We start from the raw sequence: 144179 nt of genomic DNA on the forward strand, positions 1-144179 counted from the left end.
TGTGACACAGACCGTCATCACTCACATAGCTCTCCACACTCTGCAGGGGTGCATGCTTCTGCCTGTTCTCACACTGCCTCTGAATGACGGAACAGAGCTGTTCAGTGGTCATTTTTCCTATCTTTATCATACTGATTTGCAACTTACTTTGCTACTCCTGAAAATATCCTAAAATATACTTATTTCTTGTTGCTCTGTGACATAATCAGGAAATTATGAAATATGTAATGGCACGATCCAGAGAAATGGCTGTTCCAATAAATCCAGTGATGCAGATAAACACTGAACATTTCTGCTTTCTAGCCTGCCCCTGTGCTGCCAAATGAAAGCTCACAGGAGTTGCAATACTCTTTGGAATTAAAAAGTCTGAAAGAGTGGTACACTGAAATGTGGTGACTATGCTCTTTGCACACCTCAGGTGCTTTAGTAAATTTCCATACTCAGGCTTAGTGAGTTTTCTCATTTGCTTCACGCACTCTCAGTACACAGAAGATTATTGCCGACAATTTATGATTTACAGCTCCAGATTATGCTATGATCCTAAAACATAGGTCTACGCTGAGATTTGGTTTATTCTGTTTTGTTCAGTTTTTTTTTCCTCTCTCCTTTTGTTTCACTTACCTGTGTTACCTGTCTCTTCACAAACAGACAAACATACCTCCAGATTAAGTTCTCAAAAGTAGATTTTACATTAGAAACCAATATAAAAAATTTCTTTGTAAATGTTTTCTTAAAATTACAAGCACATAATTACTCCAGCAAAATGCTTGCAACACAAATAATACAAAAAAGTCAAATGTAACCTCTCCCAAATGTAATGGAATGGAAACTGCCTTTTGAAAATGTCATATTAATAATATTAATAATATGTAGGATGTTAAAGTAGTATTACTAATATACATAAGGAAATACATTTTTAAAAAAAGATGTGGCCTGATATTGAGTGCAGATCTCTATTTCTCCTTTGAAATTCTTCTTATGTTTGAAGTTGTATAGAGAAGGCAATCCAATGTATTGGGAGCCACCACTCTTGAAACACTCACGTAAGCAGCTTTATGCAGGGACATTTGCTCTCCAGCAACACATGTTGCTACATTTCAATTTGACTATGCCTGCATTATTGATCTGAAGGAAAATGCACAACTTGAGAAAATAGAAGCTGCATATCATTTATTTCTTTTGGCTCTATGTTTACTTGAGGATTGGAACTGTAGAATAATTCCATCCTTTTCTTAGTGGTCTTTTTCCTTTAATTCTTTGGGCAACATTTGAACATTAAACCTTCCCTCAGTTAAGAAAAAGACCTGACTAAACTGATTTTGGTGACAGTCATACTCTACAGGTCAAAACAACTTTTAATATTCTGTCAACTCAAGATTCAGGAGTAATTTTCTGCTTTAGATCAGAAAGACTTCTGATGTTTGTAATACCGACAGCCCTTTTATCATCTGTTCTGAGCACAGCATTTGGGAGGGCACTGTGTGATATGAATTAAGCTGGAATTATAGTGCATGCATGTTTTGACATGACTGGGACATCAGGGTCAAATACATCAACACAGTGCCCTTTATTGCTCTGTTAGTCTGGAATGACCAATTTAAGATAATTGGATCTAATTTCCAAACAAATTATTCAGCATAAATTCAGTTTGACTTTATGTCAAAAAGACTGATGTTTAACCTAGTGTCTTCCAATCCAAGCTAGTTCATTTTGTCAGCTCACAAAAGAGGAAAATCCCTTTTTCACTGTGCATAAATTATGCTTGTAAACTTTGTTTTAAGCAGAAAAAGTAAAAAGGCAATTCCTCATCCACAGGAACTATGGGCCTGGTTTGTTTTCTAATTTAGTAGCAAAACCAAGTTAAGCAATAGCAAGTTAACATTGTTGCTTAACAGAAAAATACAAATGTGTTTATATGTTAAAACCACAATCAGCTATTTAGGGTAAGAACTAGAACAATATCTTCAGAAAGCATTTAATTTTTATTAAAAATAAACAGTGATGAAGCATGCATCAAATAATTTGTAAATTGTTCTCATTCAAATTTGACTTATTTGTGGTACTAACTTCGTAGCTTCAGTTTTCCATCCATTGAACCCTCTTATATCATTGACTGATAAATTGAAAATCCCTTTGTTAGAAGATTTCTGGTCTGGTGTAGGTATTAATACATCATGATCAAGACTGCTCTTATATTCATCTTCAAGCCTGAACTTTATAAACTGTTACTTTTCCAGTCCATTCATCCTCCTCCATCATTCTGATGATTTCTAGTTTTTCTGTAACTCTTCTGCATTGCTAAACCAAAATGACATGTAGTATTCCAGTGTCTACACCAGTGCTAAATGCAAAGGTAAAATAATTGCTACACTGCAGAGAGATAGAGCTATTTGTTTCCTTTAACATAAGCATGCTGCCACAGTTTTGAAGCAACAGTACTCTCCAGCTCTCTCTGGAATCTTTCTGTCACTGCAGCATGTTCCAGCCACCCATTCAGTGGCCCATAGCCTCTCTAACAGACAAGCTCTCCGTGAAATTTGAGTTCAGCAGGAAGCAAGAAACCCTGTGAAGAGAAGAAATCAGATTTTACATCCTGAGTTTCCAGGGCCTACTGTATCAGCCTTTCCTATGAACACCTTAAAAAATCTTGCTTCCCTGCACTGAAGGTGATGTTGGACCATTGAGCATCTGAGCCTTCCTACTACAGTAGAGCTAGATCTTCACTCCTGCCTCAGGCACAGATCTATCATCTCTTCAATCATATACCCATCAGCCACTTTGCTCCTATAGCCACAGTGTTGTAACTGGAAGCTCATATTGAACCAATTTTCTACCCCGTCTTCAAGGTGGTTTTTTTGTCATTACTACCAACAGTCCAGTTCCCATCCCTTAACTGTGGCCCAGCTCTCATTCTGTGTACTACAAGCTTGGAAATGTTTGCGTTGAAAACTTGGTAAGCATTCCGTATTGCTCTGAGTCAACAGGTATTCTTCATTATCTGTCGCTATCCTAGTCTTACAGATGAAACTAGGAGGAATATTGTAAGACCTCAGTGCAAGAATCCACTGTTATAAAAATACAGGACAGAACTGTATTCAGTTCAGATACAAGCAGCTGTTCACTCGGAGAACTCTTCTGTGCAGGCACATTTCATGCTATCAAGCAAGTTTCTTCTTGGACTTTATTGCCTCACTTTATCATAACTCCACAGTGTGGCATCTGGCTGTATTGTGGCATTGCGTGTGGAAGTCTAGTTTAAGAAAATAGCACAGGGAGTCTAATGAGCTTTTATCCCCCGATGTCTGTGCTCTCAGCTGAACCCTTATAAAAATCCTTCCCAGACATCAACCACAGGACATTTAGGGCTTATTTAGCCAAACACATCCATCTCCTACCTAAGGTACAAGGACAGGAAATGCCTCATTGACACTCCAGACATACCCAAGAATTGGGCATTTTCACCTTCATCCTGTAATTAAAGCAGAATGATTAAACTCTGGTCACTCATTTCAGAACAGGAAGTGGAAGAAGAACCACCCACAGATTCGAGATTGATAGGGCACAGAGAGACTGTTTGCATCAGAACTGTACTTAACCATGCTGTTTTGATAAACTTAAGCAGTGCTTTTCCCTCTGCCCTGTTTAGCAATACTCATTTTCTGTGCTCCCTCTTCTTCTGACCTTGTTATTTTGTATTGGGAGCTATAATCACAACCGAGAATTACACAGAAAATATGAACTGATTATTTCTTGTCGAAAAACAAAACTAACAAACCTTGTTCAGATAGACATACACTGCCTTTGCAGCCCTTTCAGGCTCTATGTCACCCTCTTTCTTCTGGATGCTCTGCCCCCTTTCCGTGCCAGCTCAGCATTTCTTTTGTTATTAAATGGAGGTCAGAGGTCAGGGATTGATGTTAACCTGGAGAGGGGGCAGGGAGGCAATCAGCACACCTTACTGTGATTTCAGCACGGAAGGCTTTTTCTTCATTTGCCCTCAACCTGGAAAGGTTCAGTCAATCTTAAACTAATAAGAATTTGTTAAACTGATAATAGGATAACCAGAACCCAGTCCAAATATAAGCCATTTATTCTTCCTTTATCTATTAAATATCTCACTTTTTACAGTGCGACAGCTTCTGCCAAACCCTAATCACTCACTTGCTTGATTGCTACCTCTTTCTGCTCTTCAGCCCCTCTGATATCTGCCAGCTATCACTGCCAGCTATCATATTTCCACAAAATGCAAGCAAAGAAATCACCTCCTTCATCAGCCTAACTTTATGCAACTGAACCACCATCCTGGTTCTCCTTTTCTAATCACATCAAGATTAATATCTTTTTTTCCTACAAGACCTCGAGTCCCTCCACACAGACCCACATTTCTTACCCATGTTTGTTTAGCACTCCATGTCAGCTATTTTGGCAGTAATGTCAGCCTGTTTATTTTTTCATAATAGTTTCCTAGTCCTTTCCCATTATATCTCTCCTGCACACGGTCCTTAGACAACTCATGTTCAGGCTACCCATATTACATCAAACCAGTAATTTTGTTTCAGTCATTTCAATCAATATTCTCTTAGTTGACAAATCCTGTTACCTGTCAAATTTTATCTTGCCTTACTATCTGTTTATTAATGCTATCAGAAGGCTTTGGTCGTTAAAAAAAAAAAAAGAAGGATGTATGTGATAAGAGCTGGTAGTTCCAGGTAGGGGAACAAGCATGATCACCACCAAGGACTGATGAATGCAGGAGGCATGGTTTCATAAGCTCTTTGTCCTTCCATTTGAGCACAGATAACTGCAAGGAGACTCTACCAGGTTTATGTGTGTATTTGTGCCAGACTGGCTTTTTACATTTGTGCAGTGTATTTAAATAAGAACTACACTTCAGAGACTTGTTTCCCATATTTTATATATACTGCAATAATAATAATAAACAGGCAATAGATAGATATATTGTATCTTCTTCAAAAGCAGCCCTATTCCAGTTGGAAATCAGTCAAGAAATTCTCTGATGGTGAAAGGAGTGAAATAATTTTGAAATCCGTGGAGCTGAAAAATTTACAGCAGCAGAGAACACAATCACTAATTTCAGTTTTGATAATATTGAGAAAAAGGCATTTCAAAAACACACGTAAAGTCCAGCTTCTGTTTAAACCATTGCCAATTTTGTTCTAATAGTAAAAGTCTTTTGCTTTCCATTAAGCAGCACAGGGAAATGACAAAGGGTCAAAGTCATAAGTTACAGCAAGGAAAATTCAATTTGAATATTGGGGGGGGGAGAAATCACAATGAGAGTGGTACAACATTGGGGCCCAGGTTATCCATAGAAGCTTCAGCTCTACTATGATCCATCTGGATTGCTGTTTGCTCCATCTAGTTCACAGCTCTAGTTGTGTAAGAAATGTAGTCTTGTTTATCAGAGTGTATCATGGTCACTGTCCTGTGCATATCTGTCTGGACAATATAGCCTAGTGTCATCCATCTCTGCAGATACAATTGCTACAGTTTATTTTTTTTTACATGGGGCTCTGGAAGGTGGCACAGACCTATAGAGTTAGGAGGGAAAATAAGTCTGTGAAAGGACCTGACCTCCCAGTCCAGTATATATATGGCAGAATATATATATATGTATATATATATATATATATATACACTCTTTAATGTAAGAAAATCCAGCATAAAGACATCTTTCAGCTTAGAGGCTCACAGGTTGCTCAGACAGATGCAGTGTGGCAACATAGGGCATAACTCTCTCCAGTGGGTGAGGAAGGAAGAACAAAGACCTGACAGGTGTAATGCTGAAAAGTTACTCTGACACTTTGTCACAAAAGACATCCACAATTCAGCTACTGTTCCTCATTGGCATCACTGGAGTCACCTCCCTTTCCTTTTCTATAAGGGAGAGTTTTTAGGCTGACAGCTTCACTGTACACGTGGATACACTATTTGTATACAGCTGCTAGGTGAATTTCTCCTCTGGATTAAGCAGTCTCATCTGCCAAGTTTCGTTCCTGGCCACATTTTTCTGCCTTCTGCATTATGGAAGCACACAATGTGTTTCTCCACATTGAGAAACTGCCCCAGGGTAGTGACCAACAGGGTCAGTTCACCAGTCTGGTTCACTGCATGAAAGCCCACCTGGTAGCAGGGAGGTGAAGTAGGAGTGGCAGCAACTTTTCTATCAGCAGTGTGCACTTAATACACTTCAAAAACTACCCCATAATTTTTCTTTTCCATGCTATTGACTTCTACAGCCCTACAAAACAGTCCTAGAGAATTCTTCCAGCAAAAGAAAATTAGAATGTCATCACACAAATTTACTGACTTCCCACTTCAAATATGCCAAAAATATGAAATATATCTGCTTCTTAGTTATGCAGGTCAACTGACTGTATATTTATACTTCCCCTTAGCACACACCAACTACACAGATTACTGATCAAGTCATGAAGTAAGCACACAAACATGTAAATAAAAAGATTACAAAAACCAAGAAGCTACTGCAACAACCCACCCTGCTCCCCCACAACTACTACAATAGCAGGCTATAGCCACCACAGCCTTAGAGCAAGACAAATTGCTGGGAAGCAGAATCAGTTAAAATAAACTAGCAGTGAGAGCAGGGAGAGAAAAGCTTTATGAGATCCAGCAGTATATAAGGAATTGTGGGCCCTTAAATTACACAACAAAGGGGCTGCTCTGGTTTGATGAAAGGTTTTGAACGTGTATGTATCAGGCTTGGGTCCTGTAGAGCATATTCAATTTCTGTAGTTGCTGCAGGGTACGTAATGCTCAGCTGTAGCCAACATCTGCCCAACAGCACAATCATAGAGAAGCCACAAATGAATTTCAAATTTAAATAAACATTGGCAGTAAATGCCACAGAACAACAGAGAGTTTGAAGTCAGATGACACATCTGAACTTTTGGGTTGGTCCAATAGTTGAGTTCAATAAAAACTGTGGACAGCAGTCCAAGGCTAGTACAAATACAGTGCAGATATATTACAAAATTTGCCTTCCTCCTCTTGGTTCCTCCCTCCACTCCTGATTTTTATTTCTCTGATCTCTACTCAGGACAGAACTTTGTTTTTCTGAGTGTAGGTGGAGTCAAATGACTTTTGAGGAGAGGAGGAGGGGATTTGTATAAAATCTGATGGCTTACACATCCTGAATGAGACAGATCGGTTTATTCAGATAGCCCGATGGTCGTTCAGATGAGAAAGATGAACTGGTGGTTTGCAGTACAACTCAAGAACTTACATACAACTGGAAGGTGAAGGAAGGTGAAAGAAGAGCTTCATAGACCCTACAAGCCTTGGTTGCCTGAATAAGGTAATTTCTTGATACCATATTTGATTTTTGTTACTTCAAACTGATTGCTCAGAGCATTCAGCCCCTCTTTTCCCCTCAATATGCTCTGTCAATAAACTGTGTTATAGATCATATTCATTAGATTGATTCCTTCTAAAATGATGTTACAAAGTTAGAAAGGAGAATTTAATTAAGAGTTCCTCCTGAATTTGTATCTCAAGAGCAGTAACTAGCACAGCTCTATTGTATTTCAAGCTGTAGTGGCCAGTGAGCATCAGCAGAGCCAGTCTGAGTGTTATGAAGACCATAAGGTATCTGAGTGACAAACACAATAAGTACCTGTTCCTTGCTAGTGTACAAAGGCACATATGTGGAGGAAGTTTCAGCATAATTTACAATTGACTTCCTTATTTCTTTCTTCAAATACAACAATTTATATGAGATTATATTTGTTAATCTGCTGACAATTTATTAAAGATCTACTTTGTATTTAGTTTTATGTAATTCCTGTTTCAAGGTATCAGCTTTTGGTAAAAAGCTCTGTACCTCTGTGTACATCAAGTATGTTTTTCTTCCTTTTCTCTTTTTTTTGCTAAGTCTGAATCAAAGGTAAAGTACGATACTTGTACTGGAAACTCAATCAAACCTCCACTTACAAATCACATTTCTTTATCTAAGTGTGGAAAAACTTAATACTTCCTTTTTTTGTCTTCCTGGGGAACCTGTTTCTGTAAAGTATCACCAGCTCACAAGGAGTCCACTCAGCCTCTAAGAGAGAATGAATACAGTTATCTGGGGAGTTTTATATATGAGTTGCATGAAAACAAGAAGATTAGGATTCATACCAACAACAGTCTTTTCTTGATTCCACCACTCAGTTGTTCTACAATGTGCAGCAAATGTATTCAACTCATTTGCTCTTTTGTAAAAAGTGAATTAGAACATGGAACAAGATAACCAGGTAAAACAAGTATCAGTTTTCACAAGTTTATATGGCACCCTCAAACGTAAGCAGTCAGATAAGCGTTTTATAATTTATTTTTATTATTGTGTGATAAGCCTTTTGAGTCAATGACATGAATAAAAGCAGAAACAGCTTGGAGAACTTGTAGAGCATGAATAGAGGAACACCTGCAGTTTCTCAGAAAGTGCCTCTCTAGCTATCCAGCTGCAAAGATAAAGGTTGCACTCCTGCCTGTGTGTTCTTGCTGGCAAATTTTGCTGTGAGGATAATGATACTACTAGCAGAGCTGTCTGCTCCTGCTGATGAACACACCAAGCACAGATGACAGCATTGTGGCTTTCCTGATTGAAGCCCCTGTCTCACAGGGCATCCACTCCAGCTGCCATGAGAAATCTTGGAGGTAGGAGTCAGTGGGATGCCAGACAGAGTGATGATTCTTCCAGACATGGCTTTACATTCTTTGAGGAATCTTGTATGCCAGGCACAACAGAAAGAGGACTTTCCCTTCAGGTTTTTTCTCCTTCCTTTTAAAAGACTGGTTTCAGGGAGAAGATGAGAAACTGAAGATACTAAAACCTTACTGTTTACCATTACTCAATACCTAAGAGCAAAATGAAATCCTGTGTGGGTTTTTTCAGCTTACGTTTTTTGGAACTACATCATCTTGTAATAAACTTTCTCTTGCAAGTGAAGGAGGAAGAAAGCAAAGCATGGTGTCAGAAGCATGTTCACCCATTGCAACACCTATACTTTCTTCTACCCTGTTCAGGCATTCCAACCCTTCCCAACAATATGTAGCTGCACTGCTTTCAAATCCATAGGGCTGTTGGAGATAACTACATTAATCATGCAACTGAAACAGGAATTTCATTTGGAGTTACATGTACCACCGTGATCATTAGAAGGGACTCTGAGGGCTGAATTCTGAGTTGTGACATAAAAGATATATTTGTTGTAAGGAAAAATGCTGTTCATTTAAGTTTTGTGAGCAGTAGGCCTGATTTATATTCCTCCTGGAGCAGAGTTTGCCTAATGAAGGTGAAGGGTGCTGGGTGGTGTCAGGGAGTAGTAGATTTTATCATGCCTGTTTTAGCCTGGGTGCTGCCTAGTAAGTAGCAGGATTTCTCCTATCTGTCTTGTGGCACAAATTATAATCCCTTGCCCAGGCATGCCCATGCAGAATGCAGAAATATCAGTATCACTCTGCCTAGGCAGGCTCATTTAGCTTAAGTCTTGCATCTTTTTTATGTTCTTCAGGGCCTCAAACAAAATCATGACCATGGTACTTGAACCCAGCAATATCAGAAAACATGGCTACAGCTTGATCTAGATTCTGTATTTCCTCATAGTATCTGAGTACTAGTATGAGTATTAACAGTTTTAACCTTACAAAATTTATGACCTTTGGAAGTATTAGCTGCATTTGCCAACTGAGAAAACAGGCACAGCAAGATCAAACAACTTGCTTAAGGTCACCCAGAAACTGTGGGAATGAAAACCAGTTTCCTTCATATAGACCTCAACCACAAGGCAGTCCTCCCTGTCTTGTGGCTGTTCTAAGATTTTTCAGGATGTTGTCTGAGTTGTTGTGCAACTGATTAATCTGTCTGGCTAACTATGTCCAGTGCCACATGTTAGTCCAGACCCGTCAGCCGAATGATTTTGCTTCTGACACCTACAAGGTTCTGATGGCTTCTTTCCCCCACCCTGCTGAAGTGATTTAGGTTCTCCTGAGATCATATACCTCAGTGAAGCAAGTCACAGGACTAGTGACTGCTGCTTTGTACTGAATAATTTCTACTGGTATGGATTTCCCTAACACTCACTTTTCCCAGCTGCACACAGGGAAGATAATTTTAAGGATAGTACATCCAGCTATCTCAAGCTCCCATTCTCCCTCCAAGACAGGAGTGTCATGTCTTCTTTGGTCTTCTGCATTTTGTACAATATGCCTGCTCAGAATTTAGTGTCCATGAAGAAACCAGAAAAATGTTTGAATGTTTCCCTCCCTCAGACAGTTCCTGTGTCCACCATGCACTGTATGATTACTCCAAGTTTGTCACAAAATTTCTAAGGGGAAATACGCTTCTTTAATGATGAGTTTAATAGGATGTTGTTGCCTATTAAGATGCCTTCGAAAGGAATCATGCGCCCCATTTTGGCAAAAATGCTTGGCAGTGCAGGAGCCAATAATGTTTATAAATGCTAAAATGTTGAGGACCCTAAAATTCTTATGGAGCGTTCCTTGCAAGTCAGTAACAGCTATATTGGTTCAGGCCAAAATCTTTAAGATTAAGAATAGACTAAGCATAAAGGGATACTTCCCAAATTTGGACTAGCTGCAGCTTGGACACCTTCTGAGTCAGGGGCCATTTAAAAACATTTGTTAATCCTCAATAGTTTTGTACAGCAGAGATTTATCTAATATTTCTATGTGAAGTTCAAGTATCCTCAGTCTTATGTGGCAGGAAGCTCCAAAGTTTCGCAGTGTACAGGTAGTCCTCAGATGTCCAGTACCATACCTCATACGGGTTCCCTGATTTACTCCTCAGAGACCAGAGTAACACCAAGTTTCATGCTGAATACCATTTCTGAGATTACACACATCTTTTTACACAGGGAGAAGACCAGTTGCCACTGGAATTACTGAGATAATATTGTAATGGTTCTGAATTAGAGATTTGCTTACAACAGCAAGAATTTTTAAGTTTATACATTCCTGCTCTTTAGTCGAAGTTGCAAATTCACATGGGATTTTTAGTGACAAAGCACAAACAATAAAAAACAGGTTTGCAGTATTCCTGGAACTTATGCAATAATTAAAAAATGGAAAGTGTCAAGATTGATAGAATCCCATAGTGAATACCTTCAATTGGAATTCTTTTGGTTTTAAATGTCATTTTCGTATTTGCCAAATGGGAGGTGAAGTATTTCTCTGAGAGGCTGCCATTTCAGGAATGGAAAGTCCACTAAGTTCAGACTTCCAGATAAGTGAAGTAGCTTCCATTTATTTCCATTTATGTGGATACCCAGAATATTGAAACAGACTGATTTCCTGTCCTTTTAAGGTTGGGAATATTTTCTTTTTTCTATATCATCTTCTGTCACACTAGTAATACCACTCATAGAAGCAACTTAGCAAATATAATAGTGATTTATCTATACACACAAAATTATGACAAGAGGCTGATGGGCACAAACAATTGCCTTGACAGCTTTACAATTCATTAAATTGATTGCTATGCCCAGAGAATATTAGGAAGTATGGTAACCTATGAGGCATTTTATTTGCTGTTTACTATAATATATTGGTTTGAAAAATGGTGGGATAGGGTTCTTGAAGTTACTAGAAAGGGTAGGATCCTCAGCCTGTATTTGAAAATTTGCATATCTGCATCTTTTCTCATAGTCTTCTCTCTTATATTCACATATGCATGCTTCTTTTTCTTTTTCCTGCACTCCATACCTGAATATTTTTCCTTTTTGTTTTGTTTTGTTTTACTTTCTTCACTCAGTCTTCTGTCTCCTGGGGCATAAGTTCCTCAGGTATTATTTTCAGTCAAACTGCTGTAATGCATATTGTATTTTAATTTGGTAATTAATCTGTGTAAGCCATTCCTAGAATACTTTAATTCATTTCTTTAACAATGGGCCTTCTACCAATTTGCAGATCTGTTAAAAATCCTCATCACCATCACCACTGCAGGAAAAAAAAATCAAAAGCCAACCCAAAGCCCAGAGAAGATCTGAGAATTAAAAAAGATGCAGGCTGAAGACAGCAATCCACCAGATGGTGGCTATGGATGGGTTGTGGTAGTGTCAGCCTTCATGGTGATGGGCCTCACTGTTGCTGTTCTCAAGACTTTTGGTCTGTTCTTTGTTGAAATCCAGCAGCACTTTGATGGACTTGCAAGCACCACTTCCTGGATCACATCAGTAACTATTGCCATCTTTCATTTAGGAGGTAGGTAGAAGTGCTCCTCTAGCATTTCATTTTAATGTATTAACTACCAAAGCAAGTTTGAAAAGCTTCCTTAAAAAAAACCCAAACCAAAAATATGTAAGGACAAGACTTTCTTCTTCTGTCTCTACGGAAAATACAGAAAATTTTCTTACAGAAAATTAGCATTTGCTGCCTCAGATATGGAATTGGTTAATAATGACACTCTAGATACACAGGAATCTGATTGCCATAAAGAACTTCATGTTCCTGAACTCATGATTCAATTTTGCTACAGGCTTTGAGTTAAACTCATTGGAAATAATTCTAATAACCACTGAGCTTGTTGAATCAAGCTCTTAAACCAATTTGTGAAAGTTCACTGATCTCAGAGTGACTGTCACTTTTTCAAAGTACTTTTAAACTTCAGGACTGTAACCCTGTCTATCAGATAAACCATCTGCTACAAAAACCATGATTTTCAGTCCTGCCTTCTCACACTTCTCCTTTCTGTCTTTGCCAAGATCCCCCTTCTTTGCATGTATTGCCAGTTCTGGCTCTCCTTTAACCCCTTTAGAATGATTGCAAGTCATTTATCTAACAGAAAACTCACAGAGTTAAAAAGAAAAAAAAAATCAGTTCACTCAGAGCACAAGAAAGACAAGATCACGCAAGCAGAACATAGGGGAAGAGAGAGTGAACTATCCCAGTCAAAGGCAATGAGCTATGGGAGCAGGCCAAATACCATATCTCACCAAATGGAGGAGGAAAATAGAAAACATACTGCATTTGACTCAGCTTGGTTGTTTAGAGAGTCCTTTGCGCCCTTGTAAACTGCATGATCCTTCACATGATGATGATGATTCTAAACATGTGCAGGCTTGAAATGTACAGAATTTGTGAAGTCTGCTCTACATGTTCTTATATAGATATATGGTTGTAATAGGTAAATATCCCTACGTAATAAATGCTATCATAATTTTGTTTGTGAAGACACTTCATTTCATAGACACTATATAATTATATGCATCCTACTCAGTCCACACCTATCAGTATTACTGCTTGGAATTGCAGTACTTCCAAACATCATGAGCAACTGATCTTTCTTTAAAAAATGTATTCAGAAAAATCAAAGAATAATCCAAAGTCAAAGGATAAAGCAAGTCATGGGTTGAAAAAATTTTATCAGTTCCATAAACTGCTATCCTTGATGCCTGTTTTGCAGTGACAGAAATAATTAATTGAAAGAAAAAATTGAAAAAAAAATTGAAAAACTTGCTTCATAGACCACAGCCATGAATAAATCTATCAATCTGGTTTACAAATTAGACTTATCGCTGACCTACTGTGATACTATTTTGTCATTCAGGCATACAAACTTAATGAGAAAAAAAATAACATAAGAGGATAAAAGAACTCAAAGTCCTGTTTTAGTTAGGTTTTGTTTTGGTTTTAACACATATTTACATTATATAGGAATGTATCAAGGAATAGAGCATATTAAAAATGTCAAATATAAACCAGCAAAATTGTATTTTCCTAGCCAGGTGTGAGGCCAGCCTAGTTCCAAGAAGGCAGCTATAATTTTCAGAAATTGTTTTTGATCCTTTGAGATCATATGAAAACAACCCTCCTTCAGTGAATACAGCTTGATGGCCAAATGTTCCAAAACCCCTCTGTATAGCAGTTTGTAATGTCTCAGGTCAGTATATAATTGTCCTCATCTTCTCCTGCCTTTGCTTCATTTACAGGGATCAGAAGACTTTCTGCTTAAGATCATCTGAACCTCCAGTTCTTTGAGCATCTTTCCAGGCCTGGCTTAGTCTTTCTTATCGTGTTCTTCTGGGAAACCTTCAGTGTCATTTGGTTCAGTATGAAGGATGATCACTGAATTATTATTTTGTCGTGTCTGGATCCTTCCAACATCAGCTCTGTTCTTGTATGGAAGGAGAGCATGTGCTTCTACTCCCAGGGTTTGCACTAGCAACAGGCTATTCAGTTTACCAGAGCAAGGGTTCTCCCCGTCACATTCATAGGCTTTCTCTTGGTACTGACGTACATGTCCCCTCACCTTTCTCTTTGCACTGTGATTATAATCCCTTTTCATTGCTTGTAAGTTTTCTCTGTGTTACTCTTTATCCTTTCAGACTGTGGAATCTAGCTATTTTTCCCATTTCCAGTTCTGTGGTTAGCTTCTTTTTTTCTCCTTCTACCCCATGTTCAATTTCTGCCTATCTATTCTCCTTTTTCATTATTTAAAATTTGGGGTTTGATAGTATTTCTGCTCCAACTGCAGATTTCTCTCTTCTCTTTAAGCACTTTCATGGAAGTTATCCTGAGTCTACTTTTCTCTTTTTTTTTTTTCTCTCATCATAACGTATGATTCTCCAACTGTATATGCTTTATCATGTCTCATCCACTACATCTTAGAGACCATGACTGAATTTTGGCATAATTTTTACATGTTTATAAAATCATCATATTTTTGCTGTAAATGCTGATGAGACATCTGGGGTTTGTATAACTTCTGCCAGGTCTGTCTGCTATCAGACAATGTACATCCTGCACATTTTGCAGCCGTTATTACTCTACCAGATTTATTTCACTCACCCTAGCCACCAAATTCTCTTAATTCTGATCCTAATACAGGTGAACCTACAACAACCTGCCCCTACAAACTACTATGAAACCTTCCTTGCTGACTGCTCTCTCTTCATTATCTTCCTATGTATTTCAATTTACAAGCATGGTCCTCGTTAACTGAATTCCAGTCCCCAGATCATTAATGTATCGAAAGGAGCCGACTGATGCCAGGTGGTACTTGGGAGTCCCCTAGTGGCCAAGGCTATTTAAAGAAATCTTACGGCCTTGACCTCATCTCTGTGATGCAGGTGGAAAAACAGCGAGGCAATATAACTGATCCTTAATTAAGCAAAAATATCACTGACATTTCAGGTGCTTCCAGATAGTGACTAGAGATAAAGCAGTTGCTGCCCTCTCTGATCTGTACCTACTACATTTTTGCCCTCGTGCTGAACAGTCCCTGCACTCTGCTGAGAGAAACTGTACCACTAAAATAAAGATTTAAGAAATGAACTGCAAATTTCCTGTAAAAAGCATTACCACGAAATAAACACTGATTTTTTGTTCTTTATAAACTTTTGTAATTCCATAAAGATATGATTTTGCAAAACTCTAGAAGACAAAGTTTATTTTCCTCTAGAAAGTTTCCATGCCAGCCATATCAATAATACAGTCTCAATAATAAAATTGAGGTTTCACTTTCTGCTAAAATTCTACACTAGTTTCTGTCACGTTGCTAGTTGTATCCTTACATGAAATTCAGTAGAACTGTCCTGCAAGGAAGGCACTGAAGGGCTCTTTCCGTTTAAAAACTATTACATATTTTGAATATATTTAAAAATCTGAGCACCAGGGAGAGTCATTTCCCTGTCAGTAAGGATCCAATTTTGAAATTTCAATTGATGTCCTGCTCCATCCAGAAGAATTAAGTCTGCTTGAGACAAGAGTTATAAGGGTACTTTATTTGATTTATTTGATTATTTGGTCATGTCAATCAGCTTAATGTTCCTAATGTATTTTTCTTTCTCCAATTTTGCTGCTGATCCAGCCCCTGTTGCCAGTTCATTATGTGTACGATACACCCATCGGGCAGTTGTGATCACTGGAGGACTCCTGGCTTTTTCAGGAATGGCACTGGGATTTTTTGGATTCAACATGGTCTGGATGTATGTAACGACTGGCTTCCTACAGGGTATGACTTTATGGCTTTATGGCTTTCTTCCAGCAGCAACTCAGAACCCTTATCTGCTAGTGGTAGGAGTTTTGAAATTTGATGTATATTTTGATTTCATGAGCAGCTAGAACCAACAATGCTCTTAAAAGGTGTCTTCCCTCCTTTCCCACTCTGGAAATAAGAATTTGTGAGGGAAACCTCCAATGACAGAGAAGGTGAATAATTAGATGCTAGTAATGTGTTTTATTTTTCACTTGGAGACAAGAGCCTTGTGAAGGTTTAAAGAACCTTCATAAAGAGTACAAGGACACAGAGATCCCAAATTTTGTTCTTTCTATAACATTATCTTATGTTTTGAACAGAGGCCCAGACTGTCACTTGATTTCAATCCTTTCCTTTACTCCAGGTGAAAACAGGCCAGAAAGTTGCTTCCAACAATTAGCAGATTTTCCTGGAACAGGAATCAAAGCTGGCAGGGAATAAAATAAACCATTTCAAATTCCATGCCGGATGCCTGGGAAAATGTCTGGAATTTGAGCCCTTTGGCAGTCCTGGGCTGCCAAATAATCTAGGGAGCCATTAAAATCACTCTAAGCTAGAGCAGGTTTGAAGTCTGCTCAAAGAAGTCAGGCAAGAAAATGAAGAGCAGATAGAGGTAATACACCAACTTTCTTCATGTCCTGCCTCACTTGCTACCCTGAGCACAGCTCAGCACAGCTCAGCTTAACTCATCTAGTACCAGCCTTAATTCAGACAGCATAGACACTCAGATCTGTCTAGCTTCAACCACATGACCATGGCATTTCTCACACAGTGCCAAAGCTGTCAAACCAACTTCTTTTATTTATTTATTTATTTTAAGTGAGAATGTAATAAGTGAGAACTTCATGATCCTACTTGTCTGCTTGAATATATAGGACTTACTCTTACAGAATATGTGACAAATTTACTCCTACAGGTAGTACAGCTAAGCTCATGCTGCTGCTAGGAACAAAAATGTTTTCCTTCTACACTTTTTAACTTTGCAAATATAGGAGCACTGACTGCTTTAATTTCCTTCACAAAATACTCAATAGTGTCTAACTCATGCTATTTCTATTGTTTTTCAGGTCTCGGGATTTCCTTTTCATGGACACCAGCCATTAGCATTGTTAGCCATTATTTCTCCAAGAAAAGGGCTTTGGCCAATGCTATAGCCAGCGCTGGAGAATGTGCCTTTGCATTCACATTTGGGCCATTTTTCCAGTGGTTGATTAGTCAGTATGGATGGAAAGGTGCCCTCTTGATCATAGGTGGCATCCAACTCAATATTTGTATCGGTGGAGCACTGATGCGACCCCTGACAAGCAGCTGTCTCCTTGAGGCTCACCATTCCCAAACTCAAACACCACCTGGCAAGAGTGCATCCAGGACAGACAAAGAAGATAAGTCTCCTATCACACACAAAGCCTTAAACTGGATGCTTCTGAAGCGACCAGAGTTTGTACTTTATGCCATTTTTGGCATATTAGCTGCTATGAGTTTTTTTGTTCCTCCGTTATTTTTAGTTCCATTTAGCTACAGCTTGGGAATAGATGAATCACGGACTGCATCACTCCTATCCATTTTGGCTATGGTGGACTTTGCAGGCAGACTGCTGTGTGGCTGGTATGCCAATCTCCACGTTACCAAAACCATTCATTTGCTGGTGATGACGATTACACTGATCAGTACTTCCCTGATGCTGTTGCCACTGGCTAACAACTATGTTTCCTTGGCAATATTCACTGGCTTCTATGGATTCTTCTTTGGTACGACAGTCGCCATTCACATTACAGTGCTGGCAGATGTTGTAGGCATGCCAGAATTTGACAGTGCTTTAGGGCTCTTCATGCTCATTCGAAGCTCTGGAGGTTTTGTGGGGCCCCCTCTTGCAGGTAAGTTAAGATGATACTCTGCCAAACACAGTTTACAAAGTTTACAAGAAGAAAGGGGAATGGTAACCCAAACTGAAAAGATCTGGATCTGCACCCAAATTTCCCCCTTTCTTAGCTCAGGCGTATGTAAGCCAAGAAGTATATAAAAAACACATGGTTGGTTTAAATCCTCTCAAAAATACACTGTTCTCTCTCTTTTCCGTGATTTTAGAGATACCTGTTCAACATGAAAGCAGGGATGAATGGCAGGGTTCACATGGTGGTGTTCCTGCTTCCCACATAATGCCACTTGATGGCCTCCCACTCTCTTGCTGTGAAAGTGTGCCATTAGGACAAGCAGCAGACCCGTACTTTCAGAGAAGAAACTGAAATTTGAGACTAGCGATGTTGCACAAATGCTGGTATTGTTGGAAGGGTTTCTACAGAAGTTCAAATTGAACATTAGGCTATGCAAACCTCAAGGAAATATTCACAGAGATGCCTGCTGTTTTTAGACAGCATTTGAGACAACCAACATAATAAATGGGTGAGGCAGCACATAAGTACAGTGGGAAGAGAGAGCAGACAATGAGACAGCACATGGATTTATGGACTGGCAACAAAGCATAGTCATCTTGGAAAAATGCACAACAAATGAACTGCAAGCTGTAGGGACTTTACAAAGTGATATGGCAGAAAAATTACCAATGTGACTAGTAAATGCACACTGAGACCTCGTTCAAAGACCACTGCTCATGCATGACAGTGATTTCTGTGGTAATGGCATCACTAATTGATTGCAAATGGGTCAGACTGAATACTGGAACATTTTAATTCACTTTTGAAAATATAGGAACCAGGAAGATCTATAGAGAGTTTGAGACAGAATAGTATCAAAAGTGTGTTGGAAAGATCTGAAAATAATACAAAGTAGCAAGACATTTATATAGTGGCTGGTCAGTAGCACTGATTATCTGGGGATCGGTTTGTGCACATATAGTAATCTACAATTACTACATATAGTAATCTACAATATAGTAATCTACAATTACTATATGTAGTAATACCATTTGTGTACATACAGTAATCTACAAAGAAAGTACGGAAGAGCAGGGAACACTAAGTGCCTCTCAAGCTCTCCTCTCCCACTCTGAGAGTAAAATCTAAAAGATTTAAATTCAGAGTTCCTTTGACTATGTAGGGCTGATGTCAGGTTAGAGGGTGGACTAGAGACTACGCTAAACATGAACAAGCTTTCCACAAGCAAGCAGTTTTCATCAGCCCACAAAGGAATATGCCTTCACATCCACAGAGCAGGTGATATAGTGCTGCAGTACTACTACTACTACTATACTAGTGATTTCTCAGTACAGAACAAAATGGCATTATGTATTTTGGTTGATTTAAAGCTCTTTGAAAACCAAGGTCTTTTTGTTAACATCTGTGGCTCCTTGTAAAACGATGAAATGGAAACCCATTATACATCAGACAAATTCAGCCAACTATGTCTCCTGCAGATGAATCTCCTTTCTTTCTTTAAACTCTCTTGTGCTGTACTGTTATGGTCCAAATTACAGCAACTGATGACAGCTACACCACAGAACATGGGGCTACTCAGATACATAGCTGCATTGTCTGGGTTTTTTTTCTGCCAGTACCTTCACTGTCTGCCACACTTTAGGTTGGAAAGTGCTTCAAACATATTGTTTCAGTAGCAACATACAGAGCAATGGGATGTGAATTGTGTTTCAAATTTTAAAATGCTATAATGGAGTGATGTTACATGTGCTCATGATGTAGAGAGCTGCAAGACAGATACGTAAGCAGCACACTGACTTTGTGAGAGGATATGTTCACTCACACTGTTGAGCTAATTCACATTAGCCTGTTTTCCATCAATCACATTTCTGTCACTTGTTTCTCTCTAGGTCTGATTGTGGACATGGCTGGAGACTACAGAGCAGGCTTTTACATGGCAGGAGCCACTCTCATCCTATCAGCTGGATTTTTAGTTATTTTAGATCAACTCCAACAGAGAAAAGAAAGAGGAAGCCAGACTAGTACTAAACCAGAAAAGGCAACATTATCCTACCCTTCCCTCCATCTCCTGAAACACAAACACAGAAGCTATTGACAACACAGTGTAGTGGTGTGACTACACTGGACCTCAGACAGCATTTCAGGACACATGGAAGTGTTTCATTTTAGCCAAATTCCCTATTAGTAGGATTTACAAAACAACAGAAGTTTTGGGTAGGAATGTTTGAGACTAAGGAAGAAAGTAATTAGTTTACAAGCAAACTAAAGCAGTAACCATTATCACATTATTTTGATGTTGAAGTTGCATTTTGACTATACAAGTCTTCAGTACAGTCCCACAGGGCCATGCTAAGTGAATTAGGGAAACTATGGTCTAAATTAAATTGCCATGAAGTGTGTACGCAGCAGATAGAAACCCTACCCCCAAATGCAGACTGCAGCTGTCGCTATCAAATAGGAAGAGGCATCACCTCACAGATGTTTAGCTTGGGGAAGTAGTGTTCAGTATTTTCAGTAAACAAGTTGGATGTGAAAGCATGAGTACCTGAACAGAGTTTCGAGCTAAAGATTTGCAGGTACTCTACAGAGCAGGGCTGGAATCAGACAAATAAATAAACCTGATAAATGGGAAAAGTTACATGAGTGACAGAAAACACTATCACTATCTCACTGTAGAGAGAAATAAGGTATTAAATATCAGAAGTAAAAAGCAAAATACATCCACATAAAATGAAGATGGATTGATGAACAGTAGAAGAAGACCTATGGCTACAGTGGCCTTCAAAATGAGTAAGAATCCCAAATGCAACCTTACATTAAAAGTACTAAATGTTCTGTGTTATTGGTAAGATAGAAGAGATAATGATGTTTGCAAGGCTTTAACTGGAAGAAATATGTAAGTTGCAAAGAATTAAGTGGAAAAAATTGAGAAAATTAAGAAAACACAACCTAAGGAAAAAGTGTAAGAAATAAAGTTTTACTGGTTTAGAAGACAAAAGGTTTTACAGGGCACAAGAACAGCCTTCAAATCCGTAATAGGCTGACATAAAAAAACATTGTAGCCTGTCAAGCATGGAAGAGACTACAGGGAGAATATGAAAACACAGAGATATCAGAGAATAAGTAAGATATGACTGAGAATCTAAACATATTCAATTGCACTTCAAAGTAGTATGATGGACTAGTTGACTTCCTGAGGTCCCCTTTAGTCCCACATTCCAACTATCCTGAGGCAAATACTTTGAGTAAATACTCTTTGAGAATGAAAGAGAGTCTGTATCCAAATACCTTTTATTTTATCAGTGGGAAGAGAGTACTTAAAATAAGGGAGGAAGGATCACATTTAGAAAAAATATTAAAAGGAAAAAACCAGCACTTTAAAGTTCCCAAATTATCATGAATATCATAGCTGCCCTACTTATGAACTTTTAATGAAATTTTTACCATGGCTTCCTCTGTGAAGTTTAACATAAATCACTCATCTAAAATAATTACTTCTTGTCTCATAAGAATAATCAGTATTTCAAAAACTTAATTTAACTTACAGGAAATCAGCTGAGCCACTAATAAATCAACTACCTGTGAGGGCTTGGTTGCAGAACGTACACTGGAAGGAACACAACTGGATGTGTTGTAGCAAAGTCCTGATAAACTACTTTTCAAACTTGTCAATGGAAAAACTTGGATTTTTCTAGAAGTATTAGTCTTCAGTCTTCTGCAGGGTTCCAATATTTAAAATAACTCTTCATTTTATAAAGTGAAAGGAAGGGTTATTGGAGGCAGGACAAATGGGGATATGTTTAATAGACATAGTTTCTACCTCTGCCTTTCTGTTAAAATTCTGTATTTACAAGTCCTGTCACTGATTTATTTTGACGTGCCCTGACATCAGATATGGAAAATAAAGAAGACACTTAGTGGCATGCTGTGCTCTGCTCCACAGTTGTGCATGTATTTTAGAATACAGTAAAGGAGTTGACAAACACAACTGAGTTCAGCAGAGGATCATTGAGAGGCTGTGCAACCGGGGCTGGTTCAGCCAGGGGGGAGTGGTGGCTCTGGAGGCACCAAACAGCAATCAGGCACCAACAGGAGAGACAGAGGAGATGCAGGTGGGCCGTTCACAGTGGTGCTTGGTGTGAGGGCGAGGCAGCAGCATAAGTGCAAACACGAGGAGCTCAGGCTGGAGCTGTGAGGGCAGCCCAATGGTGGAGACGTGGTCCAGGGCGGTTGGGTTGATGCCATCCTTGGGGGTTTTATGGCCTGACTGGGTGAAGTCCTGAGTATCTTGGTCTGTGTCCAGAACTGGCTCTGTCAGGGCTGGGGCTGGAGATTTCCCTACTTCCCACCAGCCTGAACAAGATCTTGTGAGAAATGAAAAGTCATACTCTTATTTTCTTCGCTAAAGGCACAGTATAGAATTAGTCACCTGGACACTCTGTCATTTGATGGCTATGTATGTGTTTAATGGCACAGAAGAAGTAGAATTATAGAATCACAGAAAATGCTGAGTCGAAAGCGACCCATCAGGATCATTGAGTCCAACTCCTGGCCCTGCATAGGACACCCCAAGAGTCATACCATGTGCCTGAGACCATTGTCAAAATGTTTCTTGAACTCTGCCAGGCTTGGTACTGTGACCACTTTCTTGGGAAGCCTGTTCCAGTGCCCAACTACCCTCTGGGTGACGAATCTTTTTCTTGATATAAAACTAAACCTGCCCTGATGCAACTTCAGGCCAATCCCTCAGGTCCTGTCACTGGTCACGAGAGTGAAGAGATCGGTACTTGCCCCTTCACCTCCTCTTGTGAGGATCTTGAAGACTGAGGTCTCCCCTCAGTCTCCTCTTCTCCAGGCTGAACACACCAAGTGACCTCAGCCACTCCTCATACAGCTTCCCTTCAAGGCCCTTCACCATCTTCCTTGTCCTCTTTGGATGCTCTCTAAGAGCTCAATATCTTATATTGCAGTGCCCCAAACTGCACACAATATTCAAGGTGAGGCTGCCCCAGTGCAGAGCAGAGCGGGACAATCCCCTCCCTCAACTGGCTGGCGATGCTTTGCCTGATGCCCCCCAGGACACGATTGGCCCTCCTGGCTGCCAGGGCACTGCTGACTCATATTCAATTTGCCATTGACCAGGACCCCCAGGTCCCTTTCTGCAGAGCTGCTCTCCAGCCTCTCATTCCCCAGTCTATACACACATCCAGGGTTGCCCCATCCCAGGTGCAGAATCCAGCACTTCCCCTTGTTAAACTTCATATAGTTCATGATTGCCCAGTCCTCTAATTTGTCAAGGTCTCTCTGCAGGGCAGGGAATTGACAGCTCCTCCCAGTTCAGTGTCATTGGCAAACTTACTTATTATTCAAGTCCTGTGTCCAGATCATTAATGAAGATGTCGAACAGCACAGGACCTAAGATGGAGCTCTGTGGAACCCCACTAATGACTGAATGCTGGTCTGATGTTGTTACTCCATTCACTATAACTCTCTGTGCCCTACCTGTGAGCCAGTTGCTCACCCATCACGTAACACAGTTACCCAGCTGTGTGCTAGACATTTTGTCCAGAAGGGTACTGCGAGAGTAGTATCCTACTACTCTCCAGTAGCGAGAGTTTTGTTACTGAAAAGCATCAAAAGCTTTGCTGAAGTCTGAAAATATTATATCTAATGGATTTCCTAAATCAAGGAGGTTACCTTGTCATAGAAGGAAATCAGGTTTGACAAGCAGGACTTTCCCCTCATGAAGCTGTGCTGGCTGTGACCAATGACTGCGTTGTCCTCCAGGTGTTTTTCAATACTGCCCAGAATAATCTCCCTACTGAAGTGAGACTGACAAGCCTGTAGTTCCACGGTCCTCCTTCTTGCCATTCTTGAAAATTGGGACCAGTCAGCTGGGACCTCTCCAGATTCCCAAGACCACCTGAAAATCACTGAGGTTTTGCAGTGACATCAGTTAGCTCCTCAAGGATTCTTGGACGAATCCCATCAGGCCTCGTAGATTTACAGTGATCCAGCTCATGCATCGGATCCCACACAAGTCCAGGGTCAACTCGCAGTCATGGTCTTGAAGCTCAGGGCACTGAGATCCCCTTGGTCTGTCATCCATGTTGAAGACAGAGGCAAAGAAAGCATTAAACATCTCTGCCTTGTCTCTGTCTCTGTTTGTGAGGTGACCATCCTCACCCTGTAATGGGCTGATGTAATTCCTACACTGTCTTTTGCTGTTAATATATTTGAAAAAAAAACTCTTTTCCTATCCTCTACATTTTTGACAGTTTCAACTCCAATTGAGCTTTGGCTGCAAAAATTTTCTCCCTACTGTGGCAAGCTGCATCTCTGTATTCTTCTCATGTCACTTGACCTTGCTTCCACTGAGCATACACCTTCCTTTTTCTCCTTATTTCCAGAAGCAGATCCCTGCTCAGCCAAGCTAGCCTTTTGCCTCATCTGCATCTGCTTGACTTGCAACACTTTGGAATTGCCTGCTCCTGTGCCCTCAGGAGGTGATCTTTAAAGTGTGACCAGCACTGATGGACCCCAGAACACATAAAAACATTTTCCATGGGCACTTTACTTACTAGCTTCCTGAGCAGCCCGAAGTCTACTCTCCTCATGCCCAGAGTTGAAGTATTGAGTGTTTGTATTCATTTTAGGACTGCTTTTACTTCAGCTGTAGTGGCAATATTCCAAGTTAAGTTTCACTGGACTATTACTGCAGGGATAACTCAGAATCACAGAATCATCAAGGTTGGAAGAGACTCAGAATCACAGAATCACAGAATCATCAAGGTTGGAAGAGACCTTTAAGATCATCCAATCCAACCATCCACCCAGCAGTAACATTGAATCCCCTGAACCACTAAACCATCACCCAGTGCCAGATGTCTTTGAAACACCTTCAGGGATGGTGACTTCACCACCTCCCTGGGCAATGTGCTGCAAAGCACTGTTTTGATCTAAGTCCTAAGGATACAGTCCTTGTTGACTATATTAATTTTCTTCAAACAAAATGTTTCAGAGATGGCCCCAGAGGCCTAAATCAGCAGCTCATCTGCAAGGAGTTTCTCACCCCAAACCAGTTATCAATCTACTGGTGGGAACAGGACTGTGAGGCTTTAGAAAGCACTGCCATTCTCTTAAATCCAGGGATGGCATCCTGAAATTACAGGAAAGAGAAGTCATAACTCAATCTCACCTTGATAGTGCCCAACAGCATCCAAAAGTTTTTCACCCACAGTTTTTCACTCACAGTTGGTCACCCTGCATCTCACACAGTTGGTCACCCTGCATCTCACAAAGTCCCACAAATCCGAACAATCCCCTGGGCTCAGAACCTGCAGTCAACCACAAAGTAGGAGCAAAGAAAAACACTGCCAGAAAGCTATCCACTTTTTTCTTTGGAAAAACACAGTGCAGCCACACAGGCACCACTGCAATCATGCCATCCTCTTGGCATAGCCACTACAGGATCAAGACTACAATTCCTTCTTTACTGTAAGTTTCAGAGATAGAGCAGAGGGAGATGGGCCTGACAGCAGGGACCAGAGCTTCACTTGCAAATTACTTGAAGAAGAACTTTCTGTCGTGAACTGGGCCTTCAGGATGAACATACTAATGGTGTTTGTGCAAGGCAGTCTACAGGACAACATGTTGCTTCCTGGAGGTGCCTGCAGTCAAGGTAGCAGCTGTTTGAGGAATAGCTTCTTTTCAAAAAGCTCCAAATCATAGAATCATAAAATCATAGAATCATAGAATCAGCTGGGCTGGAAAGGACCTCTGAGATCATCAAGTCCAACCCTCGATCCAACACCACCGTGGTTACTAGACCATGGCACTAAGTGCCACATCCAGTCTCAGGCCTATAGTGGAACTGTTCAGCCTTGAAGCCAGATAATACATACTTCCAAGTAAATCCCCAAACCATGGAGAGATGAGGATTCTGAGGACAAAGTGAAAGGAGTATAATGCCCTTATTTTTGCTTACTGTACTGTGTTACTGTTAATGTAGACTTAGCAGTGAAATACCTGCGAGTTTCCACTGAAATTCCCATAAAACTCAAAACTAAAGCCTTTACTAAATCAAGTGTCAAGGTACTTACATTTCTCTGCTTTGTCTGCTGTAGGAAGCCTCAAATGCCAGAGGGAAAAAAATATCAATTAAGGGAAATAAATTAATAAAAATCCCAAGATCTTCTCCTAGAAAGATGGAATCACAATGTCAACAGCATAAAACCAACAGCTATTCTTTTTCAAAGGTCAAGCCTGTTATTTTCAGTTACACTAGAAGCATTCATTTCATTCCTATGATCAAGATTCATCAGTGTCCTAGGTTTGCCACAAGTTCTGGCTATCACAAAAAACCCAAAATAACTTGGGTTACTTGGGGGTTTCTCCCAAGTAATTCTTCTCTTCCATTCTCTTCTCCTGAAATGTTATCTTTGAAAAGATTAACACCTGTGAAATCCATTTGCCAATTCCAGTGACTTTGCTGTGATGGATTTAGCAAAGAATACTTCAGAGAACTAAGATTTTGTAAAAAAACTGAGATCAGAACCAGGATGTGGTGTTTCACCTTCTCATCCATCCAATTCCTCAATAGCAGCATTCTACATTTATATTCCAGATGGTGCCACAAATCATGACAAAGTCGTTATTTTTTTCCCTTTTTTGTTATACTATTAACAAGAGATTCATTCAGAACACAAAATATTCAAGCAGTTGACATTTTGCCCTACACATTGCTTGAGGCAAGTATGGTGCAGAGACTAGGATTGGTAATCACATGCATTTACTCTATGTCTTGATTCTCACAAGACCAAACAATGCCCTTCAGTTATCATCCTCTCCCAGTAATGAAGCTTTTCTTCAGGAAAACACATGATTTGATAAGGAGCTCTATGACATTTTCAGAGAGCACAAGGGCTGATATGTTGCTTGGGAACTTGATAGACTGTGATAGCATCCACTTACAGTTTTATACACATGGGTATCTATAGAAACTTCCCTGCATCTCTTCTCCCTTTGAAACTCCTGTTGAGTTCATCTGGTCTAATATAAAGCATTGAATGATTTGTACAAATTAGAGAGTTTATGTTCCTCATTTTTCATTCTTCTTGTTCCCTTCATTTTCCCCTCCACAAAAACCATGTTGTTTAATGGGTCCAGCAAAACCAGCTAGATCTTTCTGGTGTTAATCACAGCATGGTTGAGGTTGGAAGGCACCTTTGGAGTTCGTGTGGTCTAACCCTCTGCTCCAGCAGGGCCACCTAGAGCTGGTTGGTCATGACTGTGTCTAGACAGCTTTTGCGTATCGCCAGTGTGGGAGACCCAACAAGCTCTCCAGGCAATCTGTGCCAGTGCTCAGTCACTCCTACAGAAAAAAAAGTTTCCTGATGTTCAGAGCAGCTCCTGTGTTTCAGTCTGTGCTCATTGCCTCTGGTCCTGTCACTGAGCACCACCATGGAAAAATATCTAAAGACAGATCACATTTTTACCATGATTAAGCAAAACACATATGCAGAAAAATGGTCTGACCTCCCAGACCTGCACTAGCTAAGAATATCAATGTTAAACTTTTCATCTGATTTCCTAATGAAATGGATGTTGGTTTCTCACACTGTCTGTTCTCTCCCATTTGCTTTTCAGTCTGTCAGCTGTTTTCACTACATTTAGAGCCAAGTGTACAGCTTCAAAGACAAGTGAAAACTTATTAAAAGTTTTCAGTCCTTCAAACTTAAAAAATCTGTGGAAGGAGAGAGAGGCTCAGATTAATGAGTCATTAAGATGAATGACAAGCAGAACATGGTTCTTGTATCTTCTCTCTCTTTCGACAACATTTAAAACTGCTTGTCCATCACAGTACCCAGACCTCTGAATTAATCACAGACTGCCATTTCTTGCCTGGTCTTGTAAATGGAATTACCACAGTGTTAGCACAGGCAATTCATACAAGTCCATAACAAAGGACTTGTATGGACTTGTATGAATTGCCTCTGCTAACACACAAAGGGGACTTGTGTGTGGACTTGTATGAATTACAAGTCCTAACCCAGGCTTTGTTAGTTCTGCTGTACATGGGACAGACTCTCTTTTTGTTGCAGTTATTTGCTGATTACTACAAAATTAAACTGTATTTGCCCAAATGTAAGACATTTCTGTCACAGTATAACATCATCCACCTATAAGTTTTTGTCCAAATATACTAGTTTGCACAGTGTTAAACTGATGCAAAAAGAGTGCATACATAAAGCTATAGTAAAGACATGCAAAAATACCAGTCCTCTGTCACAGAATAATCTGCCCTAAATCAAAACACATTTAAATTTAGAAACAGTCTGCCCACTCTAGGAGCTTGTAAAAAGGGCAGGTAAAAAGGTGCTGACCCATCTCTCAGATGGTATGTAATAAATCAAGAAATAACAGATTCTACTGTTGCTTATTAAGAGAGAAGGACATAGAAGAAAATGAGAAGTTGTATCCTTGCCCCTTTCATGCTAATTAACGCATTCAGAAGCTGTACCGAAAGGAATTTAAACTCGTGATAGTCATAAGAAAACAGATCAAAGGAGGAAAACCCAGACCAAGTCAAGGAAAAGAAAGCTGCATATGCCTTTCAGTTAACAGAATACAGGTCTGAAGGAGGTAAGATGTATGCTTTTTTATTCTACACAAAGATTTGTATATTTTTATTCTACACAAAATTTTCTGCTTTGCTTCAAAATTATGCTCTGGAAGAGGCTTGACTGTCTCTAAGTGAACTTGTAGATATTTTCCTTCCCTGGCTAGAATTGTCTTCAGTAAAGTCATCGTGTTTTATACTTTACCTGTGTAAGGTAGGTAGATTGGCTGGATACTATCAAGTAGGATCTATTGTTGTGTGCTTTAAATGACAGAAACATGATTACTTGTGGATTTCTTCTTCACTGTATTTGATCAATTAGATTTTTAACTGTTCAGACAGCCTGAAGCTTGATGATTATCACATAAAAACTGGGAGTTAAGATTATAACATAAATTCCCTGCGCATCTGAGTTTAGATTGTGGCAGACATAAATTACTATTCCCATCTGAAAATCAACAGATCTCTGAGACTTTACAGTGATTGAAAACCTGTCCCCTGACTGTTTACAGGGAATAACAGAAATAAACAGCTACTTGTAAGGACAATATTAGTTTTTCCTCTCAATAGTTTTACTTGCCCAGGTAAATTGCCTTTCTTTCTGTATTCAACATTGTACTTCAGAATTCTGCTATCACTTTGTACGTAAAAAGATGACATAAAATTCTTCTCTGTTGCAGTCAGGTGCAAATACCTTTATGTCACTGGAGATACTAAAATGCAGACTATAGTCTATAGTTGAGTTTTGTCTTAAATTGGGACAGCTGCATATGGGTGTGGATCTACTTGATTCTGAAGATACTAGATTATCCTACCTCCCTAAAATGCTCGCATTAAAACACAGAAGTTGATAATATTACACCTTAAAGATTACAAATTATTTATCACGCTGAGGCACTGTGTTTCTACCCTGTAGGTCTGAGCAGGACCAAGCTCACAAAATGGGCAGAAGAAATGACCACCCATATGGCAACTATTTCAGAGGGAGAGGACACACCTATTTTGCAGCAGAAGAGTAAGCATAAATCAAAACCTACCTTAGCCTGTAAGCTGGTGAAAAAATTGCATTGAAAGAAAACCAGGAAATAGTATCAAAAAAACCTCACCATTGTATATAGATGGAGCACATTTTAACTATCGTGTAGTTGTCTCTAATGTTTGTCACTGCACAATCATTAAGAGCCCTCAATGATTAAGAAAAATCAGAATTGCAGAATTAAAGAATCTAGAGTTCAATCATATGATCACAAGTTATTGGTCTTTATAATAAAATTACCAGGTTTATTGAGGCTTATTTAGAATTTTCTTTTGAGGCTATTGCAAGATGATCTGTACACTCAATTTATCTCTAGATCCACAAACCTCTCTTAGAAACCTGAAAGGGACATTGTGTCACCCTAAAGAACATAGCAAACCCCCAGAGAAATGGTTAAAAAAAAAGGCAGATGAAGACATCAATGCCATACGAATGTGACTCTCAGTAAACTGTTTCTGGGTAAGAGTCCACTTCAGCAGAACTAAGTCAAGCTAATACTGTTAGCTTCAGACTATAATAACATATTTTGGTCTTGGATTATTAGAAATACCATCCAACTGGTGATGTTTTAATACCTTAGACAAATATCTCCAGTGTGCTCGGGATATCTGTAAGCAGAATGTGCTTCTGGTACTGGTTTATAGGCCCCTGAACTTAGTGACTTGTTCCACACACACATACTGCAAGATTTTTGTTCCTCCATGCCCTGGCAGAGAGAATAAACCAAGGGGAAGGCTCTCTCATTGTCCATCCAAAGCAGCTTAGTTCTTCAAAAAAAAAAAAAAGCTCGTTAGTCATGTCTCGGCACTTGAAACTAAGCACGCTCACCTCTAACTGCTGTGAATTCCAGTGTCTGCAATTGTAAGCAGTTTTTCTAGATATGTGAGGCAAAAGCGACTCTCTCCTTTTGGTACCAGAAGTAGTATTCTAGATATAAGCCCAGATTCCTAAAAGCACAGCTGGAATTGTAAGAAATTGCACACACACTTTCCATACTAGCCTCTGAGTAGGCAGGGAAGGAGTTTGATGGCAAACATGTAGTCAAAAGCACCAGCTCCAGAAATTACATACATTCTGGGGGCATACAGGCTAATGGACAGCTAAAACTACGTAACATGTAAAAAAGCAGAAAGCAGTCTCAAAATGTAGAGAGAGCAGCAGCTGCTTGGAGGGTTTCTCCAAGTTTTAATTGTGCTGGGACAGTAACAAAACCAGTGGAGCCATCTCATAACTTTGCAGATCAGCTGCAACACGGCTGCACCAGAAAGCAAGTGAATGCTGTTAGCTGTGTTCTTGGGTTTAACGGGTCTCCAGTCCACACAAAGTCTTCAAGGGGCAGGAGCAACTTGCAAGATCCAGGTACTTGTGAAAAAGAAAATGCCTTTGTCTCCAAAGGGCTCACGTTTCAGACAGCACACAGGCAATTCAGACAAAAAAGCAGCCTGTTCCGTCACACAAATCTGTTTGCCTCTTCTTCCAGGCTTCTTGGGTCGCAAGGAAACACTCCTTTATCAGACTTGGAGTCAGCGAAAATGATAGCAAGTAGATATAAAAAGTCTCTGGTAAATCACATACCCCACTACTAAATCCCTATTCATGCAAAAGCATGGTGGTAATTACTGCAGGGCAACTGGATAGTAGATATATAGAAGTATATTAGAATGGGTTTATCCTGATTCACACAGTAATATTTTTCCCCACGCTTTTTTCCCTTTAACCCTGTTCTGTTCCTGAACAGGGAAAGAAAAAAAAAAAAGGGGAATGAATTCCATATGTCTTAGCAGGGAGATTATTAACACAGAAGGAAGGGGGTTTGTGACTAGGAAACTGGCAATTACTTTGTCAGCTTGCTTTCTGACAGACAGCGGAATCATGCTGCTTCTCCAAAGTCCCCAGTGAGCAGTAGGAAGGATGTCACAGCACAGTTTTCTAAGTGTATTTTCCTTAAAATGACCCAGTCACACCAATACTGCCTAGCATGTCACGAAACAAGAACTAAATCCTTGCAGAGCTCTTAATGAATAATTCAAAGTTTCTTAGTCGTATTTAAGGTTTTATAGTGTTTTATGTATCCAAAAAACCCTTCTGTCACCAACAGTTGTTGCAATATGATGCAAGAAGGATATATTTCCCAATACTAGCTGTCTAGAGAAATTTAGCAAATAAACATGACCTGCATCTCTGCAGGTGTGGCATTTATTTCACATTCTCTTCCAATATCGCAATGCTGTTTGCTGGATTTACAGATTTTCAGAATCAGCAGTAGAGTATTATCTTCAAAGAAATGTATTTCTTATTTTTAAAATGATTAAGAACTTGGCAGAGAATGCAGCTAACTGCTAAATCTACAGAGACTTGCTGAAGTTACTGATACTTTGTCCATTTTCTGAGGTAAATTCTACGCCATGCCTTCCTCTGATGAAAGGGCACTGACACAAACTTGTGCTCTAATCTTTCGTGCTCCCAGGAGAATACATCTAGTTGTGGTGTTATTTTTTTGTTTTGCTCTCCCAACAGAGCTCTGGGCATTGGACTTTTCATTTTGCTGCTGGCAACTTTACTTGCTTTTGGCTGCTGGTATTACAAAAGACGTAGTGGCTATAAAAGTCTGCGGGTAAGCATGGCAGCTCACTTTCTCGCATGCTGTTATTTTGACATGTATTACCTTTATTTGCATGACATTAATGCAGAGAACATTGAATCTGTAACAGGACATCATCATCTCAGGTAATATACACACACTGACATATGTCACAGGCAAACCCACACAATATGAAACACAACTTGCCCTCAAGAACTTGCAAGTCAGACAAAGGGATAAGAGGAAGCAGAAGCAAAGGGACATGAAGCCAGCTGCCCAGCTTTACACAACACATCAGGGGAAAAGATTATCTGTAGGAAGCATTATATTTAATATTTACACAAAACCAAGGCATGTTCAGTGTCCTTTCATTTAAATAAAAGTAACATATTCACTACTCATAAGATTTACCCCTAAATAACGACAGATGCGCTTACAGTAAATCTAGGAAGTAGAGAATAACTGTTACAAGTAATTTAAGTAAATATGTTCACATAAAGATGATGCATGATTCATGTCTATAAAACTTGACTTGCAGTTTTAAGATTTACAAAAAAGAGCAGGGCAGATTTGAGGTTTGTTTTCTAAACATCACTTTTAAAATATTTTACTTCATGTCTTCTAAGAAAATATAAAAAAAAAGGTACAATCCTTCTCATAACAACTGTTGTTAGAAGTCTGAAAGCTTTATTTTTGAAGTTCTGCTCTCTCTCCTGTGGAAGGGAGGTCTTTTTTAATCCTTTAAAGTGAAAACTTGTTGTGACTTAACTCTAGCCAGCAGCTAAGCTCCACGCTTACTTACTTCCCCTTGCCACCCTGGTGAGGAGAATTGGAAAGAAAAGGTAAACGTGGGTTAAGAAGGAACAGTTCAATAATTGAAACAAAATATAATCGTCATCTACTAATCTACTACTGCTACTAATCATAATAATGAAAGAGAGAGAGAGAGCAATAAAACCCAAGAGGAACAAGTGTTGCACAACACAGCTTCTCACCACTCCCTGACTGATGCCCATCCCGTTCCTTGGCAGCACTCAGCCCCTTCCAGTCAACTCCCTCATTTATATCCTGGGTATGGTGTTCTGTGGTGTGGAACATCCCTTTGGCCAGTACAGCTCAGGTGTCCCAGCCATGCTCTCTCCCAGTTTCTCATGTACCTAATGTGCACCCGATGTCAGTGCATGAGACAATGAAAAGTCCTCGATTTAGAGTAAGAGCTACTGAGCAACAACCAAATCATCATTGTGTTATCAGCATTATTCTCATAATGAATCCAAAACACAATACTGTATCAGCTGTTAAGAAGAAAATGAACTCTACCCCAACTGGTACCCGCACCAGGCTTTATCCAGATCTTTGTTTTAGTATCTTTTTAGTATCTTTTAGTTATCCTAATATTTTGAAAAAAATATTACTATTTGGGAGTTAAAAAACCCAGCATACCTCTCATTTAAGTCAGCAAATCCATTTCCTTCCTGTTTTCCATAACTCTGTTCCATTCCCTTTCCAGTTATCTATCCAATACATTTATCAATGGGTAAAATACATAAAACCTGGAGTTTCATAGTGAGATGTTGCAAAAATGAAGGTAATACTAAAAAAACCCCTTCAAAAATCAAACCAAATGCCTGTTTTGTACATCATGGCAAAAACCACAATTTCTTTTTTAATTCCTTCTCATTGCTGACTGCTACTTTCTGGTTTTGAAAATTACATCTTTCTTAAGATTTTTTTGGCTAGGGGAGAACTAGTACAGAATGTGTACAAAAGAAATGTTGGGAAAACAGAAAAGAAAAAGTTTGGAGATTAAAGAAAGAAATGGGTAGGATAAAAATGAGGAGGCATTCAGATACATAGAAAGATGTCAGTTCCTGCAGTAGTCCTGGACCTAAAAAATGTGATGTTCATTTTTCTGGCAATGTAATTGGATAACAGAGGAGAAAGACTATGTCTCAGCAGAGACAGCTAAAAGTGATAGGTAAATTGTCTGTCTTGCTTACTTGCATTGTGTCTGGTCCTAATTCCAGATTCTAATACATACTGTAAATGTGCTATCAAATATTAATTGACACATAATTTGCCCCAACTTCACAGTCTCTTCTTCCTTTCATCTTCCCCATGTTTCTTTATGATCACAGAGCAAAAGCTCTAGTGTGAGCACAGCACGAAACGTGGTAGGTGAGGGAGCAATACTGGACTGCAAAATGGCTCTGCAGGAGTACAGAAACTTTAATTCTGTGGTAAGTTGTAATTCAAGGTCTCATTTACTTAAACATAGTAAGATATGGTGAGACAATATTGGTAAACGGGCAATTAATGATTTCTTCCTTGGGGTGTGCTCTCTAGATAGTCTTCAACACCTCTACATCAACTTAGAAAGTACTATTTTGAACAAGTTTTACCGTGAAAAGCGTTTTTTAAATGTACTATTTAGAATTCTTCGTCTAAAATTTCATTTCTTTTCCTTACATTTATTCTAAAGTTGTATGGTCATTATGCAATCTATTAGAATGATCTAACACTCAAATGCTGAAATATAAGGAAAAAACCCCAAATACTTTCCAGTAGGTGTTTCTGCCATTCTGAAAAACAGCAAATGGACTGTGTCTAGTATTACTATACTCTGACAACCATTGTCAGGGAATGTTACAAAAATTCAAGGTTTTAGCTCATCTAATCATTATGGAGAGATGAACATTCAAACTTATAACTGTCAAAATTAAACTGAGTGATAAGTATATGTTAAGTAACGGGTGTGTTTAAATGGCTTTAGAATAGGGAAAAGTCTAATTTATAATCAGTTTTAAAAAAGCTGCTCAAATTTTTAACACTAGAAATAAGACAACATGCCTGCATTAAGACTCTTACAGAAAAGCTTCAATATTTATCCGAGTAACCAATTAAAAACACCCCATCTTAAAAAAAAAAAGAAATCCTGCCTTTACAACACTGAAAAATCTTTCTTTGGATGAACAGTTCCAACAAAATGAATCTGACGCAAAACCAGAAAACATACTAGCAAAAAAATAGACATAATGAATGAGCTTAGCTATTTTAAGTCACTGAACCGTATCTAATACAGTGGTAAATAGCTTGCTGCATGTTTAATGTCATATTCTTGTACCTCAACTGGTTTTTTCAATCTCTCACACCCATTTTCCTTACCATAGGTACCTGATGCTCCACCAGCTTATGACAAAATTGCTGCAGATCAGTCACCACCACCTTATTCACCATGATAACATGAAATTTTAAACTCTTCATGCTCCCTCTTAATTTCCTGTACATGCTTAACTTTCTTACAGCTAAAATCATAGAAAAAAAGAAATCACATGCTTTCATTAGCAGTTGCTGAAACCGCTTAGTTACAGACCTGGTTTTTGAAATGCCTCAATAAATCTGAATGTGCTTTTGGTTTAAGCTTTTACTTTCTTGTGATCAGATTAATACACCATGCTCTGGGCATCTTGAATCCTTCATAGATCTACCAAGTGTAAGTACATATTATTAAGTATCAATCAAGAGTAAAAAGTGCTGGCACCTTTATTTTCATCTTTCTCATTTAGTCTCCCTTCCTTTAAAAAAATATATAAATAAACTATTCCTTAGAATGTGATGTACAAGAATCTGTCACAAAATGAACAAACCCATTTGACTACATATCCTGTTACAGACTGTTTTCCTTACCCACAGTTTTAAAATTAATTTCCAAAAAGCAACTTTGTTTTACAATATGCTTTTACCCCACTTCACCTGTTTATGTACCTGAAATATATTAATTCCTTATAAAACACAATCCACGCAACCAAGAAAATACTGCTTAGAGACCATATTATTTCATACCGGTCAATGGGTATAACAACATCACCTCTAGTTTTCTTCTGGCAGTCTTGTGAGAGAGCAAGAGAACTTGTAGATATAGAGCTTTACATATCATCTGTTTCTAATATGATGGAACAATATGAGAAAATGCATGAAAACCATGTTACCTGAAGAATACAGAAGACAACAGACTTCAAGATGTTAATTTTTCCACCTTGTCAGAACACGAGCAGTAATAAAAACCAAAGAACTGTGATGCGAATCAATTAGCTATACAGATTTGATAATTATTTTTTACTTAGCCTTTTGTTATTGCTTATTATTGATTATTACTTAAGATGATATGCAGATCAACAAATTTTTACACAAGGCCTGATATCTCACAGCAGGAGGCAGCTAAAACTGTACAACATTTGTTAAACTGAAAAGTAGTAACAAAAGAAAACTAATTTCATAAAGCAATTATTAACTGCTATTAGTAAAGAATCTGGCTCTTTGTCACCAAATATGCAAATACAAACACCTTAAAACAAAAAAAAGTTATAAACACAAGGCAGATTTACTTGCCTAACATAAACTCCATAGATGGTGATAAGTAATAAGACACAGCTTTTTTGAAATGTTTCTTTTGTAATAGAAGTGTTTATTTAGATTTGATGTTTCTATAGATTGTTTATAAATGTTATATTAGATAAATGTTTTTATTATATCTAATATCTATATAGTATCTAATATATGGAGTTTATGTTAGGCAAGTAAATCTGCCTTGTGTTTAAAGCTTTTTTTTTATTTTAAGGTGCATATATAAGACATATATATATAAAAAAATTTATTTAATATATGTTTATATAGATTATATAAAATTGTTGGAAGGTAATAAATATCAGTAATTCTAGTAAAAGGTTATATACATGGTTTTATACATTAAGTTGATATATTTATTTAGAAACTTAGAGAGGTACTTTAACCCAAAGAGCTGTCTTACCTGTGTCATTTCTAATATATACCTTAAGGAAAAAAATTGTGGACTTGTTTAGTGACAGAAAGAAGAATACACAGGAAAATATACAGAATTCCAGCTTATAGCTACTAAGCACTAGATGTAGAACACAATGGCTAACCAATTTTTTTGCAGAACTGGTAAGCTAAAGCTTGAGGCTAATATCTTTAGCAACTCTGTGCTATGCATCTCTTTACCCTAAGGCAGCATCCTTTCAAAAGACTGTGTGGTGCTACAGTGGAATAGAACTGACATACACATTCATGGCTGAGAAAAAAGTTAATTTCCATAGAGATTATATAATATAGAGAAGTAAAGTGCTTAGAGTTCAAAAAGCTTTACTTGATCCCACACATTTTTAGTAGTGTCAGTATTAAATGTGTTACCAGCTGTTGCAAAAGCTCACAAGGAAGTTAACACTGACAAAGTAGAAATACTAATTTATTTCCAGAACTACATAAGGTCAAATTGTTAAAACTGCTCAGCAGCCAGAGCTAGAACTATTACACTTTGACATGAATTTATAGATACTTAAAAGATATATAAGCCCTATTCTGGTTTTCAGAAAAGTTCTCCCCTTTTTAATCCCTGTGACAGCGGTATTCTTTCTTAATAGACACAGTTAGACAGTGATCTCAGATTTTAATTAGTGCATTAAAATAAGAGCATGAAATAGAGGTTCACAGAGCACTATATTATATAGGTGGAAACTTCATCACTGAACACCACCGCAAATTTCATTTTTTAAATCTGGCTCTATACCCAATGATGGTACACTGCAGTGTCTGGCTGCTGATCCATTAACTAAACACCAATACAAGACAGGTCAGAATGTGAAAGCAAGAGACCTGCAGTTGCCAAAGCTCCATGTTGCAAGAACTGGCTATTTTACATATTTTCTGTATTACACTCAATTAACACTGCACTTTACCAAACACAAGTTAAAATCTTCTAGGAAGCCTGTTCCCTTAAAGAGAAATGCATAGAATTGTCTCAACAACGACACATGGAAAATGTGGCATAGAGTTTTCAAATTTCAAGAGAAGTTTTTCACATTACATAGTTATATGACCCCAGAATAACAACTACTTACCAAAATTTAGACTTATAATTTATCTGGTATGGTTGTTATGTAACAGGGAAGGTGTAAAAGTCAAATACCTTCTGCTCCTCTTTTTTTTACCCTCTTTGCAATCAGGTTGAAATCAGATGCCTTGTATTACAACTATAAGCCAAAATAACTATCAACTCTAAGATAATATTTGTGCTTTATTTTCTCCCATCAAAAAAAGCTAATGAAAAAATTCATGGGCATTTTGAGTTTTCCCCCAGGATGGTGATGAAGACAGGTGGAGAATGAAGCTCTGCTTGCTACTGGTCTGCATTAAAGTGCTTCCATCAGATGTACTGTTACGAAAGCTTTTCTGTACATGATGATGTTAGCAACTTCACAGCTATGCATGCAACCCTTATAAAGATGCAATGAACACTTTCAAAATGAGGCCTCTCATTAACATAGTGTGTTTTGATCAGATTGCTGTATTATAGTGGTACTAGCAGTTGTATTGTCTTATGTTTGGATTCCTGGTACGGTCTTATTTTCTAATGCAGTTACAAGCCCCAGTGTAGCCTTCAAAGATTCCAGAATATTGGTCAGCCATCCCAGACATTGCACAAAGGTAAAATGCAGCAGGTCCTGATGAATCCTCCTGGCATCCCGAACCATATAGCAAACACTGAGTCATGAGCCAGAAGGGTATAATTCACATATGTCAGAGAGCTATGAAAAAAGAACGTACCAAGAACTTTCCACAGGAAGCACTTATTTTACTTTAGAGTCTCACCAGTCAAGTGTAACAGGAATGGCATTTGCAGCTGGTTAGTAGATAGTCCAGTGACACTCACCTCAGCAATCTCCTTCAGCCTAACTCCTGCTGCAGCTGGGGATGTATGTATATTATCTTGGCTCAAGCACTGTATTAGTATTAGCCATATTGCTTGTCATTTTTCAGTAAAATATAACATTGCCAGAGTATTTTGATTCATGTTTATGTCTAACATTGGTAAAATATCCATTACTTTGTTGGTGTACATCTATGTATTCATGTGACATAAGAGTACACTTTCTTGCCTTTAAAATCAAACACGAGTTGAGTTCAAATCAGTATAAGACATAGAGTGATGGCCTAATATAAATACTATGGTCTTTCAATACTAATTCTGTAAGGTCTTTCCAACTCGCTAACTTCCATTTCTGGATGTGAGAAACAGACGGCTCTGCTGCACGTTTGCTATGTTCTCTGCTTACACAGCAGCCTTCCTTCCTCCTGGTTCTTTTTTTAATTTACATTACCATCCACTGCATTCTTGTAGCTATTAGGGAAAAGATTGGACTCATTTTTGTTGAAAAGCATCTTCTAATAAAAAGGTCTAATCTTCCAAGTTCTATCAATTTGTCCTTTCCCACTTACCTTGGCAGAAGTAATTGATTTTTATTTCTGCACACCATCATATACACCCCAACCATCTCATTGCTCCTGACACTCTGGAGCAAAACAGCTGCCCTTTTTAGATACCGTTTAGCGCTGGATTTGCTTGTGCAGTTGTTTTCAGGAGGAATTTTAGGATTGTCATCTGGTAAACATATTCAGAAAAAACTTGGAACTGCTTCAGGATTTGCAGAAAAACAACAAAATTGTATGGTAAATTATATAATAATATAATATCCCCTAACCATTAATCTTTTGCAGAAGAATCCTTGCAAAGATTAGAAGGTATTAGATGTCTGCCTATTACTCCTATTTCTATATCTCCAGAAAAATCTTCCTGAACATTTTTGGTATTGACCCAGATTTAATAAGCCTATCTTTCTTACATTTTTAAGCCTCGGAATATGCAGCCCACATAATGTACACTTCTTGAATTTTGGTCTCACCAACAGGAAGGACAACAATGATATTTCAGTCAACTTTTCATTCAAAACTTCTGCTGTTTAGCTTCTCCCACAACCTCTTAAACCGGAGAAGCAATTTTATGCTTTTATGTAATTTTTTCTTCTGCTCTGCTTCTCTGAATTACTGCTCACCTTTCTCCAGTACCTGATTCTTTGGCTGCAAAATCTGCTCTTTCATGTCACAGACAAGCTCAGGCTGAGTTCAAAAAATTCTCCTGTAATTACTTTTGGATGATGTGTGTACATACTGGGGAAAATGAACTCATATTTGATTAGTTCTTCTTCTTTCCAATAAGCATTCTCTGCTGGCCACTACAGTGAGACAAATGCGCAGTTTAAGGTGCAACTCATACAATGACCGGACTGCTGTAGTGAAATGCATCACTGGCATTTCATGTGCCAAAGAAGCTCACTTTCAAATATGGGCTGGTTTTTAACAGAAGATTATGCTTTTGCATCAATTTCTTAGGCCATGGAAGGAGGAAAATACTTCCAGACAGGCCTCTCCCACTTTTTGTTCTTCTGAGATCACTGTGCAGAAAAGCACTCTAGAGGGAAGAACAATATTTTGAAGGCATAGCATGTAGATGAACTATAGAATACTGGCCAGACAAGCCTCAAACTACTGTAATTTTAGTATTTGTGTTTTGCTGACATGAATTGACAAGGGTTTTTATAAACAGATGTAAGCAATTCCTTCTTCTCAGTAATTAATTATAATAGTAAAAATACCTGCTTTTTATACTGTGTAAATTGAATCCATCATAATTCCACTCTTTCTTTATTACAAGGAAGACGCCCTGCGGCTACATAGTAATACCCTGTCACTAATCCCTCTTTAATGTTTTATTTCACTGCTGCATGTGACTAAAAAAAAGGAGTGAGGAATGATTCTACAAATAACAGCACATTATCTGGACGGATCTCAACATATATGCTGGTACCAGGTGCTGATGACCTATTGACAGCCAAAGTACTCTGATCTTATACTTGTGTATTTACTAGACAGAATCAATATGAATAATTAAAGAAGTGTATTGTCTTCTTTTTATACATCGATATTGACAAGCAAAGTTCTAAAGACTGAAGACAATCACAAAAATCACAGTTGTTTCTTTACTATCTTGCTTTCCCATGCTATTTAATTTCTATAAATGCTATCTATCAATGCCCCTCACATTCTTGAAAACAATTTAATTTTCTAAATAATTTTTTTCTTCTTTGTAAAAAGCAAAAATAGGGGAAATTAAAGCAGTAATCTAGTTGTCTAACCTTTAGTAATGGATGGGATGCTGGAAGGAGTTCAGGGGACCAAGGATTCTATTCCCAGTTCCTCCATGTTGCTATGACAACTCAGTACTTCATTGCCTTCATCTGCAAAAGGTGGAAAATCATATTTATGCATATTTTAATAGACCTTTTGTGTAACAAACATAATTTCAAGAAATACTATAAGTAATTAATTACATTTCCTTTACACTGCTTTTACATACCATTTTCATTTAACATGTTTAGTTCAGCTGAGATTGTAGTAAAAGATGTTGTAAGAACACCAACTTTCTGAAGAACTTCTGGAACAATCACATATGCAACAACGAAGTGTCCTGGTTACCAAGTTTACGCCAGACATCCAGGTCTATTGACCAGACAATTCCACATTTTGAGAAATGAAGAAAATACATGTCTATCAAGATCTTAAAGTTTGTTTTTATGCCACTGTGGTTTCAAGGAAAATATATTAAAATAACAATGTTCTGTATCACATTTATAAAGTGGTCTCTTCTCTTCAACAACTAAAAAATCTTTATCAGGATGTCAATGTATATAAAATGACCATGCACCTAATATACAGACCTATCCTTGCATTCTATGCATAAAAATAATGACAATTAAAAAATCATCATCAAAATAATTTTGCTTGTCCTTTTACATTTTCAAGAGAACTAAACCAAGCAAAAACAGGAACTTGGAGAGTGTCAGACTTGCACTGGTTTCAACAGCCTGGTTTAAAGACCATATCTTTACAGCCACGATATTCTGCAAGTGGTATAGTTTTATAGGATGAAATAAATTTGATACTGATGTGTATTTGGTTTAAAATTAATATTTCTATGAAAAAGTTAGTACAAGGCTAAATAATAGTCAGAAACCAACTCACAAACATTGAAATAATTATGAGACACATAAACACACTGCTGAATAGATTCAGTGCTTTTAGAACATACACTCTTCTGATCCCACAAGGACACAGTAAAACTGAAAAAGGCACACACAATGACAGCAACTAATTACTTCCATATAGGAAATAACTGAATTCACTATTTCTCTTTATTCTAGAGAAGAGACAACCAACATGGCAAAGGTCTACATAGGCCACATGGAAAAATGACTAAACAGCAAAGGCTTATTGCATCTTACAATATAAATATTATTTGCATCAAATGAAACTAGCAGGTGCCAGGTTCCGAAACCAAAAAGGAAATTTATTTACAAATTCTTTACCACTGGATTCTGTGGATGGTAACAGTTTGTTTGCATGCTTTCAAAAATTCTAGAAAGGATTGGTCCATTTCATCAAGAGAAATACATTGAAAGCTATTAAATTGAAGAAAAACACAGCTGCATGAGGAAGACTGGCTCACAGATGAGTGGATACTAGAAGATTATTCAGGCCTGTTATTGTGCTCTTTTGGAATGCTACTATTGACTGCCTCAAGAGACATGATGGACCTAAAGTCTGATGCAGCATTATTAATCTTGCTTTGAGTCAGTTAACTCTCTTCAGGTGCAGCTTACAGACAACAGGCTACATGAGTTTGAGTCCTTTTGAGCACCTCTGGCTGTTCTTTTTAAAGGAAAGAGTTTCATCATAACAAACATTTGTGCTTTAATAAAAATGATTAATTAATTTAAAACCATTTTGGGCAATTAAAATTCTGCACTACCACAAAATAGAAGGAAAACCAACCATGAAACTAACTCTGTGGCAAGGCTATGGATGCCCTTCAAATGCTAGCTTTTAGTAATTTTCTGACCTACTCCCATGAGACAAATTATTTTCTCTTCACTTATCAGGAGAATTTTTGCTTTCCTTTTCACATTGTACCCTTTGCTATGTCACACAGTGAATCAGCACGGGTTTGAATGACTTGACAGTAACACACTTGGTTTGAACAGATACTTTTGTAACAACTAATACACGCGAAATTTAACTGTTCCTAGTGTGGTAGGGGCAGAATCCCTAGGAGAAAATGGCAGCTCACAGGTGCGGGTTTGAACAGTGAAGCAAAATAAGTGTAATTTTCCACTCAGAGCAAACCAAAATTATTGTACAGAACATGTTAATTCAGGCAAATATAAAGGATATAACTCAAAATATTAAAAGTAATTTATAAATCCAAAGTTTTGTATATAATATAGTGTATGAATAGCTGTATATAATATCAAAAGGGATCTAAAAGTAAGGCATTTTACAAGCACTGAAAAGTTGAACACCTTTTGTTAAAAGGCTGATTTATATATCTGTTTTTATGTGTAACTATCTTTTTCACTTCAAGTAAAGATGCAGGTAGTTCTGCTTTTTCATTGTGTCTGTGAATATAATCCACTTGTTTATACAAGTGCTGTAAGTAGCACTTGTTTGTGCTGTAAGTAGCACTATACATTTGGTAGAGAGTAAAAGGTACATAGCAAAGTGTCAATGGTTATTTACCTGCATTTGAAAGAAAACCTTATCTCTGACTGACATTTATATTATTGGAGAACAGTGTTGGGAATAGGAATTTTATTCGCAAAAATTACTAAAATTTGGTTTTACATAATGAATGATGCAAGCCTATTACATAGCAGTCTCAAGTCCTCCTCCAATAGGACTTGGAATCTGAACACATGTCTAGTAGAGAATAAAAGTCCATGAAAACTCCAATTAAACTGACTCGAACTTTTCATGTTGTACAGTACATGTCTTCCAAATTATACAATATTTATAAAAATCATAGAATATTATCATATTAATTCAGAAAATTTCTTGGAAATTATTCAGGCAAGTTACTTGAGTCCTGAGTTTTTCAGTTCAGCTTTTCTAACTTCTCTCTTTATTAGAATCAATTATAGCATAAATCTTTCTACTACATCAGCACGCAGAAAAATGTCATGCAATATTTTTTTTCTCTCATCAAGATTATCTGCAACAGCAGAACCTAGTCTTGAGCTTTTCAAATGGTGTAGACATTCACTCTACAACAAACCTAAATAAACAAAACAAAAAAAAAAAAAAAAGAAAAAACAGTCATTGCAAGAAAAGAGGAAAAATACAAGAAAGTGAGTCCCATGGTTCCATTAGTGAAATGGAAATAGAATGAGCTTCTGGTATATATGGTTTTAGAGTATGTAAAATGTCCATGAAGAAACTGCCACTCTCTGCCATCTTCCTCTGTTGGAAAAGTGACTGCAGCATTCAACTGTAATATGCAGTCAGATTTAAAAATTCTTAATACTGTGAACTCTGATGGACAGACATACTTACTGCTAGGTGTTTTCAAAATCCATTACAAAATACCTTTAATGAGAAGTAGCAAAGATGTAGCAGGTAGCTTTTCCTAAAATTTAAACAAACCTTCTCTAATCCCAAAACTGACAGCCTCCTTCTTTCCCAGCCCCGAGATAAGATGGAAAGATGCAATTTCCCAATGCAATTTTTTAAGTTAGTGCAAAAGGAAAGGTCCCTATGGAAGGCACAAGCCTTTCTTCCTCCCACTTTCCCAGAACTCTAGCAAACTAGCTACCAGGTTACTTTGCAGAACAATACAAAGGGCAGCCGACACAGAGCGAGTAAGCTGTGGTCCTATTCTTCAACTCAACATCCAAACTGCCAAACTAGTATAGCAAAAGGGGAAGGGAAGTAGAAAATTCAAAAGGATGAAGAGCAAAGGCCAAAGCTTCATCTTGTTGAAACTCAGTCTATACAGTCTATACAGATATGTAAGCTTTTATCCCCTTTGAAGTCATAGCTATTAAAAAGGCAATTATCATTTTTAAGTTCTTCTGAAATCTTCCCTTCTAGTTTCTAAAAAATACCAAACAAACTCTACAAAAAATCAACACATACAAAGATAGCAATTCTAAAATCATCATCTTCCATAAAATAAGACGGGCATCCTTTCTTTATATGCAAAATCTGAAAAGATACCTAAAACCTTATCTCCACGAGCACTGCAGCAAGCAGCTGTGAACTCAGCAGATCTGCAGAAAATAACCCAAAGGTTTTATCAGACCAAAAGCTGAAACTAAGTCAACAAATACTGAATACACTGCATAAAAAAGGAAGGTTTCTGTAACATATTATTATCCCCAAAGCACTAATAAAGCTTCCTTTAATATTATGTGATGCTTTAGTGCTATCCTTCAAGATAGACCAATTATAAGCTAAAGAAAAATATACAGACCTAGAAAGTATGACTGGTGAAAAAAAATGGGTTGTTTGTTATGGCTAGATAGAAGACTAACGAGTGACCTTGTTACAGTCATCAGACATATGGAAATGCATACAAGGTTGTAAAAAAAGAATAATGAACTGTTCAACAGATCTATGAGCTTTAAGACAAAACATGTTAGTCTTTAACAGCAACCAGTGTGACTTAGACTGGTGTCTGAAAAGCCACTTGTAGCCTTACCACATCACTGGAGTTATTTAGACAATATAACCAAACATTTATTAAGAACAGATGAAGTATGGGTTATCCCGCCCTGTGTCACGAGGATCAACAAGAAGGCCTTCCTTCCAACTCCTGCTAAATCATGTGACATGTAAAAGTAGAGAAAAGCAGAAGAGGTTAAATAATTTCATTCTATCACACACCAAAAGAAAGATGTGTGTATACACACATACATACATATATATACACACATATATATACATATATATATACACGTATGTATGTATGTATGTATGTATGTATGTATGTATTCTGCCACGGTGTAACAGATACACATATTTTTAACTATTGCCAACACAAAGCAGTAAAGCAACTTGATTTATTATATGCAGATTCTTCTGCAGTTGCTAAACAGTACACTGGTCAAAAGTTACTAAAATACTTAAAAAACTATACACTATGTAAACCAAACATAAATAAGACAGCATAGTTCTTTGTACATATTGTTTAGTATGGACTGTTAGGAATTCAGGAATATGTACAATTCTACACTATAGATTGCATTTTTACAATGCATAAGTATTTTCCTTAAAGAAACAGATCAAAAATAAATTTGACAAATAAAAGAAGACATATACTGTCAAAAACACACTGGCAAACAGTCCATAATGTAAGATGGAACATGTGCAAAAGGTGAGATTTCTCCAAACTGTTTAATGAACTCATTGGTCATTTCTGACCTTTTTACTAAAGAACTCTCTGAAAACTTCTAAGAAACTAAAATTTTTCTTCCTCTTAATCCCCACAGGTGAACAGGAAAGAACTACAACCTTAAGTAATGTTGAGTAAATCAACTGGTTCATACATTGTAAGAAATTATCCAATAGTTACAACTTCCAAAGTCTCAGGAATGCCCCAAAATTTCAAAGTGGCTCACTTGCAGTAAATTCAGGATGCAGCTTTGTCAGGTTTATCAAGGCAAGATGACTGAGATGCAGGGAAGACAGTGGTAGGATTTCTGCTTGTGGACACAACAACAGGAGGCAGCAATGAAGACAGAGAAGAAACTTTTGGTGCTGGAGCATTTAGAGCATTCAAAATGGCTCCCTCTGGACTGACCAACAGTTTTTTGATAGAAGTGTCTAAGTGAAACACTGAAGTGTTGCTTGGCAAATGAGAATTCGGAGGATGAACGGTAGAAACAACAGAAGATGTAGCTACAACATTAATAGGAGATTTTGTCACTGAAGACACAGACAGTGTTACCCCAGACAGTGGACTACATGAGCTAGCTGGAGTACTAAATATCTGGGGTGTTACATTTACAATGGGTAAAGCATCTGCAGCACCAAAAGAATTCATAATTTTCGTGGAGCTTTTCAAAGGATGTTTTGATATTTGACAACTTAATGAATTACTTGGTGCTAAGATGATTTTTGAGGTTATTGGATTAACAATTGGTACACCTTGAGCCTCTTGACTATGGTTAACAGTTAAAGGAGTCTGTTTCGTATTACGGGAGAGAAGAAAAACGTGGCTGCCAGCTCCAAGGCCTTGCAGTGGAACAACAAAACGAGTACCATTAATCATTATCTGAGTTCCAGGTGCCAAAGGCATACAGGTGTTAATGACTATTTTCTGTTGAATGCAAGATTCATTCAACTGACCTCCTCCGGTTTTGCTTGTTACAGCTGGTGAAGCTGCAGACATCTGAGCAGTAGAAGCACAAGTGTAATCATGACTTTGTTTCTCTGTACTGAGAGGCATCTGCTGGCATTGTAGGGCAGAGGAACTGGGAAAGCTAATGACTTTACCTGTATTTGGTGACAGAGAGGGCAACACACTCTGAGGTTTGTGAATACCTGTGTGACTTGACATACCAGCTGAAGTTCCTGATGACTGAAACTGAAGCAGTGTGGGCAACTGGCTTTTCGATACTGGAAGAGGAGCTGGAACTGTTGCTAACTGAGGAACTGTATGTAACACCTTTTTGGGGGCGGCTGCAGATCCAGGCAAGCTAATGAATGGAAATTGCAAAGCAGATGGTAAGTTTTGAGGAGATACTGTTGGTTGTGTGGTTGAAATCAGCACAGATGAAGCAAGATGCCCTGTTTTCACAGTCGATATACCCATATTTCCAATATTTGATGCACAAAGTCGATTACCCAGAACTGGCCTTATTCTTGAGGGATCACTGCTGCCAGTCAAGACAGTGGGCCGTGTCCCAGAAGAAGTCCCACTTGATGCTACTGAAACAGATTCTACACATGCATTTGCTGTTGTTACTGTAAAGGCATTTTCAGCTTTTGTTGCAACACATACAGATTCATTAGATGACACAGCAAAAGCTGGAGCAGGAACCACAGTACTGCTACTTGTCAAAGACAGCGCCAAGCCAATGCTCTTTTTGTCTTCTCCTTTAGAAATGGTAGAGTGCAACATATTAACTGGTGGGGCCTCCTGTGCATTGCCTTTAGTATTTACAATGGTCTGACCTATATTTAGTCCAATTTTTACATCTTTTACTTGAGCAATAGTTGGTGATGAATTTATTCTTATTGGTGCTCCTATTGTAGATGGGATCAAAACCAAATGTGGTTGCTCTGTGGAATTAACAAAGGTTTTGGTTAGGGAAGAAGGAAGGTTCTGTCTCAATGACTCTGCAACTAGATTGGTGGTTGATGGGCCACTGGCAATTTGTGGGTTAACAAAAACCAGCTTCTGAGCATTAACAGCAGTGGATGCTGGAGAGGGTATAATACTGACTCCTGATGCTCCAGAGGGAGATAAAATTGGTGAATTTGTAACTAATGTAAATTTCTGGACTGGAGTACCACTGACTAAATCTCCACTTGTTGCTGAATTAGACTCAGACTGTATAACAGAATTTGTTTTGGTTTTAGTATCCCCTTGATGCTGTACAGAAGAGTTTGGAGTTACGACAGCATTATTTTGTCCAGTGCTAGTCACACTAACAGGACTGTTTGGAGTTGTGGACATCACATTGCTAGCTAATGAAATGGAAGATAAAGGAGAGGACACATAGCAGGAGTTCTCTATTACTTGACCTAAAGTGTCCCCAACAGGAGGCTGCTGTAGTGTGAATTTGATATTTTTCTCCATTGCCTGGTTAAAATCAGCGGGGAAAGCTGGAATGTTAACAGAAGAAGCTGTTGAGGGGGCAAATCCAGAAAGAGATGATTGTCCAATATGTGGGAAACCAGACGTAGCTGTTGCTAGAGATGGAAGAGTAGAGCATGTTAATGCTGTGGTTTTTGGCACAAGAAAGGCCTGAAGTTGAGAAGTGTAAGTGAAAACTGAACTAGAAGATAAACTACTAGGTGAAATCTGGTCTGGGTTTGTTTGCACTTTAACAATGCCTGTGTTTCCGCCTCGTGTTGTGACCAGAATAGATTGTGATTCTCTTACACATACAGTCTTCAACTCTTGCCTAGTTTCACAGGAGTCAGTTGGCTGCTGCGATGCAAGACTATGACAGGCAGAATCAGTGTTCGCAGACCCACTTAAAGCTGTTGCTGGTATCAAGGACTGGCTAGCTGTGGAAAGAGTAGATGAAGTCAAAGACACAGGGAATGTAGCAGTCAAAACTGTAGTCTTGATTTTGTCAGTTTCAGTTTGGTTCACCTTAATTTTTGATGATAGTAAGTTACCTGCTGAAGTTACATCAGGCAATGATAGTGTAGTGTTCATGGGACTAGACACTTGTGACGAGTGGGTAATATTCTTGCTAAAAATCGTAGTAGGTGACTGAGTGGTAGTATTTGCAGAGCCTGTCACCAGAACAGATGTTAAAGAAACACTGATATTTGACACTTTTGGTAAAGATGTACAGTGCAGCTCAGACGATTTTTGTTGTAGTGGCTGAACGTCCTTGGACACAATTTTTCCTTCCTGCTGCTGAAGAAGAAAATTCTTAGGTAAAATAAGAACTTGTTGCATGACTTTTTCTCCAGTTTTAGGGTCAGTCACAGTTTGCATTTGAATTTTCACTGAGTTGTTATGAAGGTCTATTGGTACACAATGACCATTTGGCATTTTGTATACCATTTGTAAGGGAGTCTTTGAACTGGCCTGGCAGGGCAATGCTGGTTTGATCACTGATGATTCCAAAGGTGGTAAAACTGACTTTTCAGAAGTTGATACATTTATGCCTGGGGGAGGCGATGGTTGATTTGTTAAGGTCACTTTGTTCCCAGTATTCTTGGCAAGCAAGGCCTGGATGGGTTTGGTCCCTTTCAGAAAGTTTGATACTGATGTTGTAGGATCTGTCAAGGAAAACAACTCTAAACTTGACCCTTCAAATTGTTTTAGCTCAGTTAAACAACTATCCGGCTGCAGGCTACTTTCTGAACTCTGGACCACAGCCTCAACAGTGCTCAGCTTAGCTTTCTTCCTTGGTGAGAGCTCATTAGTGCTTTGATCCAGACAACTATTTTGCTTGAACTGTCGTTTAATGCATTTGGGCAGTGTCTTCTGGATTTCTTTAGAAGCTGATTCTTTTTTCAGAATTCTGTTTTTTCCTGCAGGTAAATTCATCTCTAATAGTTTCATTTCATCTGCAAGGATATTAAAACAGAAACTGCATTTTACATGTTTGAAACCGAAACAATTTCATAGTGTCTAGCTAAAGGCAATATTTGCAAGAGTACATGGAGGAAATGTCTGCTTCTTTAAGGGCATCTGGTCAAGGATCTTTTTCAATGAAAAAAGTGGGTAATGAGGAAAGGAGGAAGTAATAAACAAAAACAGCAGTGGGAGACAGTGAGGAAAACCAAACCTGGTAATTCTCATTAATTGTTAATGGCATGTGAGAATGTGAGAATGTAAGAATGTTTATTCCAGCAAGGTTACTTTGAGGGGAAAAGGGGAGAAGCCAGGAAAAAAAGATATATAGAGACACAGATCTAACAAAATAAAAATGGAGACAATGACAAGAAACAGCCTCACCAATCACACTGATTGATGAGCTATAAAGAAACTGCATACACCCCTTGCAGGAAGATCAACCTGGACTTTGCACCTGATATGATTATAAACCAGGGGAGATCTTGGAGACTGGGCTGGGAGGGGTGAGGAAATTGGTAGAGCTATACAAATCCATGAAGGGATGTGCAGAGGAAGGGGGAGCTGCAAGGATGGCTGCAAGAGATCACAGCCTGTCTGCCTGGTGCAATCTGCTGCAGGGCGAATGTCTGTATCCTCCCCAAATCCAGTATGTGTGGGGGCAGTGTGTGTGTATTCACTGCTAAACTTCAAGCCAGACTAGCAGGTGAGCAGGAAGGTCTGAGGTCTGGGCTGGCAGAACAGGTGGACTTGTGAGGGTGGGGTGCCTGTGGGACAAAGATGTGAATGTCCAGTTTCATACTGAGCATCAAGCTAGACCGGACCGTGAGTAGGGGATGCATGAAGTGGATAAGAGGGCTGAGGATGCAGGCAGGGGTGCCAGGCGGACAGAGGGGCCATGCATTGAGGTTTTGGCAGTGTGGGGCAGCAGGGAGGCCTCTATGAGGACAGAGGCCAGGAGTTGCCCTGTGCCAGACATAGCTGGCTCCAAAACAGATCCACTGCAGGACGTGGTCAAGCCTGTCTGCCAAGCTGGTGATGTCCCATGGAAAATTCTTCGCAGAAGGGTGTGACAGAGCACAGTGAGGACAAAATGTAGGAAAAACAACCCTGTAGACACCAAGGTCAGTGAAGGAGGGGAAAGAAGTGCTTCAGGAATGGATTCCCCTGCAACCCATGATCAAGCAGGTTGACCGGCTCCCATGAAGGACCATGCTGGAACAGGTATGCACACTGCAGGCTGTGGAGGATGCCATTCTACAGCAGGTGAATATGACTTGAAAGAAGCTGCAGCCCATGAAGAGCCCACACTGGAGTAGGCTCCTGACAGGAACTGTGGCTTATGGGGGACCTACACAGGTACAGTCTTATCCTGAAAGACTCTAGTCTGTGTAGAGGACCCACATTGGAGCAGTTTGTGAAGGACTGTATCCCATAGGAGGGACTCCACACTGGAGCAGAGGGGAGGAAGGAACAGCAGAGACTAACTCTTATGAACTGACCACAATCCCCAGCCCTGATCCCTCCTCTACCACTTGACAGGGAAGGAGCTGAAAGAATTGGGAATGAAGATGAGTCTGGGAAGAAGGTGGAAATGGGAAAGGGGGGGTAGGTTTAGCTTTTGTATTTGGTTTTCACCATCCTACTCTATTTTTAATTGGCAATAAATGAAATTAATTCTCCCCAAGTGAGTCTGTTTTGCCTGTGACAGTAACTGGTGAGTTGTCTGTATCTTGACCCTTGAGCGTTTCTACATTGTTTTCTCTCCCTGTCCCATTAAGGAAGAGGGGTGACAGAGGGGCTGGGTGGGCATATGGCAGCCAGCCAAGGTCAACCCACCATAAAAGTAAATATCACACAAGTCTACCATGTTATCACAGAAATAGTTAAGCACAAAAAGAAATGGCAAACACTTGAATAAAGCAGAATTTTAATCTTGGTCATGTCTGCCCTCTTCAAGTCTACATATGACAGACGCACACCACAAGCTCTTTTGGTATTATCACAGTAGTAGTTAAGGTAAAAAGCAGGACACAAGCTCACATGGAAAAATTAAGTTCCCAAATCACCTTGATTCAGCTCCTGAATCAAGTTCAAGCTCCTGAATTCCAGTAAATGCTTACCATTGCTTGAGTGATCTTTTTTGGGAACTTCTGTATGTTCTGGAGACTCTGATGATTTACCGCATACTACTGCAAAAGATTCTTTGCCAGAATCAACTTCACTTTCATCATTACTCCACAATTCTCTGGTAAATTTATCATGGTCTGGATGTCTTTTAAAGTCATCATAGTCCTTCTTCAATCTAGACCTTAAAAATAACAAAACTAACTTTACTAAAAAACCAAACGGTTTTAAACATTATTTTTATTTCTATTTGCTGCCATACAAAAAGTTGGTATAGATTTAATTGCCTGTGCCCCTCAAAAAATTTCAGTGTAGCTCTGTCTGCAAGTCTCTGAAACCCGGAAAATCTGAAGTGACAGTAAGGTCCTTTCCTTTACCAAAACTGAATTCTATGTCATTAAGTTCTCTAACAATAAGCAAAAACACTGAGTCAAATATGATCATCACTATTTTATTGCATCCATCTTCTGTTTCTTCCTTGGCCTTGCATTTTGACCAAAATACCTATATGGACTTGAGTATTAACTGTAACAAGCCTACTCCTTCCTCTGACAGCAACCTCAGCTAGAGAAGTAAGTAAATCTTGTTTTTCTTAAATGCTTCATGCTGTTGGCCCAGCTATGGGACTGTAATGTAACTTTCTCTTTAGAGAACATTTTCTTATCTCTGTGCCATTAGAACAGCTGTTTCTACCACTTCCATAGGTTCACACTCCACTAAAGAATAGGTACATGACAGAAATACATAGCTACTTTACTCATTTGAACACCATTCAGAAACATATCCACTTACCTTGATAGTGCTAAACTGTTACGTTTCCACTGTCCCTTCTTCTAAACCATTGTTTAGATATGATCTAGTGGCTATTTTAGTGTACAAATACAATGAGCTTCAGGATTCAGCTGGTGATTACCAACACAATACCCAGGAGGATTATTTAGCAAATGAATAAATAAATTATAGCAATTAGCACCTTGTGTGGAATAGAAGCTAGGCTCTATTCTGGACCTAACCCTTATGACAGTATGAATAAGATCTTAAATTTACCCATTCTTTTGCATTAAAATAACAGTTGCTTACACTGAGTGCAGCAATGGCCAGCAGCTCTCTAAGAGGTGGAGAGGGATGAGCCAAGTATGATGTCACAGCTCACAGGGCACGAGCATCACCAGCCAGCATACCTGCCCCTGAATGAGGAAGCAGGGCAGGCCTAGGGGTAATTGAGTTCAACCAAGAGCCCAGACCAACAGCAAGTTCCTGGTGCTGAGGCAGGTCTGAGGTCAGGCCGGGTAATCAATTCAAAGATTCAGATTAGGACCAGGTCCAGTGACAGTTGAATGATTTCTGGGCAGTTCTACAGTGATGATGCAAGTAGGTCAGTCTGAGAGTCAGTCCAGATCAGCAAAACCCATGGCCAGGCACAGTAACTGACGTAGTTGAGCTGGAAACTGGCACAGAAACTGGCAGAGATTGAAGGTTGCAGAATGACCTGAAATGGGGATCCTGGGACCATGGACAGGTGGTGTGGATGAAGGGCCACGTGGGGCTGCTAAGGGCCAGTGGGACCTAACTGTTTACTCATAGCTTTGGCACTCTCACTAAGAAAAGACAACATTGAAGCCTGTATGAAGACGCAGTGTGGACAATACTTCAACTCTGTCATTAGGGTTTTGAGCTTGGAGTCTAGGTGTGGAAGAACTATAGAAGGATACCAGGGAACCACTACTGCATTAAAGCTTCTGGATGGAATTCCCTTTTTTTTTTTGAGGAACTTCTGCTATGGGGTCAGTGAACCACTGTAATCAGTGGGCACAAGTAACTTTTAGTTTTAAACCTTGCTGCTATTCAAATACCATTCAACATTATTCTCTGTCATAATTTTGAAAAGACCAGAGGATCTTTCAGAAGGGAAAGAAAACAATTTTGATCATAAGTGTGCTCCTACTAGTTAAAGACAATAAAAAAGGAAGGAAGGAAAACTCCAGACCCTTATTCCATAGTGTGGTATAAGAAGGAAGGAGCTCTGCCCAGCCCTCCACAACTCAGAAGTTCAGAACTGTTGTTCAGTTAGTAGACGTTAGTAGCTCACTGAGATACCCTATAGACACAGCAACGACAGTGAGACTTGTGGTACTGATGTTTACACCACCATAAGCAAATTTTACTCAATTGCTTTTTCCCTTTGACATGATACCTTTCTTCATCACTGTCACTGGTGCTATAGAGCTCCCTAGAAGCTGCATGATGAACCAGATCAAGACACTGACCTAGAATCCTCCACCCATCTTTCTTTCCTCCACATGATTTAGAAACATTGTTTTTCAGATGGAGCTGTTCCCTGGTATACTGTGTGTATGTCCAAACAGTTATGTCATGGAAATACTCAGCATCGTAGAATAAACTAGGGTTACAACCTAAAATATAAATACTAAGAAATATGAATTAATTAATCCCAGAAGTTATCTTGCACTCTAAGTGCATGCTTCTCTAGCTATCAGCACATATACTTGTAAGGTCTCAACCATCCAGTTCCAGACTAAAATTTACTCCTATCAGTCACAGTTCATATATAGCACTGGAACACACTTTAAATGACAGTTCTGTATTCTATAGCCACATCAACAAAGCATGGGCAACAAACAGGAGGAGATGGAAGCCACTGTGCTGCTGGAAAGCTATGGTCTTGTTGCCTTACTGAAACTTGGGACATGACTGGAGTGAGACTATCAATGGCTATAGGCTGTTCAGAAGAGACAGGGGAGGAAGGAGAGGCAGAGGGGCTGCTCTCTACATCAAGAGGTGGTTTGAGTGTGAAGAGCTGTCTCTGAAAAACAGCCACCAGCAGGTTGAAAGCCTGTGGGTAAGAATCAGAGATCAAGGCAACAAAGGGAACCTTGTGGCTGTTTTTTATTACAGGTCCCTGATCAAGGGGAGCCTATTAACAAAGCTTTCCTGCTCCAGCTACAGGAGGCATCGTGCCCGCAGGCTCTTGTGACAGCAGCCCTACCAGAGAGGATGTGATACTGGACATGATGGGCACCAAATAAATGAGCTAATCTGTGACATCAAGACCTGGGCTGTAGAGATCATGCATCAGTGGAATTTGCAGTCCTGAGGGATATGGGTCAGGTAAAGTTAGGCCCCGAACTTATGGAAAGCAAAGTTCCAGCTCTTCAAGGAGATAGTCAACAGGATCACTTAGGAAACTGTCCTTGCCCTCAGGGACAAGGGAGCAGATCAGAGGTGGTAGATCTTTAAGGAAGTCTTTCATAGAGCACAAGAGCAGGCAAGGAAGGCAAGAGACCAGCATGGGTGAGTTGGGAACTGGTGGTCAGACTGAAAGGCAAGAAGGAAATGCACAGGTAGTGGAAACAGGAACAGGTACTCTGGGAAGAGAATAGAGATGAAGCTTGGTTCTTTAGGAATGGGTGAGGAAGGCCAAGACAAATCTGGAACTGAATGTGGCAAGGGACATAAAGAATAACGGGAAGGGCTTCTACAGATATGTTAACCGGAAAAGGAAGGTCAAAGGAGGTGTACCCCCTCCGATAAACAAGGCTGAAAAACTGCAGAATTGAGAAGGCTGAGGTATTCAACAACTTTTTGCCTCAGCCTTCAATGGCTGACTCTCTTCCCCCACCTCCTGAGTGGATGGACAGCAGGAAGGGGACTGAGGGAGCAAAGTCCCTTCCACTGTAAGCAAAGATCAGATTCATGACCACCTGAAGAATCTGAATGTACAGAAGTCTGTGGGACCCAAGGAGATGCACCTCAGAGTCCTGAGGGAACTGGCTGATTTAGTTGCCGAAACACTCTCCATGATACTTGAAAAGTATCATAGCAATTAGCTGAAGTCCTAGATGACTGGAAAAGGGGAAACATTGTACCCATCTTTAAAAAGGTTGAAAGGAGGACTCGGGGAACTACTGACCTGTCAGCTTCCCTTCTGTGCCTGGAATCATCATTGCACAGACCCTACTAGAAGCTCTGCTAAGGCACTTGAAGGACAGGGAGGTGATTTGGAACAACCAGCACAGCTTCACCAGCGGCAAGTCCTGCTTGACCAACCGAGTGGCTTTCTAAAACAGAATGACTACAGCAGCGGATAAGAGAAGGGCTATAGATGTCATTCATATGGAATTCTGTAAAGCCCTTGACATGATCCTCCACAACATCCTTCTCTGTAAATTGGAGAGAGAGAGAGGTTTGAGGAGTGGATTGTTAGGTGGATAAGAAAGTGGTTGGACAGTGGCATCCAGAGGGTAGTGGTCAATGGCTCAGAGTCCTGATGAACATCAGTGACCAGTAGTGTTTCTCACGGGTCCACACTGGGCCCAGTGTTATTTAAATCTTCATTAATGACATAGAAGGGATTGATTGTGCCCTCAGTAAATTTGCAGAAGACACCAAGCTGAAGGGTGTGATTGCCATACCTCAAGGACAGGATGCCATCCAGAGGGACATGGACAAGCTTGAGAAGTGGGTCCATGGGAATCTCATGAGATTTTAAAAAGACTAAGTGCAAAGTGCTGCACCTGGGTTGGGGTAACCCCCAGTATCAATATAGGCTGGGGGGAAAAGGGACTGAGAGCAGTCCTGAGGAGAAGGACTTGAGGGTGCTAGTAGATGAGAGGCTGGACATTATCCAGCAATGTGTACTTGAAGCCCAGAAAGAAAATTGTATCCTGGGCTGCATTAAAAGCAGCATGGGCAGCAGGTCTAGGGAGGTGATTCTGTCCCTCTGCTCTGCTCTGGTGAGACCCCACCTGGAGTGCTGCATCCAGTTCCAGGGTCCTCAGCACAGGAAGGACATCGACCTGTTGGAGCAAGTCCAGAGGAGGCCACCAAGATGATTAGAGGATTAAAGCACCTCTCTTATGAGGAAAGACTACGAGGATTGGGATTGTTCAGCCTGGAAAAAAGGCGGCTTTGGGGTGACCTAACTGCAGCCTTCCAGGACCTGAGAGAAGCCTACAGGAAAGATGGAGAGAGACTTTTTACAAGAGCATGTAGTGACAGGGAATAGTTTCAAACTGAAAGAGAGTAGGCATAGATTGGATATTAGGAAGAAATTCTGTAGTGTGAGGCTCATGAGGCACTGGAGCAGGTTGCCCAAAGAAGCTGTGGATACCCCATCCCTGAAAGTGTTCAAGACCAGGTTGGATGGGACTGTGAGCTCCCCCATGGCAGGGGAACTAGATGATTTTTAAGGTCCCTTGCAACCCAAACCATTCTAAGATTCTGTGATTCACTAAACAAGAACTAATACTGGGCATCAAACCATTCCACACCAGAATTTACAAAAAAGATAAAACTGGAAACCCCATGTACTGGAAAATTAAATCCTTCCTAATAGTAATGCTATCTGCCTTATTTCCAGAAGGAGTCTAAATTGCAAAAAAAAACAGGGAGAAATGAACAGCTAAGGAAATGAACAGAAATGTGAATAGAAATGAATAGAAAAAACCCAAAACTTGTACTTGGGTTGATTGTTTAAAGCAAAATGCTCAACAATATCCTAAATTTCCAAATAAGAATTTTAGTTCATCCATGATATCCATTAAATGAGCTACTAAGGAACCAAAATCTTAGTATTTCTAGCTGTTTACTGTCTTTAGTATTATGTTGTTGTGGTTTTTTAAGCATAATACCTTTTATACTTTTCAGCATTAGTTTTGCACCACATAGCTGTAAGTTTACACTCAACATTTAAGCAGCTGCCTAACTTTTGCTATCCTTTGTCACAGAGTTCAAGCTTTTAATCATTATTTGCTTTTTAACTGTCTATGTGGCAAAAATAAGGTCTGACTATAGCAACAGCTATATGGCTGACAAACAAGAACAGCACCAAGCTTAAAGACAATACCTAATCTCTCCATGATTTATAATCAGGATAGCATCTTCACTATTACTTCTTGCCCTTATTAGATTTAAATCTGCCACTCTGACATGCCTCATTCCAGATGCATTTCTAATTTACAGGGTTACCAAGACCTCCAAACAATGCTTCAACAATTGCTCTGTGGAGAATTCATTAACAGCCAATTTAGGTAAGTTTAGGAAGCAGTCGGAGTATTCTAAGAAGCCCTGGTATAGTTTTCTAGAGAAAGGTTTTCAGCCTCTCTTAACCAAATAAGCAGCAGTACAAATCCTAGCTGTATTGTAATAGACTATTTACAGGCATGCTTAGGGTTTCTAGAACATTTTAGATGAAAAGCCTTTAGAGGGCAAACTCAACTTTATTTAAAGATGATAGGTCTGGAATATAAAATACGTCTTTCAATTAAAGTACTACCAGCGCCTCACGCCTCTCCTCGAAGTATTTTCATTTAACTTTTTGAGATAAGCCAATTCATTGATTAGTTTTAAAAGGTGAATTTTTTTCCATGTTTCATCTCATGCACCACTGTTAGAAAAAAAAGCAGCTAATTACCTGTTTCTTTGAAATGCTTTAATTAGCTTTGGTTCCCATGGTAACAGTTCATTAAGCAGTCGTAACAACGTACCATGCAATTCCTTTACTGCTTGCTTCCGGTGGTACCATCTTCCCTGAAAACATAAATTCCATTTATTTATCATTGTGTTAGACCTGAATCTTGTTAGATTTTATTAGTACTACAATAATCCTAGTACACTAATACAGTATATGAAGAAAATAACTGGAAGAAAATAGTAAGAAGTTTCAGAGTTATATCTACACTTAAGCTATGTAAGACACAAATACTTTAACTTTTTTTAAACTAGAGAGATATAATGTCTTAGTTAAAAAAGCAATACTGCAAGTATGCTAATTTCTTATACTTCAAACTTAAAACTGAAGCAGGATCCTGCAAACATACCATGTTTTTAAAATCACTTAAATGAGTAACTAGCACAGGTAGTAATCCATTCAGGTCAGGGAAATCAACCACATTTTAATTTTTCACAATCAGAGATAAAATCTCTACAGAAAATCTTACCATAATCTCATTTAAGAGAAGTGGTATTATTATTTGAAAAAAAAAAAATTACTGTAATTTTCAGGGGTAAAACCCCCACAGCTTTTGCATTACATTTTATTTAAAGTTCTAGATAAAGGGGTTTTTTAAAATAAAAGTTTTGCAAATTGATCTTTTATGAAGCAACAGACTATGCAGCACAGACCAGTTTTCCCATGTAAAATCTTTAAGCTTTTAATTTAAATGTATAATTAAAAATGGTGTTATTTTCAAAACCGATATATGTAATCTTATAATCTTTCATGAAAAATCAATGTTTTCTTAAATCAGGAAAGTCTGAATGAGGATTAAAGACACTGGGAAATGACAACTATGGCAGCCATGGTGCTGCAGAACTCACCCCTCAACACTCATAAATATCCCTAGTAAATATTTCTTCCCAAAACTTTATTCTGTAGTTCATTACCTAAAAGACTGAACAGTGCATATATTTGTAACTGTTATAAAAGAGAAGTGGTGTACTCTAGTACTTCTCCCACTCTACTAACTCTGTGCGTTTTATGTAAATGAGGATTTTAGCTCTTGACTTGTCAGAGAGGATGTAAGACAATAAAGAGACTATGGTTCTGCAAGCAAAAGAAGCAAGACTTGGGAACTTACTTATTTCATATACATATTTAGCTTTTGATAGCTCTTATATCCTTTACAGCTTCCTGTGGTCTAGCACACAAAGAAATGTAAGGGAGGAAAATCTGGATAAAGCTTGACATAGTTGCCTTTCAGTAGTCTAAAAGAATGATCTTCCTAAGGACTTTTTACACATTTCAGCAGATCCCTCCAATGTACAGCAAGATCAGTCAGACTAAATGCTTGTTTGAAGACCAAGTATCTATTTTTTATGAACAATCATTTACATGTTACATAACAAAACAAATAGTTACTCCGTCATTCTTCAATTAAAATTACAAAAGCAAAGATTTTAAGTAGGATATTATATTACATTACCACATAATGATCACTGTTGAACACACAGACAAGCCAGCAAACTGTATTTTAATTTCCTTCACTTATGGCCAGTCACATTTGCACATGTAACGCACTGCAGCATAAAACCTGTCACTAGCCACTGCAACAGAAAACAGCCCTGTGCTCACTGTAGCCTACTGGGGCATCTGATATCATCTCCTAATGTCAGTAATCAATGGAATTAATTGTTAACATACGAAAGAATATTATGTGCACAGATTTTTTTTGTAAGAGATACAAAACATTTCATAGACAGTTTTAAAAGGATGAATTTATATACTACAGAGTACTAGTGGATTGTCTCAAAACAAAAATCAAACAGCAAAAATAAACAATACCACTACTATTGTGATATAGAAATTCTGTACATGCAGTTGATATAGCAAAGAAGGGGATGTGTGAAAATGTAGTATTAAAAAGATATGAAAAATCACTACAAAGAAAAAACATGAAATTATTAATTTCTAAAACTAACTGGTCTTTAAATAAGCCAAGATTGTGGCTTATATAGAAAAAAAAGAGTATTTATGAGACATAAATATTAGCAGATTGAGTAAATGAAGTGGTAAATGTATCAGGCAGCCAGATACAAGTAGAACATTTAGTCAAGGACAGACTTCAAGGCTTTATTGGCTTCATTAACACTTCACAGAAGAACAAGTATGAACAAATATAAGTCACTTTTCTCCTTGATTACAAAAATGAACAAAAAACCTAACCAATCCCTGCCCCCTGAATTCTAGAGCTAGCTCCAGTTGGAGGCCTGTTCCTAGTAAGTGTCCTCCATGGTTCAACACCAGTCCAGCATTCAGTTAATCATCAATGACTTGGATGACGGGACAGAGGTCTCCTCAGCCAATTTGCTGAGGACACAAAGGTGGGAGGAGTGACCAATACCTCAGGGGGCTGTGCAGACCTTCAGAAAGACCTTGGCAGTTTGGAAAAATGGGCAGAGAAGAACTGTCTGAAATTCAACAAAAGCAAATGCAGGGTCCTGCACCTGGGGAGGAATAATCCCAGGCACCAGTACAGGCTGGGGGCTGACCTGCTGGAGAGCAGCTCTGCAGAGAAGGACCTGAGAGTCCTGGTGAACAACAAGCTGTCCATGAGCCAGCAGTGTGTCCTTGTGGCCTGGAAGGCCAATGGTGTCCTGGAGTGCATTAGGAAGAACATTGACAGCAGGTTGAGAGAGGTGATCCTGTCCTTCCACTCAGCTCTAGGGAGGCCACATCTGAAGTGCTGTGTCCAGCTCTGGGCTCCTCAGTACAACAGAGACATGGAGCTCCTGTAGCAAGTGGAGGGTGACAAAGACGAAGGGAATGGAGCATCTCTTACGAGGAAAGCTGAGGGAGGTGGGCCTGTTCAGCCTTGAGAAGAGATCACTGAGGGGATGTCCAAGGCTTATAAGGGAGGGTGCCAAGAGGATGAAGCCAGGCCCTTCTTGGTGGTGCCAAGCAACAGGACAAGAGGCAATGGGCAGAAACTGATGCACAGGAAGTTCTGCCTGAACATGAGGAAGAACTTCTTTACTGTGTGGGTGACTGAGTACTGGAAGAGATTGCCCAGAAAGGTGGAGTCTCCCTTACTGGAGATATTCAAGAACCGTCTGGACACAATCGTGTGCCATGTGCTCTGGGATGACCCTGCTTGAGCAGAGAGGTTGGACCAGATGACCCACTGTGGTCCCTTCCAACCTGACCCATTCTGTGAATCTGTGAAAAATAGTATCCACTGGATATAGTTTCTGGAAAACTCTACATTTTAATGTAAATTTTATAGCAATACAATTTTTAAAAATGTAAATTTTTTCCCTTTATCCCAATTATTCATCTTTCTTACTTGGGTTTTGGAGTTGACAATAAACCTGTTAATGGAAACACAGACAAATTTAAGCCATGAGAAGAACCTTCTCTCCTCAGAAATAGTAAGGACAGAACAAATATAGGTCAAATGACATTATTCTACATTGTGGTTCAGTTGATTTTCTGTGCAAATATGTAAGATCTCTGCAAAGGCCAGATGCTATAATTCCTTAAATATTAAATAGTAAAAAGAGATATGAAAAATATATCTATAACCTTAAGACACATCACTACAAAACTTAGCATTTCTTTTCCTATGCCATTTCATTCTCTAACACAGTCTTGTGGTTTTTTCCAGGAGGAAAAGAAAAAAAAAGGCAAATCAATAATTGATAGAGCTATGACTTAGCTCCCTACTTACATAGCTGCCTATTAATTTCTACAGATAATAGACTTGCTTTTACAGATGTTTGTGTTGCAAATTCTCAAAAATACCAAATGATAAAATGTAGGAGATTAGTTATAAACTGAAGCCTAGGAGGTTCAGGTTGGACCTCTGACGGTATATTTTCATCAGAAACATACAGCACTTGTTACCTGGGAGAAGAGGTTGACCACCACCTGGCCACAACCTCCTCTCATATAGCTGTAGAGAGCAGTGAGGTCTCCCATGAGTCTCCTCTTCTTCAGGCTAAACAGCCCCAGCTCCCCTAGCTGCCCTTCACAGGTCTCATGTTCCAGACCCTTCACCAGCTTCGTTGCCCTTCTCTGGACATGCTTGAGCACCTCAATGTCTTTCCTGTAGTGAGGGGCCCAGAACTGAACACAGGACTCCAGGTGCTTTGATTCCTACCAGTGCCAAGTACAGGGGGACAATCACTTCCCTGGAGTGCTGAAGACACTATTTCTCATGCAGGCCTGGATGCCATCGGACGCCTCAGCCACCTGGACACACTACTGGCTCATGTTCAGCCATGGTTGACCAGCACCTCCAGGTCCTTTTTTTACTGGGACACTTTCAGCTACTCCTCCCCCAGCTTGTAGCGCTGCCTGGCGTTTCTGTGACCCAAGTGCAGGACAGGGCACCTGGCCTTGTTGAACCTCACAGCATTGGCCTTGGCCCAATGATCCAGTCTGTCCAGATCCCTCCAGAGAGCCTTCCTACCCTCCAGCAGATCAACACTCCTGTCCAACTTGGTGTTGTCTCTGAAATGGCTGAGGGTGCCCTTGCCCAGATCATTCAGAATGATATTAAACAGAATTTAGTTACCATCTTGTTCCAGGTTGTAGACAACCAAAACATTACTTTTTTTTGGAAACACAATATAGGGTATTAACAAGAGGAAAACAAGAGAAAAGAAGGCCTAGACAGAGGACAAGTATAAAATGTGACTTTGAGCTGTGTCAAGTTACAAGTAAATTTTAAAAATGCAAACATAATAAAAATACCTTTTAGAAATATGCTGAATGTTTCCATATAAACACAAAGAGATATTCAACACATTCTCAACTGAAAACTTACCTTTTAAAACAAGGTTTCTGACATCCAGAGCAGCCAGGAAATGCTGACTCCACTCTCTGTGATTGATGCCCCAACATACACTATGCTGGCATACTCATAATTGAATCCCAAAGCAGATTGGAGCCAGGATATTGATACATGGGGTAAGGACTGAACTTTATATAGGAGTTTTTGTTTTGCTTTTAAATAAACACACACACACAACACCACAATATTTTGCAGTTTTATAAGATTTTCTGTCATCTTTACTTTATATTCCAGGTACATAAAGTAAAGAAAATTAGTAACCTTATAAAACCATGCAATATTGTTGAAAAGGGGTGGTGGTGGAGGGAAAAAACTTACCCTTAATAGGCCTGCTCCATTCTGCAGCGGGGTTCTGTGGTATGTGTGACATCACCAGTCTAGCGTTTTCTAGTGATGTCACACAGAGAGGGAGTTGGTGATCTCCAGCTGCTTTGGACATCAGATACCTGAAGAACAGAGATCAATAACTTCTTCAATTCAGATACGGACTAACATTGAACTGACACTTCCAATTTTAACTGAGTAAGAACACATGATGAGAGTCTGTATTCATACTATGCAAATTCATCTACTATTGGAAGTGTTTTAATTTTGAAAATGTTTTGTTATATTCCACAGTAAAAGTTCCTGAAAATCAGTACCTTGTATTTTACCTTCAGCAATATCATTCTGAATATTATAAATATATATCAACAGCTAACCTCTGATGTTACTTGAAGACTGGGACTAAATATAGTCAGGAAGAATGACTTGCAGTAAATTATAAAACAAATACACCCATGACATCTCTTAATTTTATTTTTGAGCATTTACCAGCAACTAATGAAAAGTCGTCAGATTTCAGTTTGCACACCCATGATCTAGATATCTGATCACATCAAACTATATCCTAAAATGGTATTTCATACTCTCTTCTTATACACTGCAAACAAATAAAGTAAAACAAACAACCAACAACAAAACCACAAGAAACTTCTTGCTACCAAGACTGTCTTTGTCTCCTGATTTAGTTCACTACTATGAAATGGCTTTTTATTTAGATGTGTAGACACATGTTCTAATTTTACTTAGGCAAAACTACTACAAAATCATTGTTGTGTTGGTCCATCTACCACATTTTTTTAGATATATAAACCACAAAAACACAGGAGAAAGTTTATTATCAGCATGATCTTACTATTGCTTTGAACCTGATTCAGAACAGTGAAATTATCCAGCACTGAATTGTCACATTTTACTCCTCATTGGAAGAACTTCTAGTTATTAACTAACTTATACTTCTGTAACTTATGAAGAAACTGGATGGACATAGTATCTGAAACTCTGTACAAAAAAAGCTATGTCTTTTAGGCTGTTATGATCTTACTTAACTCCCTCTCACATAGCTGAATATTTTATCTTCTTAATTTTGGATACACAAGTACTCTGTTCTTCAGCTGAGCATCTTAAAATCAGCTGTTTTGTTAGAACTGTGTGCTGACAGGAATGCCTTGAATTATTTCTTCAAAACAACAACTGACCAAAATCCAGAGCACTGTGAAATGTTCTGAATATACAGTAGAGTATCTCTATGACAAAAATGTTCCAGATTAAATGTATGAGTACACATTCATCTCTGATGCAGAACCCACACTTTCACATTTGGAACTGTAGAAACATACGTGATGAAAGTGGCTTAAAAAAAGCTTGTCAGCATACATTTATTGGATGTTTAGTCAGCCACACAAGGAAAGGTATGAAAGATCAAGAGAAAAAATCTGTGAAAAAAGTAGCCAATAGAGAGAGAAAACTGGAAGAGCTAAGACAAACCAAAGACTGGCATAAAAATATTGAAACCTTTTGAGATAAGCCAAAGTCAGAAATATGAGAGAAGACAAATTAAATATTTTGGAGAAGATTTCAAAAACTGAAGCCTAAAATTGGCGTCATTCATTCATATTATACAACTAAATATTACAAAAGCTCCACATCTTCAATGTACAGGAAGCTGCATGGATGTAAACGTGTAAATTTCAGTCTCAAAATTCCACATTTTGGGCTCATATTAGTGTTTTCAAGAGATGTAGGGAAGCCACAGAGAAGCAATAACCAACTATTTAGAAATGACTAAAGTACCAAACAAATTTTTGGGATAAAGAATGGAAAAAGAGAATATATTACATACACTACAGATGAAGATGCATAGTAACATAGAACCTAGGCTTAAATAAAAAGAAAATATTTCAGTTGCAAGACTTGAAGTAAGTCTATTAATATCCTGTTATTCTAAGTATTTATAGAAATCTCTTTAAAGTGCAAACCTGCAGTTTAAACCTCCCAGCATCTGTGCATATACAGATTCCTCAGACTATAGTATTTTTTGTTTGTGTGTACATTTATGTAAACATAGTAATGCTGAAGAAAACAAGTATAACTGAAACCTCTTTACATGCAAAAGTCTCAAGCATGGTACATATTTTACTGGGGAGGGAGGAATTGGGAGAAGGAAGTCAACCTCCTCATAAAAATGGAAGAAGATTTAACCCAATAATACAAACATTTCCATGGGGCCCAAATGAGCAGACACAGTAACATTTTCCATTTTATTGTTTGTAAAGTTGAAGTCTGATTCACTAAAATATCAGTAAGAGCCCTAACCTATTTCTGACGGTTACATGAATTTCTACTGAAGGGAAATTCTTCTTGGAAGTCCCTGTGGAGTCTTGTCTAAACAGTTTCCCTGGCAAATATTTTCAAACATACAACAGTATTTCCCATTTTTTCACTGAACAGAGAGGAGTATTTTATAAACTTCTTCTAAAAAATGAACCATTTTGCATTATTTTTGTCATATATTAATATATTTTAAAATAAAATGTAGCAAATCAATTAAAAAATCCAGAAAACAATCTCTTAGTTTAGATACTTACACCTTGTACAAACAAATTTAACAGCAGCTTGTTTGGAGCGTCAAAAAAAGCAGACATGGAAAATATTATGTTCCATCCTGGATCAATGTATTCCTTTGACTATCTTCATAAATTAATTTATGTCCGTGGTTCTGAATATTTCTGACCTGAACCAGTGGGTTTTTCTCTCTAAATTTTCAGATGCCCTCTGAAATATGTATTTTTGCAGCAGATATAGACTTGAAGCTGCAGAAAACCTCAGCTTGCTTTCAGCCCTTCTGACTCACCTGCCTAAAACATACATCCACTCCCAAAGATAGACAAAAGACATTCACCTGTCCTGGGACTGTCTAAATCAACTGGCTAACCTCCAGGAAAAATAGCAGAACTGAAAACCTTTATAAGGGAGGTTTTTACTTTTTTTGTTACAAAGTCAAGAACATCAGGGTGTTACAGACCTCCATAAACAATAAAATCTTCAATGCATTTTTTCCAAACCCTAATTAGTTGTTAACGCGGCTGGTGTCCTTTGACTAAGTAATTCTCCTTTCCTTAACCTTCGTCTGACTTCTTTCTCTCTATAGGGAGAGAGTGGTCTCCTTCTCAGGAAAGTAATGCCCTTTATCCATTTTAACCTTCTCAACTTAGCTATGAGAATCCTGGGCTCCAGCCTCCCTTCTAACTCCCTGGACAGCAATTCATTTACCAGTCATACTTGTAGGGAATGATTCCAATCCAATGGTCCTACCAAAATAAAGTCTTGCATTACAGTAAATAAGAAATCTTTCAATGTTCATGTTCAAATTTTACATAAAAACACGTTTACTACTAAGTCAGCTTGCAAAATGGCATCTGCAAAAAAGCCCGAGGTTCACTATTTTATTCAAGTACCTGCAGTCCTGTCACTTTCATACTACGCAATGTCAAGAAGGGTTTGAAAAAAAAATAAAAATTTTTGCTATGATATGCAATAGTAAAGTACATACAAATGATCTACAAAATAGCTTAATTAACAGTTTCACACACACAAAGCAAAATGACTTCAGATCACAAGAGAAGCTGATTATCTGGAAGGCAGTAAGAAGATTTCCACTCATGCAGTAACTCCCACTGATTTGACCAGACACAGAATACCTATGGAAAAATGGGATCCAAAATGTCAGAAGCTCATAGTTGTTATCTTGCATACTGATCAGGACAGAAGGGGCTACTTCTCATAAAAGAAATTTCATATATTAGGTAGCAGTCTCTATGTTATCCTAAGTATACTGGCAAAACGCTTCACTATCACATGTTTGACAAAATTATTTTTTCAGCAATACCACTCCAAGTGTGGAATTAGGCTACTTTGCATGTCTTGATCGATTTGATAGTTATAGCAAAGACCTCACATTCAACTGAACAGCCATGCGTATTATATATACAGTCTAAATTTTCAGTAAATAAGAGGTAAAAATGTAATAAAATCTCAAAAGAATTTTTAGCCAGTATGTTCTACTTCAAGTTTAAAATTGTCTACTCACAGCTTGTAATTTCACCCACATAATTTAACACATTTTTTTTCTATTAATTCAATTTTTACTGTCATTTTTAGTCATACTATTTTAAAATTAAAGGATTCTAGCTTAGACATTCCTTAGGGAACCATTCTCTATCCTGTCACTAGACAGTGCACAGAACATTAAACACAAGTCCTTAAGTCCCCCTTTCTGCACCTTTCACTTTCTGATTTCCTGTCAGGCACTCAAACAAACAGCAAATCTCACTAATTTGACTTCTCATCTCCCTCTGGATATGTAATATATAGTAGATAGATTAAATATAATACATAGAACTGTTTAGCAGCTGAAGGGATAGACTTTTTAGAGCACTCCTGATAGAAATATCACACACAACTTCACTTGTCACAAAAAGGCACTTTTCCTGTCCAAATCAGTCCCACTTTCTTTTCCCCACAGATGCTCATTCCTGTTCTTACAATGACTGCTCAGACTTTGGCAGAATACAAGCACAGGTATCTGTGCAGCTGCATAATAAATTCCACTAGAAAACTGATCTGGCTTAAAAAAACTCATAAGCAGAAAAAGGGTAGTTAGGTTTATCACAGACTAACTCTCTCACCGCGCAGCTAGCCTCTCTCATGGGGTGGCACAGAAAAGAGAAGCTTCCAGAGACACAGAGAGTAGGAACTACTTATTTGGCAGCAGTTTTGGCTTATGTCAGTTGAAAGCATATGTGAAATTGCAGTGTCACTTCAGAACTGTGGCTGGAGTTCAAGAGCAGAGTTGAACTCTGTTCAAATTTAAAGAACTGAGGTCAAATTTTATTCTCCTCTCTAAACAGTTACAGTGAACTAGCACAAAGCAAATCTCACAATTGGTACAACAAACTCGCCAGTAATCAACCAAAAGCACAACACATTTTAAAAGGAAAAATACTACTCATAACTAATTCAAAAGACAATACAGTGTACAAGAGTACAGAAACAAACTGTTTTAATCAACCAAGCAGATTTATTACTTCATTGTTGTGGAAGAAGCTTGTTGAAATGTCCACACTTAAAATTACCCATGGCTTTCCATTACATAACCCTGTTCTAATTTGCTTTTAACTTGCCAAACAAAAATCTGTCATGTCATTCGTTGTCTCAAACTGATGTTCTGAAACGTGTCAGATACAACCAGTCCAACTACCTATAAAAAATGAGGGAAAATAGTAAGTTTATCCATGTTAAAAAAGTGTTACAGCTCAGCTCTCTCATTATAGTCTCCACTACTTCCAAGTTCTGGAAAAGGAATTCCTTTTATGTACTCTAGAATGTTCTTCTAAGAAACAAAAGGGAGGTTAGGACTAAGAAAAGGTTATATTTAAAAGTGTTACTATCAGTTAGACAAGCTGTATTTCTAATATGCGTTAGTAACTAACATAACATTAAAGCTTGCCTTGAGGATTTTTCTCAGTACCATGTGCTAGCAACTACTAAAACTGGAATTACCAAGGAGGTTAGCCGTGAAGAAGATTCCTATGGCTTTACTCAGGTCATTGTTGCAAACAAAAATCAATAAAGTTACCATGAAGTAGTAAGATCATCACCATCTTTGGGTCAAAACAAGAAAAAAGTCCATGAACAGCATATATATATACCATCATATTAAAATAAGCTTTTACATTAGATCCTACTTCCATTAGCAAATTAAAACAATGTTTTACTTAATAGTCAGAAAAACCCAACAAATTTGATTCTAGATGCTTCTGAAACTGCCACTGTCATTTGGTCAGAGTTGAAGAATAAAAATCTAGTTTTTCTCCAATTTTTCACCTATCTAACAAAATTACACATGGTGTTAGACATCAAAAGTAACATCTTAATGACTTTCCTTACAAACTGAAACCTAATTTTAGCATGTCAAATTTATGATTATTCTTCTAATTTAACATCTTTCTATTTGTATGTTTGAAAGGAAAACATGAAACTTCCCTCATAATTATGTTCTTAAACACCAGTATTTCACTTTACTGTTTCCTCATAACCACTTCTTCAGCAATTAATCCTAACCCTTTTCCTTTATGTAAAATTTCTAACAACACAAGTGTTTAGAGACCCAGAATCACAATCTGATAGGTCTATACAAGCACAAGAAAGACTGTCCTTACCTCACAACTTCTGAATGCTGAATCTTAACTCCCTTATACTTCAGTGTTTGGTTTTTTTTAAGACGGTGCCATTAGAACTAAACATAGTATTCCTGCTGAAGTCATGCAACTTACTTACATAATGACATTATCAGATTTCAGTTCGAAGAGCAATTATGACATATTTAGCATTTGTCTACCCTTGAAGAAGTCTTGTTCATACAGTTTTACTAGCAGACTAAAAGTGTCACCTACATTAAGATTATTGATATGCTGTAGCATACTCTCATTTTTTGGCTTTTTCTTCTATTGTTGCCATAACCTTTCTGATAACCTCTTGACATTCTTATCACAAAAACCAATTTGCAATTTAGCAACTGCAAAATAATTTCAAGATAAGGCTGTTTTTATTCGCTTGGATATTTTAACAATTATTATGCTAAGTGCCTGCAGAGAAATTTGTCTTTCAGAGTCCTAATTTATATTGTCTCTCTCCTACATCTCTCTCCTCTATTTAAAAAATTTAAGAATAAATTGTTTCTGCATGAGACTGTAGACATTCACTTGAATTAAAAGCAGTCTAGTTTCTAAGGTTTAGAAAAAGTAAAATTTTTATCTACCACCTTTTATAGAAATGCCACGGAAATGACTAGTTCAATAAACAGAACCACAATGCAAAAAAGTAAGAAGAAGAATTCACTAAAAAGGGACATTCATATGAGTACTATTCACGTATTTAAACTTATCTACAATCTTAATTAAAATCACTGTCTCCTACAAAAGCCAAAACATATTGGATTCTCTTGTCTAACTGTTACTCATTTGAGATTTTCAGCTGCATAGACTGAGTGATCCAGCATACATTGGTAAAATCTGTATCTCAGTCTGACACCAAAAGCCAGATAGCATGCTTTCTGGTACAAACTACTTTAATAAAAATTAAACAAAGCAAATTTTAATAACTTACTTGCAAACAAAAGGAGTTAGGAATGCCAATAACAATGTAAGAGTCAGCTCACTGGAAGTTTTGATCAGCACTGCATAGGCAGATATGAGAATTCTATCCTGTAATTGCTTGTTGGTAAGAATTTGTCCTCAGGGCAGAATGTTAACATGTTTAATAGAAATGAACTACTCCTTCTAAGGCATTGCCACTATCCAAATTTATTTTGGCAGTGAAAAGTGTTAACACAGTTACTGAATTCACTCCTAAAAACACTGAGAACAGAGCACTACATACAGGAAAGATTAAAATTACAGTCTCTAGGTATCAACCATATGAGGTTTTATGCAGTTATTGAACAGCATAAAAATCTTCAGTTGAGAGGCCTCAGTAAATAACTGGCACTGTTTTATATCCATACAAGAGAAAGCTGTTAATGTCACATACCGATTTCTTTTTAATGTCCTCCAGATCTTTGAGTTCATTCTCAATCTTTGTGATTAATTCCCTGAGTTCATCAAGATTAGTGCAAATAAGCTAAAAAACAAATGAACACAAACACTCGGTGATGTGGGACTTGGAAAACATACAATGAAGTTAAATAAAATGTAAAAGCACGGTATTACTTAATGCTACCATTTGTTTTTTATTTTCTTACAGCATTTTTAAAAGTAAAAAAAAAAAAAAAGCAGGACTTGTTGAAAGAAAGAAAAGCTAATAAGAAAATAATCTCTTCTTCAGACATAAATCATATCTCTGCCTGTAAGCTTCCATTTCAAAATGTAGGTGTTTTCTTAAACTTCTGTGAGTGACAACTACCAAATTTGTCTCAAGTACAGTAATGAGTTGGAACACCTTTGAGTTCCAAACAACTCCCTGGTGAATTAAAGTATACTAGCTTTGGAGTATGCTGTGCTTATAACATTTCACACTTGTTACAACTTTTTCCCAGACATAACTTTATATGCTGACAGAGAGTCTTCCATTCCTGGAGGTGTTCAAGACGCATCTGGTGATATGGTTTAGTGGTTTAGGGGTTACAGTTGTAGTGCTGGGTGCTGGTTGGACTGGATGATCTTGAAGTACTCTTACAACCTTGCTGATTCTATGATTCTAAGGCAACCTAGTTATCTATCAGATCTACCTATTTGTGTATGTTTTGAGAAAGGATTATATTTTTCTTATTCCTGTGTTTAGAAATCAGCTTTTTTACATTTCTCCTTTCAGAAAATGGATGCTATCTTCTTGAAAAAACCATCAAGCAAAAGTAATCTGTATATTTTGTCTTATCATCATTTATGGCAGTTTAAGACTCAATAAACTGGAAATTATTAAGCTGTTAGGTTCCTTCAGGTTAAGACTTGCTTTTTCTGAACACCCTTAGGTGAAAATATTTTCATTATTACTGAAAACATGTTAAAATAATTTAAGAAAATAAAAAATAAAAAATTATAATAAAAGAAACTGTGCAAAACCCACCCCAGAAAAACTGATTTTATCATACAAGTGCTAATTACTTTTCCCAAATCAGTAATTCATAACAATATAGTTTTATATCAAATTCATGTGCAATTTTAGATTTGTAGCAAAGTCATATTAAAAAGCGCCTTTGTTTCACTATTAAAACACAGAACTGACACTTTTTGCAAAATACATAAATTTCAGAAACCTCTAATGCATACATGCCATTGTTTTCATAGCACTTGTGCACATTTGAAGCACTGAGGAACTGGAGTGACTCAAACTAAAGTTTACAGTTTTCACATTTATCAAGTTTAAAATAGCAAATTAATAAGGAAATTGGCACTGTCTTGCCACATGCAATGTATGCAAAATTAACTTGCAAAAGGTCAGGTCTGTTTCCTCTTAAGTCAGGAAACAGAATTACTATGTGTAACTTTACCAGGTTCAACATGCATGTCCTGCACTTAAAGAAGTGTTAAATACATAAGATGTAAACTGAAGTCAAATACTGGCTTTTCTTTGCCTGTCTGGCCTGTGAAGAAATCTATGATACTGTATTATTATGCAAAAAAGTGCAAGTATGTCACATAAAGTTCTTGAAAAAAGTCAATAAAGGCATGGACAAAGATTTTCCCTACACAATTATAATCCACTCTTTTGACTATATACCTGAAAATTCAGTTACTAAATATTATCACTACTTTTTATTTTCTTCTATGAGACCAATCCAAACTACATCAATGGTAAAAACAATGCCAATATACTAAGTTGAGCTGTCTTGGGTCTGGGAATGACAGGCAAGAGTAATCAAATCTCTAAGTCCCAACTTTCATCAGAGGAGGTGTACACGTGAGGCTCATATCTGTGTGTCAGTTACACTCTGGTAAAATAAGGAAGGTAACAGCAGCTGACCTGGGAGGATTTATGGTCAAAATTAGTTCAGTATTTGAAATACTTCAGTACTGTACTGAAAACCACCTTAAAAAAAAGGTTCAAGAAAAAATTTATATTTTGTCATTCACAGTGTGATTTCAGGTGGGGAAATAAAGAAACACACTGATTGGGAAGAAAGTATTTCTGAAACTTCTCTCACACGGCTAACATTTCCCACCTTACAGAACGAAGCCAGCGTTTTGAAGGAAAGATGAAAAGGACAGTAATAACAAAGTGTAGTGTATTTTGTATGATCATTTTGTTATGGAATCTAGATCATATTTCTCCTAATGAGATTCTTATTTATGTTCCTGTGTTCTTTGCTCCTTGTTGTCGTAGCCAGAAAATTAAGTATTTTATTAGAAAGTGTTAGACACAGAATTTATGTATTTTAGACCAAGCATTTTAAAAGGACTTAAAAAAGGACTTGGTGGAACTAAGCAATTCAAACACTGCCTTTCTAAATTGTTCTATGTTTTAATGGGTAGGCTAACACGAAGGTAAAAGGAAAGGTATTGATGTTACAATCTAATCATTTTAGATTAGATTAGGTTAGATTACATTACATTACATTCTGATAGCTTACTGGTAATTTCATATATGGTTCTTGAAGAACATGCCTTCTAATGACCTATCAGGAGAAAAATAATCTGAGGAGAAAAAACGTTTCCTTTATAAAATGTTAGGCATTATAAACGTTAAAATTAAGTAGTACAATTAGCTCCTGAATGTTTCTGTTAATAATGGATTTTAATGTATAATTTTTGTCATTGCATATATTAGAAGACTTATTAACACTAATTTACTCAGTTTTAGTGACAAGTTATGATTTTCAGGTATGGGATCTATACTTAATTACAGAACCTAATCTTACAAAATAAAGTGTCTTATGGTTGGTTTGGGTTTTTTTTCCTACATTTGTAGGCTGCAGAAACATGAAAAATATTATACATTTTTATTTATTAATTTTCATTCCAAAAGAACTGATGTTTAGACAAGAATAGCAATATATTTGTGGTTATACCCTTCCTCCATATCTCACAGGGCCTGTATACTTAAAGTGTTTTATCAAATATTTAAAAAATATACTTGTACCTTCAAACAGTTGCATAATTTCATAAAGTTTGGCTATCTGTGTATGTGGGAAAAGTATACTGAAGCATACATTACTAGATTCCAAAAGTCTTAATATTATTCCAAATATAAATGTTTTAATATTTGTAAATACTTCTAACAGTCACACCAATCCTGTCTGTCCTCTTGAAAAAGGCAGGTTAAGTTGTTAAAGAGTTCCCTCATAAGATTAAACTGCTCAATACTAATCAATCTGAGCCTCACCTAAACCAGATATAACTCCTAGCTTTGATCAAAAGAGCCAGAAGTATTATGTTATATTTTAAGTTTTTACACAAATAAATATACACTTAGATAGATATGTAAATGTACGTACATTTTACCTTGATTAGCTAAAAGACTGGGTTAAGTTTTAGACAGACTACTTAAATGCAGTAGTTTAATATTATAAAAAAAAAAACGATTTCTAACCTAACTGTATATATCCATGGCATGCAGGTAATGTGCTCGGAAAAATAAAATTTTTAGACACTGTACCTATTTTTTGGAGCTGCTAGGAAACATTTCAGTCACTACCATTACAATATAGACAAAAGACAGATTACACTTAAATGTCAGTCATTTCTCAATATTGAGTGTTACTAACCAATTTTATCACCAGAAATTATACTAGCTCCATCTGAAACACATCATCATCATCATGATGGAATAAACTGATTTGGTGTGAGGGTTTTAGAAAACAGTCATGATTTCATGTGGGTCTACTCGTTAAAATAGCACAGATTCCTTTCTGAAGAAAAAAAAAAAGCCAAAGGAGAACTTCAATGCAAAGCAGGCATGCATACATAAACAGCAACTTAAAACTGAAGCACTGTAACACTTCTACTACAGCACCATAAAACCACATTATCATAATTAATACTCGTGGTGCTCTCTGGCCCTAAAGTCACATACAGACAAGGAATAAAAGTTCCAAGCAAGGTGAGCATAGTTGCCTATAAATTTTTTGCAAGTCCTTCAGTAAACCAAGATGGATTTCAATTAAAGAACCACATTGTCATACTTCATATAAAACAAGTAATTTTATCCCAGAAAATTGTATCTACCCTAAAAATTTCATTAACAACTCCTAGCTTTTATAGATTTTATATAGTAACAGATATATCTGGGATCCTAAACAACACTGTGGAACAGTGTGCAAGCTGCACATAATAAAAATGCTAAAACATTCTTTATCAAGAAAAGGTGAAATGCACTTTTACAAATACTATCAGGTTAAACCTCTCAAACTAGAAGAAGGATTTCCAACATCTCTATCAGAAACTAAAGGACTTACTTCACAGACAGTCAGATTTCAAGTGCTTAAAACAAAAATTAAAATAATTACCTGAAATTCTGGTATGGTAGACTTTCTGACACCCTTCCTCTTCTTTGTGATTGCTTTTTTAGATAGTGATTTTTTTCCTTGTAAGATTAAAAGAGAAAAGCTTCATAATGCTGTTTGTTGTACTTAATTAATAAAACCAAGCTACATACAGACTTGAAAGTTAAACTGTAACTAGCAGACGGCTTACAGTAAGTCATGAAAACATGATGAATTAGAACTAGGCTCAGTAAAAGCAAACATTAAACATGTATCTGTGTAGTGCAGTCTTTTGGGGCTGGAGGAAGGAAAAAAAAGAAAAAAAGAAGAAAAAAGAAGAAAAGGAATAAACCCATTATAATTCTAATAACATGGCATCTAAAAATTTCAGTCATAAAGGAAACATTTACACCACTCTTCTGAAAGGAGTGAAATTCAGAACTTATGGCACAAACTTAAGAAATATAGCATCTTACCTGTAAGATTTGTTCTCTGACACTGTAAAGCGAACCACACATTAGGATCTGGGATCTCTGTACCATACAGTAAAAAGATACCCTCAATGCACAAGCAATATTTAGAAATCCCTGACTGAACATACTGAAGTTACCAATGAAATCAGATTATTGATTTGTTTTTTCCAGCTACAGCAAAACTTAACAGTTTTAGAAGAAAGCAAACGCCTTCCTATAATACAGTTTACACTCACCTAAGCCATATAAGAACATGGATGTACCAAAACATCCCTTTGAAGGTAAGGCAGGTGCTTTACTGCCTAGAGTGTCAGAGCTCTGACATACATTTCTCAAATCAAATAGTTATGTCACTAAGCAATATATGCAAGACAGAAAAGTTTCTTATATGGTTATTTCTACATTCATATGGTAAATTGAAATAAGACCACTTTTAACTTGTTCACTCAGGCCAAGACCATTACTCTAACATTACTACATGTGGGGGTCTTAAAAAGAATTAAAACCCTTAAACAAAAAAAGAACTTGAAAAAATAATCATAAAATGTGGAATTTTTTGTCAACTAGCATAATTACAGGTACTTGGTAATAACACAAGCACAGGCACATTCAATATTTATATTAATGAAAATATTGGCAAATATTGCATTTAAATTCTTCTTAACACATGTTTTCTTGTGTGGGCAAATGCATATGTACATACACATAGGCATCTATTCTATAGATGCCTGGGCTTCTATATTTTCAGTTTATTATACTATGAGTTTCCTGAACATCTTACCTGACTCTGAAATAAACACATTTAAGGGACAAGGTACAGGGCTTGAAGAATCTAGATCTGAAACTCCACATAAAAAAAATCAAACTACATAAAAATCACTAAATCAGCCTAGATTTGAAACTCCCCATACTGAACACATTAAAAAATTTAGAGAGCCCTCAATTACCAAAAATAAACATTTACAGATTTCACACTAGAGAACAAGTGATAAAACAGGGAAGCATGTTTATTAGAACAACAATCCAAATGTCCTGACAAGGGGCAAATAAGTCACCATTTTTGTTATATAGTTTATGGATACAGTTGCATTGAAAACATAATTGCTACTACTGAGAACATTGCTGTCCACTTACTGAACTAAAGTAGACACTTATAACCTTTCTTGACAAATTGACTCAAAAAGAAGTCTGGTCATACAGTGGTTCCTTGTAATAGCCCTGTAAAAAAATGTTATTTGGAAAGAATATGAAACGATTTTTAAAAAGGGCAGCTAGACTGCCTTGCTTCCTTACAAAAAGGAAGATTTGATTATGTTTAAAATGAAATTTTCACTTTACTTGAATATTTTAATGTACTTTTCAACAAATGTTTACTTGAAAATTTTCAGCATGTGGTGCAGTATGATTTCTGATGTAGTGTACTTCAAAAAAAAACAGTTAACAGAAATACTCTCTCTCTTTTCCCCAACATATCCTTGTGACAAAGAGATAGAAAATTGTTAGAAAAAATTATAAACAATTAAAAAAACAAATAAAATAAAAATTTCTTCCTTTGCAACAGCATCTAAAAAGTACAAAGTAGGAAAGATATGGGGTAACAGACAGACCAAGAATTAAAAGAAACTGTCTAGAAGCACAAGGAAAATGAGCCTTACCTTCTGTGTAAAGTGGATCAAGGAAAAAAAAAGTTAAAAATAGAGTATGACATATGGGTTATCACAAAGCATGCCTGTTGGAATACATGCACCAAAAGACCTACACAATTCCCAGGCTGGCATCTGCCCTGAGCTAAGCATATACCTGTACAGAGAAGCACTACAGTCTTTTTACATTTTTTGACACCAGATATCCTATGGTGCAGGTATTTTTGACTATCACATATCAAAAATTAAGAAAACACTACAGATATTTGCACAATGGGAGAGAATTGATAATACAGCAAACTACTTATAGCAAATTCATCTTCTACCCTAGTAACTTCCGCATAAAATACAAAATTGATGTCAAAAAGTTGTACCAGTAGCACTGATAATCTTTTCCTTTTAAAAAAGCTTGTATCTGTTTTTCCCAAAATAGTATTTCTCAACTTCAAACATCTGCAAACAATGGTAACAGGAAACTATTCTTTCATAATCAGAAGTTAGCTAATAATCCATATGCATTACGTAGGTGGAATATATTATAAAACAGTGTTTAAAACCGCAGCTTTGTAACCCAGAGGTGTGCTGGTTTTGTGGATTACCACCTAGCACCCAGACTTGGAACTTTGTTACACACTACCTTGTCTCCATGTGTAATTGGCTCTACCACATCTGGCTACTAACCCTGTCTTGAGATAACAAAATCCCCCCCCCAGGGGTTGAACCAGTATCAACTGGGAGAGGCAACTTCTCAAATCACTCCACTGAGGTCTGCTAGGGATATTTTGCCCATAATCATAGGTAAAGTAACTATTTCAAATGGCTTATAATAATTCCTTAACAGACAATGTTTTTGACAGCAGCCAGATCTCAGTGCACTGTACATTTCAGAGCATAATCAATGTACAAATATATTTAATTGCTGACTAATAGCAATCAGTTAGAAAAACTTAGAAAAACGTAAGATAATGAAAATAATTATCTCTAATAAGGAATCTCTTCAGCTCACCTATTCAATTCAACACAGCCTGCTTCCTTCCCATGCCCCCAAATTCCACCTTTTACTAGTCATATTTTATAAAGCACGTAGCAAGAGTTCTACACATGGACAAAATAATACAGCAATTTTAGTACAAAAATTTTTAGAGAGGGAAGGGTTCCACAGTGGTTCAATAAACAGATTTCCATCTTTAGAGATCTTCAAGTTACATCTGACCTGCTCTGGTATTTGTCTCAGTTCTGCTCCAAACAAGGAATCAGAGCAGATGACCTCCAGATGTTTCCTCCAACCAGCATTTCTACAGTTTGTGACTTTATAAAAAAAGACTGCCTTGCACAGTATACATATATTAGTAACAAATACATAGGAATCACTAACTCAGGACTGCACTGCTCAGAAAGAAGACAAACCAGATGCTTTTGTCCAATTAATTTTGTTACACTTGCCCACAATCAGGCAAGACTGAAATGAGAAAAACACTCTCCATCAAAACAAATAGAGTTTCTCAAACTAAACCAAGAAGTCCAAAGAAAATCATGATCCTGAAACAGCTGAAGAGGCATTCTCCATCAACAGCTGAAGTACACGAAAGCTGTTGTTAGCCCTACCATCTTGAGGCACTAACAGTGGCCTCCCCATCCAGTAATAGCTACAACACTAAATTATGTTTACTTGGACAAGTGTTTGATAAATATTTTATAAATACTGATAAATAAATACTGATTTATTCTTATTTCTTTTCCACTATTGAGCAATACTTGTGATAAAGATTCAAGTTTTACTTCTTTTTGATAAAAAGTTCAATTTCAAATATAGTTAACACTTCTCCAGAAAAAAAAAGTGCTTTATTTATTGCCAGGATTATAAAATAACATTATTAGATTAAAAAAAAAATCTGGTTTGTATTCAAACATACACATCAAAACTATATTGAAAAATATACTTTGCTGCAAATGGCACTGTTCTATACTATATGTCAGCTTATATGTCTATATGTCAGCCTATACTACTACTGCCGTGTAACTTTACATTCACTCACAAACAATTTACTGTGCCACAATTACTAATTATGTCTCCACACTGCCTTTTCCAACAGGCTCCACATCTCAGTTTGGTTTCAGCTCAGAGGAGAAGAGACTGAGACACCATACCTCAAACGGAAGTTGTAACTATCATCCCCTTTCCCCTCCCGCACTGCACGAGAGGATCAGCTGTTTTTATACCACCTCCAATACTCACAGCTAAGTCACTTCTGATGCTAGAGTGGACAACTACAGACATCCTAGGTCAGATTCTTTTCATTCAGTAAATGAATCAGGACTGTACAACAAATACAGAGTACTTTTCTTTCTCTACCAGAGAATAAAGGGAAAATACACAATCACTTTATTCTTCAAGCAAACTACAACGAAGCTTATCCTAATTTAAACTATAATTCAATTACCTCTGGATATAAACCAAAATTATTTATTGATTTGAAGTAAAATTTCTCTCCAATAACATGTGACCAACCTATGTCTACAGCTGGCAGCATCAGAGCCCAAAAACTCAATTTGCACATTTTCTGACTTTACCTGCTGAAACAAACTACTTGCATATTAAACTGAAACACAAGCACTGTCAAAATGCATACACACTGCAGAAAAGAACAGTGCAGTTGTGTAATATTTTAGCTATCATACCATTGTTTTGTCTGAATGAAAACAAACCTCTCTTGCAGCAGAAATGCAGCAAAACACAGGTTTTCCACAGTAAACTTACTTAAGCCACCCTGTACTCATCTGCCAAAAAAGCTGAAAACTGTGTTCAGCAGACACAAGCAGCATTCACTTGGATACTGCCTTGTCCACCTAGTGTTAGGTGCTTGAAGGACAAGGAGGGCAGAAACCTATATAGTGAGTATTAGTATAAACCAATATTTGAGGTTAGTGAAAGCATCGAAGTGAACACAAAACATGCTATTCTTCTGAGAAAAGCTAATTTCAAAGCAAGTGAACATCACATTAGAAAGCACTGAAATATTTTTAGTGTTTAAAACACTGTATTCCAGGTTTCATATATGATTCAGTCTCAAAGTAAAGACAGCGCTTTATATAACAAAGTAAACCTAAACCAAAATAAATGTGTAACATAATTTCTTACATCACTGCTTCTTAAGAAGCTAATTAATGCTGAATTAATGGTGACTACAACAGGTAAGGCAGAAGAAATATCACTTCCCTGAATCAACACTGTTTTGAGTTAACCTCTATTCTAACCTCAACTACAAATCCCAAGAGATTGGATTATTTTATATTTATGACTGATAGTTAAGAAGTGGGTTTTATTGATTTTCCTTCTACATGTTTATAATTGCCATCAAGCAATTTTTTAAACAAACTCATTGCTGAAAGTAAAAAACAAATCTAGATCTATAGATCTTTCACATTTATTGCTTTTAAATAACACTAGTGCTGGAACACTTCTGTTTTAAGTTTCACAGGAAATCAACATTTTACTAACCAAGAGCCCTTTAGCTCTGAAAATTCTTACATATTAAACTTAAGTTCAGTAGGTCCAGGAGATGTCTGGCTGCCACAGGTATTCCTTCCAAGCCAAAACAAATTCCACAGATGTTATTACTGAACAGATGTGTAAGCAATTAACAAGGTAACATAACAACTTGGACCTGAACACTAGTTACAAGCATCCAAAAAACATACTAGGGAGATTAGATACAACTAAAACATAAGCCTTCTCAAGTTGGTCTTGCCATCTGAGGGTGAAGGAGGGGAAACAAAAATATAAATAATTCAGATCTCTTCTACTACTACTTTAGAAGCATAAAAATGAGACAGATAAAACACTAAGCCACGGGAATGTTCTTGACACTTGTAAATGACTTCAGCAAGAACCATTTTTTAGTTTTCTACGCTGGAATCCTTTTGACTTGAAAACAGGAACGTTTTTACAGACTTACAAAACTTTTTGTTATAAATTCTGATATTTGAGTCCTTGTGGTTTCTTGAAGAAGAAAAGTAATGTTAATCCATGCTGCAAATTATAAAGTGACAACAGAGAGCAATTTCAAACAAAAACTTACTTGAATAATTTTTTTTTTATAAAGATGAAATTTTTACTGTGTATGCAGCTGAGTCTTATTACCCCAGATGGGGCAACGGATGTGTTTAACATCAAATACTAACTCAGTAGTATTTGCCAGATAAAATACAGCTAAGTTAGCCCCTCCAACTGCAAGAATTTCTGTTTTCATTACATTTTAGGAGCAACTTCACTGTTCTCGAATTGAAGAGTAGGCTCTGTATCTTTCTGCCAACAAATCTGTAAAGACACATTTCATGCCTTTCAAAGATTTGGCAACTACTGAGGATGCCCTATTTCCTCTTTAATCTTCTAATCTTCAATCTTGCTCCGTGCTCTCAAATATAATATGCTACAATCTGGAAAATGAAGCATCATGATAGGGTTTTGAAGCTTCCATACTGACACAGCATATGCTTTTATATAGTCAAAAGAGCAAAGCAGGTCTGGACAAGTGCACTAATAATGCTGATTTAAAGAACAATGTAAGGAAACCCTATAAAACCTCAGTGGTACACATTTTTGAAGACACTGGCACGGAGGCTTAATGAATTGTGTACCTTGTTACAACCTGGTGAAATAGCTCTCAATGTTTTCAACATGATTAACAGGTTGTTCCATATCTAGAGGCTAGACAACTCTACAACAAAGCTTTTACAACACTGAAGACAAAAATCTTCAGAAGACTTCTGAAGATTAAACTCCCAAGGACAATAAACCAGGCTCTACAAAATTGCTGTCAGGCCTTCTAGTTAATTTCTTCACATTGAAGCAACACTTGACTTCATACACAAAATGTAATGGTACTCTAAAGAAATAAAATACACTGTGAAATGGACTTTGAGCAGTAGACTGCTAGGAATCTTTCAGAGCATGAGTACAGGTATAGAGTTTACATCAAGGTTCTTCTAAACTTCTGTGCTGTATTGGTGTTTTCTACACCAATTGCAATATAAAGAGATTTAACTTACTTCAACCTTTGCTTCAGGAACATCACAGTTATTTCAAGTCTCTGGTGCCTCCTATTTTCTCAAACCTACAGATGCTCTGAATTTCATCCAATCCCTGTTTCAAACATGCAATCACAGGATTCTCATACTTTTGCACTGTGCCTTGCCCTGAAACCTTTATTGTACCCCACAATTTACTTCAGCATAGCTGTCTTAGTCCAGATCCAACAAGCCTCATCACCATTGTCACAGTCCAATTCAAGATGTATAGCCTAATTTATCTAACTCCAGTAACAAAATACATTTAAAAAGGAATGGATAGCATGCAAGCTGTTTACAGAACTGCTCTCTCTGATTCTGTATTTCCACTTAATTCAGTACAACTCTGTTAATAATACTGACACAGAACACTGCCACAGTAAAAACCATCATCTTCTTTCAAAGACACAGATTCAGTAAAGTGGTTACGCCTTTTCATAAATCGTAAGAAAACCTTGTCATTATGGCAAAGGTCATAACATGGCTCTGTTCTCCAGTAAGTTTTCCTCACAATAGTTCTGGGAAGTTTTCAGCTAGAAAAACTGCACGACCAGGCTATATTCATGATGAGTACCACTGCTACAGCAAGCCAGGAGTGCGCAAATCATCTCAACAGAAGTACAAACTGTGACTCAAAGTTACATTCAGCTGCCTGAGAGAACCAGAAGCAGGAAAAAAAATTTTGTTAAAAAGTAAGGAAAGGTACTCACTTTTACATTCCTGATGCTCTCTTCTACCCACTGCACTGTTTTAAGAATGTTGTAAAGAGTGATTATGGCCAGGATCAGATTTAAATCAAATGTCTTTGTGAATTCAGACCAGGTTTTACCAAATCTCTTTTTCTGTTCTACATTGTAAGGGAATCTTTAAACAGAAGATTTACATTTCAGCTGATCTTTGACAAATACTACTTAGCCTTAAACATTATAAAACATTACAGAACAATAAAGCATTAGCGTGAATTGAATCCAATTGTATCCATTTCAGCCTAACAGGTACAGGATAAATGGATAATTAACAAGCATAGGAACAACAGCTCTTTCTTGCAATGCTGTAAAGTTTTAGGAAAATTTTCTGCAGCAAGGTCAAAATTTGCAATGAAGAAGTGGTCAGAATAAGATGGAAAATGCCTCAAAATTTTAAGAGATAAAGGACAACAGTTCTACAAACTAAAGAGGCCTTGTTTGCAATTCGGGTTATTATTCACTTTGCTTGGTTTTAAGAAAAATGAAAACAGTGACACTTCTGGAGAGCTAACAGTCGTGCAAGTGAACGTAAAAAACATTAGTTTTGCTGTACATGATATAAATGAACTTCAGCTGCAACTTTTAAAATTTCTGTTGAGATGTGGACATTGAAATTTTTTGGAAGTAGGAATTTGTGACTTGAATGGTAAGACAGTTCATTGGATATTATGCACAAATATTTGGGATCTAAATATTACTAGTTTCCTTAGCTTTAAATTTGAACTTCTAGTAAAATGCATTGGCATCAAATCTTGGAATTTTCTTGCCCTTTAGAAGACATTTTGCTGTTATCCAGATTTTTCATTTTGGCTTTCCACTTTTCAGATGAAATCCAGTACTTATCTGTCAGTTTACACTGTTCTGAAAAGTAGCTTGTCACTTTGAAAAATGTAATTTTTGAAGCAGTCTGCTAAAATCTAGCACAGATAGCTTAGCCCAGGACTCAACAGAATGAAGCTTTTATGGTGCTTCATATGACATCGAAAATACTACAGCTCCCTGACAATTTGAACTGACTTAAGGACTTTGAAAACTTTACTGTTTTCAAATAGCTTTAAAATTTTCCAGTGAGTTAACTGAAATCTGGATTGTATATCACCTACCTGAAACACTGAGCTAGATGCCGCCCAAATCTGTAATAAGAACGCCATCAGCGTAAACTCTGTATCTCAGTTGCTGGACTGAGTAATCAGGCCCACAGTTAAAGCAGTACTGTTTGGTGACCTAAGACTGCACAGTTCCGGTATGAATGACTTTAGATTCATGATATCGTATAATTACTCTGTGTTTCTTCATAATTTGGATAAGGTAATATTACCAGAAAGGGGAGAAACATTTCCACAATTGCTATAACATAAGACACCACAAAATGACTTCAAGTGACGCTCTCTGATGCTAACCAGTCACATTCATTCTTCTATATATTTTTTGCAACAAACAACCTCTCCAAATGTATTATGTTATCTAAATTCTGCAAATGAATCACGGTTTAATCAGCTGATGAGCCTGTTTTACACACTTTATATGGGAAACTTTCACTCTAAAATTAACAACTGGAATGTCTAACGCAATAAGGCTGTCCTGTTTCACAAAATAAAATATAGATTTATTAGCTAAAAACACAACTTAGAAAAGAAATCAGTATCCTCCTAAGTTTTACTACAGGTACAGGTAAAAAATGTCAACTTACCAGATTTGTGCTTCTTGTGTTTTGCTTTCTTTTTAATTATAAACAACTTGTTCTGGAGCTCAGATTTATAAGATTTGAATGGATGAAGATGAATCTCACGCTTTCTTTGCAGGTCATCAAGTTTTCTCTGTAGATTTTCATTTAGAATATCCTTCAACTTCTTTTTTTTTTTTTTCTTCTTTTTTGCTAGTATCTTATTTAGTTTCTTATTATTTTGCAGTGAGTTCTCTAGCACTGTTTCTTTAGCAGATTTATGGTAACTGGTGCCTTGGTAATCATTGTAAGTGCCATTGACATGCACCTGGCAAGCTTTCAGTGTGTTCTCCTTGAATGGACTCATATCAGACCTTAGTCTGGCCATTTCAGCATAACCTTGTCCATTCTCCCCATCCGTTATTTCTCTTGAACTAGAGTCACCACCCATACCAACAATCTCACTTGAAGTAATCAAATTCTTCAAGTTCTCTTTATAACAAACAGTTTTCTTGATGTCACAGACTCTTGAGGCTTTGATTTCACAGTTTATCTCCCCAGTAGGGACTCTAAAGGTGCCTAAATGTAGGTTCTTTTCTGGACAGACAACAACAGAGTCCATACTTTTCTCTACTTCTGTCTTGGAAGGATGTAGCAGTTCTCTATCAACAGAATTGACCTCCCCATTGCTTTTGGCTACATATTCAAGTTTTACTCTTTCAGATTTAATACGTGGTACTTTTTTAACTTTGATGGGAAGAGATGGGAATTCAGGAGCCTGAAAAGGTTTCTGTTTGTAAATCCGAACATCCGCACCACAGAACTGTGGAAAATGAACATATGCATTCTCCAAGCAGTCATAACCAAGAATTACTTCTCTGCATTCATGGATAGGCTGACCTAGCACTGCATCCTGAACATCCTTTTGTGTTTCATACACAAAGTCACAGAGACCTTTTAGCAGCCACACTTTTTGGTAGAATGGTAGCTCATGAAATGGTTTTTCCTCCAAGGGATTAACTTCTCCGAGCACTTTGAAAAACTGGGGACATAAGCCAAGTTTTTCTGCAGCGCCATTAGGATTGTCAGTCTGCCCTACAACAGTATACCAGTGTTGTACTTTCTTTCTCAGTGCTGCTTCCCAAGTCCTGTAAGAAAATGTCGGCCTGCGGTGTAATGTAGATCTGCGATGAGGAGGACTTAACAAAGAAGTCATTATTTTAGATAAAAAAACATTACACTGAGGCATCAGAAGACAGCGTTCCAATTCATAGAATACTATTTCAGGTAAATTTAAAATCTGTTGTGCTAAACAAAGAAAATGACCAATAGCTGGAATCTCCCACATCGTCTCCATCTTTGTAGGTGCTGCTTGAGCTAAAAGTGATTTTTCCCATTCTTCTATTTCTTTCTGACTAGCTTCTTCTGCTTCTTTTCTTTCTTGATCTCTCTGCCTATTAAAAGAAAGTTCATGAAAATTCAGACACTGGGTGAACAAAAAAATGAGGGAGATAAAAATCAGAGTTACAGCATGACAAACATACTTATCTTGAAGTAATGAAGAGCACAGCACATAAAGTTTTAGTTGTTTCTCTTATTTTGCAGTACACAATGCATCACTGGACCAAAATGGGAAATTACAGTCTTTTATAATCTATCACCACTAGTTTAAAAATGGAAAAAGGTAAGAAAAAAGCCTGGCATATATCAATAGTCTGTGTGGTTCAGATTTTTGGGGGTTTTAAAATGTATTTCCTTCCCCAGTCTCTTTTTGTCAGGATTAAGTATTCATCAAATTATCCATACCAAAATCTCTGAAATAAATTCCAGGTAAATCTTGCTGTCAAATGGTTGCCCTGTGGCTTGCATCACCCTCCTTGTACTTCCCTTCCTCAGTACACAAGTGTACATGTCTAAGTGCTAAGTGCTTTATTTACACACATTTTCCCTCCCAGCCATAGGTGTGCTGGTTTGCAACGTTGGTCAAAAAGGAAACAAGTATTGGGATGCACAAAGAACACGATGGAAAATAACACCAGAAATAAAATGTCATTACGTTAAGGAATGGTTTGCCCTCACCTGAAAAAATGTATTCAGTTCTGGTTCCCCTATCTAAAAAAAGGATAGAGTAGAAACAATGTGTATTCAGAGAAAGAGGTTATCAGTAATCAGAGGCCTGTAAAAAAGTTCTGAATAATCTGGGGCTCCACACAAAACACCAGCAAGAGGAAACATGACAGCAATATACAAAGCTAATATGACAGACTGAGAACTTCTATTTACTTTTATTTGGAAATTCATCATGCAATTTAAGGGCAACAAGTGTTAGAAGAAATGCTTCCATTTCAGATAATTAAATCACACCTAGCTCACCATCTAACTTACTAAAATACAGGATAAGTTAATCCAGTTCCAAAGAGGAAAATTGGACATCTGCATGAATCACAAGAATATCAAAGGTTACCAGCAACAGGAGGGATTATTCTCTAATGCTCCAATAGTAAACTAACATTTTTGCCTGAAGGCATGACCAGATTCCAAAAGATAGGATTAGGATACAGTTGTACTTACAGGAAAATTTTTTTAGAGCTCATCCTAAGCTTCTCATATGTTTTTCCCTGAAACTTCTATCACTGGTAGAAACAATGACCTGCCTACAACACTAATGTGACCTGCGGAATTTCCATGTCCTTATTTCCAGATTGCTAACCTCCAATTATATTTTTTTCATATACAAGTAGCGAATAAATGGCATGTATCCATTCAAAGCATCAATGGTTTCAAATTCAGCAAAAGAGTAACAATAAATTAAAATCTTTCTTCTAACAACCTGAAGCTAATAGTGGCTTCTAGCTTGAAGAGCATGTATTTGAAGCATTAACTACTGACAAGCTATCTCAACAATGTAAAAAATGTGACCAACCCAACTTAGTCCACATTTTAGTGCCGGCACTGGAGAAACATACCATGTATATGCAAAATAACATGAAATACAGTAAGATTCTACTAAATACTTTATCTTATACAATTAAATTAATTTGAACAGAACTTCTTAATACCACATACACACACTCTTGTGACACATTCATGTAAAGCATAAAATGTAAAAGCAAACAGATCAGTAAATTCTTAACTTCAGTCTCCCAATGCAGCATTAATGTAATGATGTAAAGGATGGGATATAAAAACAAAATCCTACTTTGCAGCACAAAATCCCATTTGCCATTCTATGTGAACAAACCAATAAATTCAACAATACTATTTGCACAGGTAAAGTGAGCATTATTTTTATTCTGACTTATGTTCTATTTCAATGTGCTAATATTGCATTGATATAATAAAGAACAGAAAATAATAAAAATAACTAATTTACACGTGAGACAGAGGAAGAAATGATACTAAGTAAAAAATAGTCTCAAACATCAATTTCAAAGCACTCTTGGATCCCACTCCCTCCTTCCTCCTAAATGTAAAACACACCTCCTAATAACCTGCTGCCTCCAAAAGCTGCGAACACTATTAATATGGTCTGGAAATACGATTAAATATGAACATATAGTGAGATAGAACATACGTAGAAACAATAACATTTCAGTATCATTGAGAAAAACACAAGCTGTAGGTGATCTAAAAATATCATCTTTGCATGCAGTTTTGATTTATCATCAATTCATAATTTAAATCAAGATAGAATTCTCAAACACAATACCCTAGATTCACTTCAGTCTAGATAAAATGACAATTATTATACTATTTTAAGAATGCTTTAGAAGGTTCCTTAAAAAGAAAAATATAAGTTGTTTCACTTGTAAAATGTTTGTCTTTGTTTTTTAAACTGTTGTTTTATCACAATGTTATCATTCCGTTCTCAGCAGACATTCAAGAGAAAATGTATATAAAAGCACACTTTCATATCTTCATTATTGAGGTCTTCCTGCTAGAATCTTTTGGAGGGCATAGCTTTTTCCTGCAGTGGTTTTTTTTTAGGCTTTTTTTTTTGAGAGGATAGAAGGGAATGAAGAGGGGAGAGGGGGTGAGGCAAGGGAGCAGGGATGGAGGAAGAAATGGGGGGTGGTCATCATCATGGCTGGGCTTCGTGAACAAAGATTTGGGACGGGCTCTACCCACGTTTGTTACAAGCGTGCTGGTGGCTAAAAAGGCCAATACGAGACAGGCACGTCCGGTTGCAAAAGGCACAGCAGAAAGACTCCTTAGGTGGTATATTCTGCAAGACAAGGTTCTTTCTGCATTGTCTTTTCTCCTTGAGAGTGATCCTGTGTGCTTTCTCAAAAGCATCAGCAGTGTTATGGATAGTGTGTCTCCAGACCTCCCAATTGGAGGCCAGTTATGTTGATCAATCTGGCCAAGGCTGAGATGTTGTTTCAGGGAGTCCTTGTATCTTCTCTTCAGGGCTCCTCTCTTGCGGCAGCCAGTGGCAAGTTCACCATAAAGCAGGATCTTAGGGAGGCAGTGGTCCTTCATCCTTGAGACGTGTCCTGCCCAACGCAGCTGTGTTCTCAGCAACTTGTGATTGCTGCTTGTTCTAGAACAGATGTATTGGTCACATAATCTGACCAGTGGATGTTTAGGATTGTACGGAGGCAGCGTTGATGGAAGCGTTCTAGGAGTTGCAGGCGGTGGCGGTAGATGACCCATGATTCGGAACCATATAAAAGAGTAGACAGCACTATGGCTCTGTAAACACTGATCTTAGTACTTTTCTTCTTAAAGTGTTTTTTTCAGCAAACTCTTTTATGAAGCTTTCCAAAAGCACTATATGCCTTTGCTAACTTGTTGTCTATCTCTCTGTCGATCTTACCATCCGAGGAGATGAGGCTGCCTAGGTAATTAAACTGCTGGACTGATCTGAGCTCTGATTCACCAATGGTGATATGGGGATGATGGAAGACTTCCTGAGGTGCAGGTTGATAGAGAATTTCTGTCTTCTTTAAGCTGCCTTCCAGCCCAAAGAGCTCAGCAGCATCTGCAAAGCAGGATGTTAAACGCTGCAGAGCTACTTCTGTGTGGACAACAAGGGCGGCAGCGTCAGTGTAAAGCAGCTCCCGGACAAGATGGTTTAAGGTCTTGGTGTGGGCCTTCAGTTGCCTTAGGTTGAAAAGGCTTCCATCGGTATGGTATCGAACGTAGATACCATCCTGATCATTGAGGTCTGCCGTGGCCCTTTGGAGCATCATGCTGAAGAAGATTGTGAATAGGGTTGGTGCAAGAACACAACCTTGTTTCACACCATTGATTATGAGAAAGGGCTCAGAAAGCACATTGCCATATCTGACTTGGCCGTGTTGATCCTCATGAAGTGAGATGATCATTTTAAGGAACTTGGGGGGACATCCTAAACGTTCCAAAATCTGCCATAGACCTTTTCTGCTCACAGTGTCGAAAGCCTTGGTGAGATCAACAAAGGTTACACAGAGATGATGATGATGATGATTGAGGTCTTCCTGCTAGAATCTTTTGGAGGGCATAGCTTTTTCCTGCAGTGTGTTTCAGGGTTTTTTGTGGTTTGTTTGTTTGTTTGTTTGTTTGGGGTTTTGTTGTTGTTGTTTTGGGGGTTTTTTTTGAGAGGACAGAAGGGAATGAAGAGGGGAGAGGGAGTGGGGCAAGGGAGCAGAGATGGAGGAAGAAATGGGGGGTGGTAAGAGAGAGACATTTGCTGTTGGACTGAGAGATTTTCTGGACGTACATATTTGGCTTTTATGCTGACAGCAATTGTAAAAAACACTGTTGTTTCATATTTTTATTCACATTTACTATGAATATGTTTGCAGACACATATTGCGCTTACAGTCATAACAAAACTAATCTTAAGTGAAGCTGACACTTCCAGACTAAGGTTATATTCCCACAACACATGTGCAGCACTTGTTTTGCAGCTCTTAAGTGGATAAAGCCATGGCATTTGACGTTAAAGCTCAGCAACCATGATCCCCAAGTAGAGATAACACCTAAAACAGAGTCCAGATGTAACTCCCACTTTTCTTATTATTTTCTCCTTTGAGACAGCAGACAGATAGCACCAGCAAACTCCTTCTCGCTTGCAACAAGAGATTCCACTTGGAGGGGAGAGGAGACAATGATTAGATTTTACTTTGTTCCCTCAATTACCACTTCTAACCTACTTAGGTGTTGATTCAGGTAAAAGGTCAGACACTGGAACTCTGATGACAAGATATAGAGAACTATTTTAATTCTACAATAACTTGTTTCTACAAACTTTCTTTTAAAAAATGAAATCAAAAGTTATATACAAATTAGCAATATTACACCTTATTCTAAATTAAGTCAAGGTGTAACACTCAGAAGATATTAAATTGGGAGATGCCCATGTAACCTTAATTCTGTATCTGTAATGGCTTACATCATATTATAACATACTCTACATTTTTCTCTAGGACCCAGGTTAATTCCATGCTAACATGCTCATAAAAATCAAACCTGACTGTATAAACATACCTTATTCCAAAATTTGCTAAATTAAATTACTAACTTGCAACCAGAATTGAACTCTTTAAATGTTCTGATGAAAAAGTCTGAAATTTATCCCAGGATCATGTTTTCAGAGATGGTGAAGTTATGCCTAGCATAACTTTCAACAAACCGAAGTTATAGAGACACTTAATTCCCACCGAAATCAATCAGTTAATTATCTGTCATTCACCAGTGGTTTTAAAAATTTCAATAGGAATCTACTGCTATGTTTCAGTATCTAACTAGGCAAGCATTTCCAATTTAAAAAAATTCGACAATTATTTATTGTTAACTGATGTGTAAATTAGTATGTATATTGCTATGTATATGTATATTAGCACATCACCAAACAGCTGAGTAGAAACCCATAGAAACGTAACTAATAATCCAAAGAAGATGCTCAATATTCTGATAATTAGAACACTTGAACAAAAGGTAAGCTTGGGAAAAAGTGCTTTTGCCGCTGTACAGAAATTATTATCTGCAAAATAATGAAATCTGCTTTGCAATGACATCTTGGTTTCACATGTTGAGTGTACCATGATGAATGTGTCACTTGGGGGAAGCTATAAAACACTGAATAAAGACAAAATGAAACTGACTGTGCAAGAAATGGATAAATTGCAAGAAAAAGAGAAACCTCGATGAAGGACACCCATAAACGAAAACAAAGGTAGAATTTGTAGTAGGATTTCAATGAAGCTAACTACAGAAAAGAAGATAAAAATCACACTTTAGGATGTTCTTCCAAAATATGCAGTTGGAAAAAAGCTTGCAAAATCAATGTTAAGGATTTTGGGGGGAAAACAAACCCAAAATTTTTTAAAGGATTTATTTTTATTTTTATATATAATATACATTATTATATTTATTTGTATATTTTAGTATTTTTAATTTAATTTTAGTTTTATTTAATACTCACCATTAATACAACACTCTTGCCTTACAAGAGTATCTAGATATCTAGAGCAAAGAACTGGACATAAAATTATACTTCGACAGCAATTTCTTTAGGTATGAAGCTAAGTTTTGTAGACAGGCCTTTGCATTTACAGCCCTAGTTATTTAGGACTGAAAGCACGTAACTCCTAGGCGTTTTAAACTAAGATAATTACTGGCTAGAAAGTACATGTATGCTGAGGGGTCCACTGGATGGCAGAAAGGGAGCATTTTTTTTATGTTCCTGACAACTTATCTGAAAGTTGGGTGAACAGCAGATGCTGCCTATCCAAATACAACTTATTGGCCAGCACTGTGCTCGCCAACTGAAATATCCAAGCCTACAATCTTGCATTTAATTTTGAAAGTACTCCTTCTGTGCCAACCTCAGTGTATCAGATTTCTAAAAAAAAGAAGCAGAATGACCATTTTCTCTTGTTAACAACATAATCTATACTTCAGCAATAAGCCAAAATAAGTTTAGAAAGTTGAAATATATTTTTGAACAAAAATAGTGTCCCATCTTAGTGTTGAAAGTCTGTGCATTTATATATACACCACTTTGAAAAATTATACACACTGTATCATGTGATCTTCACTAGTAATATATTACTAATTTTATAGGTCTTCCAATTTCCAAGACTTTTTCATAAAATACTATCTAAGAGGTACTTTTGGAACATTTTTTGTGAGTTGGGAAGCAATTGATAGAGAGAGGTCCAAATTATTTTGAAAACATGGTGGGATCCAAAAGGAAATATAACTTAAGGAGATATCTGAAGCACAATTATTTGAGTAGCTCAATAGAGTCAATGAAATATTCAACCAGCTACTTAGTGATAGATTTTTATCGCTTCATAGTAAGTGGTACAGTTCAACATTTTAGGGTGTAAAGAGGCAAGCTTGTTGTGATCTTCTTCTGTTATCATAGAATTTTCTGTAGAACCAAGCACTGTGGAGTATCCTTTGCATGGGATCTGGGACTTTTGAGTACATCCAGATACATGAATTTAACTGTTAATTACTACAGTGTTGCAGGAATGAGCTTAAAACAGGTGTACGAAAGCCAAATTTCTACTTTGTCTGGTAAAACATTCTACGGATTCTATGGGTGAATTAAAATACAACCAAAATGTCCTTTTTCATAACAGTTTTATCAAGTTCTGAGTTCTAGAACAAAAGAGTCGAGCAAAAATCAAGAGACTTTTACCAGAGAAACTTTTGTGAAGTGTGATTAGAATATGAGTGGATTAGAAAAAAGAATCACTCCTTTCTAGGGAAAAAGTACTGTCTAACAGTAAAGTCAGCCAAATAGCTCCAAATCTGTTGAAAATTAAGATTACCTGCAAAATTAGAGTGAACTGATTACATATGGGTAGAAGCCTCCAAAGCTTTGAAAAAAGCTAGAAACATTTTGCTTCCTAAAGCAAATACTGTCTTACCATTATGCTCCACCTTCAAACACAGTCACTCAAGTTACTATTAAATATACAAATTTACAAGTTTCTTTTTCCTCAAAGTGAAACATATTAACATTAAGCACTGCCTGGAATTATACACCTCAAAATCTCACAGATTTTAATTACACACACATCCTAAAAGTACTACCTAACTGACAAGCTGAAATGCCACATCAGTGAGGTAACAGCAGTGGCACTGGCAGAGATAATTTGCTTCTGGTTATCAACGAGGGAAGCAGTGACAAGATCATGGAATTAGATGTAATCAAGCATTCTGGTAGTTTTTAATCTAATTGTTGCATGAAAAACAGTACAAGGACATGGGTGATAACCTGTGAATGAGCTAACAGGAAATTGCTGTGAATGTTTTTAATTAGTCTTAAAAGTTTCACAATCCTAAAATAAAAGCAGCTATAATTTAATGTAACGACTTAGTCACTATGTGGTAAATTCTATGACTTCAGCAATTTTTCCAGAAGGTGGTACTAGCATTTTGCTTTGTGGATGTACTATAATGAAGTCATGAACTTAAGAGCACAAGAGCCCCATAATATTTATTTACCTAAAAAAGCCATAAAGAGCTAGCCCCTGTAGAGAACTAGGAAGACATAATTATTTAAAACTAAAACAAAATGGTTTTTCCTATTACCTCTTTTCCTCTTTTGCTCTCAGCTGCTCCTCTTGTCTTAGAACCTGAACCATCACAGACTCAAACATGCCTGTTGACAAGCCTACTAAACTGCGAGGTGTGGAACGACGTCTTGTGGAAATGCATGCTGTTCCTTTCTCATCTTCCTGCCCATAGCATCCTCTAGATGTGACAGCTAATGATGTTTTCTCTCTTAAATGCCTAGAAGAAAAAAGCAAGCCAATTCACAACTATGACTGTCCTTACCAGTGGTACTTCAATGCCTACCCTACCAACCATGGATCAAGCATATTTATTGAGACAAAAGCAGTCACCTTTTCATCTGCCATTTTTTCCACTTTACAAGTTTCTTCATGAAATTTTATAACCCAACATGCTAATATGCCCTAAGTTTTCACATCAGTTAAAAATGGTGGATATTTACCTCAAGTAACCAAATATTATTTGGAGATTGAATTCTCTATATTAATCCATAAATATTTGGGGGGCAAAAAGAGGTGTATTTGTTGGTTTAGGTTGGGGAAGTGTGTGTTAAACACCGTTTTAGTGCTGTTTACAACTACAAAAGGTGAAAGGCAAAACACTACAAATTTGGCTGCAAAGTTTCATCCTACATTGTTTCAAAATACTCCATTAAAAATGGTAGAGTTTTTCACAAACTCTGAAAACATTTGAGGGAAAAATCCAATCTCCATTCATAAGCAATCTCCATTCTAAGGTAATTTTCTGTGGCTTGTAGTATCTGAGAATTATACAACCAACATTGATTGATTCCCTTGAACCACTTGAAGGGGATCGTTAAGCTAAACATTGCTCTGTAATGATGCAAGAATGATTATTCCAGGAAGTAGTTCTTCAATTTCATTTTACTCATAAAATTAGGTCTGGTAAACACTTAAAACAAATTTGTCTGATCAAAAATTATAAAAGAACTTTGAGACTTCTAGATTCCCTAATCCTTTCTATATATAGTTCTTAGAAACTTCTACTAAGCTAGCACACAGACATATGGAGTACATCTTTACAAATCCCTGAAGAGCTAATACAAGAGAAATTCATTATATACTGAGGCAAGATTATTTTTAGTTTAGTATTTCCTAATATTTATTTGAAAAAGACTCTGAATTTCTGAAAGAATTACAAGGGCAATTGAATTTTTTTAGTAAATACATACATGGCTATTTAGATGACAGTGCATAAACTGACTTCACTTTCTTACATAATTTCTTATAAAACAGCACTGTGCATTCTCAGGTCCTACCGAATGAAATGAGTAGTCACTTAATTCAACCAAGAGCCTTCAACAAAATGCCCTTCAATTCAATACAGTAGAGATGCTACAGTCACACAACATACAGAAATGAACACAGCAGAGATTTTCCAAGCTGCATTTGGTTATTTATTTGCCAGCAGTAACTCTACTAAGTCAGGAATTCTGATTTTTTTTAAACCAAGTTTTACTCAGGCAAACTAACAACATGCATGCCCCATTAGGTTTGGCTCCTTCCCTTCTCACAAACTGTCCCAAAATTGCTGTTACACAGAAACAGTTTCAAATATACTGTTGCTACAGCAGAACGCATACGTTCACTCCGGTTTCAGCTGAGTTCTGCACCACGCTCCTCAAGTGCTACTACTACACAAGCAAGGTTCTTCTTACCAGCTGGCAGGTCACGCTCTGTGTCACTAACAAGCTTAAAGCTGATGGACATGCACAGCTTTACAAACTTCCCAATACTGTTCCTTCTTCACCTTCACCTTTAGCAAAAAAAAACTTTTGGTTTTTACATGCAAAACACTATGTCATTCAGGATACTGGTGGGCCTTTCATTGTGGGAAGCCACTATGAGTTTCTGATAATGACTGAACTGTACCTATGATAAACTCATGATAAAGCATTTACTTCAGTCGTGATTTAAACTGGCCTTTCTACTATATAGCTCAACAGCTTTCTACGTTTCAGCTGCTTTGGCTGATAAACAAGTTCCTGCTGGGGACTTAAACTTATCACAATTTCCATTTTGCCATTTAAGACTACAGTATGCCAAGTACTGTCTCTCATTTTATGAGTATCAAAAAATAAGTCATTTCAAAGCAGGAAACTGTGGTCCAAGATTTTACTCCTACTTATTTAAAGACAGTAAAAAATTCACAGATTGCTAAAAAAACAATTTTAAAGAGCCAGATATTCATACAGAGTTTACGTAGATTCATGATAGAGTAAAATAAAGAAGCACTTGACATCTTGTGTAAACAAATGTGTCTCCATGTCCACAAAAGACTTCTTTCAGCAGGAAAATCTTAGCCAGGAAATGCTGTGCTCTGTTTGGCATTTTGGTTTGGAATTATTTTTGGAATATTCAGGTTTGGAATTTCCAAAGAGTTTTGAATTAAGATTTGAATCGCTCACAGTAGGAAACGTTCCTTACATGAAAGTATTGAGAGTTCCAGTGTTCTGTTGTGGGGCTTTGTTTGGTTTGGATTGGTGTTTGTTCTCTTTTAATGGAATTTTTCACACAAAGAAACACACCTCCCTGTTCTACTTTATGTAAACAACAAATTTTTCACACAAAGAAACACACCCCCCTGTTCTACTTTATGTAAACAACAACGGTAGGGAACCTACCGACTTTCTACACCTACCGGGACAGCAGCGCCAACTTCTGTTCCAGCATCATCTCCAGCTTCTGGGCCTGTTTGGAGAGCCAGTGATCCACACCGTGCAGCCGGTAGCAAGTCTCCAGCATAAGCCGGAAGTCACACACGAAATCTGCTATCCCTGTGTACTGCCCACTGGAAAATTTCTCTTCCATCTTCAACAGCCATATTCCAGCTGGCAACTGCTGGAGGCACTGGCCGCTCTTATGGCCCGAGAGGGAGCCGGCGCCTTCTTCTCCAAAGAATGCCTGATCCGCGAGGGGCTCCAGGAACGGCGCCGTCAGAGGCCGGTACTTCTCTAGTAGGAACTCGCGCAGGATTCGGTATCCCTGCTGCAGCTCGGGACTCAGGCTCTGCTGCCAGGCGGTCTTCCCTCCGGCACCATCTCCCTCCTTGTCGAGCTCCTCCATCCCGCTCCGAAGGGCGGCGGGCCGATCCGTCGGGAGGTCTCCGCCGGAGTCCGTGTCTCCCGCCCCGGGCCGGCTCCTCGGCACCGCCCGAGGACCGCGGCGCTGCCCCTCGCCCCGCCGCCGCATCCGCACTGGGCTCACCTGCGGACACAGACCCCGCTCAACCCCTGCCTCGCTGCCCTGGCACGGCCCCAGCCCTGCCCCCGCACCGGGGGGCGGGACGCGCCCGCCGCGGGGGAAGCACCGCCCGGGCCTGTTCGCGGCCCCGCCCGCCTGAGGACCGCGCCCTCGCCCTCAGGGCCCGCCCCCTTCCTGCCCCCGCCGCCGTCGGCGGTGGGACCGGCGCATCCCGGCTCCAGCGCGCGCACTTCCCGCCGGGCCGGGCCCTCCCTTCGCTCCCGAGGGGCGGGCGGCGCGTGCCGGCCCCGCACGGCCCCCGGCGGGCAACGGGCGGCGCGAAGGGGGCGCGAGGGCAGAGGGGGAGGGGGCGCGGCCCGCCGGGCGGGCACGGGAAGGGACGCGGCGCCGCTCACCCCAGCGCGCATGCGCACGGCTGGCCGCGGCGACGGCGCTGGGCAAGTGCTGTCGGACGCCGGGCGAGACGTAGCGTCATCACAGGGCGCCGGGCTCGGCCTTGGGGAGCGCGTGGGCGGCCGTTGGTGCGCACGCTGGGGGGGAGGAGCGACCACTCAGAGCAGGGGGTCGTCGAGGGGCTCTTTCGCCGCTATCTTTTGGCGTGTCCGTGCGCCGTCGTCCCGCAGAGCTCTGCTGCCTTGCTCTGGGGGAGAGATTTCCTCTCAAGACGCCCAGATAGCGGATTTGTTACCAAATGCCAGAGGTGTTCCCTCACTGGCGTTCATCCGTGGAAGCGAGACTGCAGCTCACAAAAGAGGTAGCAGCTCACAAAGGCGGTCGGTTCTACACTCGATCCTGCCTGACTTGCCTCAGGAGTTGGTGCCTGTGAGGGGAGGCTGCTCCGCGCGGCGCTGACCTGTTCGGGGGGGCACTTGCAGTCCTTTTAGGTTTGCCCTCAAGCACCCTCCGGTCCCACTCACCCCTACACGGCATCCCAAGGGACATTGCCCCGGCGCCAGGGAACTCCTCAGTAGCAGCAGTCTCCACAGTACTGGTACAAAGCAGCTGGGAGACAGTTACCTTTGTGTGCGGTTTCGGTTTTTTCCTCTTCCACATCCGTAACTGTACAAAAAGCTGAGGACACCCTGCCGAGAGAGAGAGAATTAATGTAAGGGGGCAGGAAAAAAATGAAGTTTTCCTTTATCAAACCTCTACTTATGGGCATTCTTGTCCGTTCTCACAGAATCACAGAATGGTTCAGGTTGGAAGAGACCACAGAGGCACATCTGGTCCAACCTCCCTGCTCAACTAGCATCATCCCAGAGCACATTGCCTGGGATTGTGTTCAGACAGTTCTGGAGTATCTCCAGTGAGGGAGACTCCACAACCTCTCTGAGCAATCTGTTCCAGTGCACACTCACCCACACAGTAAAGAAGTTCTTCCTCAAGTTCGAGTGAAACTTCCTGTGCATCAGTTTCTGCCCGTTGCCTCTTGACCTGTTGCTTGGTACTACCGAGAAGAGCCTGGCTCTGTCCTCTTGGCACCCTCCCTTTAGATATTTATACAAAAATTCTGCAAGGTAATGCTCTGCAGAGATCACACCAGAGACCTTGCTCATAGTGCAGTTCTCTTGATGGGAGTAAATCAGAATTTGGAACATAAAGAAATCAAGAACCGCTCCTCTGTTGTTACTGTGCTTTCTCAGTCTAAGGACACCAGGAAGTCTCTGTCCCTTAAATCCGTGTTAGGTCAGAGCCAGCTTTCATAAATGCTTCTATCAAGCTGATTTTGCAGAAAGGGCCTGAGCAGAGGGACAAGTATGGTACTCCAGCCACAGTGCTTTCCCTGGAGGCTGTGCCTATGGGACAGAGGCTGTGCCTTTGGGACCCCCTCTAGCCCCATTTTCCAACACCGATCTACAAAGCCCAGGTAACAACCTATGCTCAAAGGTTGATCCCCAAAGTCCTGACATCTCTCCTGATCACTCAGTGATGTTACAGTTACCTGTTTTTATTCTCCAAAGCCGCCTCTTGAATTATAGACTCCAGAGAAATGAGGTCAGACACCACAGTGTGCACACAGGGTGTGGTGTTGGACCACGGGCTGCAGTGTGCCTCCACATTAGTGGTCTTGGAAGGGCCACTGTGCTTTGAGACTGTAGTGTCCGTGCAATAGTTAACCCAAGTGCAACCATGTGACCTTCAGACCTGTGTTGTGCTGGGCATATCCCATGGTCACAGGATAAATTCAGCCAGCACACTGCTAAAGGAGCCATGAGCAGCTCCCACATTGTACTGGCACCTCCATGACTTTGCTTCTATCTAAAAGTGCAGCAAGAAGTCCTTATGCAAACATCCTTTCTGTTTGACAGTAGAAATAATAAAGTTGTTTTATTTTAAGAAAATCTTCTAATAGCTTGAATGACCACAATGGGGTCCACAGACAGAGTCTTTGTGATGTGCCCTTATTAGAGACCCATTTGACGCCGCACAACACATTGTTATGAAGTCAGAAATGCTGTAGGATAACAATTCTCTATTTCCTTATGGTGTTAACTCTAATAACTTGCATTTGAAATTACACTTTGCAGAGAGAGACTGAATTCCTTTGTTGTACTGGGACCACAAGGACCAGCATGTTCTGGTGTGAAACAGGGAATGCTTTGTTGTGTTTTCTTTAATAACTTAACTCAGGAATAGTGTTCATCTTGTCTAAGTCCCACTCTAAGATGAAGTTGAAGAGCCATCACCAGAGGGACAGAAGTGGTGGAGGGAGTCTTGCAAGATGTGTGGAGATTAAATGAACTATAGAAAAAGCATAATTGATGATAATGGAAAAGAAGTTACAGTGGGAATTTCTAGTATAAATTAAATAAAACTAGATTAAGATGGCAGCTCCTTTAGAACTTTTGTGCCTTTTGGATGCTTGGCCTGCAACTCTCACTTTTTGGTACTTTTGGGTCACTCAGAAAAATTAATCCGAACAGCCTCTTAGGCCTCTTCCAACAGGGCTTTCTAGCAGTGGCTTCCCTCTTTCCTTCAGTCCTTGGTCTAGCAACATGAAAGGCACAAGTCTTCACAGTTCTTGAGATCAGTCCTCCACTGGATTAACAAAGGTCAGCTGTCCAGTAATCTCCAAAATAGGGCATTTCTTTGTTCAGGACTGAATATCCTTCTCCTATATTACAGCGCCACTGAAATGTCCTTGCTTGCAACCTCACCGCTGTGGAACCTGCTGGCAGCCAGACACTGTAAGAAACCTGTTAGCCATGGGAAATGGCAGAACAAAAGAAGGCTTACCAAGATTCTAGGCAATCTTTCTAACCATTTCAGTTGGACCAAAGACTCAGAAAGAGATTTAATTCTCTCAGAAAGAGAGAATTTAAAGTTCTTCTGGCATGGATACAGTGGTACTGCATCTCTTCTTAGAGAGCACTCTGCCCTGCATGCCTTGCTGTATCTCTCTGATCCCTGACACTTATACCTATCTACAACTGCATGTGATTGCCCAAAATGTGGGAAGTGTGCTCCAAGGGGCTTTTTTCCCCCTGAAATACAACTTCACAAAGACTAGAAATGGCAACAGTAAAACTGATTTGACTTCCGTCAGCTAACTAGTTACCATCTCTCCAGCTGCCTCAAAGCCTGTAACGATTTTTTTGAGAAGACTGTCTTCTTAACGAAAGAAAAAGAATTTATGGGTCTCTAAAATATGCAGCTTTATCAGGAGGAAAGAGTGTATAATGAAGTACCAAACCAGTACCTGTTCTTCACTTTTTTTTTAATTCCAAAAAGTTAGAATTTTTGATCAGTACTCATCCTTTGAAAATGTTTTGTAGGTCTCCCCTGTGAGCCAGGTTTGAGATGACATGGAGGGTTTGATCTTATGCTGCATATCTAAATAAATAAGTCCACTTGCTATCAATGTATGTCCAGCTTTCAACTCCACTATTTTTGTATTTTTTAAGAAAGGCTTGTTTGCCTGGAGGCTCATTTATACTTTCTTCACCAATATCAGGTTGCATAATAATAGTTGTTACTTCTTGCTATATATCTGGCCCTACCTTGAACATATGAGAACTTGCAGTCATAATTCTGCATACAATTCATAGACTAGGAGCTGAGGAGCCACAAAATGTGATGTTCAGAGATTTTGGTGTGATAACATCTCAGCTATACTCAGATCTGTCACAGAGAACAGAACTTTTAGTCTGTGGTGATAAAAAACATGAAGATATCAAGAAATTAAATTTCAGTAAAGAAAGGGGCCACATACAACAAAACAAAATAATATCCTTTATTGGGAACTCTTGTATCACCAAAACATTTGAAATAGGATATTTTTTCTAAGTATGAAATCAAAGTATCTTAAAAAATAGTAATAAAAAAGAATTATACAGGAGAACACATCATTGTATTGATTTAATCTACAAGAACTTTTATGTGTTATTTTATCTTCTGTAATGAAAAAATTACATTGTATTCAACGAATGCTGTAATACACTATTTATGTACTTTCTAAGTCTTGCCACATGAGTGCGCTGTTGAATAAAACCCATATACCATTCCTGCCTTAAATTAGAGGTAATAATCCTTTTCAATGTAGAACTCCTGGAGCAAAAGCAAACACTTTGGAAAACCTATAAACAGAGGAGTTGTGTTTTACCATGTTCAGTATTAATAATACGAGTTATGACATGCATATCAGAAAAAAATATTGTTCAGAATAAATAACCTGATAAACATTCTAATTTCTCTCCATACATCTGAATTTGGTCTCCAATTTTTGTAAAATGCCATGGTAGAGATTTACATACATCTTAACCATAAAAAATAGTTGAAAGTCTGTCTACATGACCTTCTCAAAGACAGAATGTTACACTACATGAGCTCCTCTGCCTTCATGTTATCACAAAGATGTCAAGAAATTTTACAATTATGGTGTTTATCACAGTGTCTTAGGTGGTTACAGAAAAGTGCAAATGGCAAGTGGATAAAAGTATACCGCGAGGAAGAAATGTGAAGTGTGCTTAGGAAAGAACAGTCTTCCATATACAGTTCACAAAGGACAGGATGATCTTGGAATAGAGACAACTATGAGACGTCATCAATATTCTCCACCTCTGATAAAATTTTTGAGTGAGGGAGCACTAGCAGGTCATGGAGGCCACAATCAGAAATCTAAAGTTAAGGGAGTATTTCAGGCTGATCATGAAACATCCACAATTTCTGCAGACGCCCAATGACAATGTAAATATTTATGGTGTATATTATTGATTTGGGCATTATTGTAAAGTTTTCATTGTATGCCCTAACCTGATACTTTGCCTTTACATTTGCTTTCAATCTAAAATGAGTGTTATTATACTATAAAGAAATAGCTAGTGCTACAAATATTACATAGAGTAAGATGAACTGCTAGGTAAACCCAGCAGTTTTACTCCCTGAATTACTTGTGACTATTGTCTATATTTAACAACAGATTATATGTGCATTTTTTAGAGATTTATGTACAATTCTTAGAAAATGTGTAAAAAAATATTTTACTCAAAAGTTCTTAAATCCAAAGGCCCTCTAGCTCAAGTTGTTGTCTATCCTATAGACAAGGGGATATAGCATTTTTGTAAAAGAAGATATCACTGTTCCACCACCCTCAAAGAATCACTCAGGCTTGCAAACTATAGTATTCATACTAGGACACTGGAAGGTTGTGTCCTAACAGGTTAGAAGGTGCCTGTTTCAGCATGTGACATGAAGAAAGATGATCTCTGCAGCAGCAACACAGAACCAATGTTTAGGAAAAAGAGTAAAATTGCCTGTTTCTTTCTGTAAAGACCTGGACTTCCTGTGACTTGAAATCATATTCTCTGCTTCAGGAGTAGTAAAGAGGGATCAAAAAGTACCTTCTGCCTTCAACTTTAGGTTATGCTCTACAAATCAGAAAAAAAAAATCTGTTTTTTATACAATACACACCCACTCAGTGTATCATTTTCTTCTTTCCTGGCAGTGTCATAGTGACTGAGTAGCTTAGTTTCCTTCATTCTGCTTCTTTCAGTAGATACATTAAACCTAGAGGCCCAAAGTACTGTTTTCTGCTACTGATGACCTCCACAGTGACATACAAGACAGCCTACACTAAGGGTCCTTGGAGCTCTTCTGTGAGGTGACAGAATCAGCACTGTCACCAGAATCATTTAAACTATATGCCTAAATAACTACATGCTCCTTTTGCTTACATAAACTAATGGTAAATGAAATGAACACCAAACTCTAGAAAACACTAGTGAAGTCCTTTCCAATTGCAAATCTGCCACCTGAAGTTTCCTTTTTATCAGATGCACAGAAATTCTTGGGGAATAGGGGCTCTGGAGTCTGAAGAAAATAATCAAGCTATGAAATGTTTCAGATGAGTTATTCTCCTGATCTTTTTCATCCTCTCACTTGTCCCACCACCATGACATGGATCTTTCTCCTTTTTAGGGATATAGTGCCACTTTTTATGCTGTACTCATTGCCAATTAGATATACCATCTGTCAAAAATCAAAGAAACTGTCCTTGAGTTTTCACATTTTAGAGACATTCCACCTTTTTTGAGTTCTCAAAGCTGTAAGCTGTTTTGCACTCAAAGTTCTGCAGCAAATAGTGCTGATAAACTACAGTTCTCCTTAAAATAAGTAAATCTCAACAACTTAAAGTAAAGCAGACGTAAATTTTTACAAGGTGTTGCAATGCCTCAAAATCCATTCTCTTACAAAGAGATTATAATAATAGATAAGTATTTTTTAATTAATATGACATTATGATTCGAAGTTCTCCTATGATGTCTATTTAAAATTGGAGAAAGAATAAAGCAAATTAACACATTCAAATGCTTTTTCTTGATTCCAGAATGCTTTTGAAGTCCACTGCATGAGCTAGTTACTTCTGATTAGATTGCTAAACCAGGTTCCTAGGTTCCTCCTGAAAAGCAGTGTGGTAGAACTTGCCATCTTTATTCTGAAAGTCTGAAATTGTGTATTCTTTCCCATTTCTACATCGTATGACTCACTTACCTTGTGCTAGATACTTTTTCTCCATACCACTGCACTGAAATCAGTTTTTGTCCCCTAGATATGTGACAGGCAGAACAGATGCAGCTCGAACATTTGCTCCTGAACAGTAAAAGTAATCTCAGCTGGTTCACTATGTACTGATGCTGTACTGATGGGAAGTTACTCTGCTACAGTATGTTCACATTCTTAAACCTTCCCACATTTCCTCCACTACCTTGCCTTAACAGTGAGGCAAGAGTGTTGCAGCCCAGTGCTCTGACTGGTTCAGCTACACACATGATCGCTGGTGGGACAGAAGAAAAAATAACATAAATTGTGAATGCTAAAAGGTGGCAGAGTATAGCTTCATGTTGAGGTCATGATGAATATGTGAAACTAATCTTTGGAACTCTGACGCACAAGCATCATCAATTGCAGCCTGCTAGCTGCAATTCATACAGGCTGACTGTAAATTTTGGCAAATTTGGACAAAATAAAAGGGACATTTTCTGAATCCTCCAATTAATAAAGAGACAAAACCACCACTTGGGAGGCAGATCATGCATTGTAATTCTGCACATAGACTATCTGGATTTAGAAAGCCAAGAGATTGAGGGCCTAGAAAGAAGAGCTGGCTCCAAAAAGAAGGATCCCTGAATAGAAGTGGTCTCAAAAATTGGAAAGGGGCCCTGAAAGAGGAAGTTGAAATCCTGTTTGGAGGAATGATCCTGCACTGTAGGATACCGAGAGACCTTGACCAGTAATGCCTGAGACTGGAGGCTGCAGGAGGCATCACAACAGGAACCAACAGGATTCTCTGCCCAACCATGACAGATTAGCAGCAGGGACCTTCCTGCCCATACCAGACCACAGGCAGAGGAGACAAGTTGAGACGTTGGAATGTGACGTGAGTGAATGATTGTGCCAGATAATCAAGTAGGATAAAATGTCTAATCTCTTTGGTTCTGTAAAAAACTCCAGAGTTCAGATCCCTTGTGGGTTGCCATTTAATCTGTTGCACCTGACAGCTGGAGACCTAGTACATACAGGCTAATAACTAGGTCCTTAGCCAAATTGAAAGGATAACTGTTGAGATCAGTATGCATTTTTTCATTCAGCAATGTACGTCAGTTGTCTGCTATTCAGCTGCTAGTGTTCACAAAACTGAAAAGAATGTGTATTTTTTATCAACTAAGCTTCCTCTTTCCACACCCTTGCCAAATTTGGTCAAAATTATCCAGTAGGTTAAAAAGTGTTTGGAGAGGACACAGACAGCACAACTGCATAAGCGTCAGTCCCTTAGAAAATTGGCAGCAGGAACTTAGACTGTTCATTTTCACTCTGCTCTCTGTAATTGTGCAACAGAGGAAAGGAAACCACAAAATTGTTTTATACGGACCTAACATTTTTTATGTGAGAGATTTTGCAATTTTTATTTATTATGACTAATTGCAGAGCTGAACCTTGTTTTTCTTAGTTGTGGTATTATAGAAATGCCAGTTATTTCCCTTTCCAATTGCTGAAGAGTGGAGAGATAATACAAGGATATAATTTTAATAGCAAAGAGAGATTTTGAGAAAGGCTAGGTGTGGAGATTAAAAGTGCACAGAGAGTCAATGTTTAGATGACTAGAACATTTGTTTCATTCACTGCCCATTCAATTCCTTTATAATCATTAACTCTAAAGATCATGTTCTACAGTATCTGTGAAAACATATCATGGGCAAGGGCTAAAACTTCAGTCACCCAGATATGAATGTCTGTTTCTGACAGCGGAAAAGAGAACTCCTCCAAATATGTTCACATTATCAACAAGTCTACAGTATGTGTTGTATGTCACTGTTCCTTGTGGCTGGTGTCAAACAAAAGAAGCTGTGGCAATGCTTAGTCACCTTACTGATAGACACACCTTACACATAAAGCACACTTCAAGACAACACGTGTATGGTACTGTACCAGTATATCAATGAGGAATAGTGGAAAGTCTGGGCAATATTTGGAAAGTATAAATTAAAAGGATTACCTGTACAATACTGATTCTTTTTTTGGAGTGTTGTCAGAAAGTTGCAGGAATCTATCACTAAAATTTGGTTAAAATGTAACAGTCTTCAGTCTCATCCAACCACATTTCTTTTGTACTTCTGTTCTGATTCTACATTTAAATAGAAAATACAATTCTTTCCAAGTAGGAGTTATAGAAAAGTCAGAATAAATAAATTAATCAATATAAAAATTAGTATTTCATTAATATTGATTTCACAGAATCATAGTATAGTTGAGGTTGAAACAGACCTTTGCATGTCTGTTGCCTCCATGCTTCCATGCTCCAAGCAGGGACGACTAGAACTGCTTGCTCAGGCCTTGTCATTTGGGTTTTGAGTATCTTCAGTGATGGAGGCTTCACAACAATTTTGCATGTAATAAAGATATACTACTGTGGTCCAAGAAGATATCCTGACAGCCTCCTTATTTTCTTCTATTTGCAATTGAAGTACATGGCTTATAACACCACAAGGTGTTAGAAACATAGAATTGTAGAATATTCTGGGGACCCACAAGGATCATAAGGTCCAACTCTCAGCTTTGCACAAGATCACCCCAAGAGTCACAGCATGTGCCTGAGATTATCATCCAAACTCCTCTTGAACTCTGTTGGGCTTGGTGTTGTGACCCCTTCTCTGGGCAGCCTGTTCCAGAGCCCAGTCACCCTCTGGGTGAAGAACCTTTTCCTAATATCCAACTTAAATCTCCCCTGGCACAACTTCATATGGTTCCCTGTCACTGGTCAGTACAAAGAAGAGATCAGTACCTGTTTCTTTGCTTCCCCTCACCAGGAAGTTTTAGACTGCAATGAGGTCTCCCCTCAGTCTTTTCCGGGCTGAACAAATAGTGACCTCAGTCACTCCTTGTATGGCTTCCATGTGTTAGTGTGCAGTGGACCCCTTTTGCTGAACCCCTTCTGTGATCCTGTATGTCTCCTAGCAAGTACAGGGAGGACTCTTCTGTGATATCAAGTTCAAGAGGCGTCATCCTTCTCTTATTCCTGGAAGCACCAAAAATAATGTAATCCATAATGAGTAAAAAGCATCTGCAGTAACATTCAGTGTAAGAACTCTAGACTTCAACTGTTAAAAAGTAGTAAAATGGCATTGAAGCAGAAGTAGTTTTCATTTATACAGCACCATTTTTCCCTTTTGTGTGTATGTTTTTAACAACAAGTTAAAAAAAATTTGTAGATTTTGCAGCAGTGGTCAGTATAAGCATTATGTCATTAGACTTCTGTTGTATACCGAAACATGTGGAGGTTTAAATAACAACCTGATGTTTTGAGTAGAAGTCTTCACTGTACAGTGGAACAGAATTATTTAATGACAGTTTGGAAGTCCTGGAAGCAATAGATAGGCTACAGTAGACTCCGTTTAGTCCTATGTATGTCTTTGGCATGCCATGTTAACAGGATGCAAAAGAAGATAAATTTGGAAGTTAAATGCTTATGTTATAATGTTCTTAGAATACTAAAAAAATCAACAGTTTCCATGAAAAAAAATGTCTTGATAGGTTACCATGTCAGTTTGTATCAGTAATAAAATATATTACTGCTAATTATATTCAGTTTGATATCTTCATGCCTTTGGGGGAGAAAGACTTCAATGTGAAGAAAAACAAGAAATTCTTATACAAATGTTAATATATATTCTGATACAATGAAAGTGCAATCAGTATTTTCTATTAGTAAGTCAGTGGATACTAGAATAGAAACCCTGTATTCAAAACTAGAGCAAGTTTTTTTGACCTGACATCTCCTAAATCTGACAACCCTACCTTTCACATCTGTTTTAATGTGTTCAATCACTCTTACAGAAAATGCTTTGGATAGGCTTTCTTCATAGTATTGCTACTTGTGATTAAACTTTTCCCCAGTGTAAATCTGACTATACACTGGAGTCAGAATTAGAAATTAGTTTTTATATCTGATCTTTTTGGTTAGTGCGGTCCATTGGCTATGTTTCCATTTTGTTCCAGCTTGAGATACTTTGAGTTAGGTCTCCTGCAAATTATTTGCAATTTAACTAGCTGATAAAATGTAGTTGCTGATATTTAATGCATGCTAAATATTATTCATGCAGTAGCACTAACTAAAACATCAGGGTGTTATCAACATTGTTCTTATCCTAAATCCATAACACAGCTATACACACTCTACCAGCTACTAGGGCAAAAATTGTCTCAGACGAAACACAGAACAGTATCCAACCAGAACAATATTCTACACCATTTAAGTAATGCTCTTTCCAATGCATCCTTTCCCATCTTTTGATACATACACACAGATATTATTCCTATATCATCCCTCTAAAATGTCCATTGAGCCAATTTGGTCCATGACTTTAGGCTTCATTTGTCATAGTAGACTTTTAGGGCTGGAGAGATGGTATGTGGTGTTGGATTGTTGCATGTTGAAGCCGGTTTTGGTTCCATCACCACTGTTCTATCATTGCTGCACTTTGCCCAGTTTCTTCAAGACTCATTTTTCATTAAGCCAGGCAATTTTTACTTCAATACCATTGATACGGCATATAGCAACCCTAGTAGTGATGGCATACAATGTTATACAGCAGTTAACACCATGCAGTGCTGATCATTGGCTATTCTCAGCCAGAATCAAATCCCTTTGAGATGCACATCAGAGTTCCTCGTCCTTCCACATTACCAATCAAGTGCACCCAGATCCTTGACTGAAAGCCATCTCATGAATGGGTTTGCCTTTGCCCATGTTTATATTTCAGCCAAGGTTCTCCATACCACAGAGGCTTTACTCGCTTGACCTGCTTGATTGCAGCACGTTTCACATCCATGGATAACCTGGAAGATAGTGTCTATGGTAAGTCCAACCCTCGATCACAAGCCAATCTGCATGTTGCATCTCTTCCTTGATGGCCCGAGGTGTCATGGGCCCAGCAAGCCAGAAATAAGTCAGCCTTATGTTGCCAGTCCAAATCCACCTGAGACACTTCAATCCTAGCAGCCTGATCCCCCTGGTGGTTGTTCGAATGTTTTTCAGTGGCCTGACTTCTGCATATGTGAGCATCTACATGACACACTTTTACAACCAAGTTGTCTACCTGAGAAGCAATACCTCACCATAATTCAGGATCTCTGGTGGGTTTACCTCTGTGCTGCCAGTTGGTTGGTCTGTTTGCATTGCTATAGCTACTTCCGAAGAGCATTTGCCACCATCCATGAATCAGTATAGAGGTAAAGTACTGGCCATTTGTCTCATTCAATCTCAATCCAGCAATGTCTAAAGACAGCTGGATAGTTTTATCCTCTGTAAACTGACTCGATTCACCTTCAGCAGTGTCCTTCACCTCGTGTCCTTCAGCAGTTTGTGCAACTTGTCTTCTGGGACTCCAAACAGCAGTGTTCCACCTTTGCTGTTTTCCTACAATATGGCAGGACCCATCAGTGAGCAGGACATAATATTGCTTTTCATTTTATGGTAGTAATTGTACAGTGAAGCCTTTTCAGAACCTGACACTTTCTCTCCTGGCTATACCCTGAAATCTTTGCTGTCCAGCCAGTCCATATTCACTTCCAAAATTCCTGGATAACTGGTGTCCGCTGTTCAAACTCATTGTGTGATCAGTACAACCCACTTACTCCACATAGCATCAATTGCACGATATGTGTAAAGGGAACCCTCCCTTTGAACTTCCAGCCTAACACAGGAAGTCGTGGGTGCCAGAAGGAGATGTCCTTCAGTATTTCTTTTTCAGATGGAGTATAGCAGGCCTCTGATCCTCTGTGTATCCCCAATTCCAAAAAGCTTAAGGGTGTACCTCAAGTCTCCCCTAGTGCTTTCTGCCAGAGGCTCTAGGTAGGGCTATTCTCCCCAGCTGCATTATAGAGCACATTTTTTATGTCCTGCTCTGGCCCAACCAGCCCAAGAGCTACTCCATGAACTGTTTACGGTTTGATTTATTCAAAGGCTTGTTGTTTCTCGGGGCCCCGTTTGAAACTGTTCTACTTCTGGGCTGACAATCAGACTGTAGTTTGAAATGTGCATTCTCTCAAAGTCCACAAAACCTAAAAAGCTTGTGTTTGTTTCTTCTGGAGGCATTGCTGTTATCTTGTTAATTACATCCATTGAGGTCTGATAATGTCCTTTTCACTATTTTTTTCCTAAAAACTGGATCTCCTGTGCAGGTCCCATGTCCTTACTTTGTTTTATGGCAAAATCATATTTCAGAAGAATATGGGCTATTTTCTTCTCCTTATCAAAAGCGACTTCTGCTGTATTGAGTCATATGATGGTATCATCAATGAATTGCACATGTTCCAGAGGTTCTCCCTGTTCCAGTGCAGTATGGATCAGTCCATGGCTGATGGTAAGCCTGTGTTTCCACCTCTGGGGCACTCAGTTCCAGGTTTTCTGGATGCCACTCCAGGTAGTGGAGGCAACTGTGGCAAAACTGTAGCCTGCACTCTGCCACTGAAAGAACGGAGAAAAATGTATTGGCAATGTTGATGGTGCCACCATGTTATGGTTTAGCTAAATTTCTCCATACCATCACGTGGTTCTGGAGAAGCACAGGGTGACACCTCCTTTCCCCCCAGGGTGCAGGGAGGGAAGAGGGCTCCTGCTGGGAAATATGCTGTGAGAATTTAACAGAATAAAGCTGCTAACATGACAGAACCTGGGAGTCCTCTTTGGTTCCTGGGACTGCTTCCCCTGGAGCCACCCCACTGCCACCTCAGTGCCAGGTGGCACCTGCCAGACCCACAGTGTCTCTGCCCGGAGCCACCACTCCCATGTGGCTGCTGCTACCACCATTGTTGCCGCTCACGCAGCCGTGACTCTGCCCCAGCTACAGGGGGACCACAGGATTGAATTGAGGCTGCGTTGCCTCCTTGGCGGCACAGAAGTGAAAGAGTGATTTCAGGTGACGTGTTCTGTGTTATTGCTTGATCCTTGTTTTGTTCTGTTTTGTTCTCCATTTTTAGTAAAATTGCTATTTGTTTTCATACTCCGCTCAAACGCCTCATAATTTCAATATTTTTTCATAATGTAGAGGGAGGAGTTTCTATTCCATCAGAGGTTCCATAAGCTGGCGCACATTGTCAGTAAAACCAAGACACACCACTTTGCTGCCTTGTACTGAATTTCCAGCATGGCTAATTCCCTCATGTACCAGGTACCTTTCTCCATGGTGGTATTCTTGCCTGTATGATATATAACATCTTCCTTGAAGGAATAACTTTCGTTCATGTCTGACAAGAGCAGTCTTCAGAGGCTGAGGGCCTATTTTCCAATCACTTCATCAATGCCCCCTTCCCTAGAAAATGAACCCAGCTGCTTAGCTTCCCTATGCATTAATTCCAGGTTACTGGCCCTGTCATCCCAGCATTGGAGTAGCCAGGTGAAAATGTGCTCAACTGGCTGACAGGTGAAATCCTTTCACCTATCCAGCACCTCACTCAGTGATAGGAATCATTGGGTGGTTCTTCCCCATTTAAGAGTTCTGACTCGTCCTCAAGCAGTGGTCACCTATCGCTCCTCCTCTTCTTGTGATGGACCTACTTTGGAGTAGTCTGCCTCATCCACTTCTTCCTCCTGCTCCTCTTAGAAGCAGCTCCTTCATCCCTTATTGAATGAGATGAATTCCGCTTCCAGTATTTCTTCTTGTGTACAGGGGTAGCTGATACTGGCACAGGTTGGTTCTCTGGTTCAGCTCTGTTGTCAGGCCTGAAGACCTTCCCTCCCCACCACCAGCACTGAGCACTGGTGAACAGGGCTTGGTCAGCCTGGGCCAGGCCCCAGCACATTGCAGTCATCTGGGTCTCTCTGGAATTACCAGGGTGACAGCTCACCTTTTCCAGGTATTTTACTAGATTTTCTGGATTCTGCACTTATTCAGAGGTGAAGTTCCAAAATGCTGGAGGTGCCCACTGTCCTAGGCACTTGGCCTCACCATCCCACACACCCTGTCACTCATAACTATGCAGCCTTGGGGCAGATCTCTGGGTGATGTTCTTACGTAATTGTGTAAGCCTTACACAAGACCTGAAACACAATCATGCATCACAGCAATACAAACATGCTGGTTTGAACACGCTGAGGATATTGAGACTTCCCAAGAGCTGTTGTAACTTCCCTGAAGGAGAAGGGGAGGATGAAGGAGGGCGTCTCCCCCATGGATAGGCTCTTTGAGGGGAGGAGGTGGATGGTGAAATGACAGGCCATTTCCAAGGTGGCTCCCGCCATGCAGACATGGTGGCAATGCCGGGTGCATGCACGCCGCAGTCCTGACAACAGGAATTTCATCATATCATAAACCTGTGTTACAAAGTACAACAACACCATATAACCTTAACCCCGAGGTGATAAACAGCACAACAGGGAACATACACAGCAAGTAAGATGTTACATAATACAACTCAGTGTTGTGAGCAGTGACTATTAAACCAATACTATGAATTGCTTATAAAAAAAATAATTTTAACATGCTCTCATGACATCTGTCCTTATCTCAACCCTTCACACCCTATGGGTTGGGTGCCAAAGGGGACTGTTTGGGATTAACCCAGCAGGCAGCTAAACACCACACAAGCCACTTGCTCACTGCCCCATTGGCACCCCAGGATGGGGAAGAGAATTTGGGGCAAAAAAAGTAAAATTCACCCATTGAGATAAAGACAGTTTAAAAGGTCAGAAAAAGAAGGGAAAATAAAAATAACTGTTATAAAATAATTAGAATATACACAAATAATTAGAATATACACAAATAATTAGAATATACAAAACAAATTCCCAAATCTTCGTTCGCAAAGCCCAGCCATGATGACAAAACAAATTATACACAATGCAGCTGCTAAACAGCTGCTAACCACCTACTAACTGACGTCCAACCAGTTCCCAAACAGTGGCCCCCAGCCATCTTTTCCCCTAGTTTGTGTTACTGAGCTTTGCACCATAGAGTATGGAATATCCTTTTGGTCAGTCAGGGTCAGCTGTCCCACCAGTATCTCCTCCTAGATTCTTGTGCCCTCCAGCCTTCTCGCTAGTGGTGTGGTGTGAGGAGGAGAAAAGTCCTTGTCTTAGTGCTTAGCACTACACACGACTTAGCAACAACTAGACACTAGTGTGTTATCAACACTATTCTCACCCTAAATATAAAACACAGCATTATACCACCTACCAGGGCTTAATGATCTAAAAAAGACTTTTCCTAAATCAAACACAGGTGAAATATAGAACTTTCTTAATATAGAGTAGAAATTACAGATAAAAGCAGTAGCTCCTTGATTTTAAGAAAACTCTGAAGGTAAAAAAAAGAAGTTAGTGTCATTGTTTTCAGAGGAATTTCACTGTTTCAGTGTGGTAAATAAAACTGTGTTTCACTTCTTTAGAAATGCAAGGCTCACTAATTAAAAAAAAAGAGTTAATACAAATAGAGAGGACTCACCAGTAAGTGAGCAAAGGGTTAGGAACATATATACGTAGATAGATAAAGCCAATTAACATACTAAATTTGATAATGAAAGACCTAGTTACTATCTGGGCTTCATGGGCAAAGAAATGTAGCACATCTGCTGTGACATGTTCACTCATGTCACAAGCAGTCCAAGTATTGCCATTGATGCAATGCCTGCAAAGCCCATTTGATAGCTGTGCAAATGTTTAAGCAGTTAGCTTGTCTTGAGCTCCCTGCAACAGAGGATAACTCCTACTTTTAATATGTCTATATTACTATAAACCCATTATCTGCATGTGAATCAACCTTGAAAGAATGACAAATAGCAAGAATAACAGTAGTTGTCATAAAATGTGAGAATATAATCTATGAGTATACTCAGGCATTGCACAGAACTCCTGGCTAAAAATTTGCATGCAGTTCCAGGCTGGAAAGCTTCTGTGGTATGTTAAAGAAACAGACATTTAAAAGTTTGTTCTTGCTGTTTCCAACACTCCTGGAATTCCAGGAGCAGTTAGAGCCATTAGAATGTTGATATAAATGAGAGTATATGGAGATCTAGAAGATTAGGTCCACGTCACACTTTTCTTTTATTCAGAGGTTTGGCTTCCTGCCCTGTGTTCAGGCAATAAATTCGCTGTAACAGAGCTGCTTCTAGCATTCTGTTGAGTAGAAGTATCCCAGCAGAGAAAATAACAGGAAAAATAAGGTAAGCAAGAATGGAAGATTACAGCAGGATTAAATAGGCTTCAATTTAAGATTATATTATCAGACTACTTGTTTAGTGATGAAATAGTGATTTTTTTCAGTTGACTTTAAAATTCTCTTCTGAAATCTCTTTCTTCATCTAGTTTATGTCTGGTTTTGGATATTCCTCTATTTAGTTTATAGATTTTGTGACGTCTGATTTGAAAGAGAGTATAACCTCATTAGTTATTAGCTATAGGATGCCAAAAGTTCTTTTCAATCCCAATAAATTGGAACAAACCTGGAGGAGTTACTTATGATCCTTGCTAGCAGGACTAACAGCTGCAACCCAATACCCTCAAGAAAAACAGTTCTGATCTTTTAATGTTCTTAGACATATCTTGTTACAAATATACCACTACAGCATGAAATAGCATTTGGAAGACACCACTGTGTGAATGTACTCCAAAATTTTAAATGTTGTTTTCATGAACTGAATTTGATTTAATTTTATGATCGGATGTGTCTTAGGGTTAAGTGAAAGAGAGAATGATGGTTAAGAACACTGAGGGGGTAAGAGAGGCTATATAACAGATTTTCTTTGCTGCCTTCATATAAATGAATTTATATGGTCTACGTAGTAGGAAAAAAATTAAGATTCCCTCTGCTTTTAGGGTGATCTTGTTGTTATTAGCCACAAATGTACTCACTTATATCTGGTTTCAGCAATTTAAAGAGTTTTAACTCCCTTGTACTTAGATGCAAAATGAAAAAAAACAGATCCAAATTTCTAAAATAATGGAAGACAGACATATCTGCAGCCAAGAATAGTATCCAGATCTTCCTAGTCCTCTTCAAGCAGTATATACCTTAGAGAAGAAAGAAAAGAACTAAAGAAATAGGCATGAAAGACATTAAAATAAAGAAATTGACATAGGGAGATATACACAGCACTAAAAACTATGACTAAATGAAAAAAGTGGGAGTAGGTAACATCTATGGAAGAACATTTCATGAGAGGAAAGGCTTATTGAAATAAGAATATTTATGTGTCATTTAGTCTTTAGGGACATGTGAGGCAATTCAAGCTGTGGAAGCTTCTGTTATTTATTGTAGAGATCTTTAATTGTTCTGTAGAGCTAACAGAGGTGAAGTGCTACTGTAGACTTTTCCATTTTCTACTTGTTTAAACAAGCCAAAATAATTAAACTTTAGTACAGTCCTTCAGAACTTCAAGGTTACTGTCCATCATTCATCACAGAAAGTTTCCTAAGAATTTATCCACTTCCTAAATACGCTTCTGAAAATGTCTTTGAACTGTTCTGCCCTCTTCAGGAATTCTTCAGAGTCTTGACTTGTGATCATTCTCCTTTTCTTACAGTGGTGAGTGTAAATAACACAGCCTCAAGACTATGAATGTAGATAAAAATCAGAAATCAGGATCTTCAGAACTTCTGTTCAAGAGCAGCCAAACTAGAATTACACTTATGTTTTCATAATCTTCAGTAAGGGATTAAGTGTCTGGGTTTGAGCCTCATAGATCTAGCAAAGTCTCAATGCTTTGTTAACACTGAACACCTAGCACAATAGTATCTCTCAAGATCCACAAGCTAGTATTAGTGCCCTCTTACACCGCAGAGCCCTATTCAAGTAGATGTTTCCAGAGACCAGATTCCAGGACTTACTGAAAAACCACAAAGAGTGTTTTCTTTTGTTTCAAATGTTCAGTGATAGAACAGAATTGAAGCTAGTTGTTTTCTTTGGTCTGCGCTTACCATAAACAGTAGTCATAAACAGTTGATTTCAGGAGAGTGTGTAGACTTCAGAATTTCAGTTTCCCTTTCTTCAAGCCAAAGTGAGGTCCTTAGGTTTTCTGAAATCCAGTGATTTAACTTGCAACAACAGAATATCTTACTTGCCTACGGGGTTCCTCCATCAGTGTAGTTCCCATTCTTAGACATTGATCTCTCCTTTGGATATCTAAACTAACTGATATTCCTTAATAATTATAGTATACTCCTCAAATTTTCAAATTCCAGTCCTCATTCCTGAGGCAAAATTTCCTGAACTTCAGTTTAAGATTGCAATATAGCTGCATGTCTTTACTAAGAATCAGATTATGCTGTGTTGAAGTTACCATCATTTTCAATCACTTATTAATACTTTGAAAATTATCTTGGACTGTATCCTGAAGGACAAAATGAATGTGCTTTTTTCAATCCAGCTAGCAAAGTGTAGCTAGCTTCCTACAACTGACAAGCATAAAGAAATTGAAGTCACATAAACTGATTATGTCTTATCTAAGGGGAACTCTTTCAAAATATATTACTTCAACACAACTCTGTTATCCATGATATCCTGCATCTTAGTGGAAGTGTAGATAGTTAACTTCATTACTGTTATTCACCATTACTGGAAACACACCATTTTTGCCTTGCTAGACATGTGCTTGGGTCATGCAAGCACTCAAACATTTATTATCTGTTTCCTTGTACTGTCATTTATCAAACTTATATTTACAAACTTGTTGCTCAATAGAAACATGAAGTCTTGTGACAAATCTTAACTCCTTCTTTAGGACTGGAAAAGAAAGTCAGCTGAGGTTATCGGTATTTCTCAGATGCTCCCAGAATGCTGCTCCGCTCAGGTCATAAAAAGCCGTATGAAGTGTCTCGCCATCGAAGGCAGTCTGTTAAGAAGCAGCCTCTGCTTAGGAGAAGGAAAACACTTCGTGGAAATTCAGGTAACTCTTACGTGAGTGACAGGTATCTTAGTAATCTTGGAAAGATTATTCCAATCCAAGGCAGAATTCAACAAAATTAAGTATCTTGAACAGTTTGTCTATACTTGTGGAACTAAAACCCAAAAACTGCCTTTAAAATGACCAGGAGAGAAATACTCCTTAAAATATCAGCATTAGATTTTTCACACCACCGAATTCAGATAAGTAATTCCTAATGTATCTCCCTGAAAAAGAGTGAATGCCATAAGCAGGCTTGCCAGCCATTTTGTTTTGGGCACTGTGCTAGTTCTTATGATTCTAGTTAGATACAGAATTCCTACACTATAGCTACCAAAATATAATCATTTTTAAAAGGTTTGCTGTATTGATTATTGTAGTTGTTGTCCTGTTGGTTTGTAGAACAACCTGTGTTTTTTTCTGGAAGCCTGATAGCCAGTTGTCTTTGAAGAAAAAGCTTTTACCCAGGTGTAAATCAGCTATGCACGTGCTAAAGGTCCAACACCGAATGTGTCAGACCTGCCACTTCTGGAGGGTGTTGTTTGGGCTTTTAGAATGTGCATCATCCTTCTCTTTTATTGTGTGTGCAGAGTTTCTGCTCAGCATAAACAGAGTAGGAAGAAAGCTTCTTTGAAACAATAATATTTTTTCAAAATATCTGGTTAAATACAGATGTTTCAGAGGAGGTACCTCAACATAAAATAAGTAACAAAGTTTTTGGTGAAGCCACACATTCCTAAAACATTATGCCACTGCTGATGCATTCTGTGTATCCTGTTGTTTTGCTTGCCTAATTGTTCTGGCAAAGAAAGGACTTTTTATCTTGCAGCATACCCTAGAGGTCTGTGTGATCTCAGAAATGCCTTAACTGGATTTCAACGTAGCAAATCTCTTCCAGTAAACAATGTTCAGCTAAACATAATCAAAATTGTGCCCTATGATGTTTTCCTGTAGGTGTCTGACATCCAAACGTCTGGACCTACATCCTTCTGACATCCAGAAGAGCACAGTTGTGATCAGTAGCAATAGGGAACAATTTCCCTCCTAGCAGCTTTTAGCCAAAAATACCTGCATTTTTTTCAGTAAGAGATGTCTGGTTTCCAAAATAAATGCTGTTATTTTAGGTAGCCATATGTACTCTAACCTAAAGCTCTTGTTTGTACACCGATCCAATTTTCAAAATGCAAGATTGGGAAACAGGCAAGTACTTACCTATGAAATAAAGGAAACAAGTTCAGAAACAGTATGCTGCAGAGAACCATTCTCTGCTTTACCTCTTTTTTTCTTCAGAATGAAATCTTATAACTTTGTTTTTCTCATGTCTCTCCATTTAAAGGCTTCTGTGCGAAATCTTGCTCTGGCTCCGATTTCCCACTGGGCTCTATTCCCTACTGTAAGTCTACTCATTCACCAACCAACTGGTAATGTGGGCCCACTCTCTCATTTTTAAGTTCATACTGTCCACATTAGTATTCTTGAAGGCAGCTATGTGCAGGTTGTCCACAATCCCTCCTTCTTACACTATTCCTCAGACTCTTTGGTTGGAAGCTGTTTTTTCAAGCTCAAGTTTTCACACATGTTAACTCTCCAAAAGTTTGGCATATGTCTTTTCTTCTTCACTGAGATAGCCTTCTAAACAAAGAAATATTTATTTTCTTTCTTCGCACCACCATCAATCCCCCAAACCAGCTCCTTAAGCCCACCCTAGGACTTCTAATATTTATGGCTATTCTGCCCACAGTTCAAATAAACATAGATTATCAAGTAATGATTGCCAGAAAAATACACTTGATCTTTTTATTATGGAATTTTACCATTTCTCTGTTGCTAGCAAAATTAATTACAATTCATTTTTGCTTAGTGTTTAGTCTGCGACAAACAGTGAAATGCTATATACTTACTGAAGATTCAAAAACAGTGCATTTTGACATAGATGAAGATGGTCATCATGAAATATCAATCAAGGATTCACAATCCCATGAAGGTAGTATGCTTTATATACCAAAACTCACCAACTGTAAATGTAGTACTCAGAACATTTTTAAATGTACTATTAAATGTACTGTGTCCAGCTCTGGGAACCTCACTGCAAGAAAGACATTGAGGTGCTGGAGTGTGTCCAGAGAGGGGCAACGGAGCTGTGAAGGGTCTGGAGCACAGGTCCTGTGAGGAGTGACTGAGGGAGCTGAGGTTGTTTAGCCTGGAGAAAAGGAGCCTCAGGGGAAACCTTATTGCTTTCTACAACTACGAGAGAGGAGGTTATGGTGAGGTGTAGGTCAGCCTCTTCTCCCAGATAGCAAGAGACAGGATGAAAGGAAATGACCTCAAGCTGCGCCAGAAAATTTTCTCCAGTGAATGTGCTGCCAAGCTTTGGGAAAGGCTGATCAGGAAATGATTGTCACCACCCCCGGAGGGATTTAGGTGTGTAGATATGGTGATGAGGAAGATGGTGGACTTGGCAGTGTCAGATCAGTGTTCACATTTGATGATCATATAGGTCTTTTTCAACCTAGATGATTCTGTAATACTACGTTTTTTGTAGACATAATATTATACTGCATCTTTATGAATATTGATAGTGATACAAGAAAACTTTTATCCTGGTTTACAGTAGGTATGTAATATACTTAAATGATAAGAAGATTATATTGTTCATGCTCACTTGACTTAGTGGGAAGTCTAGAGATTTAGCTCTAAAAAGAGAGAACATAAAGATAATCCTCAGAGACAAGGGCAAATGGAGAAAAACAGAGCATATTTTGGAATTTGTGGGGTTATTTTGTCTCAAACAACTCTTTTGTTTCAAATGGGGCTTCTCAATTTGACACCAAACATGTTATCATAACTAACATCATGAAAGTGCCTGTTAGAGAGTGTACTTTTGGTAAAGTCAAATAATATCAAATGCAATTATTTGAGTGATATACTTCCCAGAGATGTGAAAACAGGGGCGAAAAAACCCAATAAACCATATTTCTAACCAAAATACAGGAAAAAGTTGAAATCTGTAATTTAGCTATCAAAGTATTGAAACTGTTTCTTACAAACCCCCAGCTTTTACAGAATGAGAAGTTCATTACATATGCTTCAGATAAAGAAATGTAACACTCACTTAATATATTTATAAACTTAATTTATGTGATTTTTATTCTATTAAATTGTAACTATTGACAGCTGCACTGATAAGGTATTTAGTGTGATTTATGTCTTTTTAAGTTTCTTCTTGATAACATAATAGAATTTTGAGATGACTCATACAATCAGTATTGTTAATTTATGAACAGAACCAAAACTTGTATAGGTATACAATGGAAGCAGTTTGTGAATAGATTCATCATCTGAGAGTCCTAATGTATAAGATATTTCTAGAAGAAAAACAGACAGAATGCTACGTAATATTATTGTGTATACAAGCACACAAGCACCACAAACATATATTCATGATGACACAACTAAGTTAATATTAGGAACCATTTGTAGCCTGGATGTTTGTGACTTTGACCTGAAGTGAGTGATGTCTTTCCCAGCTGACTGTTTGGGTGATTCAGGACAGTGTTAGAAAAGCCTTAAACCACCTGCTGTCACTATCTGTTACCTTCCGGTCTTGTACATTTCTTATTAGGGTACTCCTGCTGCAAAAGCACTTTCAAGTTCCCCTCTTATAGGATTTTAGGCCTTACATCTGATTGCCCGTCTCTAGTTTCTCAGGTGCATTCGCTTTTACACAACATAATTAATAAATTGATCAGTACACTTATTAGATTCAGAGTTCCGATTTTGGGGTACCTGTTAGCAAGTCTAACTGTACAGGGTTAAATGAATTCAGAGATCCAGAAGAGAAGTCTGATGCTTATTGCTATTACATGCTCTTTCTCAGATTATGTTTCAAAACAATTCTTTAAATTGTTTGTAACATTTTTAAATTTCAAGAACGTATGTCTCTAATTCCACATATTTGTTAAATATTTTCTATTTTAGACATTGCTTGGTTGAGCGTGTTTACGAGGAATGAATCAGAAGTTACCGGTAAATCTCCTATGAAATAAAGGGTATCATTCTGTTTGTTAGGGTCTAGTTTTGAAGATATGTTTGAGAGCAGGAAAAGAAGTTAGTAATGTTTTATACATAGACTTGACATTAGAAGTAACATGTTGTATCAGATTTTTCACTTAGATCAGGTTATTGGAGAATTCCAAAAATGAAATAGCCTTTCTGTGTTCCATAAGAATAAATCTTCAAATGCACAAAATTTGCTTTAGCAAATTAGGACTAGCGGCTTGGACTGAACACAAATGTATATAAGAGAATATATTGTATTTAAGCTAGAAAATCCAATTTTTTATAGAAAAGTGCGAGTGCTCTATTGCTGGCATAAGAGTCTTAGCTAGCAAAAAGCTGTTGTAGCATGAGAGGAAAAACAAAAAGAAATGGATATGAGGAAGAGGAGGCACACTTTTGGAACTTTCGTATTGTATGCATAAGAAACAATTGGGAAAATTAAAGACGTATTGGTTCCAGGTATTACAGTGGATGAAAAATGCATTCCAATTCCAGCTATCAAAGGCTGCTGTAATCAATGAGAACAAATAACCATCTGGTCCAGTACTGCACCTTGAACAAAGGCCAAACGAAGATTTCTGTGGAACAGTATAAAATACTGATATCCTCCCAGTTTCCAACACTTTGCATTTTAGGAACATTCCAAGCAGAAAGTTACTGGATTTCATTAATTTCAAGGCATTTTCTTTGCATGGATTTTAAAATTGACCCTTAAACTCTGGTAAGGTTTTAGTAACCAGAAAGACTAGGTAATTAATTCAAAGGCCATCAGAAAGTGGAAGTACACATATAAAATCATGGAAAGGTTTCTTACTTTCCTTGCCATTTGCTGGCTGCTGGTAGACCACTTGTCACATCTTTTGGAGGTGATAGAGAAAATTGGACTTCTTTGGATTTACTCAGTCTAAACAATGTATAAAGCAAGTCACAGTAAACTCTGTAGATGAGGAAAGCCAAGGATAGTTAGGATGTAACTCATGCTGTCTTATGTCCCTGGTCAACTGGATGGACTCCAGCATACTTCTTTTGTTGTCACTCTTACCTCCAAGTCAGAACTCTCTTGACTTGCATAAGAAATCTCTCTTGCCTTCTAATCTGTTTCTTACACATTATGGCTGAAATCGCAGCTGTAACTGCAATTAAAATCTAAACTGATGTCACAAAAAGCAACAAAAATGACAGAATTGTAGACCTACGTTCTACTATATTTATCTGAACACACATGTAAGCAGACTAAAATATACTCAGTTTAGGCTGGAGAATTCATCTCAATTTTTAACATGGATTTTTATGATATCTTCATGCTGTACCTGTCTCAGACAAAATTTCTTCAGTAGACTAACACAAAAGCAATACAAGTGGGAAAAGTTGGGGCAGCTAAAATCAGGGCCAGGATTAGAGAAGCTAAAATGAGTCAAGTGGGATGAATATGTTCTGCTAATTTGGAGACTAAAAAATACCCTTGGTAACATGAAAAAAAAGTCTTCTTAACTGCAACTATTAATGCATAATTTCCTAACCTCTGTAAAATTTGTGTTCAGTTGCTGCAGTGAGGAACATATAGATCAACTGCTACTGTCTTTTGTATTTTTTATCTCAAATGGTACACCTGAGATAGTTTAAAAAGCACAAGTGATATTATTTGACGTAAATTTGCAAGTCAGTCAGATAGATATAGCATCACTGGATAGTCATTGATGTAATGGATTTGCAACAGGTGGTAGGTTGTAATAGGTAATGCTTTATGTTGGCAAAGGGTACTTAATTTATTTATTTTTAGCTGAGGCCTTGCAGTACCAGAAGGAAACAAATACTGTCAGTTTATCAAGCTGAGAAACATATTATTGATATAGTCTTACTTCCTGCAGGAGCAAAACCAGTATTATCTCAAGAAGAGTTAATCCAACATGCCCACAATAACGATAGTAGAAGGATTTTGATCTAGAAAGCATACAGAAAGTAAAAGGGAAAAAAAATCCTACATTTTCCATAACAACATATATGTAGTCATGTATATCCCATAAACATGTGTATTATATGTATGTGTTAACTACTACTGTATGTGTCTTTGTAGTTCATTTTATATATATTAATGTATAACTGATATTCCATACATTAACTATAAATATAGAGAAATAAAGCATATATATAGCAAATTTAAAGCCTCATAAAATGATAGGCTTTAAATAATTTACACAGGAGAGTGGTATCAAGGATGATTATATTTATTTCTGTGCCTATGCCTATCAATGTAAAGGAAACCTGAATGTTTTCTCTTTATAAAGTATATTCATCTGTGCTTCATTTTACAAAGTGATACTCCTATTATTGCAATATTCTTCTCTGTGTAAAACAGATTCTAAAAATTTGGTGAGCCTCACTCAGAGATCAAAGCTTAATGAATTTGTCCTATTGTGCAAGGGTAAGAAGCGCCTCTCTCTGAAGGTAAGAAGTTGTTAATTTCCTCTATAACTAGTGAGTGCTCTTTCTTACTACAGGACAGTTTCCCCCACAGACTTTTTCAAATTCACTTTACTTACCACCTTCCACATTCCACAACTTCCAAGTACCTCTCTTTATTCTTTCTGGGGAAATACTCCGAGAAAATCTTTGGGTTAGGAGACAGTCGGGGTTGTTAGGGTCCAGTCTCTGTGGAAGAAGAGGGGACTTCTTAACCAGAAAACACACAGGAAATAAGAGAGGGGGAGAAATCAGGCATCTTGCCTTGGAAAGAGAAGAGTTTAAGAAGGGAATTATTTTCTCCTAATCAACACACGCTGCAAGATGAGGAATGTGATGAAAAGAAAATACTGAGCTGAAACAGAATATCTTGTTTTAAACCACCTATTGTCTGAGCATTCTCATTTTCTCCAGTCTTGTGAAGGTTTGTTTATGGTTGGAAGAGAAGGCAAGGATAGTCTTCCCTATTAAGGGGTTATAACCATTACTAAAATCTTGCTGTGTTGGAAGAAATGCTATGAGGAAGAATGCTATGTTGCAATCTACCCCCTAAAGGAAGGCAAAGGTCCAAGAAGCTCTGTTTACACAGGTTGTGTTGAGATAAAGAATGACCCTTCATCTAATGCTGGCCATGCATGATGGTGTAAATCACCAAGTACTTCCTTTAAAGTACTTCCTTGGATGTTTTTCATTTGTTTTTTAACTCATAGATGACTTTATATAAAATCTATTTCCTGGAATTATTTGGGGGAATGTATGCTGTAAGGTACATAAAATTATATTTATATACTATTTCCTTTCTGTCCTTGAAAGAGCGATTATTGTGAAAGGATTTTTTTCTGTTTAAGGGATTACCTTTTCATAAATTAATTGTTTGAACATGTTCCACCAAATCAGGAAAAGAATTGAGTTCTGATCCCTAATGGATTTAACTTAACAATGACTTCTTTTAAAGTTTGAGGTCATAACAGATTATGTTTCTTGACATCACTGAAAGCAGTTTTTATCTGAAAATGAGGGAAGATGGGATAAAAACCTCGGAAAGATCATGGACCTTCTTTTTCCACCAGAATAGAAATAATTTTCTTAATTTCAACAGGAATTCTGATATGGAAGTCAACAAGGTTTTTTATCTGTGATAAGATTTTGGTATCCTTATACAACATGGTTCAGTCTGTGCTACATTGCAAAACAGAATCTGGGCATTAAACATTTTGAAGATCTACCTTCAGTATTGGCTTTCAACCCAATTCATTTTGTGTTGCAAATGTTAAAAGAGGGATATATTCATGGCAATGTTTCAGAAACGTACCAATTTATTAATCTAGGATAATTTGACTATAATAATTAATGAACTTTATAATTCTTTAGAATTGATGCCACATGTGATGAGCTAAAAAATCAAAATATGAAAAAAATTGCCAAATTAAATGATAAAATTAACAAATCTTGGTGGTTGTAAACACAGGTCTTAAAAGCATCCTGTTCAGAGCCAGATTATCCTTCCATGGAAAGATGCAACATGAAAACATGCAACCATGAAGATCCTGACTTCGAACAGGTATACAATCTTGATCAAAACCCCAAAAAAATGTGTGTGAGACACTGTGTATGCAAACATAGCTGTATAAAAAGGGCATCTAAATGCATCCTGCTATTACTGGTTAGGTGAAAAATTGTTTACTTTCTTGTACTTTCAGCTGATCTTTATTATTTCCTTCAGGAAAAAAATTTCCATTTTTTTTTACCTGACTTGTTTGTACTTTCAATCTACAGACAAAATGTCTGACTTTCAATTAATACATGAAAGATTGTTATATTTCCTGTATTTTGCTTACATAAAATGCAGGGAGATACAAAGCAGTTTTCATCTGATAGAAATTCTTAGACAAGAGCTAGAAAATCTGGATGAGTGTTTAGCAGGTCTAGAAGAATCAGATTACAAAGGTTGGAACATCTGTAAGAAATAGTGATGCCATGAGTCATAAACTTCGGGGAAGTAATAAAGCTGTAAAAGATGCATACATGATTTATTCTAAAGAAGAAATCAAAAGTAAGCACTTCCTGTCATATGTTCAGAATGAATCCTGTATCATTAGATGACTACAGATCAGGCGTAATGCCTTGTGGGTAGAAATACAGGTAGCCAGCTGTTTTCTTAACATGTTTGTAATGAAAGCTTGATTTTGTTGGTTCTTCTCTAGATAGGAATGATAAAACATTGTGAGCACATGAAGGAAATTACTTTAATTGCTCTCTAAGATACCTTAAATGGACATTGTAACCTAAAGGAAATGCAAAAGTAAGGAAATGTACATAATAATAATTTTTATTAGGGTTGTAGCCTTGCGAGTTTATTATTAAGGGGAACTGAAAAGAAAAACTTTCCAGTTACAGCAGGCAAAATTGGAGCTATCTGGGATCAGATAGTTTCAGAACTTCATTACAGTGAATATGAAACCCTGAAAACCTGAAATTCCCAGCCTAATATTTCTAACATTGCTAACCTTTCTCCTAAACCAGAAAGGATTGATTTACCAATTCTGGTAAAATGAAGTCTTTCTGAAATGATCTTCCAAAGGTATGAGCTATACTAATTAAGTAACAATCTCCTGCATACCAGGCTTGGAAAATCTAAGTGGGTCCTTTGTGTAAGTTCTGCTGAGTTGCTTACCTGCCACTAATATTCTTTGACTCTACACAGAAGGAGAAAACAACAAAGCTTAGGAAATTTATAAGGCAACTACTGGTCCCCTCCTTGTATGATGTAAACTTTCACGGTCATATTGTATCCTTCTAAAATATATTTCTTTTTTTTTTTTTTCAAATAAAAACACATGCCTTTTTCTGTGGAGCTGTTCATAGGGAAAGAATTAGTCTTGATGCCTGTAAGTTTGGGGAAACATCTGGGAAGAAGAGCTGTAACAGTTGCCTGTAGACACCTATTCATCAGTTCGGGTTTCTAAAAAGAATTAAAATGAAAAATTCAATCTGAGAACCCATCTGTTGCCTAACAAGACAGACAGTGATCTGCTTATCATGGTTTCTTGTTAATACACTCAAACAGAAGAAGAAATGTTATTCATTTTTGCGAGAAGAAATCAGTAGTCTGCACTTGAATTACGTCCATTTGGGCCAAGAGGCAAAATCTTAGTCAAGTCTGACTCATGAGTTTCTTAATAAACCATCTAAAATGAGTGCACCAAGGAGTAAAAAATTTCTAGTGTGATGAATAGAGCCTCAGTTGTCCTTAGAATGGAAAAGTGTAGGAGTAGTCCACTGAGATGGAAAAATACTTCTCATGGACAATGACAAAGCTATGTGGGGCTGCAATGTGACTTCTAGTCCAGTACCTTTGAACCGTAATCCTAAAGACAGGCATTTCCCTTTTTTTATTTAAAGAGTGCCAGTAGAATTATCAGAAATGTGAGACTGTGAGAATCTATGGAGCCTGCTGTTATACCAGCAGGTAGAGTTGCATATAGTGTTGTCAACATCTCTTTCTGTAACCAAGGCTTGTGGTACCAGTATGAATTAGGTTCTTATGGGAATAAAATAATAAAAACTTGATACAGCACATAATAGTTTGTAATAACATCTGATACTGATAGGGGATTAAGCCAGGAAGGTAACACAGATGAAAACCAATATTTATTGCAACACTATCATGGAAAGAGTAGAAAACTGCACAGTAGACACAGTTACAGCCTCACATAGCACACACAGTTGCAGTATTCCAGCTAGAGCAGCAGTGGGGAGACCATCCCCAGTGGTTTACTCAGGTGCTTATAACTGTGATTATTTAGCTCTGTAGTAAAACATGCTTATCAGAATTAATAATATCATAGAAGCAAATGCAGTTAGCCATACAACATGATGAATTAAGAGACACAGAACAGTATCTCCATTTAACTCCACCACCAAAAGGTTTTCCCAGTTGTTTCCCCACAATATGTTGACAGTGATGGAATGTGCCCCAGCCCCTTATATATAATTCTTCCACTAGACAATATGGTTCCTATTTTACCATTTTCATTAATTATGTATAAATTTTTACTATTTCTTTTTTTTACTCTTCCAGAAGAACAGGAATTAGTGAGCATATATTGGCTATCAGAAAGGTACACATTTTTTCAGTACATATCTGTAGTATCTCCCTTCAGCATAGTTTCTGTTCTGGTTCAACTATAATATTTTATTATTCTTGACATATTACCACCCTCAGACTTTTACATATGTATACTTATCCCTCTCAGCTTTTCCTAAGCACTGGTAGCACAGTTCTTTGCTGGATAATCTTCAGGGTTAATAGGTGACTGTATCTTGACAGCATTTTCCCAAAATTTTGACTGGAATTCCTCAGCCTGGGTGAACTGAGACCTGAAGGACTGCAGCTGTAAAAGTCCCATTAATAGCTGTAACAGTTTTTATTCTAGAGTCCTCTGTATTGTGAGATATACCCTTTACTCCAGTTAAATAGACCAAAATAAACTCTAAACAGGTAAAACCTGTCATGTGAGGTCCACCAAAATACCTTGGTTCAGAACTTCTGACCTTTTAAGTAGTGACAATGCCATGTTTATGTGTTTGGCAGCCAGCTGGGGTCAACCACCCACAGTCCTTTTTGGCACCCAGCGTGCAGCTTGAGGGGGTTTTTTTGGCTGCAACTGTTGATTCATCTGTTGGAGAGCCAAGGAGTGATCAGCAAGCTTCACTCAACCTTCAGTAGTCACATATGGCCAGTGTGACAGTCTGACAGAGGGTGAAAGAGGACTATTCTGGGCTGAACAAAGTCATGCCACTATTGAGGACTGGGCTGCTGTATCAGTTATCCTACTGCCCCAGTACAAATGGCAATCAAATGTGGCAGAGTGATACAACTGATATTGCCAAAACATTATTCTTGACCCCTTTAGTGGCAGAGTGCAGGCCACAGTTTACTTTCAGTGAAGGGGTGTCCAATACACCTGAACCAACAGAGCCAGGGCTGGTTGCACAGGACCAGCTGTGAGAAGAAAAAGCACTGAAGTGTGTTGGCCCCAGCCAGCATCCAAGTCCCCAGCCCAGCTACTCACCCAAACCCACTCCCTGCCTGTGGACAGGGGAGAGAATAGCAAAAGCAAAAGTAAGAAAACTTTTGAGTCAAGCAAAAGACTTAAAAAACCCCACGTGAATGTCAGAAAAACCCCAATTACTCAACTCCTCCCACAAGCAGATCAATGCCCTTCCAGTCTCTGAGCAATAGCCTCCTTGGAAGCAAACTCCCACCCACTCAACCTCACATCCTCCATAAAAACATCAGTTTTTATGCCTGACCATGACATCATATAGCATGGAGTATCTCTTCAGCCACTCTGAGACAGCTGTTCCGTCTGCGTCCCCTCCCAGCCTCTTGCGCACTCCAGCCTACTCACTGAGGCTGAGTCAGAAAAAAGAGAAACTCTTAATGTTGTACATGCACTGCTCAGCAATAGCCAAAACCCTGGTGTGTCATCAACCCTATTTTAGCCACAAATCACATAATTAATTTGTAATACCTTCCAAGGTCCATAGCTTCTCATATGCAATTTTGGTGGCAGCTCAGTTTTACTGGTTTGCTTATTATCATTGTACAACTCATGCCTGTTTAATCATGTGCTCATTTCCTTGTTTCTTATGAGGCAAAATGTAGATTGCAGTATGCCCTGTACTCCTTTGCACAATGAGTCATAACAATCCAAGATGTTCTGTTTCATCTGGCCTTCATATCTATTCCTTTTTATCTTTTGGCTGCGTCCTAATTTGGAGTGTAGCAGTTGAATTTAGCCTGCTCACTGTGCCTTATTCAATCTGACCTTACATAATTTTGAGTCTATTTATTTAAACCTCTTTCTGTAGCTCCCATCACTGATGTATTTTTCTTTAACATGTGGAGACAATATTTGTAGCATTTTTCAAACATGAGCATACATGTGCTATTGCAAGTGCATTGTGAATCACCTGTGGGACATAAGAAAAGGTGTATTTTTTGACACTAAATGTGAAACCTAATCCGCAAGTTGGTTCTTCATTTAATGCAATGGAAAACAAATGGTCAGATTGTAGCTGAAAAGCAGCAGTTCTTTTCTTGGAATTTCCAAACAACCCCTCAGGCATCCCTGCTGCTGTAGAAGCTGTCGTCAGGAAGAACTTTTTCTAGCAATAGTTGACCACATTCTCCACCATCCTTCTTTACAAGCCATAATAGAAAATTACCTCTGTCATGATTTCTTGCAAAACAATTTGTTCTCCAATGACCTGCTGCAACTCCTAGTCCTAACAGTGTTTCATTATGCTTCTACTCCCAGTTCCTCTTTCTTCTCCTAGTCACATAATGTCATTCACCAAATAATTTTTCCTGTGACAGTTATCCATCTAATTTTCCATCATTTCATGCTGTTACAGTAGGCATTTTTTATTTTTTCTGTCTCAATCTCCTTTTACAAGCACGTAATTTTGGCTTCACATTCAGCAGATCACACTGGCGTCTCCCTCGCTCTAGAATGTATTTCTGCATCATATATATGAATCTCTCTCCTTGCTTCTGCAGATTTTCTTTCACCAAACTGTCTTATTCCATATGTTTCCTTATATCCATTCTGAGTCCCTAAAAGTTATTTCTTTCCTAAAGACAAACTTTCCTCAACTTTCCTAACAGTATTATTTAAAACAGACTTTTTGGATTGAAGCTGCAGTTACATTGTTTTTACACTGACTCGATCAGGACAGAACATTTTAGCTGCTTCCCATTATGGCTTTGCTGGTATAGAAAGTGTGTCCTCAAATTTCTTTCAGGTACTCTACCATAACTGTCACACAGGCCTTTTGTCATACAGGCTGAAAGGACACATTACTCCTTCCATGGAAAGTTCGTTATTGCCAATGCTGCAATCTCAAGTGTAGCTGTGATGCTTTAATATTCTCATGCTTTTCCCCAAGCATTCATAGAATCATAGAATCAGCCGGGTTGGAAGGGACCTCTGAGATCATCAAGTCCAACCCTTGGCGCAACAAGGTTAATAGACCACGGCACTAAGTGCCACATCCAGTCTCATCTTAAAAACCTCCAGGGACTGAGAATCCACCACTTTCCTGGGCAGCCCATTCCAATGTCTGATTACCCTCTCTGTAAAGAATTTCTTCCTAATATCTAACCTAAACCTCCCCTGGCAGAGCTTAATATCGTGCCTTCTTGTCTTACTGATAGATGCCTGAGAGAAGAGACCAACCCCCACCTGGCTACAACCTCCTTTCAGGGAGTTGTAGAGAGTGATGAGGTCTCCCCTGAGCCTCCTCTTCTCCAGGATGAACAACCCCAGCTCCCTCAGCCTCTCCTCGTAGGACTTGTGCTCGAATCCCTTCACTGGCCTTGTTGGTCTTCTCTGGACCTGCTCAGTTTCCTTTTAGAGGTCCCCTTAAGCAATGATAATGCACCAGACCTGTCAGTGTTACAGAACTGTCTTTTTGGTTGGATGAGTGTTCAAAGAGGTCACTCAAAGGGAAAGTTGAAATAATTAGATTATGATGCATTCAGTCTTTCCCAAAAGATATTATATATTCTCTGCTCCCTGACAGGAGGCTGAGTTGCCAGAAATACAAATCTCAATTTTCTGTTAATTAAGGTCTTACTATTGCCAGCCGGGTCTTATGATTAGCAGCAGATAACTATTCACACAGTCTTCTCAGTTACTCCTTCACTCAGTGTACACAATCAGGAGCACGGGCTCATACCCACACTCCGGAGGGTTCCTGGAGCTGTGCACAGTCGCACATGGGGTTCCTCGTTTCGGCAGCTGTGGTCACATATAGTGCCCTGTAATCCTTGTCCACCTATAGCAGCTGCTGCCCTTTTGGATGTGGTGTGGGTTACATGACCCGTGGTAGGTGCCAGTGTGTGCTAGAGGACATGGGCAGGTTCAGCAGCTCCTTGGTACCCCAAGCTTACCAGGTTTTGCAAATTTCACAGGGCTACTAGTCTCCAGGTCTTATGGTTTCCAGGGCTGCCTTTCAACACATACTCTTCCTCTCTCTGGCATGATCTTTTCTGGTAAGGACTATTTCTCAGTCTTTATCCTAAGGTGCCTACAGAGGCTAAATACAACCACACACACAGTTTGAACTGCAGCTATTCCTGTAGAGATGGGTCTTAAAAAAAGCACATTGGAAATGAGATGTATGGAAAAATCATAGTTACTAGAACAGTTGTTTAACAGTAATTTCTACTGTAACGTTATAGTTTTACTTCAAAAGAGGCAAGAAAAACTGTGGATTGACTTTTTTTTCTGTGAAGCAAAAAAGTGAAGCTATAAGCCTGTTATTATTCAGTGCTCTGAGGGAGATGGGTATTATTTTATTCATAATTATCACAGAATCTGTCCCAAAATGATTAGGCATTGTCAAAGATTTATTTAAAAATGTGTCATTGGCCAAAAGCATTCAAAATACAACAAGCCAGCAACATACATGAACTTTTGTCACACAAAACCCTATAGAAAGGCTTTAAAAATGTAACATGCATTCTTTACCTTGTATATTTTCATAGCTGAATGAAGATAATAACTTTTTCATCATGCATTGCCAAGGAGATTCAGTACAGTTCCAGTGCTATGAAGATAGAAGTTACTACCTGCATGTGAATGACGACTCACTTGATATTTGCAAGCTGGAAAACAAAGAACCCAACGAGGACAAAAATTTTTACTTCAGGGTGTCATATTTACAGGAAAAGTAACTTGTCTACCTTTCAGTGGCCTAAGTGCCCACATTCCTAAGAAGAGGAGGAAGTTTGAGATCAACCAATTTCTGTTTTGGCTGAAATCTTACATTTACATAATTTCTGAGTCACCAACATCTTTTATTTCTCTACTTTCAACAGCAAAAGAGGAAGGTTAAGTTTGAAAAACACACCAACTGATCAGTCTCTGTGTCTTACCTGCACAATTATCTTTTCAAGGATGTGAAATCTTCTGGAATAGGAAAAATACATGGGGGATATTTGAGAGATGGAAAAAGAAGGAACATACATGAATATGAATATAAAAAGTGCAGTTAGTTCTCCCTGTGGTAAATGTTTTACTTTTTTTAAAATGTCTATTATAAGCTCTGAACTTGACAAGAAAACATTTAGAAGTTATTAAACGCATATGTGCATATCCTGACTGACTTTGAGAAAGGAGTGGAAAAGGTATCTCAGGTCTAACTGAGAATGAGGGAAGAAGCTGAAAGTTAGAAGATCCCTCTGCGCCTGTATCTCCAAGTCATTCCATACACTCCATTATGCAATTTAAGCATCTATCCACCTCTCTAAGATGTAGACAGAGCATCAGATGCACAGTGTGCAGGTAGCTGGAGGGAGACACTGACATGTGCCTGTGAACACTGGCAGAAAGTTACTCTGACATATTGGCTTCCACCTCTGAATCCTAGAGGGGAAATGCAGTCATGTTCATCTGCAAAGGAGAGTGCAGAACAACATCTGAGAAATAATTATGTTCAAAATAACTGAATTAAATAAACACTAGGTGCTTATGTGTGGTATACTGGAGGAGCTGTAAGAGTAACTGTCTTTTAGCAACAGGATCTGTCGGTGTGAAATGGAAGATGACAACACTTAAATGTCCATAGATCATACCCTGCAGGGCATTACACATTTGAAATACAAGAGAAAACAAACTAAAAGTGATCCGGATGAGTAGGTGTTAAAGATCTGGTTCTGCACTGCTGTATATGGAGTTCCACCACGATTTAGTAGCAATTTTCTGTGATGTAAGTAATTTAGGAATGTATGTGCAAAAATTATAGACATGATGCATCTATGCCAAGAAGCTGTTGCTTAGTTGAGGCAAAACAGACTGTAAGATACACAACACTTGCAGGAATTGCTCTGTGTAAATATAATCAACAGTGCATACCTGAAATAGAAACCCTAAGGTCAGTCAGTCAGTCAGAGTCAGTCAATCAGTCAGTCACACCAATGAACATTGCAATAAGGCAATTATCTATTGTAGACCAAACTCCAAAGGTCTGTAAGATCTTGGTTTCATGGCTTGCTTGTTGTATTCTTCAAATAGTGAAAATAATTTTGTGTGTTCCAATGCTGACTGAACAGATTTTGAGTATTCTCTAAATAATACTTCAAAATTCTGGACCTGCCAAGAGCTCAATAAAGTTAGTGGGAAGAAAAAGAAGCCCCAAAACTCTAGATACTGTTTTCATCACACATTACACTAGAATGAAATTATTTTAGCACTACTTATGATGTTGCACAAGAAAGATTAGATTATGCAACAGGTACAATAATTTCACTATGTGATACACTAACACTTCATAGTCATATATTTATTACTGGTAATGTGATCATCTCACTAAATTACAAAAATTTGCTCTCTAGATGGCAAATTCATGAAAAGATAAGTCATCATAAAGCTCCTACAAAGCACACAAATGAAATCAGCGTTGCTGATATCACCACAAAAGTAATGTTGACCTCAGTGAATTTTGAATCTATTTTATAATTAAATCTTAAATTATGCTTATGTGCAGAACTTTTTACTTTTACTGTCTGCCTTAGCAATAAGATTTTTTTTTTAACAATTCAAGGGACAAAAGCCCTTATGGAAAACAGCAGCAATAATTTTGTAAAGTTTCAGAGTTAAAATATAAGATAGTAGTGTCATTTGACATAGATAGTAATGGCACGTGACTAGAGAAACAGAACAGTTGAGAACAGAAATACACAGTAGAGAGAACAGAAAGACACACAAGAAAAAAAATAGCTAAAAAGTATGAAATGGAGAAGAACAAACAAAAAGTTTGATAATAAAGCTTAGAAAGAATAGTGTGACTCTATGCACATTCCTTCCTCCTTCTAGAAAACTAACGAGTAGAAGAGTTAACTACACTAACCCTGGCAAAAAACCTGTAGTTCTCCCATAGCTGAGCAGAGGACCATGTCTTGAAATGTCCATATCAGTTCCAAAGCCCTTTTATTACAGTACCAATAATTTCCCAAATGAGTGCAAATTGGAGTTCAAAGAAGTTATAATGGTTATGTTTAAAAACATTCTTTTAGCCCTAAGCTCACCTCTGACTGCATGGTATTCTACAGTTGTACAGGGAGCTGCAAATAAGGTTAATTAAAGTGGTGCCCTAGGGTGTATGGTAAAGTAACAAGTATGTGCTGATAGACAACAGAAATTTAATCGATTGCCAGTCATTTGAAGCTTTAGCTCCTCAATAAACATCGTGTTAACTGTCTAACTGGCATATCAAATTACCTGTTTTTCCTATATGAGAAGAAATGAAGGAAAATAAAGAGAAAGAATTAAGTATATCTGTCTATGCATATGGGTACTTCTGACTATTTAGAAAGTCATATGTTCCTCATTATTCACTGCAGCTGCACTAGAAGCTGCACCACCTCTGAGTCAGGTATCAGCTTAATTTCTTTGATAGCTTAGAAAGACAGAAAGTAGTTAATTAGTAATTAATTATGAGTTTGGCTCGTTTTCAGTCTGACCTACATATACAGCTGTTATTTAGAAACAGCGGATATATAATCCAAAGTGCAGTTTCAGAAAACCTATAAATTCTGACCTTTGCTGCTTCCTTTACTGGCACCCTCACATTTTCTGTCAACAATTAATTTAATTAGGTAATTGCCTTGAATAAACTCATAGTAGACTATTAATCACACTAAGTTAGTATTAAACTAGTGTTAACTACTATCATATGTTGACTAGTAACATTATAAACAAATATGTTTTGCATTTAAAATGTTAGGCTATCTTTGCTGACAATTAAGCTTTACTTCTAAGGTAAGCCTTAAAATTATTTTACGTGTTTGACTCAAGAGTAGAGAAAATAACATTTCGTCCTGTCACAGTGATGTACTTTTGTTATAACTTTTTTTTCTTTTTCAAAACAATGTTTTTGTCATGGTAAAAACTACCTATGCTTTTAAAGACCATCTGACAAACTATCTAAAGCATTTCAATATCTGTATGGTACTCATTCGTCTCAATTCTCTCTTATTTAAATGAGCCTAATAATTAACAGGAATAATTGCTCAATGTTTTTGAAACTGGAGGTTACAAAGTATAACCTGGGCACAGAACAAGCCCCAGTTCTTGCATTAGATGAAAAGAAGAACTCTAAGATTTGCTCCTGATGGTCAGATGGATCTCAAAGTCAGCCATGAATTAGTCAAAATGTAATGATGTGCATAATAAGTGATGAGTAAGACATTTGAGTTGACCTCTACCGAGCAGCAGGGCTGACTACATGATTTCTGGAGGTCTCTTCCAACCTCAATTATTCTATGTTAACTGCTGGTGATTCTATTCTGTAAGAGGAATTTATGCCGGGAAAAATCACTTTTGGGAGGAGCCTCAGGAACATGGAAATGGGATAAAAATACTTTTGGTGAGAATAAAATATTTGTTTTTATGAAATTTTCCTTTCAGAAGGACACTGAGATAACCCTGAGTTATCTCTTTGTCGGTAGATTATATTACTGTAAAAGTTATACAATGTCTTCTTAATTCTGTCTCCAGTGTTTTCATATTGCATTATCTACTTTTTTTGGAGATAACTCAAAAATTCATTCTGACAACAGTAGCTTTACTATCTGTACTAGAACTATAAGTTTATCTCCCTGACTCTTGTTGTTTTCATATATATACACACCTTTCCGAGGTATTATTGGATATGTATCTTGCTCTAAATGTACTGATTTGGTGGAAATCCACACTTTTTCCTCATGTTAGAACAGTAAATAAGCAAAATGGTTGAAACTGTGGTATTGAAAAGAGTGGCATCGCTTCTGCATTGGTATAGCCTGCAATAACACTTGCAGTTGCATGGTACCTTCTGAATCAAAGTTTTGTAAAACATTAATGTAAAATAAAGGTGGATACAAATTTCATTGTGTACATTTTAAATAAACTACAGACAGAAAAATGACTTAGCCAATACTAGGCAATAGCAAAAGGCAAATCCATAATTATAACTCATGATTCTCAGTCTTACATGCATTCCTTTGGTCTTTTTCTAATGCAGATTTGGAGCTTTGTGGTATGTGTGGCATCCACACTCATTCTTACAGTCTAACACTAAGATTCCAACAGATTTTCCATATCCATCAGACTGAGGAACTTCAAAGCAAAGCAAATCTATCAACCAGGATTGATTTTGACCATTTACTATTGAGTAGCTTTTTTCAAAACTGAAATAATTTTGTATGGTTTTTATTCTAATGAAACATAACAAGTCACTGACAAGAAAGTAGAAAGAACTTCAACCAACCCTGATATTTTTTGGAACTTAGTTTTAACAGATGGGGTGATCTGCAATGTTTAGGTATACTTGTACTATATAAATATCAATAAATTTAATGGGTTTTAACTGCAGACACAGACTTGCCAGCATTGTGTTACAAAGTCTCATATACATGATTCTAATTGTAAAAAGATGCTTAAAATTAGTAACTTCATCTGCCTTTACTATAATACAGAAATTAATATGTCTAGAAATTCAGATTCCAGAGAACTGGTGATTTTAGCAGAAGATTCATGAATGCTTTTTAGAAGGCATCTGAAATTTGCTATGAAATTAGGAGTTGTCAGTGTTCTTATTGTAATCTACTTAGGCAAACACTATTGACGTAAACCCGATCCTCTCCTAAATTCAGCTTTTTTTTTCTTCAGCAAACAGAGAAGAATAATATATTTGAAACCTTTGTTATGGGTCTTTATTAAGCTGTTTCTTACACTGAACAAGATTTTATTCAATTTAATGAGGTTAACACGACTGTGACACATACTCAAGAAACTTATGGAGTTTACCTTTTTTTTTAATTTAAAAGTGGAGATACATTTTTGAGGCACTAATAACAGATATTTGGAGGAAGAAATGGCAAATAAACCTGTCAGGGAGCAGCAAAGGTTGGTCTCTCTGCAAGGGAAATTGAATTGACCTTAAATAAAAGCAATCGAGCGCTCAGTGAGGGGAATAGTTTGCAGAGGGTGGATGCAGAGAAAGGAGGTTGCAGGCTTCTCATGGCAGTTAGAGCCTGCTGATGTGTTCATGGCCCTGTCACAATTTTCCTCACAGAAACATTAAAAAAAAATTTGTTATTAAATAACTAGTTGATTAATGTGCTTTGCCATATTAAGCATATTTCAGCAAAAGATTCTGTACTATACTGACAGATTTTAATGGTGATCAGAAGAGAAACATGCCTCAGTGTCTCATACCATACATGGAGGAATAAAAATTTTAAATCCATCTCTAGTATTGTGCTGAGTTCTTCTTAGCTTTTCAATTAAGAGTTGCTCAGTTGCATGGTTTTTTCTGACTTTGTGATTATATCTGACATTATAACTATTTAATCCATTCTTAGACAAGGAACAAAGTCAAGTGTTTTTACCGAAGATCAACCCGTGATCAGGTTTTGATGAGTAAAAATGATAGGAAAAAATCTACTATGTGCTGGCTTATTTGGAATAAAGATAAATCTTAATTCTCCTTTCAGTTAACGTTTTCTCCAAGCTTAGAAACCACTGGCAATTTCTCCTTACTCCTTGAACTATAATCTAATTTTTTTGTGTTGCAGATCTTTGGGTTGCTGTAAGCATTAATAGTAATCTTTTTCATTATTTTTTAGTTTACTCTGGTAAGTGAACAAATCATAGATAAATCATGCATAAATCATCTGTAAGAATCTTTTAAAAGAATTTAAAGAAATCTCTAATGAGAATTTGGAAACCTTTTAAATTAATTTAAAATATCACACACTTAACATTAAAACCATTAGGATTAAACTGTATTTCAAAATAGAAATCAAAGGAATGTATTAATGTCTTCCAACCTCATTCATTATTATATGGCGATTTTCCCTTTCCATTACATAAACTGAAAAAAAATTCCAGAGCTTGGTGTTTACAGTTTAATTGAATGAGCATTCTAGAAAATGCAACTCCATATCCTGATCTGCAGAAACTCTCATGTTTCACGGAAAATTAGTTCCTTACTATGAACATAAAAAGTAAAGGAATTTGGCATTTAATAGTACAAGCAGGCTTTGGACAAAAGGACAACAACACTCAACATGTCGCAATCAAAAAGGCAGAAAACTCCCTGAGATTAGTTAATTTTATTTTGTCGTGGCTGTGTGTCTCACAAGAGCCCACTGGATGGCTCCCTTACCACTGTCAGGGTCTGCATTTCTTTGAGGACTTACTGTATTCCCATGTTGCAACTTCACTAGGTGAGTTCCACTGCCTCAGGAAACTGCTCATAGCAAATGAAAAAGCACATCCACTTCTGATTTGCAGGTTTGCAAGTGCAAGGTGTCCTCCCAAAACACCAAACTTCAGGTTCCTGTACAGAAGAGTGCCTGATAATATGTAGAGTAAAAGATGGTTGAACAGCTTTATATAACAAACTTTATGAGAAAAAACCACAAACACAGAGAGTATCCTATAAAAAAGAAAAAATTAAAATTAATTGGATTAGATTCTTCATTCCTCTCATAACACACCACAGAAAGAGACAGACATAGTCATCCTAACATTGGGTAATCCCTTCTCCTTAAAAACCTTGTAAAGGCAACAGGACAAAGAAAATAAGGAATAAGGAGTGTTGGAAATGCTCAGCTTGTGGGCATCAAGGATGATAAAAAGCAAATGTGTCAGTCAGTGTACACTTTGGTCCTTGCAGCAGTTTGAGTTTGCAGTTGAGGATTTATATTACTTTTAACAGCAAGTTGACCCTAAAACAGACAGTCCATTCTTTAATTAGATCTAGATATACTGCAGGATATGAGATATCAAAGAGGTCATTACATAGAATTTTTCTGATGTACTAGTTTTAGAGCAGATGGTAAAATTTGTGATTGTATGATGTCCACAAATTAACACATGACAGGACCTTCAGTTCTCATGGATAAAGTATAACTTCAATCCACATCCTATGTTGAAAAGCTAAAACTCTTTTTATTTCTATTTTTCCGTTTGGTTGCATTTTTGGGAGTATTCCGAAAGAAATTTATTGCAAAGCCTATTCCTGAATGTCTCCAATAAAATCCTTAAAATGTTTTAGATTTTCTAGCCTATATTCCATAGACCAGTATGAAATTACTTAATTCTTCCTTTTTTTTTTTTATTCTCAGCTAATTTCCTTAAATACCAGACAACTAAAAAACATTTAAAAAAAAAAAGGCATCATGGAAACAATGGAGACAATGGGCTGATTCTGTCACCAGTCACAGATTCGTTCTCTTTGGAAACCTTCTTTATCCCTTGTTCATATAAAATACTACTGATGTCCAAGAACGTTTTTACTCAATATTGTAATATCATATAGCATTCAACAATTATTCTATTTTTTTCAGTCTCCATTATTTTCTTACATTGTAGTTACTATCTGATATGTAGAATGTGCCATTCTGTGTATGTTGAATGTAATGGACACATAAGTGTGTGCACTGTGCAGATATAAAGATCACTTTTTTCAGGAACGAAGGATGACATCTGTGGTGTACAGAAGGCTGATAGTTTTATATCACGCTGAAGCTACAAATGCCCAGAATGCCACCGTGGCAAACTAAAGTCATGATCACTTATACCAGGTCAATTAACTATCTGGAAGAACTGTCTTACATCCCCTTTAAGAAGTGATAGCTTATTGTACTTAGGGATTTTTGTTAAAGAAAACTCCAACCTGCTTATTGCAAACTGACTAAGTGGGTATCTAGCATTAGCTGTTTGAGCTGTTTGTATTATCTGCAAAACAGAATTTAAGACTTCCCTTATTTCTTCTGTCCTCCTAGATCAAGACAGACACAAACTACCCATACTGACTTTAAATAGCTCACCACTCATCATGTTGCTAGTTTTGGATGTACTTATTCAGTATCTAATTTTAGTGTATGATGTGCATTTAGCTTCAATATTTCACTCAGAGGTCTACATTTGATTCCAGAAGTGCTAGGTATTGCACTGCTGTGAGGTTACTCTCACTTATCCTACCCATCATTGCAAAGGTCTAGCTATTTAATCAGAGATTTTTGTGTTGTTCAGTGATTCCAGTAAGCTATTGGCACAAGAAAGCCCTCTAACTTTCTCACAGGCCCCTAGGATAGCCTGGAACAAGGATATTATGCATTTTCTGTGTAATGAACACCAAAGTCATTTAGAAATGTCTGACATGGTGCTGTTTTGAGTTTTACGTAGTTCACAAATCACTTCTCTGATGAATAGTCAGGAATAGAGATATTTCTAAAAAGATAAATTCTACTACCACTAAAAAGCACTTGAAAAAACGATAAAGCTTTTCAAGAGGTAAAATAGTAGTTTCCTTTACAGCTTTATAATACACGAATTTTTAGATAACCCGTAGTTGTAGCTAAAGCCACAAAACACCTGGCTGTGAACTTGGCAAGGGATACAAAGAATAATAAGTACTTCTAAAGGCATGTCAACCAGAAAAGGAAGGTCAAAGAATGTAACCCCCATCCCCAATGAACAAGATTGGCAAACTGGTAACAACAGATGAGGAGAATGTTGAGATGCTCAACAATTTTTTTGCCTCAGTCCTCACTAGCAATTTCTCTTTCCACACCTCTTGAGTGGAGGGAGTGAACGGGGAAGAAAAACCTCTTCCATTCCAAGAGAATTGCAGGTTTGTGACCATCTGAGGAACCTGAATGTACACAAGTCTATGGGACCAGATGAGATGCATCCCAGAGTCCTGAAGGAACTGGCTGACATAGTTCCTAAGCCACTCTCTGTGATATTTAAAAAGTCATGGCACTCAGCTGAAGTCGCAGGAGACTGGAAAAAGGGAAATATTGCACCCATTTTTCAAAAGAGTACAAAGGAGGACCTTGGGAAGTACCAGTCTGTCAGCTTCCCCTCTATGCCTGGAAAGATCATGGAACAGACCCTCCTAGAAGCTATGCTAAGGCACAGCCTGGACAACAAAGAGGTGATTTGACAAAATCAGCGTAGTTTCACCATGGTTAAGTCTTTACAGACCAATGTATTGGCCTTTTATGACAGAATGACTACATCAGAGGAAAAGGAAGAGCTATGGATGTCATTTATCTGAACTTCTACAAGGCCTTTTACACAGTGCCCCACAACATCCTTCTTTAAAGTGGAGAGAGATAGGTTTGGCGGATGGACTGTTCATTGCATAAGAAATTGACTGGGTCGTCTCATCCAGAGAGTAGTGTTCAATGACTCAATGTCCAAACGGAGCTCAGTGACGAGTGGTATCCCTCAGGGGTCCATGCTAGGACCAGTACTGTTTAATATCTCGATCTATAGCACAGACAAGGGGATTGAGTGCAGTCTCAGCAAGTTTGTCAATATCAAGCTGAGTGGTGCAGCAGACAAGCCTGAGAGATAGGATGCCATTCAGAAGGACCTTGACAGACTTGAGAACTGGGCCCATGAGAATCTCATGATATTCAACAAGTGCAAGTGCAAGGTCCTGCACCTGGGTTGGGGCAACCCCCAGTATCAGTACAGGCTGAGGGGATGAAGGGACTGAGAGCAGATCTGAGGATGTGGACTTAAGGGTATTAGTAGATAAGAGGCCGGACATTATCCGGCAATGTGCACTTGAAGCCCAGAAAGACAATTGTATCCCGGGCTGCATCAAAAGCAGCATGGCCAGCAGGTTGAGGGAGGTGATTCTGTCCCTCTACTCTGCTCTGGTGAGACCCCACCTTGTAGTGCTGCATCCAGCTCTGGGGTCCTCAACACAGCAGGAAACCGACCTGTTGGAGTGAGTCCAGAGGAGGGAGACAAAGACAATCAGAGGGACAGAGCACTTCTATGAGAAAAGGCTGAAAATGTTTGCCTTGTTCTGTCTGGGTAAGAGAAGGCTCCAGGGAGACCTTACTGGGGCTTAAAAGCTGAAAGGAGGCCCGTAAGAAAAAAGGGTACAAGCCTTTTAGTACAGCCTGTAACAGTAGGACAAAGGGTAATGGTTTTAAACCATTAGGAGGGTAGATTCAGACTGGATATGAGGAAAACATTTTTTATGACAAGGGTGGTGAGGCACTGGAATGGCTTGTCCAGAGAAGCTGCAGATGCCTATCCCTGGAAGTGTTCAAGGCCAGGTTGGATTGGACCTTGACCAACCTGGTCTAGTGAAAGGTGTCCCTGCCCCCTGCAAGGGGGAGTTGGACTAGATGACCTTTAAAGTTTCCTTCCAACTAAAACCATTCTCTAATTTTATGAGTTTGCAAAAACATACAAGAATAGGTATAGTGTAATTCAACTGACCTTATATCACTTACATATCTGTAGCACTTAGTAATTTTTAGAAAACATCATCTTGATTTTGATTGCTGTTTAGTTTCTCATACTTAAGTGATATACTGTAGTGAAAATTTGATTATGAAAAATATTCTAGTTCCTTTGCTTTTATTTTCTGGAGCTTATGACAGTGAGAATAAAAAATTCTGGCCTTAGTACACACAGTTTCACTTTGAAGTACTTTTCTTTCTGACATTTA

General features: G+C 38.1%; 4 protein-coding genes across 19 annotated transcripts; 3 read left to right on the forward strand and 1 right to left on the reverse strand.

Annotated features, from left to right (window-relative positions):
• Positions 1-8019: 8019 nt before the first annotated feature.
• KIAA2026 (KIAA2026 ortholog) lies at positions 8020-98503 on the reverse strand. Of its 14 annotated transcripts, XR_003538572.1 has the most exons (12): positions 97677-98502; positions 95034-95234; positions 85524-86950; positions 75929-76005; positions 71518-71607; positions 58725-58840; positions 52288-52475; positions 47395-50157; positions 41199-41300; positions 39445-39640; positions 27162-27387; positions 12786-16177 (listed from the first exon to the last, which is right to left on the reverse strand). XR_003538572.1 is itself a non-coding variant. In XM_027709639.1 (10 exons), exons 1-9 carry the CDS (start codon positions 98225-98227, stop codon positions 41230-41232), a joined length of 5484 nt encoding a protein of 1827 aa, XP_027565440.1. In that variant the 5' UTR covers positions 98228-98502; the 3' UTR covers positions 8020-8086; positions 41199-41229. The 14 variants fall into 14 exon arrangements, 8 of the variants coding, with proteins under 8 accessions (XP_027565440.1, XP_027565443.1, XP_027565441.1 ...); XR_003538570.1 differs by lacking the exons at positions 12786-16177; positions 27162-27387 and adding an exon at positions 8021-8086; XR_003538571.1 differs by lacking the exons at positions 12786-16177; positions 27162-27387 and adding an exon at positions 11762-11849.
• On the forward strand, positions 15934-20029 carry LOC113981913 (monocarboxylate transporter 2-like). The gene is given in 3 exon segments (XM_027709613.1): positions 15934-15997; positions 17089-17895; positions 19803-20029. Coding segments are annotated over 3 exon segments (1098 nt in total).
• MLANA (melan-A) lies at positions 28276-35435 on the forward strand. Of its 2 annotated transcripts, XM_027709655.1 has the most exons (5): positions 28276-28557; positions 29451-29549; positions 32088-32184; positions 34290-34391; positions 35322-35435. In XM_027709655.1, exons 2-5 carry the CDS (start codon positions 29476-29478, stop codon positions 35388-35390), a joined length of 342 nt encoding a protein of 113 aa, XP_027565456.1. In that variant the 5' UTR covers positions 28276-28557; positions 29451-29475; the 3' UTR covers positions 35391-35435. The 2 variants fall into 2 exon arrangements, with proteins under 2 accessions (XP_027565456.1, XP_027565455.1); XM_027709654.1 differs by having other exon boundaries at positions 28276-29549.
• A 16806-nt stretch (positions 98504-115309) lies between the features above and the next one.
• Positions 115310-138213, forward strand: LOC113981927. Of its 2 annotated transcripts, none has more exons than XM_027709631.1 (8): positions 115310-115394; positions 117951-118115; positions 119449-119505; positions 119974-120096; positions 122091-122138; positions 124528-124616; positions 126100-126192; positions 133192-138213. In XM_027709631.1, exons 2-8 carry the CDS (start codon positions 118004-118006, stop codon positions 133378-133380), a joined length of 711 nt encoding a protein of 236 aa, XP_027565432.1. In that variant the 5' UTR covers positions 115310-115394; positions 117951-118003; the 3' UTR covers positions 133381-138213. The 2 variants fall into 2 exon arrangements, with proteins under 2 accessions (XP_027565432.1, XP_027565433.1); XM_027709632.1 differs by having other exon boundaries at positions 115356-115394; positions 117911-118115.
• The last annotated feature ends 5966 nt before the right edge of the window (positions 138214-144179 follow it).

Source organism: Neopelma chrysocephalum, unplaced genomic scaffold (assembly GCF_003984885.1).
Source record: "Neopelma chrysocephalum unplaced genomic scaffold, ASM398488v2 Primary Assembly neopelma1_96814, whole genome shotgun sequence".
NCBI classification, from domain to species: Eukaryota; Metazoa; Chordata; class Aves; order Passeriformes; family Pipridae; genus Neopelma; species Neopelma chrysocephalum.

What these genes read in the sequence shown, in the direction of transcription:
- KIAA2026 (XM_027709634.1), bottom strand. Translation starts at nt 98,227, where the DNA reads ATGCGGCGGCGGGGCGAGGGGCAGCGCCGCGGTCCTCGGGCGGTGCCG. An exon ending in AAGTTGGCGCTGCTGTCCCG is followed by an intron (nt 95,235 to 97,676) that starts GTAGGTGTAGAA and finishes TTTTTCTTCTAG; the next exon opens with GCATTTAAGAGAGAAAACAT. An exon ending in AGGACATTAAAAAGAAATCG is followed by an intron (nt 58,841 to 71,517) that starts GTATGTGACATT and finishes TTATGTTTTCAG; the next exon opens with GGAAGATGGTACCACCGGAA.
- MLANA (XM_027709654.1), top strand. Translation starts at nt 29,476, where the DNA reads ATGGGCAGAAGAAATGACCACCCATATGGCAACTATTTCAGAGGGAGA. An exon ending in ACCTATTTTGCAGCAGAAGA is followed by an intron (nt 29,550 to 32,087) that starts GTAAGCATAAAT and finishes CTCTCCCAACAG; the next exon opens with AGCTCTGGGCATTGGACTTT. An exon ending in GTGGCTATAAAAGTCTGCGG is followed by an intron (nt 32,185 to 34,289) that starts GTAAGCATGGCA and finishes TTATGATCACAG; the next exon opens with AGCAAAAGCTCTAGTGTGAG.
- LOC113981927 (XM_027709631.1), top strand. Translation starts at nt 118,004, where the DNA reads ATGCTGCTCCGCTCAGGTCATAAAAAGCCGTATGAAGTGTCTCGCCAT. An exon ending in GAATGAATCAGAAGTTACCG is followed by an intron (nt 122,139 to 124,527) that starts GTAAATCTCCTA and finishes TGTGTAAAACAG; the next exon opens with ATTCTAAAAATTTGGTGAGC. An exon ending in AGAAGCGCCTCTCTCTGAAG is followed by an intron (nt 124,617 to 126,099) that starts GTAAGAAGTTGT and finishes TTGTAAACACAG; the next exon opens with GTCTTAAAAGCATCCTGTTC.